Below are 120,653 nucleotides of genomic sequence, written 5' to 3' on the forward strand. Positions count from 1 at the left end.
CATGTACACGTACGTATGTATGCATGCATACGTGTGCTTTCTTCAACCTCCGCCACTTCCTCCTCCACCAAGAACTTTGTCTTCAGCCAGCATCGCCTCACTCAAAAGGCGATGGAAAAAAGTGCTTTGACTTACGAAAATTTTGACTTACGAAAGACCCTCTGGAACAAATTAATTTCGTAAGTCGGGGTTCCACTGTATCTTTGACAGTGTATATATATACACTCAACAAAAATATAAACGCAACACCTTTGTTACTGCTCCCATTCCCCATGGGATGGACGTAGAGACCTAAAATTCATCCCAGATACACAATATAACCATCCCTCCCAAACAGTGGTCACAAATCAGTCCAAATGTGTGGTAGTGGGCACATCTGCCATATTGAGATAATCCATCCCACCTCACAGGTGTGCCACATCAGGATGCTGATCTGACATCATGAGTAGTGCACAGGTGTACCTCAGACTGCCCACAACAAAAGGCCACCCTGGAATGTGCAGTTTTGTCTCACAGCAAAATGCCACAGATGCCACAAGCAATGAGGGAGCGCGCAATTGGCATGCTGACAGCAGGAATGTCAACCAGATCTGTCGCCCGTGCATTGAATGTTCATTTCTCAACCATAAGCCGTCTCCACAGGCGTTTCAGAGAATATGGCAGCACATCCAACCGGCCTCACAACCGCAGACCTCGTGTAACCACACCAGCCCAGGACCTCCACATCCAGCAGGTTCACCTCCAAGATCGTCTGAGACCAGCCACCCAGACAGCTGCTGGAACAATTGGTTTGCACAACCAAACAATTTCTGCACAAACTGTCAGAAACCGTCTCAGGGACGCTCAACTGCATGCCCGTCGTCCTCATCGGGGTCTTGACCTGACTCCAGCTCGTCGCCGTAACAGACTTGTGTGGGCAAATGCTCACATTCGATGGCGTCTGGCACGTTGGAGAGGTGTGCACTTCACGGATGAATCATGGTTCACATTGTTCAGGGCAGATGGCAGCTGAGAATGTCCCAGTTCTTGCATGGCCAGCATACTCACCGGACATGTCACCCATTGAGCATGTTCGGGATGTGCTTGACCGGCGTATACGACAGCGTGTACCAGTTCCCACGAATATCCAACAACCTCGCACAGCCATTGAAGTGGAGTGGACCAACATTCCACAGGCCACAATTGACAATCTGATAGACTCCATGCGACGATGTGTTGCACTGCATGAGGCAAATGGTGGTCACACCAGATACTGACCGGTTCTGGGTCCCCAGACCCCCAATAGCGCAAAAAACTGCACATTCCAGGGTGGCCTTTTGTTGTGGGCAGTCTGAGGTACACCTGTGCACTACTCATGATGTCAGATCAGCATCCTGATGTGGCACACCTGTGAGGTGGGATGGATTATCTCAATATAGCAGATGTGCCCACTACCACACATTTGGACTGATTTGTGACCACTGTTTGGGAGGGATGGTTATATTGTGTATCTGGAATGAATTTTAGGTCTCTACGTCCATCCCATGGGGAATGGGAGCAGTAACAAAGGTGTTGCGTTTATATTTTTGTTGAGTGTAGATGTATTATATATAATAGACAAATATTGTTTGTTTAATTTGTTTGCATTATTGCATTTGGCTCAATGCTTACATATATGTGTAAAAAGAAAATGTACGAGCTGTGATAACTGTTTCTACGGTGGCCCTGAGAGGCCAAACGGACTGCAACTTCAGAAAACACTTGCAAAAAGAAAAATGCTGCAAAAAGAAAAACACCTGCAAAAAGAAAAATGCTGCAAAAAGAAAAACACTTGCAAAAAGAAAAACCCTGGAAAAAGAAAAACGCTGCAAAAAGAAAAAAACACCTGCAAAAAGAAAAATGCTGCAAAAAGAAAAACACTTGCAAAAAGAAAAATGCTGCAAAAAGAAAAACGCTGCAAAAAGAAAAACGCTGCAAAAAGAAAAATGCTGCAAAAGCACACACAACACAACGGAAATGTTTCTGGGGAGATAATAACCGGACGGACCAGTTGCACGAACCAAAACATGTATGTATGGTTGTATCGCAATTCAGGGGCTGTGTCCCAATTCAGGGTCTGCAGCCTTAAAGTAAGCAGCCTTAACGGTCCTCAAGGGCCGCGTACTCAAAGACCGCTGAGGCCGGAAGTGCGAGGCTTGTAGGCTTGTGAAATGGGACGGTCTAGCCTCCGTCGCGCTGTCCAGGTTGCCTAGCAACTATGATACTAGCAGCTGGAAACGTTCCATACAGCTTTGTTTGGCAGAAATGAAGGCGAACATATTTTGTACATTTGTTTCTACATGAGCTTTGTGTGATTTGATAAGTATCTATCACCTTAAATCTTCACTTAAAGACAAGTATCTGTTACAGTGTATATATAGATGTATTATATATAATAGACAATGTTCGTTTAATGTGTTGGCATTATTGCATTTGGCTCAATGCTTACATATATGTGGACAAAGAAAATGTACATGCTGTGATAACTGTTTCTGATAAAATGAAGAGTAGACTGATATATTAAATATTCCTTTATTGGGTGAGAAAATCACATCATTTCATAACTGCTTTAAGTCATACAGAATAGATATCAGAGCCACACCGAACGCGATGCAAACAAACAAAAAACGCAAACAAAAACGCCCCAAACGCCCCTAATTTGACGCGTGCACATTCGCGCCTCAACGTGTGTCCAAGAAAAATCCATCGATATTTTGACGCGCGTGAACCAGGAATGTGGGAGGAAGTTGTGCCAGACGGTATCTTTGCAAGATGGCAGCTGTCGAGCTAGCGCTTGAAGAGAGTCTCCCTTCTCTATGTACTGTGGAGAGCAGAGCAGCGGCGTAAAAGACGTCCTCGCCGTAACTGGGTCCATCAGGTCCTCCAGAGGCGTGAGCAGTTTGGTAAGTTTCACCATTTGCTCCAGGAGCTGCGCCTGGATGACGGCGGATTCCAGCGATATCGCCGTCTTTCACTCGGCCAGTTTGAGGACCTGCTTTCCTGCGTCGGTCCCAGAATCGCCCGCCTAGACACCAATTACAGGTGCTCAATCCCACCTGCAGAGCGCCTGTCCATCTGCCTGAGGTTAGTAAAAGTATTTAATACGGTAGTCCTTTATTGATACCTGTGCTAATATATGCTAAACCATCCATTTATACACTGCTAACATGGATGTGCTATGCTAACAGTGAATGCTCTCTGTGTTTACTGATAGCAAACTGTGGTACGGAGACCACTGTTTATAATACAGGGAGTGCAGAATTATTAGGCAAATGAGTATTTTGTCCACATCATCCTCTTCATACATGTTGTCTGACTCCAAGCTGTATAGGCTCGAAAGCCTACTACCAATTAAGCATATTAGGTGATGTGCATCTCTGTAATGAGAAGGTATGTGGTCTAATGACATCAACACCCTATATCAGGTGTGCATAATTATTAGGCAACTTCCTTTCCTTTGGCAAAATGGGTCAAAAGAAGGACTTGACAGGCTCAGAAAAGTCAAAAATAGTGAGATATCTTGCAGAGGGATGCAGCAGTCTCAAAATTGCAAAGCTTCTGAAGAGTGATCATCGAACAATCAAGCGTTTCATTCAAAATAGTCAACAGGGTCGCAAGAAGCGTGTGGAAAAACCAAGGCGCAAAATAACTGCCCATGAACTGAGAAAAGTCAAGCGTGCAGCTGCCAAGATGCCACTTGCCACCAGTTTGGCCATATTTCAGAGCTGCAACATCACTGGAGTGCCCAAAAGCACAAGGTGCGCAATACCCAGAGACATGGCCAAGGTAAGAAAGGCTGAAAGACGACCACCACTGAACAAGACACACAAGCTGAAACGTCAAGACTGGGCCAAGAAATATCTCAAGACTGGTTTTGCTTAGGCTGCTGCCCCCGCGACCCGGCCTCGGATAAAGCGGATGAAGATGGATGGATGGATGGTTTTTCTAAGGTTTTATGGACTGATGAAATGAGAGTGAGTCTTGATGGGCCAGATGGATGGGCCCGTGGCTGGATTGGTAAAGGGCAGAGAGCTCCAGTCCGACTCAGACGCCAGCAAGGTGGAGGTGGAGTACTGGTTTGGGCTGGTATCATCAAAGATGAGCTTGTGGGGCCTTTTCGGGTTGAGGATGGAGTCAAGCTCAACTCCCAGTCCTACTGCCAGTTTCTGGAAGACACCTTCTTCAAGCAGTGGTACAGGAAGAAGTCTGCATCCTTCAAGAAAAACATGATTTTCATGCAGGACAATGCTCCATCACACGTGTCCAAGTACTCCACAGCGTGGCTGGCAAGAAAGGGTATAAAAGAAGAAAAACTAATGACATGGCCACCTTGTTCACCTGATCTGAACCCCATTGAGAACCTGTGGTCCATCATCAAATGTGAGATTTACAAGGAGGGAAAACAGTACACCTCTCTGAACAGTGTCTGGGAGGCTGTGGTTGCTGCTGCACGCAATGTTGATGGTGAACAGATCAAAACACTGACAGAATCCATGGATGGCAGGCTTTTGAGTGTCCTTGCAAAGAAAGGTGGCTATATTGGTCGCTGATTTGTTTTTGTTTTGTTTTTGAATGTCAGAAATGTATATTTGTGAATGTGGAGATGTTATATTGGTTTCACTGGTAAAAATAAATAATTGAAATGGGTATATATTTGTTTTTTGTTAAGTTGCCTAATAATTATGCACAGTAATAGTCACCTGCACACACAGATATCCCCCTAAAATAGCTAAAACTAAAAACAAACTAAAAACTACTTCCAAAAACATTCAGCTTTGATATTAATGAGTTTTTTGGGTTTCATTGAGAACATAGTTGTTGTTCAATAATAAAATTATTCCTCAAAAATACAACTTGCCTAATAATTCTGCACTCCCTGTATTTCTAGTGATACTCAGAAGGTCTCATCAAGTCCCGATTTAATTCGATTTATGCTGTTATCAGTGTTTGAATGATAGCATGGCTGTGGTGTCACATCAATGTATGCGCTCGGTGTTTGCTGATATCAAACTGTAGCATTAGGACCACTGAGTTAACCTTTGTAGTGATACTTGATAGGTTTGTAGCTTGTACCTATCCGCTGGAACGTTGAAGACAATATAATTACACTGCAAAGCAAGACACAAGTAGGCACCAAAGTTCTTTCTGTTACTCATGCATGAGGGAAATCTGGCTGGAGCCAAGTGTCGTCCCACCACTTGGCCTCTGTCAGATTCTCGCCAGGTTCCCCACAGCACTCCTTTTATTGTGGTTACATGAATATGCATAGGTTCATTAACATATGATGTCTACATACACACAAAGAGTACCTTGCCTGTGTGTGTGTGTGTGTGTATGTGTGTGTGTGTATGTGTGTGTGTGTATATGTGTGTATGTGTGTGCATGTGTGTGTAAGGTCAAGATGTGACCCTGTGAAGCCTCCCCAAAGCTGGCGCCAGGAGTCTAACGGGTCCATCTAAACAAAAGGCTCTTACACTCAAACAGATATACGTGTGTTTGCTATACCATATATCAATAAGAAAAGATAAAACCTCTCCTAGGGGGTATGTGATTTATGCCAGGACACTCTGTAGAGGAGTGAACGCACCCCCCCCTCTTCATGCACAGAGTTGTTCCAGACCGCCTGGGATGAGACATTCTTTCAATCTACAAATGATTATATACTTCTAAGCATATATGAGTAAATGTTTCTAAGCATAAATGACAATCAACAATACAAAACCTAACATTCCCCCCTTTTTGACCTTTATGCTAGAAAAGTTCCCAGTTATGAATACCTCATGTCTGACAGTTTCAATGCAAACATTTTTATACTCAGCATATGTCAAATCACCCTAAATTACTGTAAGAGTACACAGTTTGACAAATGTATTAGCAGTTATCCCATTCCTCATTGATCTCATCCAATGGCAAACTGCATCCTACAAGCAAACAAAGAAATTGTTTATTTAATAGTGAAAATAAGAAAGTAACATTTTCAAACACATCTCAGCTTGGTGGTGTTTCCTCCGATCACACGTATCTCTGCAGAGTGTTTTAAGTTCTGCAGGGCGTCATGAATGTCTCTTCCAGTTGTTTCCATCACTCACTTCAGGCCTTCGTCTGCTGTTATGATCCCAGCAGTCTTCAGAGTGTCATCGTATGCACAGTATAGTGGCACAGCATTAGGTGATGTTCATAGGAAACTGCTGTCATCACCACCTTAGCTTCTGGTTCCTGTGCTTTCACAGAATCATGATGCCATCCTTAGATTCCCTCTGCGCTGTCGATGGAGCTTGGCACGCTCCCCTCATCCCTCGAGTTTTCATGTCCCAACGCTGCTGAAGATTTAAGGCAGAGCACGTCGTACACCTTAGTTGTCTTCCTCAGCGTCAACATTGAATCTTTCATTTTATTTAAAATCTTGCTGTGGGAAGTCTCCTCTTGATCTCCTGGAAGCTCAGTAGCACAGCTCTCTGTGTGATGTCTGCTGTGCTGAAGATGATCTCTGATCCTCCTGAAGCCTCTCTCCTGGCCTCAGCTCCCATCTTGTGGACGATCCTCTCAGGCACTCCTTCTCGTCATGGATAGTCCTGATTTTGGGCCTGCTGGATCTGTCTCTCTTAGGTGAGAGTTGTCATGTGTCCATCTCCTCTGCCTTCCTCCTGGTTCAGCTGTTTCCGGCACCAGCTGGGGTCCTATAAGGATGAGCGTCGTAGTCAAGGTAACCAAGAGGGTCCTGGTCGCACACAGGTCCGTCACGCCTCGCACTTGGTTGCCCTAGAGTTGATCAGAGGCTGGAGGTTGAAGTGCGAGCTTACCCTACGGGGGCTCAATCAGCACTCCCCCCTCACCACTGAAACAACCAAGTGTGAGATTTCTCTATTGTGCTGTCTTGAGGGTGCCGGGGTTTCCTGGGACCTCGACCTCTTTGCAGTGGCTATTTTGCAGGCAGTTGAAATGGTCCTTGCTGTGGCTCCAAGGTCTGATTTCATGATGGGCCCCAACCAGCTTGACCTTTGACCTCAACCACTGCCTGGGCTGTCAGCTATGCGCTTCTCACTGGGCCTCTGAAGATTTCTCAGGAGATTACTGCTGCACCTGTGTTTCCTTGCTAGGAAGACAAACTTCTATTTGGAGAGCATGTCAACAATCATCAAACCACATTCTTTAGTTCAGTGAACTTCACTTATAGGCCATCAAAGCCTCATCTGAACATGGATGCACCACTTGCATAGGTTTAATACCCGTAAATAAACGGTTAAATTGCTGCAACAATAATAATAGAAAACATTGTTTAATGTTAATCCTTGGACCCCACCTCTTGACGCATGGACACTCCCACGCGTCAACTCATCAAACCTACATTCCTGTCTTAAAGAAACAGGACAGCTAGAACATATCCCAGGCAACATCAGGGCATCTCCTCCCCTGGAGCAGCACCACCCTGGACCTATAATCCTGCAATAAAAATGTTTGTGAGCTTTGCATATTAAATTTGCTTAAAAACTGGCTCCACCAGGAGCCTGCATACACACCATCATGGCCTGGAAAACAAAATCTGGAAGTGAAATCAAACTTCACACTTATAAACAATATATCATAAGAGTAATAAGCATTCAACATCAGCAAGACAAGTGTCATGTGCAGGTTTTCTCAAATCAGTAACTACAATTATTACCCCTATTTGCCTCAGACATCGATCATCCCATGTGCTTATTTGTTTTTCTCATGTCACTTGTCCGCTTCTGCCGAATCCTCTACATCCAGTCATAGAAAAACAAACGTTAGCAATACACATTGACCGTGGTCAGACGGTGGTCAGACGCAGGTCAGACACAGGTCAACAGGTTCCAGAGGTGCCATAAAAACACCATAAAGTCAACCATCCATAGTCGTGGACAGAATGTTATTCACATCATCAAAGTAACCTTCACATTTTCCCAAAAACACAGTGTAACAGCATCACCACTCATGACCTATAAACACAGTTTCTTCACACACAAACCCAGAAATCCTGTAGTAGGAAAAACATCAACCAGTTGTCCTGGTATAAATCATGTGATCAAACCACATGAAGAACTGTAATGCTGTAGAAAAGAAAATGCAAGTGTTAGCGCTGCGCAGACATATACACTCACAGTTTCCTCTGTGAGCAACACAAGGTAGTGAAAAACACCCCTGGTAGATGCACAGACACAGAAAATGGCATTTAAAAGGTTAAATCACCACGCAACCTCGAATGTTGCTGTCATCTTTCTGCTCCTGTAAAAGGAAACACACACAGACTCATCTGCACCCCCGCCAGGCGGGGGTCAACTTCACTTCACACACCAACAAAGCATAACTAAGTAAACTGTGTGTCGGTGTGACGTAGTGCAGAAATATATATAGGGATTTAGCTGGCAAAGAATTCAGACCTGAGCATATGTGTTCATGTGGCGGGTCTCCATTTCCAGAAATGTAAAATAATTTTTTGAGCTTGACCACTCTGAGTCCAGTCTTTCTCTGTCGCCAAAAGAATTCAAAATAACGGGATTTAATACAATATTAAAACATGCTGGAGTCAAAATGTATTATCAGAAAGTACAACGAGACATGGTAACACTTTATAATGTGGCCTGTTACTGGGGATTAAATCCCCTCTAATTAAATGTGATTCTAGTGTATTTTATTTTAAATTAAATGTAATTAACTTACAAATGCCTGAAGGTAAATACACTAGAATATGGGGTAAAAATCAGATTTTTACAGAAAACAAATAAATAATATACCATAAAATATACTAAAAGTACATTTTAATCATGTGTAAGTAATTTTAAATAATGAAGTGGTTTAGATTTAACAGTAAATGAGACACAAATTATACCGTAAATCAGGGGTGTCGAACTCCAGGCCTTGAGGGCCAGAGTCCAGCACATTTTAGAGAACAACCTGGGTCAACACACCTGAATCAAATGATTAGTTCATTACCAGGCCTCTGAAGAACTGCAAGACACGTTGAGGAGGTAATAGACTATGTGCGCCTTAGCATATGTTACTTCTGGTGGGGAAACTCCTGCAGTTTGTGCTTCGTTTCCAGTGTGATATTCGTGCCTTATTTATGGCCGGGTTTTTCAAAACAAATCAACCAAATGGACGAATCAAGTGGCAATTTACATTTCTCACGATGTCTTGGGCATTTACCAAATATATCTGTAGATGATTACCTACCGTCAATAACTCATTTATTTTTTTATATCCTGTTGCTTTTTTTCACGGTTTGTTGACATGCTGTATATGTGTGTAGTTGACTAGCTGATATTGACATAACAGGGGAAACCTTTGGCTATTGTTCACCTGTAGTTTGAATGCTGAACATTTGTTTGTTTGAATCATAAGAACTGTATACAGAGATGTGCTTCTGAATGTGGACGATGTGTCTTCTGATTTTGTAATGAGGTTCTGCTTGTGTTGAGTGATGTAAACAACAAATCAATCCACACTCTTCAAACGTTAAAATTGATCATTTGATTTTTTTATGACACAGCAATGGTGAGTGTTCCCACCCTCTGCTCTTTGTAACTTAATGCGATCTTTCCATTTTTGTATTTTGGACATGATTTTGGAGTCCATCTTTGCAGTAATAATTGACCACAAATTAAAGCTACTGGAAATGTACAACCCTACATCCACTCCTAAAACAGGAAGTTAGCATTTCAGCCATTTAAATCAGCTGTGTTGGATCAAGGACAGATCTATAACCTGCAGGACACCGGCCCACGAGGCCTGGAGTTCGACACCTCTGATGTAAATAATTTTATGTACAATATAAGTCATTTTAACTAGTGCATCATGATAATACTGGGGAAATGCAACAAATATTTCCACATATAATGCCATAAGTACTCTGTTGTTAGTTTACTTAGTTTATTAGACTGTTCTTTTAGCGTTACCACACAGAGAAATTAAACATGATTTTGATGTTTGAGTCTCTGTTGAAGAAAAACAGCAGATTGGCATTGTTACTGCTCATTCCCACCACTTCACTCTCCAGTGTGAGGTGGAGGCCATCACCCGATGAAGCCAGCAGAACCACATCATCCAACATATTGAGCGAGAGAGAGAGAGAGAGAGAGAGAGAGAGAGAGAGAGAGATAGCCTTTATTTGTCAGTTGCAGGTCTTTTGCCCACAACCGAGATGACAGACCTTGCCGACCGTACATACAATACAAACATCATATTGGGGAGACAGGTCAGGCCAGGTAGCGAGGAAAAGAACATCGAAATGTGCAACACAAAAGGATAATACAGGAATGCACAGGTATCAACACACCATAACACAATAAACACAGACAAGCAACATGGGAAAGTGTTCCAGTATGTACATCTGATCTGGGACCGCTGCAATCTTCGACTGCGCCTCCAGCTGACCCGATGTCCACATCATGGGGGAGGAAAGCGTTGGAGGTGGCGTTGGATAGGGAGGGTGATGCGTCAGTGAGTGCTTATCAGTATCAGTATATGTATGTGTGTGCGTGTCCATAGTTCAGCTGAGACAGTGTCCTGCTAGCTCCTTTGACCTCTTGTATCTTGTATCTGCTGGCAGGCAGACAAATCCCAGGGTCAGACCACAGACGTTAGGCACAGTAAACATCATAAGAGTAATGCTTAAAAGACATTGAATGGCAGTATTTATTACTCAAGAGCAGAAACCAGCGGATCTTCCAGAAAGCACCAGTGGACGGACCTGCCACACCAGTGACTGTCTACCATGTTGTCTAGATCAAGGACAACCTGGTCTCTGAGGCCCATCTCTCTTTATAGATGGGTCCACACCAATGAAAAGGGCAAGCCCCTTATGCTCAGCCCTCGCACCAACAAAGGGAGGGCCTTATTCCTTCAGGAGCATCAGATTCTGGTGATATATGGTCTGCTGCCTCCCAAGGTGGAGACTCAGGAAATTCAGGCCATTCAGGCCAGAAAAATCTCAAAAAGTTACATGATCCTCTGGAGAAGTAGATCTACCTGATGGGCATCCAGGAAAGGAATGAGAAGCTCTTTTATAGGGTGTTGATGGAAGACATAAACGTGCTGATGCTGATTGTTTAAACATAGACTGCTTTTCACAAAAAAGGTTTTTCAAAATTCGCACCTGTATTTATCTCCATCCCACTTATGTTTAGTGTTGACAGCCTGTGGCCTTGGAGTAATCCATGTTAGAGTCTTCAGATCCAAATATATGAAGTCTTCATCATAACCATACTGTTGATAACCAATAATATCCTCTGACTCATCATCCCATTCACAAACAACCATCTGTTGAACTACGTGGACACCTGAGAGAACAGCAGAGTAAAGCAGTAAAGCACAATGAGTTCCCAGAGCCCCCATCCATTAAAGATTAAAATTAAAGATTAGAAACTATTCATCAATGGTGCCACAGTAATATGTGAGCAGACTGTTACTTTGTGCTTCGGTAAAAACCTGTCTGGCTACATCTGTCTGACAGCAAGCCAGGAAAAACGTTTTTTCTGTGGCCTACCTCAGGTGTAGTTAAAGCACACTGAACTTGTTATTTTCAGATTTAAAGATCACTGCTGTCCCAGTGATTGCCCAATAGTGAACTCATCAAGTCTTGTTTCAGTTCAGTTTTCTTGATGCTGCTGTCATAAGCCATATCTCATTTTTAAGCAAAGCAACAGCTACAAAAACCAGGAACTTCTCTCGAAGAGATAAAGACCTTCAGAGAGTTTTTCTCTGTTTAAGACAAGAAAATAACACCATCTGTATCTTTTTTTTTTACGGTTTGACCTGCAGTGTGTTCAGGGGTTTTTTCCCCATTTGTTTAATTTTCATTTTGTACAACCTGAATCCCAGAAAAGTTGGGACATTCTTTAAATTTGAACAAAATGGAAACTAAAAGACTTTCAAATGTGATGAGCCAATATTTATTAACAACAAAATATAAATAATATAACAAATGTTTAACTTGATACGCTTTTTAATGTCATGCACAAAATGGAAGTATTCCTGGGCACAATTAGTAATGTCAGGATCCAATCATGCCATGACCACAGGTATCTAATAAAGGTGTAAGGCTTTGTCCTTTACACAGAGACATCTCCAGTTTCTCTGAATCTTTTGATGATGTTATTGTCATGATCCTGGGCCATGTTGGCCCAGTATTCTTAGTTTTCATGTATTTTTGTCTTTTGTTCCTTATTTAGGCCATGCTTCCTGGGTTGCCCTGTTACGTTGTTCCTTATGTGTTTTCCCCTTGTGACGCTTACCCCCTGTGTGTCCCTCTATGTATCTGTGAGCCCTCGTCTCCCCTCGTGTTTTATTCCATGTTTTCCCCAGCCTGTTATGTCTGTGTTCTCCCCGTGCTCTCTCTCCTCCTGTCTGAACCTCTGTACTTCCTGTTTTACTTTGCCCGTCTCCCGTCAGTGTTGCGTTCACTCCTGCCGTGTCTTGTTATGATTATCGTGTCACCTGTGTTCCCCGTGTGCTCCCACTTCCCTCGTTAACCCTCTGTGTATTTATGTCTGCGTCTCCCTCAGTTCTGTGTCGCGTTCTCCCTCATGACTGTGTGCCCCTCCGTGTGTTTCCTCGTGAGTCAGTTTCTTAGTACTTCCCAGTTTAGTTTCATGTTATTTTGTATCGCCTTTATCCTCTGTCAGCAATAAAGCTGTATTTTGAGTTCAGTTCTGTTTTCCCGTGAGTTTGCGTTTGGGTCCTCTCCTGCCTGCACACAGCCAGCCCATGACAGTTATGCACTGTAGATGATAAGAGTTGTAGAGCCTTTGCAATATTGAGGAATATTGAGTATTCCACAATATTTTTGCGCACTCACTGAAAAGCCTCTGCCCATCTTTACTTCTGAGTGACTTTACCTCTCTAAAACATTCCTTTGATAGCTAATCATGTTACAGACCTGATATCAATTGACTTAATTATTTGCTAGAAGTTCTCCCAGCTAAATGTATGTTTAATTTTTTGTTTTTCAGCCATTTGTTACCCACTGCCAACTTTTTTTGGGAGCTGTAGCAAGCATCAAATTTGAAACGAGCTCATGTTTGTATAAAATCTTAAAATTTGTCAGTTTAAACATTTGTTATGTTATTTAGGTTCTGTTGTGAATAAAATATTGGCTCATGTGATTTGAAAGTCTTCCAATTTTATTTTGTTCAAATTTAAAGAACGTCACAACTTTCCTGGAATTCAGGAATTATCAGTGTATTTATTTCTGGTGCCTTCTCCTGTGAACAATATATGGCCAGCACACCTATATCCAATAAATTACATATCATACCACAGATTATTTGAGTGTTCCTGGCATTAAAACTCACTTACACAAAAGCACAGAGTGGACATTACATAAAAAGGTCTAAAATGAGACCTCATCTGAATGCAAAACAACAACAACAAAAAAACAGGAGTTACAGAAATATCTTCATTCTGATTGGAAAAAGAGTGGAGTTGAAGAGAAGAGTGTCGAATATTAGGCTGCTTCTTGGTTTTATGAAAAATGGTACTTAATTTTATTGGATGGTAGAAACAAAATCACCTTTTTATTGTAATGTGTACATTTATAAATACCAGGAACTTATTACCTTAACTTTCTCCCCAATGTCTGTCGATTGGGGAGAAAGTTAAGGTAATAAGTTCCTGGTATTTACGGGAAGATGCATTTTTTTTTTCTTTTTCTGCCCATTCTGTTGGTTTTTGTTTTTTGCCCTTCTCCCCTGTCCCTCTTCTCAGCTCTTTCTCTTTCTTTCTCCCCTTCTTTCCCCCAGTCAAGTCTGTCCCGTATTCAGCAAGTGAAAATAAAATAAACAATAAAAGGTGAATCAAATGGACCATTACGGCAAGGCTGGGATGGTCAATTTGGTAAAGTAAATCCGTTGGGCATCTTTCTTTGCCTTTAGACAATAATTCTGATGGCAAAAGAGCCAAACGGGACAGGCAAAAAACCCCCCAAAAAAACCCAACTTTCTCCCCAATGTCACCTGCTGCTTGGTGCTTGCCTGGTTTCGTATAACCAGCTCCCATGAGCGCCGCCTCCGCTGCAGGTTTTGGAAAAATGCCAGTCTTGCTTACCAAGCAGGATAACTGGTAAAGTCCCTTTGTGCATATTTGAAGCAGATATTTATTTGCCTTTGTTTTTCTTAGCACTAAATGTGTTCAGGTTTACTTTTATTTCCTGTTCATGATGCTTACGTGTGAGGTTAAAAAAGATTCCTAGTCACTTGTCTCACTGCCTTCCTGGGTACGGTATTTGGCTTTATTGTCTGTTCTTCCTTCTGCTTCTCCATGCTATCAAACTCTGTCATCGTTACTGTAGTCCAATCATTCCTTTCAGACTCTCACACACGTGGGTGAGTAATTTTGTTATAACTTTGAGTTTCACTATGAGGTGTTGAGATTGTATTTACCTATTCTCGAGGTTGGAGGAAATGTAAGCAGCCCCAGAAAAGTCAGGTTATTGATTTAATTAGGTAATTTGAATAATTAATGACAAAAACATTCCTTAATGACATCACAAGAAAGTATGTTAGAAATACAATGTTCCTAATTTAAAGTCAAATTAATTTTGCAATTTTACAGTAAAACACTCATTGAAGTATTTCTCCTCTGAAACCTCTGCAGCCTAGAGCATCCCATCCCTGAGTTTGTGGCTGTTGCATTTGTTGATGAAGTTCAAATATGAAACTGCAATAGCAACAGAAGGGGGCCAGATCTTAAAACTGAGTGGATTGAAAAACTGATCCAAGGCACCTGCAGTGGTACACATTTCAGTTTTTGACGGGAATAGTCATCATTGATTACAAGGTCGCATTGATAGACGCAACATTTAAACCAAACTGAAGGCATGTATTTGTTCTAATTTGTTACTGCTTAAATGTTAAAAAGTGTGAACCTTCCATGTTGCTCATAAGTTGATAGATCACAGAGCAGACATTGACAGGGCAGGATTCGGTGGTTGAATCATCCGTCCCCACCAATGCCAAAACCAAATCTACGCCCTTGACCTGCTTCATCTCTGGTGCCAATGGCATCTTGACTCCAGCAAGTTCATAACATTGTTAAACTCCACTCTGCTAGTGGAGGATAGATTAGTAAAAATCTGCATTTCAATAAATCATGTTCATTTCCTTCAAATTATCTCTTTATACACATTGAAAAAAGTCTAACATGCAGTCATTCATTCAATCTAATAAGTGCCATTCAAAACAGAATAAAATCATTGATTTGATTGTGAAACCCTTTCTTTTTGCATTTTAAAATACCACTTTTGATTTGGATGAAACTAAATATCTGTACAAAGGACACAACGCAAAGTTTTTGATTTCTCTCAAAACATATTTCTTTTCATGTTGAACAGATAATATCTTTAATTTGAGTCAAAGTGATTTGCACTTAAGCACGCCCACCAGAAATAGACCGGGACCCATTTTTATTCCGCATGGCTGCTGGAAACATCGTGTCACATCTTTGATCAATTTCATCTGAAAATAAACGTAAGTAAAGCCAAGTGTGTTACAAAAGCTTTTATAATTTGTATTGCCAAAATTGCAGAAAATAACCCCATTTAAGCTGGGTCGACAGCCACCCCTAATTTTTGCATGATTGTAGCTGCTAGCTACAAGCTAGCTAGCTATCCGGCGCGACGTTAGAACTGGTTACCAGAAACCGACCATCACAGTCGGGAATACAAGTTTGGCAAAAAGCCGTTTTTTTTTTTTTACCAGTATACTAACTAGCTAGCGTTACCACGATGCATCGGTGGTGGATACAGTGGTGGATACAGTGGATACATCGGTGGTGGATAATTACCACCACTAGTTATCATAATATGGGTCATTTACCTGAATGATTGGCATGAAGCAGAACTGTGACAGAGCTTTGTCAATGAAATCCCCAAAGAAGAATCCTTCGTCCTTCAGTTCTCCTAGAAGCTTGATCCATGACTCGACTCCTTCTTTTCTCATCACTCCCCACCAGCTCTCAATTCTCTGGTTTGCGGTACTTGCTCCTGTGATGTAGCTTCTGTCTCCTGCTCTATCATCCCCGTCATTTCTCCGTAAATAACGCTGGAGGTCTCTGACCAACACGTTCTCAGTGCCCATGTCAGTTCGTACGAGCCTGGGGAAACCCCCACGACTCTCCACTGCTTCCACAAAGTAACCTCCGATAACCTTTGGGTCACTGTTAGTGTGTGCGGCCCGCAGCCAAATGATGTTGCGTGAGAAACCGTCGATGCATCCATTAATACATATCCCATATGGCTTTAGTTTGTCATAAGAGTCTATGTGCCACACAAAGTTAGGCCCCTGAGCAAAATATTGCCTCCTTCTGAGACGTCTGGTCTGGCGAACCTGGGAACCTACTGGGTCCAGTAAAGAGATGAGGATCCTGACGTCTTCTTTCTTGATCAGAATGCCGTGTTGTTTGCACTTTGTAAACATCCACCGATAACCGTGATCCTTCCCAGGCCCTTGCAGTTGGTTCACAATAAAATCGATCCCGGCGTCCAGGTCGTACTTACGTCTGTAAAGCGACTTGGCTCTCAATATCCGGTTTAAATGTCTCTCCGTAATGATGGTTCCTTGCATTGCCAGGCTTTTCAAAATGCATTTGTAGCTCATTCCCAGCCTGAAATAAAACTCAATCAGACTGTCTCTGTCCATGGTGTATTTAGCCTACTTTTATGCTTGTGTCTCTACGCAGCTGTCCAGGAATTCTATCAATAAGATGTGCGCACGTTATCTATTTCGTGGCCACAAATGCGTAATTCGTTGCCACGTTATACCCTATTCGTGGCCACAAATTAGCATTTCGTGCGCACGTTATACCTATTTCGTGCCCTCGAAATAGTATTTCGTGGCCACAAATAAGTATTTCGTGGCCACAAATTAGCATTTCGTGGGCACGTTATACCTATTTCGTGCCCTCGAAGTAGTATTTTGTGGCCACAATTTATTTATTTTTTGTACCATGTCATCAGAGGGGCTCCGTATTTTACAGTGCAGAGGAGGTGTTCACTCTGCCGCAGGACATATAAAATGAACAAATCCCTTTTCCCCACCCATTTTACACAAATGCAGGCACACACAGGCAGGAACAGGTAACAGACATTTTACAAAAACAAGTTTTATGCCTCTGTAATAAAACAAAAGACTGAAGTCAAATTTAAATAGTATATGTAAGAGTTAAAGTTGTGTTTGGTTTCAGCTAAAGTTGAACATACCTGAAAACGCAACCTGAACCAGGAAATACCTTCAAACTGAACAAGCCTGTAAAACCAAATGACTCTTGTTCGTTCTTCAGTTTAACTCCAACACACTGAACATGGTGGCGAAGCTAATGATCCTGTTCCTCCTTTGTCACGCTGCATCTGCAGGTAAGATTGGGATCCACAATCAAAATATATAATAATTTACTTGGCAATGCTATTCTTAGGAAAATGCAACTAAAATGTGTCAGCAGACAGGTGAATCTAACTGTACAAGTTAAAAAGATTAAAAACGTATTTACAACAGATGTGACAAATAAATGCACTGCTCTGATAGTTGTGTGTATTAGATTTAGTGAAAGAAAGCAGTAAGAGACACTTCAATAACTACTTAAGCTAAACACACAGAACCTTTAAAACAGATATGTACATGTTAGAGCATTTATAATTATACAATATAATTATAATTAAAAGATTAAAGATACCCAAAACTGGTGAAGTTTTCGCTTGTCAACCATCAAAAGAATGTGAACCGGTTGCTGGTTCAATTTCAGCTGGAGAATTACTTGAACATCTGGCATAAAACTCTGCCAACTCAGATACTGCTAGCTGCTGTGGTGATTTTTCAATAATAAATAATAATGCGCAATTGTAGACAAAGGAGATTATAGCCCTTCTCAAGGATTTACAAGAATCACAGTTTCCATAGGAGATTCAAGTAAGGTCTCCTAATGATTTATAATTACTGAATTAATGTTTTTGACACTACTGTTTCTATTTAGTGCATGTGTAAAAAAACCCAAAATAAAACAAAAACCCTTTCTCATTTTTTTTTGCTGTTTGTGAAGCCTAATATAGACCATCCAATCACTTAAACACTGCAATTCAAGGTGTAATCAAATCAATGTTTTCCTATTGGAATGACTACTGGGATATAGTGGATCTCCATTCACTCATATCAGGAGAGAGAGATGCACACTGCGCTGTAAATTCATTAAAATATCTCAATAAAAACCGACTCTGCTCAAGGAGGAAATAAAACAGTACTTTTGTTTGGGGGAAGAGAGGTTGGAGAATATCCTGGTCTACAGTTGTGTTTATCTCTGTATTCAGAGTTGATAATAATAGTCCAACAGGAAAGCAGCATCCATTGGACATTTAATCCTGGAAATCCACACCTTCTCAAAGTTATAACCCACACTGAAAACAATGGAAATCTTGGGAAGTTGCAATCCACCAGGAAAACAATGGAGTCTAAATCCTTCTGAGTTAATAATCCAATATGGCAAAGAATGAGCAGAGTAAAAGTGAAAAATAAATAATACTAAAAACAACTTGCAAGTGCACAGTTTGAGCAGTGGTTCAGGCCACTTAGTTCTCTGCTGGAATTTCCAACTGAGAGCCAATTATCTGAGCTGCTCATCTTACAGAACACAAAGGGAAGAACAAAGAATGTTCCTGGGTGCCCTCTTTTTCTATGCTGCCAAGTGGACATTTGCCTCCCCCTCTCTCTCCCCCTGTCTAGCATTTACATAAAGTCATCTGACTTTTACACATGCATTATTTAAAGTTTAACTTTAAAATCACTTCATCACATTTTCTTCTTTTCTGTGTTACTCTCAACATAGAAAAATCCATTACATATGAACATTCAGTCACATATGAATATACTTCACGTAATGGTTCATTCATTACATGTAGAATACCAGTCAAAATTTTGGACACATCTTCTCATGTTTTTTCTTTATTTTCATGACTATTTACTTTGTTGATTCTCACTGAAGACATCAAAACTATGAATGAATACATATGGAATTATGTAGTAAAAAAAGTGTGAAATAACTCAAAATACATTTTATAGTTTAGACACTTCAAAATAGCCACCCTTTGCTTTGATTACTGCTTTGCATACTCATAGCATTCTCTCGAGCTTCATGAGGTTGTCACCTGAAACGGTTTTCCAGCAGTCTTGAAAGAGTTCCCAGAGATGCTGAACACTTGTTGGTTCTTTTGCCTTCACTCTATGGTCCATCTCATCCCAAATCATCTCAACTGGGTTTATTTGCTTTGTTGGTTATTATTATTATTATTATTATTATTATTATTATTATTATTATTATTAATAATAATAATCTATGTTTCTGTTTTTTCGTGTTTAGGGATTAGTTCTTAGGGTTTGTGTCTCATGTTTAGTGTAGGTTCAGTTCTGGTTCTAGTCTGCGTCTTTGTGTGGTGGTTTCTTGTTTCCTGTTTTATTGTGAAAGTCCGTGTCTTATGTGAGTGTATTCAGTTTTGCCTCCCTTGTCTCGTCTCGTCAATTACTTCCAGCTGTGTCCCCCACCTGTGTGTAATCTCCCTGTGTTCTTCTGTGTGTATTTAAGTCATGTCTTCTTATATTGTAATCTATGTGAATCTACTGCGCATCGTCCATGGGTTCTCCCGTCATGTGCCTCTGAGCACCCTCCTTGTTTGCGTTTAGTAGTTTAGTTTTCCCAGTTCAGGTTATCTTTAGTTCTGTTTGCCATTTTCAACTTCTGTTTTGTCTTACTATAAACCTCCTTCACACTTCCACGAGTGCCTGCAACTGGATCCTCCTTTATTTTTCTCCACACGTGACAATGAGAAGGAGTGTCCAAACTTTTGCCTGGCAGTGTAATTCTAGATCAGTAAGATTTGTCTTTAGCACATTCTCACAGACAAGGTCTAGACCTTTTCACTACTTAACTACATTTGTCAATTAACATATTGCTGAAATTCATATTTTGATTTGCCTGTGATTAAAAATAAAGATGATCTGATATTAGCAAAAGCATACAAACTCTGTTGTAGCACTCTATAAAAGACTGGATGTTGTTGTTGATGTACACTCTCTCTAATGTACTGAAAGGTAAGCCGGGGGGAGTTAAATCTCTGTCTATCCCCACCCTTTTCAATAGTTGACATGGTGACACCTTCCCATTGAAATGCATTATGTAAAAATTAGTTCTCACTGATACAATCGTTCCACCTTGGAAAAAGAACAGTTCAAAGAAATAATTTAGAGCTCAAAACAACCATGCTATTGATGCAATTATTATAGGCTCAAATAATCTTGTTCAAAAGCTTTTATGACTGTTTTACATTGTTGGCCCCACACATTTTTACCAAAATAAGATCAAGATGGTCTGTTGTCAAGTTTTATTGTTCATTAGACTTCATCAGCCTGCTGCAGACGCTTCTGTTGCCTTTACTGTATCCCAATGAATCAGTCATATTTCTAAACATCTTTCTTCATGTTTTATTTGGTTATTTGCTAACATCTTAAACATCTGTCTGTCCTACAGTGAGCCATATGCTGAAGTATTTTGGCACTGGAACCTCTGGAAACCCAGACATCGCAGAATTTATGTTTGTTTTAGAAGTTGATGACACAGAGGTGCTTTATTGTGACGCCAGCAAGAAGATAGTAGAACCAAGACAGGACGGTGTGAAAAAAATGCTTGATGACAACCCTGGCGCACTGGGGGAGTACACTCAACAGTGTTTTGAGCATCAGCCAGGCATTTACCAAAACTCGATTTCTAATTTAAAGCAGCTGTTAAACCAAAGTGGAGGTGCAGTACTTTCTTTGATATATTATGTCATATTATTATGGATGTATCTAAACAAAACTGATTTATGTAAAATTAATTAAAATAACTATAATTTAAAATATTTACAGCCTTAATTTTGTGCTTCTTAATTAAGACCATGAAACCTGATGTAAAACATACATATTTACTTGTTGTAATTACTTAATTGTTCTAAATCTTAGTCTTATATTTAAAATAGCTAGGTTTTGTTATTGTCTTCAAACCTTTTAACTTTTTTTCAGGTTCTTACACTTTGTAGTCTATGTATCTATCAGCTGACTTCTGTGCTGAAACAGTCTTTACCTCTAGTGTTTAATCTTTTCTTTTAATATTGAATAATCACATCCGAGCTGGTTTTAAATCATCCACAATTCGAGTCTCCACAGTAGGCTCCATTAGCGAAATCAATAAAGGTAGTCAGAATCTGACTTGAATCATGATGAAAATGCAGACCTTTGAGGATGGAAATGTGTCACATGATCTACAATTAACACACATAATTGTAATATTTGTTTCTTCTTCTCTTTTCAGGTGTTCACATTTTACAGTGTATGATTGGCTCTGAAATGAATGAAAACTCTGGAGAGGTAAAAGGCTTTTTACAGTTAGGTTACAATGGAGAAGGCTATTTGGAATTTGATCTAAAGACAATGACATGGATCCCACTGAAACCAGAGTTTAACATTGTCAAACAGACAATGGATGGTGACAGAAATCTAATTAATTACCTTGGAAACCTCTTCGGTACAATTTTTCTAGAGAGATTGAAGATGTTCTTGGATTATGGGAGCAGCTCCTTGAACAAAACAGGTAGAAGATATGTTGAAAGTCAGAGTTTTCCATGTTACAAAAGTGAGTCTCTTTTTACCTGGCCAAATCACTCTGATAACTCTCATGACACCAGAGGTTTACCCACAATGTGCAAATAACCAGAAAAAAGCTGATTTATTTACATGACATTTATATGAATGTTCATGGTTGAAAGAGATTTACATGAACACAATCCATGGTAAAATTATAGCACAATACAGCCTTATGCAGCTGCCGCAAAGCTGGTGACTCTTTGGCTCTAATTCAGAGTTTTCAATTGCATATTGATTTTCTTTAAATTTATTCTTTGATTTATTTCAAACTTTTCCAGCCACACATGTAGCCGCTAAGACTGGTGGACCTAAATCTTCACCACCACCACGTCTGGTATACATACAAGCGAAAAAGGGGAGTGGGCGAGTCAGCGCTCAGGGCACAGAAACTTAGCTGGCTTCAAACACCATTTATTTCCATAATAAAAAAAACACAGCCAGAGTCACAAATACAAGACAAAATTCCCCGTATACAATAAAAATAGTGTTGCAACCCGCTAAAAACCCTGCCGGCAGGAATGGTTAAACGCTAAAAACACAAAGCTAAAACATGTTTTCCATATACTAAAATTACTCTCCCATAGTCCCATAATCCCACAGTCCAGCCACACATGGGCGAATGGTCCTTATATGAAAGAGACAGGAGAGGAACTTCTCTTCCAGTATGGTAAAACTCGTCAGCAACAGACCAGGGAGGGGGCTCCTATCGCAGACCTGTCTCCTCCTGACAGCGCGTCGCCGCACAGTCCCGCCCCACTCCACACCTGAACACGGCCTCCCTCGTCTCACCGTCAGATGCAGGCAGAGGGGCATCCCTGCCCTGTCGTGCATTGCAGCCATCGCCACCCACTGTTGCCGTTCCTGCCGTTAGGACTAGATCGCCGAACAACTCGCGGCACCCCACAGTCAGGCAGCAGTAGGGATGGGTATTGATAAGATTTTAACGATTCCGATTCCATTTTCGATTCTGTTTAACGATTCGATTCTTTATCGATTCTCTTATCGATTCTTTTTTTTTTTTTTTTTAAAAAGGAGAACACTTTGAACAAGATAGAAATTTAGGAGTAACATGGCCTTACAAACCCAACAGTGAGATCTTAAGAGAGCCACAGCCTACGGCTCTTCAATGGGGTGTCACAGGGTCCCCAGGAAAAAAAAATGTATATGTAAAATAATAAAATAAATATTCTCCTGTAGCAATAACAAAGTTTAACATAAATTATTCTGTAGCAATTACACAAGAATATCCAGTAATGTCCTGCCTACAATTAAACACATTCACTTACCAAAGTGAAATCGGGGGCAACTGCTGTGGCAAATGGGTGCAAGCCTTTGACCACAAACTTAGACACTGCTCGGTGACATTCGTCTATCCTGGCCTGAAAGGAGACGCTACCGGTAGACTGCAGCGAGAACTGCCAGCATCTGAGCCAGCCAGACTCTGTCTCTCTCATCATGGTTATCTAAATGCAACGCACAGTAATAGCAGGTTTTGTAATAAGGTAAATCTCGCTAACATTATATGCAACGCTAATTGATTAGTTACCTGCAGTATTAACGGGAGAGGAGGTGGAAACGCTACCGCTGCTGCTGGGTTGAGCTTCGCTAGTCCGGAGCGGATCAAAAACACGACTTTCGTTGAAAGCAATCGCGTGTTTTTTGAGCAAATGCTTTTGCATATTCGTAGTGTTTCCTCCCTTTGACGAAATCTCTACTTTGCAAGTATTGCACGTTGCCCTGTTGTCACCCTTTCTCATAAAGTGTAACCAAACTTTTGAGCGTTTGTGCCGCTCAAGCGCCGTGTTTCCTACTGGGTAAAAGACGCTACTCAACGTGATGACGTCATTCGGGGCGACTGGAATCGATAAGGGAATCGTTTTTAAAAGTGGCAAACGATTCCAAGGAATTGAAACAGTGGGAACCGGTTTTCGATACCCATCCCTAGGCAGCAGTTCGTTCCACACACGTGCGGGGTTGCACGCGTTCCTTTTTCGCCTCCTCACCCTTCGTGCGTCACTCCTCTCTCCTTTGTCTCTGCGCTCGCTATCCCCTTTAACAGGTCAACCTGGCGGCTGATAGGCCACCTTGGGGAACGCCCCCACCTCACAGGTGCCTACAATTGACTGTTTAGTCCACAGTGGGTTAAAGGAACATGGTACAACATTAACACAAATATAAATATGAGGATAAAACCATGCAGTATAAATATCAATAAACAAACATGCAATATAAATATCACTATAAAATCATGCAAATAAAATCAACACTATGTACCAATACACAGATTGATAAAACATAAAACACAAATTTCCGCTGTGTGACACACATATATCCTACTGGTACTGTGCTGTTTTTCATCAAATATGTACACTACACATGCTTTACTCTTGACAATATATATTTTTCTTAATATTGCCAAATTAAATTTCTTCATCTTTCTTTTTTCCTTTCTTTCCCCATTTTTCATCTCATATTTACTTCCATCCATTATCACTCAATCTCTTTCCAATACTCCCTCTCTCCAGTTCTTCCCCAAATGTCTCTCCTCCAGAAGACTCCCTCCTCTCCAGTCAGCTGCCATGCTACAGGTTTCTACCCTGACAGAGCTGCGATTTTCTGGAGGAAAGATGGAGTGGAGATTCATGAAGGTGTGGATCCTGGAGAGATCCTCCCCAACAATGATGAGACCTTCCAGATGAGTGTTGATCTCAATATTTCATCAGTCACACCTGAAGACTGGAGGCGATACGACTGTGTGTTTCAGCTCTCTGGTGTGAGCGAGGACATCATCATCAAACTGAATAAAACAATTATCAAAACGAACTTGGTGAACAACAAAACACATATTGATGCAGGTGAGAGATAAAAAATTTGATTAGTCTTGTTCAATTATACAAATTTGTCTATCTTTCTATCTATTAGGGGTGCAACAATACTCGTATCAATATGTATCGAACAATAATTTTTTTTTTTTTTATTTTATCAACTTTTCTTCTGACGATGCTGTCTGTGTTGAGCGCTCAGTGGATCTGCGTTCGACTACTCCGCCTAGGCTGCACTGTCGAGTGCAGATCCACTGAGTGCAGTGCAAGCTAGCAAGACAGAAGCTAAGCTCGTTGCAACATGGCAACTGCCTCAATGCTACCCGGAATTGAACCTCCCCCACCCTCATTCAGATCAGGTGTTTGGAACTATCTTGGTTTTCATGTGAAGCATGACCCTGATGGTAAGCGCGTCATGGACAAAAGTAAAACAATTGGTGGGAACTACTGCGTTAGCGCAGTTAGCTCGTTAACGTGTTGACGCCGTCCAGCCCCACGCATGGGGCGATCCGCGGTAACTTGTAAACGGAGATTTGCCGCATTATGGCGTTAATGTCATTTTAACGAGATTAACGCTGACAGCACTAGTGGGAACACAACAAATATGACTGCACATTTACGCCGACATCATCCTAGTGCAAAGACAAGTGGAAGCAGACAAAAACAACAAGCACGCATGCTACAAACTTTACCCGAGTCATTAGACAGCCGTTAGCACATGATTCTCCTTATGGGGACCTGATATGTTTAATATGCTGCTGAGAATATAGCCCAGAAGAAGCGGATAGTATATCTTTTATTTTGGAAAGAGCCATTTCTCTGTAATAAACTCTCTTTTCCAAAGATGAGTGATTTCTCAATCAGATAGATTTATTTATTATTTTATTATTTTGTTGTTTCAGCAACATTAAATTTAAAAACTGTACTTTTGAGTTAAAATATATATTTATAATTTAAATAAATGACAAATTAAAAAGGCATGAACATTTTTTTGTATCGAAAACATATCAAACCGTGACACCAAAGCATCGAACCGAACCGTGAATTTTGTGTATTGTTGCACCCCTATTATCTATCTATGCATATATGTATATATACACATACACATACACGCACAATATGTTCACAATAAATATGTAATTATTAATACTGTAGAATGAATGTATTTCTATTTTAACTTGCTTCATCTGCCACTTTTATCATGTTTTTTTTTTTTTAAATTGTGCAGAGTTGCCCATCATTATTGCAGCCTTTGTTCTTGTTTTGATCATCATTGTTGCCATTGGAATTGTTGCTTACAAAAAAAAGAAAGGTAAGAAATTGAAATGAGCAGACTTTCCCAGTCAAATGATAGCAGCAGTGCAATACTCAGTTACATTATTTTTGAGAAATACACAAATAAAGTTTAATTGTCAGATTTTTTAAAAAGTGGCAAAAACTTAAATGATGTTTTTCCCTTTTAATTCAGAAAGCCATCCATCACCTTGTAAGTACAATGTTATTTTTCTCTGATCTGCCATGCATTCTGGGGTTTAAATAAATAATTTTACTAATACTGTTCCTTTTATTATTAAATATTTAAACTGAACAGCTCCTAGCATCATCATAGAATTGAATGGGAGATCTGGTACAGAATCACCGGACTCAGCACAGAGATTGGCTACAGAATCACCAGACTCTGCACAGAAATTGGCTACAGAATCACCGGACTCTGCACAGAGATCTGGTACAGAATCACCGGACTCTGCACAGAAATTGGCTACAGAATCACCGGACTCTGCACAGAGATCTGGTACAGAATCACCGGACTCTGCACAGAAATTGGCTACAGAATCACCAGACTCTGCACAGAAATTGGCTACAGAATCACCGGACTCTGCACAGAGATCTGGTACAGAATCACCGGACTCTGCACAGTCTTAACATCTCCAGTTACACAAGAACAAGATGATTTTCATATTTACTTTAAGATTTGTTATACTTTAAAAAATATTACATACCTTTATTGTTTTACAATTAAAGTGAACATAAAATACCACATTTCCACCGTTGAGCCCTAATCTTAAAAAAGTCTAGATATAGATATAACATTGTCTGAAGCTATATTTAAGAAACAAGTGTTGATATAAGCATTAATTTCAATATTTTAGATTATATTTAATGCCAGAATGTGATATCACTAGGTTGGCTGGTTGCTGCTGATAGACTACCACTTTATACAAGTTGCCCTATTCACTCATTCATTCATATGCTTTTTCAACATAAGTGCTTTACATCTAACATTCACACACATTCACACTTTGAGCCTTGGCTCCTCCAGTCTCCTCCAGCCAAATATCCTTGGGTAAGATACTAAACCAAATTTGCTTTGTGGTGCATCCATCAAGCTACCAACCTTATGATTAGTAGATGACCCAATCCACCTCATGAACTATAACCAGTAAGCAAGGTGTTTTTCCTTGTAAGCCAGCTGATGTGAGTTAATAATGAAGACCATGGCTGTGTCCCAATTCAGAAACACAGCCAAGAGACACAGCCAAGAGACACAATGTACACACACTACGCGTGCCTAGCAACCATGATACTAACCGCGAGTAATGTTTCATACAGCTTTGTTTGACAGAAATGAAGGAGAAAAAATGTTTTGTTGGTCATTCATTTTTGTCATGACATCACTTTGATTAGTTGAGTATCTGAGGCTGAAACCACAGGACTGTAAAACATGATTGTTGGGCTTCATTTCTGTGCTGAACAGTCATATCAAGATTAGTTAGTAAATAACAATTAGCTCATGTTGGTAGTATTGTCAGATTATTATGATATATAGATATATCTATATCTATATAGATATATATATCTATATCTATATAGATATATATATCTATATATATATCTCTATATCTATATATATATATATATATATATATCTATATCTATATATATATATCTATATCTATATATATATATATCTATATCTATATCTATATATATATCTATATATATCTATATCTATATATATCTATATCTATATATATATATATCTATATATATAGATAGATAGATAGATAGTAGGGGTGCAACGATACACAAAATTCACGGTTCGGTTCGATATTTTTTCGATACAAAAAAAATGTTCATGCCTTTTTAATTTGTCATTTATTAAAATTATAAATATATATTTTAACTCAAAAGTACAGTTTTTAAATTTAACCCTAACCCTTGTGCGTGTTTTTTATTTTGACAGCGAATGCGCACCTGCGGACCACTTATGTGCAGCCCTGGTTATTTAGCTCGTCATATTGCAGCCACAGAAATTATTTTGTCCATGAAACCATAAAGCTGCACTTTCTTTTTGCCTTATAGTCTGATTTGTCATAACTTCTCCGTTTTGTGGTAAGCTTTTCTTTGGCTGTCACTTCTTCACCCTGACCTGTCTTATTTGGCTCAGCAGAACTAAAATATATATCTGTCTGTGAAGGTCATCGTAGTCAAATATAAATCCTGCTGCTTTTACACACGCACTCACATAAGCTCAGCGATTCTCTGCGCGATCAACCTCTCACATGTTTAAGCTTGCTGTGGAGATTTCACTTGTCATGTTTGCATAGTAAGCTACCAATTAATAAGACGATGTCAGAGGAATTGGTGCACAAATTATCATCACTCACAGATCAGTGCTGTCATTGCAAAGTGAAAGCAAAAAAACAGCGAAGCGAATGGATGGATGGATGGATGTGCTAACAGCTGTCTAAATGACTCGGCTAAAGTTAGTAGCATGCTTGCTTGTTTTTTTTTCTGCTTCCACTTGTCTTTGCACTAGGATGATGTCGGCGTAAATGTGCAGTCATATTCGTTGTGTTCCCACTAGTGCTTTCAGGTTAATCTCGTTGAAATGACCTTAACGCCACAACACGGCAAATCTCCGTTAACGAGCTACCGCCGATCGTCCCGTGCATGGGGCTAGACGGCGCTAGCGCTAACACACTAGTTCCCATGTAATTGAGCATTGCGTGGCACATCCAACATACTGTTTTACTTTAGTCCATGACTCGCTTACCTTCAGGGTCATACGTCACATGAAAACCAAAATAATTCCAAACGCCAGATCTGAATGAGGGTGGGGGAGGTCCATGTTGCAAGGAGAGCTTAACTTCTGTCTCGCTAGCTTGCCCTGCGCTCTTCCTTCTGACGATGCTGTCTGTGTTGAGCGCTCAGTGAATCTGCGTTCGACTACTCCGCCTAGGCTGCACTGACCAGCCTAGGCTGGTCTTGGTCACATAGTGACATAGTGACCAAGACCAGCAAAATCTGTATTTTTAAATGATTTTCCTGCTGTGGGGATGAACAAAAGTATTTTACCAGTACAATATAATCTGCAGTATGATCGTTGCTTTAACAATGTAACAGATAGCTTTAAGATGGCCTTAAGATGTTTATGCATACTGTTATCATATTAACCTTGTATTCCAGAAGCAGTTATAGCTATTTTATACACATTGCATATCTGTGCTTATTTTGAGTTGATGTTCGGTTCATTAAGGGTCTTAAGCTTCACTGGCGTGACTGTCCAGGTGGTACATGCTGAGGGAAACTAGAACATAGAAGGAATTGCAATACATGCTTACAAAACACTTATATCAGGTCATTTCTATTATCTTTTATATGTTCATATTCTTGTATTGAGTTTTAAGTAGTATCAGTTGGTTAAAACATTTATTCAGTTTATATTATATCTTTAGTTTTAGTAAACTGTGACACATTTGACAGTGGCCTCTGTTTGACTGTGAGCGTTAGTAGGTGAGAGGTTACACAGAGTGCCAAGTGAGATCGTGACATATCATGTTTGCTTGTAACTGTGGGCTTGCAGAAGCGCTAGCTCACTGCAAAACATTGTCTGCGGTTTTGGAGAAGCGCTAGTCAAAAAGGTTGACAGGAAACATCTGCCATGAAGACAGAGATAATGTTCTTTTCAAACTGTGTTAAAAGTCATTGTGGTTTTGATCTGACCCATGTATGAAATGTATCTGACGTTGAAGGGGCGTCATTAAATTCAAGCCCTGATGGTATAAAATATCTGCTTATGCTTTGATTAGTCGAAGATCAATTGCTGTCTTCGTACGGAGTGACCTTCCCACGCGTGTATTAAAATCATCGTTTGACTTCACCCGGCCGGATCAGTGTGGTTATTCTTCGATTACCTCTTGTACCCTTCCTCAATATTGAACCCTTAACACTGCTTATTTAACCATAATCATGACAATGTAACCACATGGTGTACTGACAGGTTACTTAATGTGTATAAAACATATAAAATAAAAAAAATAAAATGCACACAAAAGCTAATACAATTCTATTTACATTTTTACTGCACTTAAGTACAATTTTCAGGTATCTCTTCTTTACTTTAGTATTTATTTTTCTGACTAAATTTTTACTTTTACTCCCTAACTTTTTAAACAATTATCTGTAGTTTCAACTTTTTACATTTTCAAAACAGGCTACTTTTGCTTTAATGCATTTGTGCCGAGTTATTATTGCATCACTGTGTGCCTCCAAACATCAAACTTATTTGATCCTAAAAAGTAACACATGAGAGGCAGGACAGGATAGGAAGAAGAGAGGTTAGATTTAAGGGGAAGGACTCCTCAGTGGGATTTGGGTTAGACCAGGGGTGTCAAACTCAAATACACAGTGGGCCAAAATTCAAAACTGAAACAAAGTAGCGGGCTAACGTTAATATTTATTGAAATATATTTATTCCTCCAGATATAAGAATGAATCTTTTCTTATGTACTCAAACACGTTTTGCTGAAAAACTGAATATGGAACAAGCAAAGCTTAATACTAAACAATATATATATTAGCTGTATAATACCAGTAGGCCAGCTTTAATAGTAATTTGGTATGGCTTCGCGGGCCAAATGTAATTAGGCTGCGGGCCAAATTTGGCCCACGGGCCAGAGTTTGACACCTATGGGTTAGACTCTAGTATTTTCCTCCACTGAATGTCAACTGGAGTGCCACCACTGAACATTAGTTCAACATGTAAACACCACGTTTCAAAATCCACTTCTCCTGGGGGTTTTGACACATGGCCTGAGAATGAGCGTAACCATTTGGATTGGCTATGTGTTGCGACAGAGTCGTTTCTGATTACATGTTCCACTACTATACGCTGTATCTCTGGTGGGTTAGTTACTTCGTCTGTCACCACTGGAAGTCTGGTTGGAGTAGTCTTTGGTTTTACAACCCTACAAGGCTGAGATTTAGCTGAATGGGTGACTGGCTGGGATGTAAGGGGTCATCTGTGGTCGTAATTTAGCTTTGCTGTCTTTCAAGGGTGTAGTACTGTGGTCAGAATAACTGTCAACGTCATTTCCATCGCTCGAGTCAGTCAAAACAGGGTCTGGCTATGATGATATAGTATGATGCAGTGCTGGCCTTTCAATGCAACTAGTCTGCCATTTTACATTCTTGTTAGTCACATTTTCAATCTCAAGGGGAAATTCGGAGTCCTTATCTATGTAACACACAATACTTTACCACTATAGCATGTAGAGAAAGTTAGGATCTTGAGCTTATGTTCTCTAGGAATCGACTAAGGAGCGAATAACACACAGCTAAAGAACATTTAAGATTTATTTAAACAAAATCATAAACGGTCATTCAACAGTTCACAACAGTTCCAATAGTCCATATTTGTCAGTCCGTGTATTCAGTTTCATAGTCCAAAGTTCAGAGTTCAAAGTTCTTTTCAGTCTTTTCAGTTCAAGTGTGTGAAGTATGTGTGTAGTGTGTTAACCCTTTAAGACCTACCATAGAACCAAGTCCATCAGAGCTTATATTATATTTTTACATGCTGTGGAGCCATTTTTTGGAGCATTTCAAGTTGCTATACATCAATACAACCATTATAGCCCAAATTTTAATAATATGTCTGCATTAAGTGCATAGTAATTACATAAATTGCAAAAAAGTGCAATAAACTACAAAAAAATTTAAAATCGTTTTTGTTTTTTTTAACATATATTTCTAGTTAGAGAAATTTAAGAGGCTTATCCCTCAAAACTGTAAATACAAAAAAGTTGCACAAACTAGTTTCCCACCAAAGGAAATTTATTTTGAGTGTTTTCATAGTTTTATTTTTGAGATACACCAATTTTCATATACTACAGGAAAAACGAAAAAATATATTATAGTGCAAATTTGCAAAATAACAGCATATGCATCAAAATAAACTATTTCCAGCAGTGCAATATGAGTCCTAAGCATCCCAGAAACGACACAGAAAGTCATGAAGTCAAACATAACTTTTAAAAACACAAGTATAAGCTCATGAGGCCACGATGGTAAAAAACTACATTTCCGCAAAATGACGTCACTTCCGGTTTCGGGCAGGTCATGCGGTCATGTGATAGTTCGTGCTAATGGACGTAGGAAGTGTTACAAACAGCTGATCGGATCGGCAAAGCGTGTTTCTGGAATATTATGTTTTTGTTGCTACAAGCGCTTTTTATGCAGTTTTTGCAAAGCTATATGTGGAAGGAAACTGTGACCGAGGACAAGCTGATGGCATAAGAAGTAAGTACAATTCCTCCGGTTTCATATGCAAAAAAAAATTATTGCGCTAGCTCACGTGGTTGCAGTGCTACCGGGATTTAAAAATAGTTACGCAAAATGGAGCGTGTCCGCTCCTACCGGTTCTAAAGGGTTAATGTACTACCCAGGTAGTGTATTGTTTTGAGAGCTCATAAGCTTATCTGTCAAGAAGTAAAGCAGTTGTCACTTCTAAGTAGGCTGGAAACCTTCCTGCATTGCAGTTGGGGATCCTGAATCCTGGATTTCAGTTTCAAAAAAAAAAAAAACAACCTGCACGGGGCAGTAAACACATTTCACATGAATAGTATAAAACAAATTAATCACCACTAATGATCAAATACCTCTCACTCTTTGTATATAATGGCTTAATGCAATCAATAATAAAATTAATCAAAGAACCTTAAAACAATTTCCACATCATACAAATTTAACCGTTTAAAACCGGCATGCGTAACTATTTTTAAACCCCTGTAGAACTGCAACCCCGTAAAGTAGCACAATATTTTTTTTGCATATGAAACTAGAGGAGTTGTACTTACATCTTATGCCATCAGCTTGTTCTAGGTCACGGTTTCCTTCAACATATAGCTTTGCATGTAAGAATAAAGTTACATTGAAACCAAGCACATCATTGTTTTTCTTGTGACATTACCAATAAGTTTGATGTGTCACATGGCCCTCTTCCTATTGAAAAAACAAAAGTTGTATCTCTAAGATGGCCGACTTCTAATTGGCCACCATGGTCACCACCCATCTTGAGGAGTTTGCCCCCTCACATATACTAATTTGCCACAAACAGGACTTTAATATCACCAGCCATTCCCATGTTATTGCGGTGTATCCATATAAATGGCCCACCCTGTATATAGGTACATAAAGCCCTAACTGGACAGAGAGCATGTAGGCGCTCCTGTTCAGGGTAGGAGAAAGGAGGAGAGCAAAAAGCTTCAAGCTCCAATGGTGTGCATTGGAGATAAGGATTTTTGGGCACAAAGGCTGGATTTGGCCTGAGTGTGACTCTAAAGTTATCCCGCGTAAATCGGGTGCACTCTTTGTGTATTGACAGCGCATGAATATCACTGATACGCTTTGCAGATGCGAGAGCCAGGAGCAATGCATTCTTCAAAGACATGATTTTTATTTCCACCTGGTTTAGTGGTTCAAATGGTGGCTTTGAAACTGCCATCAGCACCAGGGATAAATCCCACGTGGTAACGAGAGGTTTAGACACCAGGTGAAGCCGTCGTTCCCCTTTCATGAAACGGCAGACTGGGTGATGGCTCACTGGACCATCCACAAAGCCCACATGGCAGGCTGAATTGGCTGCTAGATATACTTTAATTGTGGAAAAGCCCTTTCTTTTATCTAACAGTTCCTGGCGAAAGGAGAGAATTGTTGTCACAGAGCACTGAAAGGAGAGAGTGTGAGACTTTCCACACCATTCCTCAAATACCCTCCACTTGTTCTCATACAATGATCTTGTGGAGGGGGCTCTAGCACTCTGAATAGTGGCTATAACACCCGGGGGAGTCCTGCCGTACTCAGATTCAACCTCTCACGGGCCAAGCCCACAGGGCGAGGCGCTCAGGTTGAGGGTGAAAAATCTCCCCCCTGGCCTGGAAGACTAGTTCTTGTCGGAGAGGGAGAGGAGAGGCCAAGGTTCGCTCCACAAGAGAGGCATAATCTCTGCTAACCAATGGGACCTCGTCCACCTTGGGGCGATTAATATCATTGTTAGCCCTCTCACTCTGGTTAGAGTGGGAGAAATTAAGACCTGTGAACGCATAAAGCAGAGCATGTGGCCAATTGTGAGCTAATGTGTCTACCCCTAGCGGAGCCTCCTGGTCCCTCAGGGAGAAATACAGTGGACACTGAGCATTCTCCCTCGAGGCAAACAGATCGACCTGTGGCTGGCCAAAGCGGGTCCAGATTTGGGTCACCACATGTGGGTGCAGGGTCCAGTCCCCGTACTGCGGGTTTCCCCTGGACATTAAGTCTGCTCCCAAGTTCAGAGCTCCTGGAATGTGAGTAGCTCTCAGTGACAACAGATTGATGCTGCTCCACATGATCAGTCTGCGAGCCAGCATGTGCAAAGGACAGGACCGTAACCCGCCCTGCAACGGCGGTCCCGAAAAGGCCAGCAGGGTCGATGCTTTCATCCAGAATGTCACGTTTTTATTTGTCCGAAAGCCCCTACAAGTTCAGCCATCTTGCCCCCTCCTGTAGGATGATGATGCTGAGAGCTCTGCCTGCTGCTTGTACTGCTGCTCCAGTGAGGCGGAGACACTTGTCCGTAACAACGCCCAGCTCTTTCAACAGCTCGCTACCATCTGGGTAGCAGCAGTCTGGTCCTGGAGCTCCGCCAAGTAGGCTAGCAGGAGCGATGAGGCATTCAATCCCCTCACAGTGGTGGCAACTGATTTATATGCCTTGTCAGCCAGGGAGGACTGCAGGCATTCGGCCTTGGAGGGCAGGAATGGACTAGATGACATGGAAAGTTTCTGGTTTGGGTGGAGATGAGAAGCCACCAGATTCTCCACTGTGGGAATTTGGTAGATGCCCTTCTCTGTCATTCCAGCGCAGTCAAACACCGCCGCTCCCTGCACAGGGTTGGGTGATGAAAATGGCTTTGCCCAGCAGCGTGTGACCTCGTCCACGCATTCGAGGAAAAGAGGGGCGGATTGCAGTCCGAGGCACATCACACACGTGTCATGTGTATCTGAACCTGAGATTTTGCAACCACAGGGGCAAATTCTTGGCAGCGGTTTGCAGTCTGCCATATTAAGGAAGCTTGGTGTAGCTAGCTTGGCATGGCTGGACAGCTAACGCTGATCTTTTTTTCTTCTCTCGGGTGGGTAGCTATGGTGAGCTAGTATGACCTAGCTAGTGTGACAGCTAGCGCTTGTGCTACTTGGCTTGGTGACTGTGTGTAGCAAAGACAGTTAGTTTGGTCAGCTAGCTGTTGTGCTAGGTGGCATCTAACACACTCTCCGACCTGGCTCTGTGGTGAAGAGCAGGCGACTCAAAACGTGAACCGTGCTAGCGCCCGGTGACCAAGGTGTTAGCTTGCTCGCGTGGACAGTTAAGCTACCACTCATGTTCACAGTCAGGGGAGATGAGGTTTCTAAGAAGCGAGAAGAGGAAATTGAAATTGAATCATGGGTGACGCTGCATCACACCCTTTTATAGGGAGGAGGGTGGCCCCTCCCTGACGCAAGCGTCACGACTGCCAGCCAATGCTGGCTGGAGTAATGATATAGAGGCTTCTGAGGATAATGCTGAGAGAGCCTTCCCCATAGTGAGACACCAAAACGAATGTTTGAAAGAGAACTCTCAGTGATTTGCTTTGACCACCATACGTAGCCTTAGCATTGTTCTCCTTCTCTATATATCACCTCTAGTTCACAAGTACTAAACAATCTCATAGTACCACCTAGGCAAGGCAAGGCAAGGCAAGTTTATTTGTATAGCACAATTCAACAACAAGGTGATTCAAAGTGCTTTACAGAGACATTAGAAACAAGAACAAATAAAAAGCATGATTTAAAATTGATTAAAACAAGCAAATAAACTAACTAACTAATTAACAAACAAACAAACAAACAACAGTATATAAAATCAAAACAGATAAAATCAGAACAGTAGATAAAATCAGTAGTTAAATGTAAGTTTTGAAATTTAAGCTTAAAGTGTGGATTTGGTGCTTTATTCAAATGCAGCTGAGAACAGGTGAGTCTTCAACCTGGATTTAAATAAACTGAGTGTTTCAGCTGATCTGAGGCTTTCTGGGAGTTTGTTCCAGATATAAGGAGCATAAAAGCTGAATGCAGCTTCTCCGTGTCTGGTTCTGACTCTGGGAACTGATAAAAGACCGGATCCAGATGACCTGAGGGATCTGGATGGTTCATACTGGGTCAGGAGGTCATTGATGTATTTTGGTCCTAAACCATTCAGAGCTTTATAGGCCAGCATCAGAACTTTAAAGTCTATCCTCTGACGGACAGGCACCCAGTGTAAGGACCTCAGAGCTGGACTGATGTGGTCCACTTTTTTGGTCTTAGTGAGGACTCGAGCAGCAGAGTTCTGAATGAGCTGTAGTTGTCTGACTGATTTTTTAGGTAGACCTGTAAAGATGCTGTTACAGTAATCAAGCCTACTAAAGATGAATGCATGGACTAGTTTTTCCATGTCCTGTTGAGACACCAGATCTTTTATCCTTGATATATTCTTGAGGTGATAGTAAGCTGACTTTGTTATTGTCTTAATGTGTTTTTCTAAGTTTAGGTCTGCATCCATCACTACACCCAAATTTCTCGCCTGGTTTGTGGTTTTTAGATGTATAGATTGAAGTTCTCTGGTGACCTGTAATCGTTTTTCTTTGGCGCCAAAGACTATTACCTCAGTTTTGTTTTTGTTTAGCTGGAGAAAATTGTGGCACAACCAGTCATTGATTTCCTCAATGCATTTACCAAGAGCCTGTACAGGGCCTCGGTCTCCTGGTGACATTGTGATATATATTTGTGTGTCATCTGCATAGCTGTGATAGTTTATTTTGTTGTTGTTTATAATCTGTGCCAGTGGGAGCATGTAGATGTTAAACAGAAGGGGTCCCAAGATGGAACCTTGGGGAACTCCACATGTGATACTTGTCTGCTCAGATGTGAAGTTACCTATTGATTACCAGACCTAGCTGACATTCTTTGGGAACAGCAGTTAATTTTCACAAGGCAATTTTAGGTGGGTTACACCCAAAATTGTTAAAGCAAATTAAATAAGTTGAGCATTTTAACATCACTCAAGCAAATATTGTGCTATAAAGACTATGCTCTGATTTTGATGTGTTTGTAGTTTTAATAGGAAATGACATTTTATTTTTATTTATTGAAAGAAATAAAAACAAAATATAAATAAATTAAAAACATGTAAATAAATATAAATAAATAAAAATAAAAAAGAGGGGCTGGACTGGAGAGGGGCTGGACTCTGTCTCAGTCTGGAGTTGCCCCTGGTGAGAGGGGGGTGGGCTGCTGGTATTTTAATATCCCCTCAGCTTGCTACCTGTACGTTGGGGTTCTTCCCAGTATATGAGAGGGTTTGTTCCCTTCGCCTTCAGGTTGGGGAATGGCTCCTGACTGTCATCTGCGCTCATACGCCGAGTGGCAGTTCAGAGTACCCAGCCTTTTTACAGTCCCTGGGTGGGATGTTGGGAGGTGCTCCGCCTGGAGACTCTGTTGTCCTACTGGGAGACTTCAATGCTCACGTGGGTAATGACAGTGAGACCTGGAGGGGCGTGATCGGGAGGAATGGCCTCCCTAATCTGAACTCGAGTGGTGCAATTTGTAATTGGACTTCTGTGCAAATCACAGTTTGGCCATAACAAGCACCTTGTTCGAACATAAGAGTGTCCATAAGTGCACGCTCTAGGCCGCAGGTTGATGATTGATTTTGTAATTGTATCACCAGACCTGCTACCATATGTTCTCGACACTTGGGTAAAGAGAGGGGCTGAGCTGTCAACTGATCATCACCTAGTGGTGAGTTGGATCAGGTGGCGGGGGAGGACGCTGGACAGACCCGATGCACATAAACGTATAGTGAGCATGCGCTGGGAATGCCTAGCAGAGGCCCCAGTCCACGAGATCTTCAACGCATACCTCCGGCACAGCTTCAACAACATTCTGAGGGAGACTGAGGACATTGAGTCCGAATGGACCATGTTCAGCATCTCCATTGCCGAAGCTGCTGCAATGAGCTACGGCTGCCTGTCGTGGTGGTAATCCCCGAACTGAATGCTGGACACCAGAGGTGAAGGGAGCCACCAGGCTGAAGAAGAAGTCCTATCGGGCTTGGTTAGCCTGTGGGACTTCGGAGGCAGCTGACAGGTACCAACAGGCCAAGCAGGATGCGGCTTGGACAGTGGCTGAAGCAAAAACTCGAGTGTGGGTGGAGTTTCCTTGAAGAGATTCTGGCAAACTCAGGAGGGGAAAGCGGTGCTCTTCCTGTACTGTGTATAGTGCTGGCAGAGCGCTGTTGACGTCGACTGAGAGAATTGTTGGGCAGTGGACGGAATACTTCGAGGACCTCCTTAATCCCACTGACATGTCTTCCGAGGAGGAAGTAGAGTTTGGGGATGAAGGGGATGATCCGCCAATTTCTGGGGGTGAGGTCACTGAGGCAGTTAAACAACTCCTTGATGGCAGAGCCCCTAGTGTGGATGAGGTCCGCCCCAAGTTCCTGAAGGCTCTGGATGTTGTAGGGCTGTCCTGGCTGACATGCCTCTGCAATGTTGCGTGGAGATCAGGGGCGGAACCCCTTGACTGGCAGTCCCCATTTTTAAGAAAGGCGAACGGAGGGTGTGTGCCAACTACAGGGGGATCACACTCCTCAGCCTCCCTGGGAAAGTCTATGCCAGGGTGCTGGAAAGGAGAGTTTGTCCGTTAGTCAAACCTTAGATACAGGAGGAACAATGCGGTTTTCGTCCTGGTCACGGAACACTGGAGCAGCTCTTTATCCTCTCAAGGATAGTTGAGGGCGCATGGGAGTTTGCCTAACCAGTCTACATGTGTTTGGTTGACTTGGAGAAGGTATTCGACCGTGTCGCTCGGGGTGTCCTGTGGGAGGTGCTACAAGAGTATGGGGTGTCTGGCCCATTGCAACGGGCCATTCGATCCCTATACAACTGTTGCAAGAGCTTGGTTCCTATAGCCGGTAATAAGTCAGACTCGTTCTTAGGGATAGGTACCGGTATCCGGTGCCATTATGGCACCGGTTCTGACATAAACGGTAGTAACCAGACAGAAAAGCAGCGCACATTTTGGTGCTTTATTTCGGTGCTTTTTTTTCCTGAGATGTCAAACACTTTGGATACTAGCCAGTCATTTTACGTTTCGGAGGATAGTGGGTGGGCCCAGGTATGTATGTTGTTTTAGAGCAGAGCTACAGATTAAAAATGCCCAAGGCGAAGCGGTCAAAAGTCTGCCTGTACTTCACAGCAAAAGCTGCAAACTCAGCAGCCTGCAACAAGTGCTTTAAGGTGACACTGTGCAAAGGAGGTAACGCCTCGAATCTGATGAAACACCTGGCGAGGCATAACGTTTTAAAGCCAAGAAATGCATGGTATTTGATAGCTTGCTGCAAGACCGAGCACCGAGTGTGGGTGTGGTGCCTGTTATTGGACCTGGAGCGGGTTCTTGGACATCCCCCAAGAACCCGAAGAGTAGAGTCCTGGCCCCTAGCCCTGCCAGTGTAGAAATGCAGAAATGCCCTGCAGTGCAGAAATGATGACAGATGATGATGGCAGCACCAGCCGTTCTTCTCTGCTTGAGTAGCTTAGTGTTGTTCGTGTGTAATTTACGTTGAGTGGGCTAACCACGTTATTAAATTAATGCATGTAAAGTGAACTAGCAAACACCGTCGTAGTTACATGCGGCTGTCTTCTTGTTTGATGGCAGATACTCCCTTCACCCTGGCAAAAAAGGCTAAAATGACCAAAGAAAAAGTGGAAAACAGCTAAACATGAGAGGTTTTTTTCCCCCATTGTTTAGGCACTGCTTCCAACCAAGAGTGATGCCATAAATCCCCTATAGCTACAGAAAAGGCTAACATTGTTATCTTTTTACAAAAAAAAAACAAAAAAAAAACAAAACAGCTGAACATGAGGTTTTTGGACCAATTTTGTGTTCTCCATTCTTTAAGCACCGGTTCGAGCACCGTTTAAGCACCGGCACCGTTTCAAAAGTATCGGTTTGGTACTGGTATCGGATAAAACCTAAACAATACCCATCCCTAGAAATGACGAGAGGAGAAAACTGAGATTTGAATCACACAGATGCTGATTAGCTCACTAGCGAGAAAATAATTGGATTACAGTAACGATGACAGAGTTTCATAGCATGGAGAAGTAGAAGGAAGAACCTACAATAAACCCAGATGCCCAGGAATGCAGTCAGACAAGTGACTACCAATCTTCTTTTTTAATTTCACACGAAAGCCTCACGAACAGGAAACAAAAATAAAACTGAACACATCTACTGCTAAGAAAAACAAAGGCAAATAAATACCAGCCTTAAATATGCACAAAGGGACTTTACCAGTTATCCTGTTTGGTAAGCAAGAGTGGCATATTTCCAAAACTTGCAGATGAGGTGGAGCTCATGGGAGTTGGTTATGAGATACCATGCAAGCCGAAAGCAGCAGGTGACATTCAAACCTAAAGCAATAAGTTCCTGGTATTTATAAATGTACACATAAAAAGGTGTATTAGTTTCTACCACCAATAACATTACATACCATTTTTCATATAACCAAGAAGCACTCCAACATTTGACGCTCTTCTCTTCAACTCCAGTCTCCAGTCAAAATATAGATATTTCTGTAACTTGTTTTGTTTTTTTTTTACGTTCAGATAAAGTCACATTTTAGACCTTTTCTTGTAATGTGCACTCTGTGTTTGTACGCAAGTGAGTTTTAATGTCAGGAACACCAAAATGTGAACTATAATATGTAGTTTACTGGATATAGCTGTGCTGGTCACTTAGTGCTCACAGGAGAAATATGGTATTTAACCAGATTCTTACGCTGGATGGCATTGCCTCGGCCTCCAGTAACACTGTGAGGAACCTTGGAGTGATTTTTGACCAAGACATGTCCTTCAATGCACATATTAAACAAATATGTAAGACTGCTTTCTTCCATTTGTGCAGCATCTCTAAAATTAGAAACACCCTGTTTCAGAGTGACGCTGAAAAACTAGTTCATGCATTTATTACTTCTAGGCTGGGCTACTGTAATTCATTATTATCAGGATGTCCTAAAAACTCCCTGAAAAGCCTTCAGTTAATCCAAAATGCTGATGCAAGAGTCCTGACAGGGACTAGAAAGAGAGAGCATATTTCTCCTGTATTGGTTTTCCTTCATTGACTCCCTGGTAAATACAGAATTGAATTCAAAATCCTGCTCCTCACATACAAGGTCTTAAATAATCAGGCCCCATCTTATCTTAATGACCTTAGTACCTTATCACCCTATAAGAGCACTCCACTCTTACACTGCAGGCTTACTTGTTGTTCCTAGAGTATTTAAAAGTAGAATGGGAAGGAGAGCCTTCAGTTTTCAGGCCCCTCTTCTGTGGAACCAGCTTCCAGTTTGGATTCGGGAGACAGACACTATCTCTACTTTTAAGATTAGGCTTAAAACTTTCCGTTTTGCCAAAGCAAAGGAGTTTTTAGTTCCCACTGTAAAGCGCTATACAAATGCAGGCCATTTACCATTTTACCATTTAAGTAGATCAATGCTTATATTGTATTTTTTAGACTTAGAAAATACTTCAAAAATATGCCCCACTTAAAAACGAAGTGCTGACTGGAGGGGGGGGGGCATGAATCATGTCATTAAACATGATTTATTGCAGAAAACTACTGAATTAAAAATGAACACAGCAAAGCGCTTATCTTCAGAGTCTTCAGGCCAAAACAACAAACAAAACACCCCCTTTAACTAAAAATCAAACCAAGAACTCTCTAGCCAAAAACAAAATACAATGGCTGAGCTCCCTGTCTAGCCAAAAACAGGAGAAAATGATCGAAACAAAAATGGCAGAGAACCCCTACCTGCTTCCACTGTGATGAACTAACTACCACTGTAAAGGCACACCTTTGCTCACAATAAAAGAAAGAAAATCAAAGTTACACAAAGTTTAAATTCACACACACTAAAGTTTGCTGCCCAAACGACTGTCGCTCACAGCTCTGGCAAAATGGGGGAAATGGACCAAAATAATGAAACAATTTTGACATAGGTTTGATCTTAACTCATTCACTGCCAGCCATTGGCAGTGAATGAGTTAAACCCATTGACTCATTCACTGCAATTGACGGCTATAGACGTCAATGGCAGTGAATGAGTTAAGGATCTAATAGTTTGTGTTTATGCATGACATTGCAGTACAAACATGTATTTGCAAGATAGACTGGAATAAATTCAAACATTACATAGGCTGCAGTGAATTTCTGTGGATGCAGGCTGTTGAGCTTTGAGGTTCCCAGTCAAACTTAGCTTTGAAGCACATGTTAAAAGCACTTTTACTCTTGTATTTTTCATCAAAAGATACCATACCCAGAATATCAACTCTAGAAATAAAAACAAAAACAAAAAAACCCCCAATCACAGGACATTTTGCAGAGTTCAAACCTGCAGCTGCAGCTGGAGTGCAAACAACAACAAACACTGTTTGTAAACGTGTCCTGGCGTTTATGCAGGTACAGACAGAGCTACTGCTGTAAGTAAGCCTAACAGCTTCCAGATCATTTATTCTGGCAATATGGCAAGAAGGTCATCACTGCTTCAAGCACTGCCTATATGATCTGGTCAGAGAGCAAGGACAGCAGCAGTCCTCTGTCCTTGAAGAAAATACATCTGCCCAAGATGAAGAAACCTCCTCTCCAGAAGATGAGGGGACAATCTTCAAAGAGGCTGACTGCATCACCACTGATGTTGAGTTCTAGCCAGTGCCCGAATCCTCTTCTTTGGGGGAGGATTGGGGTTGGGGGGCATGGGGGGGGCATCTCCATGCCCCCCCCCCCCAAAAGAACATAGGAGCATTTTCTGAGACCGAGGAGCCGGCGACTCAGTGGATCCGCCATGAAAGGAAAACCATGTGGGTCCCACTACTGAAGAGAGACTGCACCACAATCCAGTACCCACTGGTATCAAACTAGGGGTCACCCTGTATGCAGTTTCCTGCATTAGCAGCCTGAGATCTACTTTTGACTTTTTTATAACAAAAGGCGGTCTTTTAGCTGCTGTGCACCCTTACAAACCTGCACGGGAGGCCAAGGTGTGAGGACTGGAGGATTATAGATGAAGTGGAGATAAAACCTACACCAGAATAAAGCAATACATAGCATGTTGGATGAAAACACTGGAAGTTCTCAGGAAGTAAAATAGGCATGGGGTTCAGACTCCAACTGACGGAGGAGCTCTGAGGACAACGTCTTTCCTTCGGTCACATAGGCAGAGGAACTCCTCAGATGAAAACCGGCACACCTTCAAGATTTTGTTGTCTGTCTTTGGCTTCACCAAAACTACCACAGCAATATCCCACATGCCAAATGTTACACCCCGGCCTAGGCAACCGGGGTGCAACGTAGAAAAACAAAGATAAGGTAAATAAAACCACGAAGAAAAACACTAAGGCTCTCCACCAAAATCCCAAAACTAAAGTGTCTCAAAACGAAAGTATTGACAAAACCCATTTACATCTATTTACAACAAACTATTTATTTACAACACGGGGGGAGATCGCGACTATGACATACTGAAACACAAGGCTTAAATACATAGAAGGAGCAATCAGGGAATGGACCACAGGAGGGAAACACAGCTGGGGCAAATTAGACCTGACGAGACAAGGAAACGTAAACCGAACACACTAAGATAACACAGACTTTCAAAGTAAAACAGGAAATACATGACAGTCACGCAAAAAACAAAACACTGACAACACCGAAACGTAACATTTCCCCCCACCCAAAAATCAAACATGTAACCCCAAGTGAAAAGTTTGATCCAGACAGACGAAGCCGATGAAGGCTGGAGCGGTCCCACTGACCCTCCAGCAGACGACGAATGGAGGAATATGCTTCTTTTGACAGCAACACACAAGGAACCAGCAGTCGATGATGGGGAATAAAGGATGCGTGAAAGGAACGGAACAGCAGCCCCTTGAACCAGGTGTAGAAAGTGTGCCTACAAAAACCACTCTAATGTGGTTAGTACATCTTGCTGCTAATGAGGATGCACACAGAAGCACACAGATACTGGAATATAAATTTTGATCATTTTATTGGTGATTGCAGGGATTATTTGGTCATTAAATTGCCTCACTGGCCACTGACACACCATGTGTGACATTGCTTTTGGCCATTCATCCCCCCCCCCAAAAAAGAAAGAATAAATAAATAAATAAATAAATAAATAAATAAAGTAAAAATAAATCATTGTAACAGTTACTGTTACTGACCTGCAATGATGATAAAAAAACATATTAGGTTTCACTATTTATATGCTAAAAGATGTGAACTTTATTACTATTTTTACTATAATAATACATAACCTGACTGGTATTCAAAGGGTATAATATCAGAATTTGAATTATATTTTGGTTTTTATGACTAGAAGCGGTGCTAATTTAAAAAATCAAGTCAATGGAAGTAGAAAAATGTTTTAATATATATGAATTTTATAGCATTTTGTAAATGTAAACAGGGGGTGGCCATTTTTGGCCACGAACAAGCTGAGAGGGATTTTTTTTTGTTTTTCTCTCACTGCACAAAAAAACAAAGATGCATAAAACTCATTGATACTTTTAATTATTGTTATGGTATTTAAAGGGTTAAAAAATAAAAAAGTAATAATTATTTTACATTTATGGAAAGAACTGAAGTTACTTAAAAGCTTTATGCAAAAAAAATGGCAAAAAACCAAAAATAATAAAAATTACAGACCTAATCTGTAGGTGGCCACTTTTGGCCACGAACAAGCTAAAAGGGTAGTGATTTTAAACGAGACCAGAGGGTTAATAAATAATTTAATTTACATTTGCTTAATTATTATTATCAATTAATTCTAGAGAAGATCAAAAACATCACTATCTCCCCAACCAAAGTAGTTTGCTTGACTATTGGCTAGGTGACTTTCAAATCAAAGAAAGCAAGTAAAACTAAACACTATTTTTTTTTCAAAAAGGAAAAAAAGACTTACTTCTGCTATTTGGGGATTTTCCAAATTTGCAAAATTTAAAGTATTTTTTTTATTAATTAATATTCTCAGTAATAGCGCATTCTTAGATGTAACAAATATATTAAGTGCCACTGCATTCCTGTTTCTTCAGAAATTGGCCACTATTGTTGTGCATTGACTGTTGTAAGTGAGAGAAAATGCCATAGGTTTCTAGGGTTTCTTGCAGTATAAGACACCAAGGTACATTCACTGTCTGCATCCCCAAGGAACAGACAATAATCTTGCTGTATTATCACAGTTTCTGCACCAGTGCAAGCAGGGGGAGTGCTCTGCTCATCAGTTTATTTATTTTTTTCCATTCTCATTTGTTTTTAAAACAGCAAGACACAGATCATTAAATTGTAACCCCTATTCTGTGAATTAGAGGAACTTCCCTGGCACCTTACAGTTAAGAATAAAATATGATATTTTTTTTTGAGGATTTTCCTTTATTTTCCTTAATTTACCTGTGTTTATTTTCTCTTTGTAAAAATAAATACATATCAGGATGGCTTACCAGAGGCTACCACAGTTAATATAATCAAAAAGATCTTACCAGTTTGCCTTTGATTATGCTATTTTGTGGTTTAACCACAGTGCTTTGTGTTTTTTAATGAAACATTCTTTTGCCATGTACATAGTGACCAAGACCAGCAAAATCTGTATTTTTAAATGATTTTCCTGCTGTGGGGATGAACAAAAGTATTTTACCAGTACAATATAATCTGCAGTATGATCGTTGCTTTAACAATGTAACAGATACTGTTATCATATTAACCTTGTATTCCAGATGCAGTTATAGCTATTTTATACACATTGCATATCTGTGCTTATTTTGAGTTGATGTTCGGTTCATTAAGGGTCTTAAGCTTCACTGGTGTGACTGTCCAGGTGGTACATGCTGAGGGAAACTAGAACATAGAAGGAATTGCAATACATGCTTACAAAACACTTATATCAGGTCATTTCTATTATCTTTTATATGTTCATATTCTTGTATTGAGTTTTAAGTAGTATCAGTTGGTTAAAACATTGGTAAATGGCCTGTATTTATATAGCGCTTTTACTCGTCCCTAACGACCCCAAAGCGCTTTACACATCCAGTCATCCACCCATTCACACACACATTCACACACTGGTGATGGCAAGCTACATTGTAGCCACAGCCACCCTGGGGCGCACTGACAGAGGCGAGGCTGCCGGACACTGGCGCCACCGGGCCCTCTGACCACCACCAGTAGGCAACGGGTGAAGTGTCTTGCCCAAGGACACAACGACCGAGACTGTCCGAGCCGGGGCTCGAACCGGCAACCTTCCGATTACGAGGCGAACTCCCAACTCTTGAGCCACGATCGCCCACATGAATAAAACATTTATTCAGTTTATATTATATCCTTAGTTTTAGTAAACTGTGACACATTTGACAGTGGCCTCTGTTTGACTGTGAGCGTTAGTAGGTGAGAGGTTACACAGAGTGCCAAGTGAGATCGTGACATATCATGTTTGCTTGTAACTGTGGGCTTGCAGAAGTGCTAGCTCACTGCAAAACATTGTCTGCGGTTTTGGAGAAGCGCTAGTCAAAAAGGTTGACAGGAAACATCTGCCATGAAGACAGAGATAATGTTCTTTTCAAACTGTGTTAAAAGTCATTGTGGTTTTGATCTGACCCATGTATGAAATGTATCTGACGTTGAAGGGGCGTCATTAAATTCAAGCCCTGATGGTATAAAATATCTGCTTATGCTTTGATTAGTCGAAGATCAATTGCTGTCTGCGTACGGAGTGACCTTCCCACGCGTGTATTAAAATCATCGTTTGACTTCACCCGGCCGGATCAGTGTGGTTATTCGTCGATTACCTCTTGTACCCTTCCTCAATATTGAACCCTTAACACTGCTTATTTAACCATAATCATGACAATGTAACCACATGGTGTACTGACAGGTTACTTAATGTGTATAAAACATATAAAATAAAAAAATAAAATGCACACAAAAGCTAATACAATTCTATTTACATTTTTACTGCACTTAAGTACAATTTTCAGGTATCTCTTCTTTACTTTAGTATTTATTTTTCTGACTAAATTTTTACTTTTACTCCCTAACTTTTTAAACAATTATCTGTAGTTTCAACTTTTTACATTTTCAAAACAGGCTACTTTTGCTTTAATGCATTTGTGCCGAGTTATTATTGCATCACTGTGTGCCTCCAAACATCAAACTTATTTGATCCTAAAAAGTAACACATGAGAGGCAGGACAGGATAGGAAGAAGAGAGGTTAGATTTAAGGGGAAGGACTCCTCAGTGGGATTTGGGTTAGACCAGGGGTGTCAAACTCAAATACACAGTGGGCCAAAATTCAAAACTGAAACAAAGTAGCGGGCTAACGTTAATATTTATTGAAATATATTTATTCCTCCAGATATAAGAATGAATCTTTTCTTATGTACTCAAACACGTTTTGCTGAAAAACTGAATATGGAACAAGCAAAGCTTAATACTAAACAATATATATATATATTAGCTGTATAATACCAGTAGGCCAGCTTTAATAGTAATTTGGTATGGCTTCGCGGGCCAAATGTAATTAGGCTGCGGGCCAAATTTGGCCCACGGGCCAGAGTTTGACACCTATGGGTTAGACTCTAGTATTTTCCTCCACTGAACATTAGTTCAACATGTAAACACCACGTTTCAAAATCCACTTCTCCTGGGGGTTTTGACACATGGCCTGAGAATGAGCGTAACCATTTGGATTGGCTATGTGTTGCGACAGAGTTATTTCTGATTACATGTTCCACTACTATACGCTGTATCTCTGGTGGGTTAGTTACTTCGTCTGTCACCACTGGAAGTCTGGTTGGAGTAGTCTTTGGTTTTACAACCCTACAAGGCTGAGATTTAGCTGAATGGGTGACTGGCTGGGATGTAAGGGGTCATCTGTGGTCGTAATTTAGCTTTGCTGTCTTTCAAGGGTGTAGTACTGTGGTCAGAATAACTGTCAATGTCATTTCCATCGCTCGAGTCAGTCAAAACAGGGTCTGGCTCTGGAGTATGATGCAGTGCTGGCCTTTCAATGCAACTAGTCTGCCATTTTACATTCTTGTTAGTCACATTTTCAATCTCAAGGGGAAATTCGGAGTCCTTATCTATGTAACACACAATACTTTACCACTATAGCATGTAGAGAAAGTTAGGATCTTGAGCTTATGTTCTCTAGGAATCGACTAAGGAGCGAATAACACACAGCTAAAGAACATTTAACATTATTTAAACAAAATCATAAACGGTCATTCAACAGTTCACAACAGTTCCAATAGTCCATATTTGTCAGTCCGTGTATTCAGTTTCATAGTCCAAAGTTCAGAGTTCAAAGTTCTTTTCAGTCTTTTCAGTTCAAGTGTGTGAAGTATGTGTGTAGTGTGTTAATGTACTACCCAGGTAGTGTTTTTTTCAGTTTCAAAAAAAACAAAAAACAAAAAAAAAAAAAACAACCTGCACGGGGCAGTAAACACATTTCACATGAATAGTATAAAACAAATTAATCACCACTAATGATCAAATACCTCTCACTCTTTGTATATAATGGCTTAATGCAATCAATAATAAAATTAATCAAAGAACCTTAACACAATTTCCACATCATACAAATTTAACCGTTTAAAACCGGCATGCGTAACTATTTTTAAACCCCTGTAGAACTGCAACCCCGTAAAGTAGCACAATATTTTTTTTGCATATGAAACTGGAGGAGTTGTACTTACATCTTATGCCATCAGCTTGTTCTAGGTCACGGTTTCCTTCAACATATAGCTTTGCATGTAAGGCAAGGCAAGGCAAGGCAAGTTTATTTGTATAGCACAATTCAACAACAAGGTGATTCAAAGTGCTTTACAGAGACATTAGAAACAAGAACAAATAAAAAGCATGATTTAAAATTGATTAAAACAAGCAAATAAACTAACTAACTGTAAGAATAAAGTTACATTGAAACCAAGCACATCATTGTTTTTCTTGTGACATTACCAATAAGTTTGATGTGTCACATGGCCCTCTTCCTATTGAAAAAACAAAAGTTGTATCTCTAAGATGGCCGACTTCTAATTGGCCACCATGGTCACCACCCATCTTGAGGAGTTTGCCCCCTCACATATACTAATTTGCCACAAACAGGACTTTAATATCACCAGCCATTCCCATGTTATTGCGGTGTATCCATATAAATGGCCCACCCTGTATATAGGTACATAAAGCCCTAACTGGACAGAGAGCATGTAGGCGCTCCTGTTCAGGGTAGGAGAAAGGAGGAGAGCAAAAAGCTTCAAGCTCCAATGGTGTGCATTGGTGTTATGGCCCTGTCCATAATCTGTTTTGGTGGCTGTTGTTGTCTGTGCCTTTAAGTCTTTGCAGGTCCCGGAGTGGATGAGCTGACGGCTGCTGATTGGTCCCCTGGCCATGTGATCTTCATTCAAATCCCTCACCAGCAGTTGTCCCGGGGCAGCTACTGACAGCAGCAGCAGACCTGACCCTGGCCTCCAAAACCTGAGACTTTTGTGCCTGTGACTTTATACAAAACTCCAAAAAAGTCGCACATAGTGTGTACATTAGTTTTCATTGTAAATAGCCTTGTAAATAGCACTGCAACAGAAGGGGTGAGCTGCCTTATTGTTTTTCCTTGCACTGTTTTCTCCTGTTTATTTCAGTTAGGGAGTTAGGTGTAGCGCTTGTCTTTTGTTTGACATTTGATTTCACATAGGGTTGTAGATAACACCTCCTCCTGACTTAGCTTGTTTTGTTTGTTATTTTGGCCTTTGTTCACCCCGGAGCTTCATTTTTGCAGTGCAGAAAAATAAATCACGATTCACTAAGAAATTGGTTTCCCTTTGTGTATGGTTTTGGGGACCAGGGCGGGGCAATTCTTTCAAACTTGTGTTGCGTTCCTGTACCCCTAGACTGGGGCGTAACATAAAGTGGGGGCTCGTCCTTTTTTTTTTTTTTTTTTCTTTTGCCATTCTTTTTGCTCATTGTATTTTGTGGGTTGTCTGCAGTTTTTGGTTGGCAGTTTTCTTGTAGTATTGGGGGTGTTCTAGTCACAATGACTTTTGATGTGGATGATTTTGCACTACAACCCACCGTGGATAAGTTGGATCGATGCACAAAGGCGGATTTGTTGTTGGTGGCAGATTTGTTTAATGTTAGTGTGCCTTTACATGCTAAAAAGGCAGAAATTAAGCAGTGCCTGACAGCTCAGCTGGTGGATAAGGGGGTTTTTGTGGAGTCGAAACCTCGGCCGGTTGAGGCGACTGGAGGTTTGGTGGTGGATGCGGGAGCAGAAGCTGCTGCAACCATCCCAAAAGCTCCCAGTGGACGGGTGTCGCCAGGGGCGGAGGCTCCTGCTGCCATTCAGATCCCAAACGTTAGCCCAGCCGGACAATCAACAGGATTGGTTACGGAGGATCTTGGGCTCGCCCTTCGCCTGAAAGAGGTGGAGCTTGCGACTAAGTCCAAAGAAGTTGAGCTTATGCATCTCCGCATAAGGGCTATGGAGCTGGATCCTTCCCGGCAGCGCAATGTTACCTCTACCCCAGTGAGTAAAGTTGTGAGTAAATCTTCTGATTCACTCTCCTCTGACCAATTTGATGCAAGCAGGCAAATTGCTTTAGTGCCACCTTTCCGAGAAAGTGAGGTTGACTCTTACTTTAATGCCTTTGAACGCATCACAACCACTTTGAAATGGCCCAAGGATGTGTGGAGTTTGTTGCTGCAGTGTAAATTGGTGGGGAAAGCACAGGAAGTGTGTGCGAGCTTGTCTATTGATGACAGCCTGGATTATGAAATTGTGAAATCCACTATTTTAAGGGCTTATGAGCTAGTTCCAGAGGCATATCGCCAGAGGTTTCGGTCGTGTGAAAAATCTGCCAACCAAACACATGTAGAGTTTGCCAGGGAGAAGACTCTCTTGTTTGATAAGTGGTTAGCTGCAAGCAGAGTGAAGGACTTTGCTCAGCTAAGAGAATTGGTCCTGCTGGAGGAATTCAAAACGTGTCTTCCAGAGAATGTTGTTGTATATATCAATGAGCAAAAGGTGGATTCGTTGTCTAAAGCTGCTGTTCTCGCAGATGAGTTTGTGTTGACCCATCGCGTTGCGTTTTCAGCTGTGCGCCGTGAATGTGCCCCGTTGTCGAAACCTGCGAGGAGTTTGAGGGTTTCTCCTAAGCGTCAAACGCGCCCTGATCAGGTCCCCATGACTGTCTGAGAATGCTTTTATTGCCATGATACTGGCCATCTCATTGCCAGTTGTCCGTCGCTCCGTCGCAAAGAGCAAACTCACACATGGAAAAAGCCAAAAAGCATTGGTTTTGTTCAATCGGTTGCTACTCCTAATCCCGTCAGTGATGAACCAGGAAATGACAGTCTTGACAGCAGTTACCGACCATTCATTTCACAAGGGTTCGCCTCACTGACTGGAATAGAGGAGGATCGCGTGCCGATTGTAATTTTGCGCGACACTGGGGCTGCCCAGTCTCTCATTTTGGAAAGCGCGTTGCCTTTCTCAAGTAACTCGTTTTGTGGTGCTGATGCTCTCGTGTGGGGAGTGAAAATGAGTGTGTTACGAGCTCCGCTGCACAGAGTCTTCCTACAGTCGCCTCTCGTTTCGGGCCCGGTAACAGTTGGGGTGCGCGCTCGCTTGCCCGTGCAGGGGGTTACTATGATTCTGGGGAATGATCTAGCCAATGGGAAAGTTTTCCCGATCCCTGAAGTAATTGAAAACCCCGTCGATGATTTTGATTTTGTTTCCGAGCCTGCTGCTGACAGTCTGCCCTCTGTTTTTCCTGCCTGTGTTGTCACACGCGCCCACAAGCGTAAATATGGTGATGTTGACTTGTCTGACTCTTTTCTATGTTCTGAAGCTGTTCCTGAGAAAGCTGAACTGCCTGTGGAAAAAGCTGAAAAATGTGTGTCTGATAAACTGCTACCCGCTACACCTGACCTGTCTTTTGAGGTAAACAAAACAGATTTTATTCATGCGCAACAGAATGACCCGACTTTGGCCAAATGTTTACTTGCCGCAAATTCAAGCGATCAGAATCCCCGTGTCTACAGCATTGAAAATGATGTGTTAATGCGCAAATGGCATCCTCCCTCCTCTAGTGATCTTGGCTGGAACGTATTTCAACAAGCAGTTGTACCGCAAAATTTCCGACACCAAGTACTCAGCCTAGCACATGACAGTTTCTCTGGACATTTAGGAATTAGGAAGACCTACCTTCGTATTCTGCGTCACTTTTTCTGGCCAGGTTTGAAGACTGATGTGACCAAATATTGCCGCTCTTGCCACGTTTGCCAGGTCAGCGGAAAACCCAACCAGGTTATTCCTCCTGCTCCATTGCATCCAATCCCAGCCTTAGGCGAACCATTTGAGCACATAATCATCGATTGTGTAGGTCCGCTTCCAAAAACCAAGTCAGGACATCAGTACCTCTTGACTTTAATGTGCGCCGCCACACGCTTCCCCGAGGCTATTCCGTTACGCACTATCAAAGTCAAAGCCATTGTCAGAGCATTAGTAAACTTTTTCTCCCTTTTCGGTTTGCCTAAATCAGTTCAAACAGACCAAGGGTCTAACTTCATGTCCAAGATATTCGCTCAGGTCTTAAAATCGCTATCCATCAAGCATCAAAAATCCAGTGCATATCACCCCGAATCACAGGGTGCGCTTGAGTGTTTCCACCAGACTTTAAAAGCCATGATGAGGAAGTTCTGCCTCGAGTCAGGAAGAGAGTGGGACGAAGGTCTGCCACTTCTCCTTCTAGCGGTGAGGGAGAGTGTGCAGGAGTCCACGGGTTTCAGTCCTGCAGAGCTGGTGTTTGGACACACAGTGCGTGGTCCCCTGCGGCTGCTTAAAGAGAGATATCTGTCCGACACAGCTACCCCCGAGCAGAATGTATTAGATTACGTAAGTTGTTTTAGGGAGCGTCTGCATAAAGCATGCGAAATTGCACGCGAGGCTCTTTCCGCGTCTCAGGAAAAAATGAAAAGGAAATTCGACAAAAAGTCCGTGCAGAGAAAATTTGAAGTGGGTGACAAAGTGTTGACTCTCCTACCCGTTCCTGGATCCTCTCTCCAGGCAAAGTTCTGTGGGCCCTATACTGTCCAAGAGAAACTGAGTGACACAGATTATGTTATAGGTACCCCAGACCGTAAGAGAAAGCGTCGTGTGTGTCATGTTAATCTGATGAAGCCTTATTTTGTTCGTGATGCAGGTGTAAACTCCTCCTCATCCCCCGCTGCGCTGTCTGCCGTGTCGGTAGTTGTGCCAGCATCCCCGTCTCAGTATAGCCCAGAAAGTGATGGCTTAGCTTTCGTTTGTGCTGAGGGTTGCTCCCGACTCAGAAACTCTGAAGTATTGGATAAGTTGAATTCCCACCTAAAACATTTAGATGAGGCTGCCCAGACCGATGTGTGTTCTCTGATCAATACTTACCCATCTCTGTTTGCTGACACTCCGTCTCGCACTACTGTCCTCGAACATGACATAGATGTAGGTGACCACCCTCCGATCAAACAACACGCTTATCGTGTGAACCCTACCAAACGTGCACTTTTTCAGCAAGAAGTTTCCTACTTGCTGGAAAATGGTCTTGCTGTCCCTAGTTCGAGTGCCTGGAGTTCCCCATGCCTTCTTGTGCCGAAGGAAGACAAAACTCCACGTTTTTGTAGTGATTTTCGAAAAGTGAACAGTGTGACCAAACCCGACTCCTACCCTCTTCCCCGCATGGAAGATTGTGTTGACAGGGTTGGCTCCGCAAAGTTTGTCACCAAACTGGACTTATTAAAGGGTTATTGGCAAGTTCCCCTCACTCCGCATGCATCTGAAATTTCTGCTTTTGTCACTCCTGACCACTTCCTCCAATACACCGTCATGCCTTTTGGCCTTCGAAATGCCCCTGCCACATTCCAACGCCTTATGCACATTGTCTTAGGTGGTGTCACAAACTGTGAAGTGTACTTAGACGACATTGTAGCCTATTCAGAGACTTGGTCAGATCACCTTGGAACACTCACGGAGATTTTTGAAAGATTACAAGAGGCATCCCTTACCCTAAATCTTGCCAAATGTGACTTTGGTAAGGCCACTGTGACTTATCTAGGGAAGCAGGTGGGTCAGGGACAGGTGCGCCCCCTGCTGGCTAAAATCCAGGCTATCCTAGATTTCCCTGTGCCTCGCACTAGACGTGAGCTTCGCCGGTTCCTTGGTATGGCCGGCTATTATCGTGGCTTCTGTAAGAATTTTGCAGATGTAGTTGCACCTCTCACCAGTCTCACAAGTGTGTCAAAACCATTTGTATGGTCCCCCACATGCCAGAATGCTTTTGAGTCTGCCAAAGCTCTCCTCTGCAGCACACCAGTACTTGCCGCTCCTGTTTTCACACATCCGTTTAAACTTGAGGTGGATGCCAGCGCCAACGGTGCAGGTGCGGTACTGTTGCAGGAGGATAGGCAGGGTGTTGATCACCCAATTGGTTACTTTTCGAAAAAATTCAACTCCCACCAACAGAAATACAGCACCATTGAAAAAGAAGCCCTCTATTGCTTGCTCTACAGCATTTCGAGGTCTATGTCGGTTCCAGTTCAGCACCTGTCATTGTTTACACAGACCACAACCCCCTCGTGTTTTTGACCCGAATGCAAAATTCTAACCAAAGGCTCATGAGATTGTCCCTCTTAGTACAAGATTTCAATCTGGAGATCCATCACAAAAAAGGGACAGAGAATGTACTGGCAGATGCGCTGTCACGTGGTTTTCGGAACCCCTAAGCGCCAAACATCTTTAGGGGAGATGTTTGGTCTTGGGAAGGGGGGTGTTATGGCCCTGTCCATAATCTGTTTTGGTGGCTGTTGTTGTCTGTGCCTTTAAGTCTTTGCAGGTCCCGGAGTGGATGAGCTGACGGCTGCTGATTGGTCCCCTGGCCATGTGATCTTCATTCAAATCCCTCACCAGCAGTTGTCCCGGGGCAGCCACTGACAGCAGCAGCAGACCTGACCCTGGCCTCCAAAACCTGAGACTTTTGTGCCTGTGACTTTATACAAAACTCCAAAAAAGTCGCACATAGTGTGTACATTAGTTTTCATTGTAAATAGCCTTGTAAATAGCACTGCAACAGAAGGGGTGAGCTGCCTTATTGTTTTTCCTTGCACTGTTTTCTCCTGTTTATTTCAGTTAGGGAGTTAGGTGTAGCGCTTGTCTTTTGTTTGACATTTGATTTCACATAGGGTTGTAGATAACACCTCCTCCTGACTTAGCTTGTTTTGTTTGTTATTTTGGCCTTTGTTCACCCCGGAGCTTCATTTTTGCAGTGCAGAAAAATAAATCACGATTCACTAAGAAATTGGTTTCCCTTTGTGTATGGTTTTGGGGACCAGGGCGGGGCAATTCTTTCAAACTTGTGTTGCGTTCCTGTACCCCTAGACTGGGGCGTAACAATTGGAGATAAGGATTTTTGGGCACAAAGGCCGGATTTGGCCTGAGTGTGACTCTAAAGTTATCCCGCGTAAATCGGGTGCACTCTTTGTGTATTGACAGCGCATGAATATCACTGATACGCTTTGCAGATGCGAGAGCCAGGAGCAATGCATTCTTCAAAGACATGATTTTTATTTCCACCTGGTTTAGTGGTTCAAATGGTGGCTTTGAAACTGCCATCAGCACCAGGGATAAATCCCACGTGGGAACGAGAGGTTTAGACACCAGGTGAAGCCGTCGTTCCCCTTTCATGAAACGGCAGACTGGGTGATGGCTCACTGGACCATCCACAAAGCCCACATGACAGGCTGAAATGGCTGCTAGATATACTTTAATTGTGGAAAAGCCCTTTCTTTTATCTAACAGTTCCTGGCGAAAGGAGAGAATTGTTGTCACAGAGCACTGAAAGGAGAGAGTGTGAGACTTTCCACACCATTCCTCAAATACCCTCCACTTGTTCTCATACAATGATCTTGTGGAGGGGGCTCTAGCACTCTGAATAGTGGCTATAACACCCCGGGGGAGTCCTGGCGTACTCAGATTCAACCTCTCACGGGCCAAGCCCACAGGGCGAGGCGCTCAGGTTGAGGGTGAAAAATCTCCCCCCTGGCCTGGAAGACTAGTTCTTGTCGGAGAGGGAGAGGAGAGGCCAAGGTTCGCTCCACAAGAGAGGCATAATCTCTGCTAACCAATGGGACCTCGTCCACCTTGGGGCGATTAATATCATTGTTAGCCCTCTCACTCTGGTTAGAGTGGGAGAAATTAAGACCTGTGAACGCATAAAGCAGAGCATGTGGCCAATTGTGAGCTAATGTGTCTACCCCTAGCGGAGCCTCCTGGTCCCTCAGGGAGAAATACAGTGGACACTGAGCATTCTCCCTCGAGGCAAACAGATCGACCTGTGGCTGGCCAAAGCGGGTCCAGATTTGGGTCACCACATGTGGGTGCAGGGTCCAGTCCCCGTACTGCGGGTTTCCCCTGGACATTAAGTCTGCTCCCAAGTTCAGAGCTCCTGGAATGTGAGTAGCTCTCAGTGACAACAGATTGATGCTGCTCCACATGATCAGTCTGCGAGCCAGCATGTGCAAAGGACAGGACCGTAACCCGCCCTGCAACAGCGGTCCCGAAAAGGCCAGCAGGGTCGATGCTTTCATCCAGAATGTCACGTTTTTATTTGTCCGAAAGCCCCTACAAGTTCAGCCATCTTGCCCCCTCCTGTAGGATGATGATGCTGAGAGTGCTGCCTGCTGCTTGTACTGCTGCTCCAGTGAGGCGGAGACACTTGTCCGTAACAACGCCCAGCTCTTTCAACAGCTCGCTACCATCTGGGTAGCAGCAGTCTGGTCCTGGAGCTCCGCCAAGTAGGCTAGCAGGAGCGATGAGGCGTTCAATCCCCTCACAGTGGTGGCAACTGATTTATACGCCTTGTCAGCCAGGGAGGACTGCAGGCATTCGGCCTTGGAGGGCAGGAATGGACTAGATGACATGGAAAGTTTCTGGTTTGGGTGGAGATGAGAAGCCACCAGATTCTCCACTGTGGGAATTTGGTAGATGCCCTTCTTTGTCATTCCAGCGCAGTCAAACACCGCCGCTCCCTGCACAGGGTTGGGTGATGAAAATGGCTTTGCCCAGCAGCGTGTGACCTCGTCCACGCATTCGAGGAAAAGAGGGGCGGGTTGCAGCCCGAGGCACATCACACACACGTGTCATGTGTATCTGAACCTGAGATTTTGCAACCACAGGGGCAAATTCTTGGCAGCGGTTTGCAGTCTGCCATATTAAGGAAGCTTGGTGTAGCTAGCTTGGCATGGCTGGACAGCTAACGCTGATCTTTTTTTCTTCTCTCGGGTGGGTAGCTATGGTGAGCTAGTATGACCTAGCTAGTGTGACAGCTAGCGCTTGTGCTACTTGGCTTGGTGACTGTGTGTAGCAAAGACAGTTAGTTTGGTCAGCTAGCTGTTGTGCTAGGTGGCATCTAACACACTCTCCGACCTGGCTCTGTGGTGAAGAGCAGGCGACTCAAAACGTGAACCGTGCTAGCGCCCGGTGACCAAGGTGTTAGCTTGCTCGCGTGGACAGTTAAGCTACCACTCATGTTCACAGTCAGGGGAGATGAGGTTTCTAAGAAGCGAGAAGAGGAAATTGAAATTGAATCATGGGTGACGCTGCATCACACCCTTTTATAGGGAGGAGGGTGGCCCCTCCCTGACGCAAGCGTCACGACTGCCAGCCAATGCTGGCTGGAGTAATTATATAGAGGCTTCTGAGGATAATGCTGAGAGAGCCTTCCCCATAGTGAGACACCAAAACGAATGTTTGAAACAGAACTCTTAGTGATTTGCTTTGACCACTATACGTAGCCTTAGCGTTGTTCTCCTTTTCTATATATATCACCTCTAGTTCACAAGTACTAAACAATCTCATAGTGCCACCTAGCTGACATTCTTTGGGAACAGCAGTTTATTTTCACGAGGCAATTTTAGGTGGGTTACACCCAAAATTGTTAAAGCAAATTAAATAAGTTGAGCATTTTAACATCACTCAAGCAAATATTGTGCTATAAAGACTATGCTCTGATTTTGATGTGTTTGTAGTTTTAATAGGAAATGACATTTTATTTTTATTTATTGAAAGAAATAAAAACAAAATATAAATAAATTAAAAACATGTAAATAAATATAAATAAATAAAAAAGAGGGGCTGGACTGGAGAGGGGCTGGACTCTGTCTCAGTCTGGAGTTGCCCCTGGTGAGAGGGGGGTGGGCTGCTGGTATTTTAATATCCCCTCAGCTTGCTACCTGTACGTTGGGGTTCTTCCCAGTATATGAGAGGGTTTGTTCCCTTCGCCTTCAGGTTGGGGAATGGCTCCTGACTGTCATCTGTGCTCATACGCCGAGTGGCAGTTCAGAGTACCCAGCCTTTTTACAGTCCCTGGGTGGGATGTTGGGAGGTGCTCCGCCTGGAGACTGTTGTCCTACTGGGAGACTTCAATGCTCACGTGGATAATGACAGTGAGACCTGGAGGGGAGTGATAGGGAGGAATGGCCTCCCTAATCTGAACTCGAGTGGTGCAATTTGTAATTGGACTTCTGTGCAAATCACAGTTTGGCCATAACGAGCACCTTGTTCGAACATAAGAGTGTCCATAAGTGCACGCTCTAGGCCGCAGGTTGATGATTGATTTTGTAATTGTATCACCAGACCTGCTACCATATGTTCTCGACACTTGGGTAAAGAGAGGGGCTGAGCTGTCAACTGATCATCACCTAGTGGTGAGTTGGATCAGGTGGCGGGGGAGGACGCTGGAAAGACCCGATGCACCTAAACGTATAGTGAGCGTGCGCTGGGAATGCCTAGCAGAGGCCCCAGTCCACGAGATCTTCAACGCATACCTCCGGCACAGCTTCAACAACATTCTGAGGGAGACTGAGGACATTGAGTCCGAATGGACCATGTTCAGCATCTCCATTGCCGAAGCTGCTGCAATGAGCTGCGGCTGCAAGCTGGTTGGTGCCTGTCGTGGTGGTAATCCCCGAACTGAACGCTGGACACCAGAGGTGAAGGGAGCCACCAGGCTGAAGAAGGAGTCCTATCGGGCTTGGTTAGCCTGTGGGACTTCGGAGGCAGCTGACAGGTGCCAACAGGCCAAGCAGGATGCGGCTCGGACAGTGGCTGAAGCAAAAACTCGAGTGTGGGTGGAGTTTCCTTGAAGAGATTCTGGCAAACTCAGGAGGGGAAAGCGGTGCTCTTCCTGTACTGTGTATAGTGCTGGCAGAGCGCTGTTGACGTCGACTGAGAGAATTGTTGGGCAGTGGAAGGAATACTTCGAGGACCTCCTTAATCCCACTGACATGTCTTCCGAGGAGGGAGTTTGGGGATGAAGGGGATGATCCGCCAATTTCTGGGGGTGAGGTCACTGAGGTAGTTAAACAACTCCTTGATGGCAGAGCCCCTAGTGTGGATGAGGTCCGCCCCAAGTTCCTGAAGGCTCTGGATGTTGTAGGGCTGTCCTGGCTGACATGCCTCTGCAATGTTGCGTGGAGATCAGGGGCGGAACCCCTTGACTGGCAGTCCCCATTTTTAAGAAAGGGGAACGGAGGGTGTGTACCAACTACAGGGGGATTACACTCCTCAGCCTCCCTGGGAAAGTCTATGCCAGGGTGCTGGAAAGGAGAGTTTGTCCGTTAGTCAAACCTTAGATACAGGAGGAACAATGCAGTTTTCGTCCTGGTCACGGAACACTGGAGCAGCTCTTTATCCTCTCAAGGATAGTTGAGGGCGCATGGGAGTTTGCCTAACCAGTCTACATGTGTTTTGTTGACTTGGAGAAGGTATTCGACCGTGTCCCTCGGGGTGTCCTGTGGGAGGTGCTACAAGAGTATGGGGTGTCTGGCCCATTGCTACGGGCCATTCGATCTCTATACAACTGTTGCAAGAGCTTGGTTCCTATAGCCGGTTATAAGTCAGACTCGTTCTTAGGGATAGGTACCGGTATCCGGTGCCATTATGGCACCGGTTCTGACATAAACGGTAGTAACCAGACAGAAAAGCAGCGCGCATTTTGGTGCTTTATTTCGGTGCTTTATTTCGGTGCTTTTTTTTCCTGAGATGTCAAACACTTTGGATACTAGCCAGTCATTTTACGTTTCGGAGGATAGTGGGTGGGCCCAGGTATGTATGTTGTTTTAGAGCAGAGCTACAGATTAAAAATGCCCAAGGCGAAGCGGTCAAAAGTCTGCCTGTACTTCACAGCAAAAGCTGCAAACTCAGCAGCCTGCAACAAGTGCTTTAAGGTGACACTGTGCAAAGGAGGTAACGCCTCGAATCTGATGAAACACCTGGCGAGGCATAACGTTTTAAAGCCAAGAAATGCATGGTATTTGATAGCTTGCTGCAAGACCGAGCACCGAGTGTGGGTGTGGTGCCTGTTATTGGACCTGGAGCGGGTTCTTGGACATCCCCCAAGAACCCGAAGAGTAGAGTCCTGGCCCCTAGCCCTGCCAGTGTAGAAATGCAGAAATGCCCTGCAGTGCAGAAATGATGACAGATGATGATGGCAGCACCAGCCGTTCTTCTCTGCTTGAGTAGCTTAATGTTGTTCGTGTGTAATTTACGTTGAGTGGGCTAACCACGTTATTAAATTAATGCATGTAAAGTGAACTAGCAAACACAGTCGTAGTTACATGCGGCTGTCTTCTTGTTTGATGGCAGATACTCCCTTCACCCTGGCAAAAAAGGCTAAAATGACCAAAGAAAAAGTGGAAAACAGCTAAACATGAGAGGTTTTTTTCCTCCATTGTTTAGGCACTGCTTCCAACCAAGAGTGATGCCATAAATCCCCTATAGCTACAGAAAAGGCTAACATTGTTATCTTTTTACAAAAAAAAACAGCTGAACATGAGGTTTTTGGACCAATTTTGTGTTCTCCATTCTTTAAGCACCGGTTCGAGCACCGTTTAAGCACCGGCACCGTTTCAAAAGTATCGGTTTGGTACTGGTATCGGATAAAACCTAAACAATACCCATCCCTAGAAATGACGAGAGGAGAAAACTGAGATTTGAATCACACAGATGCTGATTAGCTCACTAGCGAGAAAATAATTGGATTACAGTAACGATGACAGAGTTTCATAGCATGGAGAAGTAGAAGGAAGAACCTACAATAAACCCAGATGCCCAGGAATGCAGTCAGACAAGTGACTACCAATCTTCTTTTTTAATTTCACACGAAAGCCTCACGAACAGGAAACAAAAATAAAACTGAACACATCTACTGCTAAGAAAAACAAAGGCAAATAAATACCAGCCTTAAATATGCACAAAGGGACTTTACCAGTTATCCTGTTTGGTAAGCAAGAGTGGCATATTTCCAAAACTTGCAGATGAGGTGGAGCTCATGGGAGTTGGTTATGAGATACCATGCAAGCCGAAAGCAGCAGGTGACATTCAAACCTAAAGCAATAAGTTCCTGGTATTTATAAATGTACACATAAAAAGGTGTATTAGTTTCTACCACCAATAACATTACATACCATTACATACCAAAACTTTCCGTTTTGCCAAAGCAAAGGAGTTTTTAGTTCCCACTGTAAAGCGCTATACAAATGCAGGCCATTTACCATTTTACCATTTAAGTAGATCAATGCCTATATTGTATTTTTTAGACTTAGAAAATACTTCAAAAATATGCCCCACTTAAAAACGAAGCGCTGACTGGAGTGAGGGGGGGGGGGCATGAATCATGTCATTAAACATGATTTATTGCAGAAAACTACTGAATTAAAAATGAACACAGCAAAGCGCTTATCTTCAGAGTCTTCAGGCCAAAACAACAAACAAAACACCCCCTTTAACTAAAAATCAAACCAAGAACTCTCTAGCCAAAAACAAAATACAATGGCTGAGCTCCCTGTCTAGCCAAAAACAGGAGAAAATGATCGAAACAAAAATGGCAGAGAACCCCTACCTGCTTCCGCTGTGATGAACTAACTACCACTGTAAAGGCACACCTTTGCTCACAATAAAAGAAAGAAAATCAAAGTTACACAAAGTTTAAATTCACACACACTAAGGTTTGCTGCCCAAACGACTGTTGGTCACAGCTCTGGCAAAATGGGGGAAGTTTAGGATTGCAGACTATATGCCGTGGCTGACGAGCGGCAACACACCTCAGCTGTGGCTCATGAGGCAGACCTGTAACACAGGAAAGGAGAAAAAAATTCTCTCACAGAGGGAGAGCCACTAGAGGTCAGCGACTGTAACAACATAACAGAAATGCCTTTTTAATTTAAAATAATAATAATAATTAATAATAATTGTTCAAGTATGCTGAAGTTAAACACACCTCATATACCGAGAATGTAAACTAGACTTGCACCAGGAAACAAACCTTAACAAAGGGATTTAGCCCAACTTTGCTGTCACATTGCTTCTGCAGGTAAGATCATGATCCACAATCATTTTACTGGAGCAAATTATGTTTTAGTAAAGTATGCTAACTTTGACATGTATACAGGGATTTGATTCTGACTTTTAGAGCTCTTCATGGACACGCACCAGCTTACGCCACTGAACTTCTACAGCACTATGTCCCTAGCAGGTCCTCGAGGTCATGTGATCAGGGCCTACTTGTCATACAGCATACAAGGCTGGGAACTAAGGGACACAGATCTTTTGCCACTGTGGCCCCCAGACTGTGGAACTCTCTCCCACTGAGGTTAAGATCTGTGGGCTCAGTAGTCTCTTTCAAGAAACAACTAAAAACACATCTTTTTAGAATTGCATTTCGTTAACTTTTTGTCTTTTTTTGTTTTATATCTTGTTATCTCTTTTTGAAGCACTTTGTGATCTTTTGTCTAGAAAGATGTATATAAAAAATATGTTACTTACTTTACTTACTTATGTTATCCCCACGAAACACTGGCAGTCTTAAATGGCATAAGCTGTAAGGAACTTGACAGATGTATTAATATTATTAGGAGAAAATCTTGGATCATTTTCTGATGGATGCATGCATCAGAAAATGCATCTTTATTTTCCAGGAAACGGGCAGAAACAGGTAACATATAGATAAATGCTTATATTGTTTTTTGGGACACAAAAGAAATGCCTTTTCAATAATAATAATAATAATAATAATAATAATAATAATAATTAATAAACCCTTGTTCAAGTATGCTGAGTGTCAGCTGAGGTTAAGCACACCTCATATACTGATAGTGTGAACTAAACTTGCACCGGGAAACAAACCTTAACAAACCTGTAAAACCACACAACTCTTCTCTCAGGTCTTCACTTCAACTCCATCTTTCTAAATATGACGATGAAGCTAATGCTGCTGCTCCTTAGCTGTCACATTGCTTCTGCAGGCAAACATCCCAGCTACAATACATACATGCTGGGACTCACTCTGAACTTGTTACATTCGAGTTTGTGTGTCAGGTTCTTTGTGTTACAGTTAAAGAATTTGGCACATTGTATTGGACATAGGCAGGTATTGGCAAGCAGGCAAGTGAAGCACTTCATGCTTCAGTGGGTGAAAGCAGGAACAGATGCAACAATAGATAAGTGTTTAAACTAAGTACTGCCAACCCTATTTTTTCACATGTTAGAACGACAATAGTTAACATTAAAGATAAAGAAAAGATACCTTATTTTTATTGCTTCTTTTCTGCCATGGTTTAAGTGCAAGTAAGAAATGCCTTAAAACTTTCAAGCTCTAACAGAAATATAATCTGACCTCGAGCAGTGGTTTTACTTTTGCTTTATTTTATTGGGAGAGCCAAAACATTTTAGCTCTGATTTTCTGAAATAATTAGGATTAAAAAATTGGATAACACAAATGCATGTTTTATCAGCCAGTGATTAACAATTGAATTTGATTTGCATTACAACTCTTCTGCACTGTCCATAAGTGATGTAGTAGAAAAGGGTTGGTATGTAGTATAAAAAACATATATTTTAAACATGGTTTATTTACACTGCTAGACTCCTACACTCCCACAAGATTTAGGCAGAATGCTTTTAATACACGTGAAATAGATTCCTGATACATATTTCTGTTAAACAGATGATTCTTCATCATTTGTAGTTTAGCAAATCCAAAGACTCTGTCTCAAAAGTGTTTAGCAGAAGCTTTAGTGAAAATGTTAAAGAATATAGCAACATAGTTTTTTAAATGATGTAAAGTGCACTGTAAAAGCTAAGTAGTTCTCAGAACTAAAAAGAAATATGCAAACCTGTTGCTTCTAAAAAAACTAAGTAAAGCTTACTTAAGTAGTAAAGGTAGTGTTCGTTAATAGTCTGAATAGCCCAGAGGAAGAAGCTGTTTGTGAGTCTGGGAGTGTGGGACAGGTGGTGGGCGGGGTGCAAGGGGGTCACCTGTGATGGTCCTGGTTTTAATGAGACAGGAGAATCGGGCGATGGTCACCAGGGGTGGCTCTTTAAGTAAGGAAAAAGGAAGCAAAGATGAACCTGGAATTTCCCCTTAACAGCCCTGGCATCTCGTTATCATGTCCATCAGCATTAAAGGGAAAAGCAAGAAAAAATACCAAGTAACTCTTGGCTATGATAATTCCTAATCTCTGCAGCTGCCACAGAACACCAAAGTACAAATATGCACACAAATATGTAATTCATGCTAACAGGAGGATGAAAAAATATTATCATGCTGTTACATTATTAATTTTTATAAAATTGATATTAAAAGAAAAGAAATATAGAAAAGAAATAAAGAAAAAGAAATATGCAAACTCATTGCCTCTAAAAAAACTCATTATGAGTATATAAATTTGGAACTATTGGAACTAAGGAACTATTTTTAGTAGTACTTTATTTTTAGTAGAATATTTATTCTACGTTTGTATGTTTGTCATGGTCCTGGGTATGTTGACCCAGCGTTTTAGGTTTAGTTTACAGTATTTGGATGCTGTTTATGTTTAAATTCATTAGATTAGAGAAGTTCATTTGGTTATTAGACTCCTTGTGTTTTCTTCCCCTGTATTTAAGTTTCCCTTACCCTTTGTGTTTTATGCTGCATGTCTTATGTTATCAAGTTTGTTTTGTCATGTCTGCGTCTCATGTTTCGTGTTTTATTTTGAAGGAGTCGTGTGTTCTTTGCTCATTGTATTTAGTTTCACTTCCCCTGTCCTGTCATTACCCTCATGTCAGTCAGCTGTTCCCCCATGTGTTCCCACATCCTCTAATCACCTCCTGTGTATTTAAGTCCTCTGTTTTCAGTAGTGATGGCCAAATGAAGCTTTCTGAAGCACTGAAGCTTGTATTGAAAAACGGTTCATTGGTGACATCTGGTGGCCAAAAATATGAAGAGCAGCTTGAATCCACAAAATAAAACCAACCGCTTCATTATGACTGCTCACTCTACAGCAGGGGTGCCCAATCCCGGTCCTCGAGAGCTACCGTCCTGCAGCTTTTAGATGCATCCCTACTCCAACACAGCTGAATCAAATGAATGGCTTGTTATCAGGCCTTTGCCAAACACGATGGCATGCTGAAGAGGTAATCAAACCATTTGATTCAGCTGTGTTGGAGTAGGGATGCATCTAAAAGCTGCAGGACGGTAGCTCTCGAGGACCGGGATTGGGCACCCCTGCTCTACAGAGTGTAATTCTGTCTGATATCGGGCCTCCGTTGTGTTGCTTTGAACATGTATTTTTTTTTTGGGGGGGGTAAAAAAAATTTGGTTTATTTGTTTAATAAATAATCTTGACCGGTAAACTCTCCTTGTTCAAACATGCACCATGGTGTGGTCTTTTTTTGCTTGTGACTTCTTGATGTTGGTAAATACAATAATTGAAAAATACCACATTACATATAATATACATATAATAATGTACAACACGTTATGGAGTATGCTTCTGCTGTGAGGTCCTGCCTCCATGCACTTGTGCAAGTGCTAGACGGGTATATTTATAAATAATATTATATTAGGGAAATTTTCCTAGACATATTTTTGACCTGGGGGTAGAATTGATTGTGAAATAGAAAGGGAAAATGCTTATGAACTTGCAAATTAAAATCATGATGCATTTAAAGTAGCCCTTTTTCATTTTTATTTAAGAAGAGAATTTGTTCTAGTGTGTGATGTCCGAACCTGTTCCTTTTCCTGGAGATCATTTCTCCTGCATTAAGGAAAATCCCTTCACATGGCACAGAAGAGGCTGGAGTGCAGAGAAACTGGTAGAGATGCAGTTATACAGTCTACCTGGGCCCCACAAACTATCAGCTAAAGAGAATAAATAGATTAAATTGCTGCACATTTGGCAGACTAACATTTTCAGATTAATTAAACAATGAAATATATATTTTTATAACATTACATGTAAAGAGTCAAGTGGAAGTTTTTCCAAAGTTATTTAATGATATTTATATTATGGAAGCAGATTTTTTGACATTTTAAGTTTTTTCCCATCATAAGATAAAATAAACACGCACAAAACAAAAGCAAACGGCCAGAACACAAAGCTGGAAAACCCACCCGACTGACCAAAATCAACTGTTACGGATTCAAATATTGGGGATGGATACAAGAGGGAAAACCACAATAACAACACTGGTCCGGCCGGGTTGAGTCAAACGATGATTTTAATGATCACACGCGTGGGAGATGGACACCGTACGCAGACAGCATCAGATCTCAAAATGGTGGAGCATTGATCAAACTCTTATAGCCTCTAGTGGCCCCCACCTTATCATAACAGCCTAAACATTCACATGCTTTCTCTCACACAGCGCCTAAGCTACGACCTTGGCTCCCTGTTTATCTGCTCCTGCTGAGATGGGGCAGAAAACTCCAGTATGTTCTGTTCTCTTCTAATCAGACAAATAAGGCGATGACTTTCTGCGAACAGTATTTCTTATAACTCAGCAGTATAATGCATCATAAAACAATATCATTCATTCACAATAAATCAGCAGTCTAATATAATGCAAATCAGTTTAACAAATGCAAGAGTTACCACCTTCTTCTAATTCAGGAGAATAATGCAAACTAAAACTACATAATAATTCACAACCTTTAATTAGGGGTCTAACATGGCATAAAATAATATTATAATCTCACACTCCCCCTGATGAGCTCTTTAGAATAAAGAGCTCACCTACACCCTGTAATCCAGTGTGGCCGGGTTCATTTCTTCTCACTCCTGAGGCCCTTTGTCCCCCTGTTGGGCGAGCCATATGTGAGATGACCTCTGTGTTTGCGCAGTTCAGATGCAAGAAAAACTATTATTACAACAGTAGCCGGTACAGATGACACCTCCATCACTCCCCAGCTTTATTTTGGTGCTACCTTATACCCTTCAGACGTACTCAGACTAGAACCTCTGTCCGAGGAGCTTTTAGCCTTTATTTTATTGCTGCAGCTACCAGTGTCTTCCAGTTGGGTGATCCTCTGCTCTTCTTTCTTCAACCTCAGGGGTTAGACAACCCTTCAGTCGTTGCACAGATCAGGGGATTATTCTGCCCCGATTTCAAACAACGATCTGTGTATCCTCGGGTCCTGTGTATCCCCCAGAAAAAGGAACAGGAACGTGTCCCCCTTTTGCCTAAGAGCCTCTTGAACCTTGCTGGTCTGGTGTTCCTGGATTTCCGCCAACCCCTTCATGGTTATTGCTGTGTTTATGGGATCCATCCTTTGAGGTGACTAATCGGAGCCCAAACGCCATGACACTTGAACCCAGTTGGTGTCAATTTAATTCAATTCAATTTTATTTATATAGCGCCAAATCACAACAAAAGTCCCCTCAAGGCGCTTCATAGATACAGAGAAAAACCCAACAATCATATGACCCCCTATGAGCAAGCACTTTGGCGACAGTGGGAAGGAAAAACTCCCTTTTAACAGGAAGAAACCTCCTGCAGAACCAGGCTCAGGGAGGGGCGGGGCCATCTGCTGCGACCGGTTGGGGTGAGAGAAGGAAGACAGGATAAAGACATGCTGTGGAAGAGAGACAGAGGTTAATAACAGATATGATTCAATGCAGAGAGGTCTATTAATACATAGTGAGTGAGAAAGGTGACTGGAAAGGAAAAACTCAATGCATCATGGGAATCCCCCGGCAGCCTACATCTATTGCAGCATAACTAAGGGAGGATTCAGGGTCACCTGGTCCAGCCCTAACTATATGCTTTAGCAAAAAGGAAAGTTTTAAGCCTAATCTTAAAAGTAGAGATAGTGTCTGTCTCCCGAATCCAAACTGGAAGCTGGTTCCACAGAAGAGGGGCCTGAAAACTGAAGGCTCTCCCTCCCATTCTACTTTTAAATACTCTAGGAACAACAAGTAGGCCTGCAGAGCGAGAGCGAAATGCTCTAATAGGGTGATATGGTACTACAAGGTCATTAAGATAAGATGGGGCCTGATTATTTAAGACCTTGTATGTGAGGAGCAGGATTTTGAATTCAATTCTGGATTTAACAGGAAGCCAATGAAGGGAAGCCAAAACAGGAGAAATATGCTCTCTCTTTCTAGTCCCTGTCAGTACTCTTGCTGCAGCATTTTGGATTAGCTGAAGGCTTTTCAGCGAGTTTTTGGACATCCTGATAATAATGAATTACAGTAGTCCAGCCTGGAAGTAATAAATGCATGAACTAGTTTTTCAGCGTCACTCTGAGACAGGATATTTCTAATTTTAGAGATGTTGCGCAAATTGAAGAAAGCAGTCTTACATATTTGTTTAATATGTGCGTTGAAGGACATGTCCTGGTCAAAAATGACTCCAAGGTTCCTCACCGCGTTACTGGAGGCCAAGGTAATGCCATCCAGAGTAAGAATCTGGTTAGATACCATATTTCTGTTGTCTTGGCAGCCACCGTGTCTGTCTCTGCTGCGAAGGATCCCCGTATATCTGTGACCTAGTCTGGTGTCTGTTCCTTTCTCTTTAAGAGACAGAAAACCAAAACACCTCTCTGTCTAGCTCTAATAATCTAATGTTGTTAGCTACTGATCTTCTGGCGATTCAGAATTGGTTTAGAATATTCAGAATGTCCCAGGGACTTATTCTAATCATATCCTATGTGTGTGTAAGCGTGTATGCATTTAGCCCTCTGCACTCAAGGCATTTCCTACACTTAATCAGTCCGGACCATCACGCCGAACGAAGCTTATGACCTTCAAAAGACTGAGTGCCAACTCATTATAAGCACATTTGCAAGATGTGTCTGAAAATTATTAAAACCACTAATTTTAACAAAAGACATCAAAAACAAATTAGCCATTTTAAATTCTAACCTTTGCCCCCCCCTTTCACAAAAATCATGTGTTTGCTTCCGCCTACTGTCCCACGGTTTCATCTCCAGTGTGGTACTCAGCTTCTCATGAACACAGGCATTTTATCTTCTAAACGCTATTCAATTCATTTCAATAATTAATGCTTAAACATGGAAATAATGATTTATGCTTCTCACTGATTCTCTAAAAAAGTCCGGAAACCTCTTGGGTCACTATTAGCTTAAGCTTTACCACACCTAAGTTATTAAAAACACAAATGAAGTCATAAAAATGTTCATTTAACCCTTGTTTGATGTTAAATGTTCATTTAACCCTTGTTTGATGTTAAATGACGACCGTGGCTCAGGGGGTTGGGAAGCGTATCTGTAACCAGAAGGTCACCGGTTCGATCCCCAGGCTCTCTGTCCTGGTCGTTGTGTCCTTGGGCAAGACACTGTTGCGTTGGGCTCTTTTAATAAAACTCCTCATTTAGGCGATAACGTGGAATCCCACCATCTTTATTCCAGCTCACTCTATGTTCATGACATAGCATCACCTCCTGTCTAGAAGGGTAAGTACTGCCCCCTAGTGGCGCATGATATTCACCAATATAGATTACACCACATCCCCCTTACTGAAGTCAGACTGGTACATTCTTTTGTTCTTCAAACAAAACATAACTGCATATAGCTTTTTCAATACAGGCATACCCCAACATTTCAGGAAACATAAAGTCAGTATTGTCATAAACACTTTTTCTTTTCCTCCTGTAACAGAATAGACACTTTCTCTTTTCTTTTCAACCTGTAACAGAATAAACACTTTTTTTCTTTTCAACATGCTACTCTTAAAACCACAACTTAGCATTTGAAACACACTTTTCCGTTTTCAAACAATCAGCGTCACAGATCAAGTCTTTTCGGTTTAATCACCTCCCTACCAGACCGGGTTCTAACCACACCTGGTGTATGGGGTGCGCTTGGCTCAGAAACTGTCTCTGTAGGAGTAGCTTGGATCTGTGTGGCTTCGGTTTGAGCCTCTGTTTGCGGGATCGGCACAAGATGACTGCGGTTCCTTCTAATTGTCCCTTGGGGCCCACTGATGACGTACGATCGTGGAGTCGGGTGGACTGCTGTCACTGTGCCCTGTGCTCTTGCGTCCGTGATCCAGACTGGTTGTCCTGGCACCAATTTATCCAGTTCTCTTGTTCTATGTCTCTTGTTAAAACTTTCGGTTTGTCTCAGCCGTTTCTCTCTCTCCGAACAACTAACCTGCTGAAAATCAGGCAGACGGGGCTGTAAGGTTTCAGGAAGCATTGGCAAGGTAGTACGAAGCCTGCGCCCCATGAGAAGTTGAGCTGGGCTGTAGCCATTTGCCAGTGCTGTTGTTCTGTATGCCAGCAACGCCTTGTATGGATCGCTAGCCTTTTTGAGGAGATTCTTGACGGTCTGGACGCCTCTCTCCGCTTCGCCGTTGCTCTGCGGGTACCTGGGACTACTGGTAACATGCTCAAAACAGTAGTCCTTTGCAAAGTCTCTCATTTCTTGACATGCAAATTGTGGCCCATTATCGGTGATCAATACTTCAGGGATTCCATGGCGTGCAAATATTGACTTTAAATGCACAATCACATTGGCTGAACGAGTTGGACTGAGTTGAGCAATCTCGACATATCTCGAGAAGTAATCCACTACTAACAGATAGTTTTTGTCTTTTAGTGTGAACAGATCAGCTCCTAAGTTCTGCCATGGCCTCTCAGGTAAACGTGTGGGCATAAGAGGTTCCCTCACATTAACTCTCTCCTGAATGCACAGCCTGCACTTAAGGACAAGTTCACCGATCTGGTTACTCAGGCCTGGCCACCACACTGCTTGTCGCGCACGTTCTCTACACTTGACTACTCCTTGGTGTCCCTCGTGTATTTTGTCCAGAACTGCGTTTCGCATGTTTGCAGGTATGACCAACCTTGTACCTCTCAGTAGTAGTCCATTGTGTACACTCAAAACTTCTCTTTCAGACCAGTAGTGCTTTACCACTCCCTGCAGCTGGTTCCTGTCCGGCCAGCCCTCTGCACAGTACTTCATGACTTGCGAACAGACGCTGTCAGACTGCAGCTGCTCACGGAGATCTGAAAGGTATTTGCTGCTAGTAGGAAGGCCCTCCAGCACTGTGTCAACGTAGATATCAGTGTCCTCCATAAGGTCATTGTCTCTGGGAATCACGTTGCCTGCCAACGGCAACCGTGACAGCGTGTCGGCTGTGGTGAGGCTTTTGCCTGGAATGTGCCTTATAGTGTAAGAATACCTCATCAGGCGCATGCGGAATCTCTGTATCCGCGGTGGAAGCAAATCCAGGGCTTGTCCTCCGAGTAGGCTCACTAGTGGCTTATGGTCGGTCTCAAGCTCAAAGTGTAGCCCTAGAATAAAGTCACTGAATCTTTCACAGGCCCAGGTGAGCGCTAGCGCTTCTTTTTCCAGCTGAGCGTAGCGCTGCTCTGTGGCTGTCAATGATCGCGAGGCATACGCGACAGGTGACCACACGTCATTGTCTTTCTGTAGTAAGACTGCCCCCAACCCGTATGAAGAAGCATCTGCTGAGATCTTCTGGGGTTTGTTTGGGTTGTAGAGCTGTAGCACTGGTGCAGATGACAGTTCTTGTTTTAAACTGTTAAAGGCGTTTTGTTGCTCATGCCCCCAGTACCACATGTTTTTAGTTGAAAGCAAGTCTCTCAGTGGTTTGTCTTTTTCAGAAAGGTTTGGGATGAATTTCCCCAGCTGGTTCACCATTCCTAAGAAGCTCCTAAGCTCACTCACAGTGCTTGGCTCTTTCATCTTCTGCACCGCGCTAGTTTTGTCAGGGTCGGGGCTCATGCCTTCAGATGACACAATGAATCCTAAGAATTTCACTGCTCTTTTGCCAAACTCACATTTTGACATGTTCAGGGTGACGCCTGCCTTCTCTGCACGGTCGAGGACAGCATGGAGTCTCATGTCGTGCTCCTCTCTCGTAGATCCCCAGACCAGGATGTCGTCCATGTGGCATACGACTCCCGCGAGGCCGGCTGTCACTTCTGTCACCATCATGTTTTGGAAATGCTCTGGTGCACTGGAAATACCAAATGGCAGACGGTTGAAATGGTACCTCCCAAATGGCGTAATAAATGTGGTGAGGAGAGCAGATTCTTTGGACAGCGGTATTTGCCAAAAGCCCATGTTAGCATCGAGCTTGGAGAAATACTGCGCCCCTGTGAGCATGCCTAGTGTTTGGTCGACAGAGGGAAGAATATATCTTTCACGACACACCGACCCATTTAAAGGTGTCATGTCCACGCAGATGCGGACTGTCTCTTTGTCCTTTTTAGGGGCTACGACCATGCCGCAACACCAGTCTGTGGGCTCCTCCACACGACTGATCACCCCCAACTGTTCCATCCTCTGTAGCTCTGCTTTGACTTTGCCCAGTAGTGGGAGCGGAACACGCCTGGGCACTTTCAGTGAATAAGGTTTAGCGTCGGGCTTCAGCTTAATCGTGTACGGTTTTTGAACAAGCCCGAGCCCATCCCATAGCTTCGGGTACGCTTTCTTCACTGTCTCAAGGTCAACATTGTCCATTCGGGCAATTAGTTTCAGTCTCACAGAAGCTGTCCTGCTTAAGAGAGCTACACGCAGATTTCTGACTACATAGATTGTCTCTGCAGTGCTCCTGTCACTATAGGAAATGTCCTCCTTTGTGGACCCAAGCACGGTCAGTGCTGCACCTCCTGGTCCATACAGTGGCTTTTCAGCTTTTTGCAGATGCTCATTTGGCTGCTTAATGTCTTTGAATGTCTCTTCTGAGATAGCTGTGACATCTGCCCCCGAGTCTAATTTGAAGGTCATGCTTTTGCCTCTCACGCAGATGTTAGCAAGCCACGGGTCTTCTCCTGAATCCAGTTCACCTAGGAAGAGTCCATCTGCACAGTCTGCCACCTCATGCACAGCTGTAGACCTACAAACTCTCCCGTAGTGTCCATGTTTCCCGCAGTTGTGGCATTCTGCATTTTTAGCTGGGCACTGTGCTGCTGGGTACATCTGTGTTTTTCCACATTTAAAACACGTTTTATTTTCTTGTTTTGTTATTTGTGGTTTTCGTGGCTTGAACTGCTTTTGCTCTCTGCTTCTGAATTTATTGGGCTGTGACTTTCTGACATGCACAGCGTCCATGGCTGTTTTGCCTGTGCTGCTTTCGCCTCTGAGGTCAGTTTGCTGTCTTTTTATTTCCTCAGATTGTCCCGCCATTGTGATAGCTTTGGTTAGCGTCAAATCTTTGTTGAGCTGCATTCTCTCCGACAGTGATGAATCTTTAAGACCCACAACGAGCCTATCCCTCAAAAGTTCATCGTGGAGTTCACCATATTCACAGTTTTCAGCGAGAGCATATAGAGCTGTTATGAAGGAGTCAACTGTTTCCGCTGGCTGTTGTACTCGCTTATTAAACTTTGCTCTTTCATAAATCACATTCTTTCTGGGGACAAAATGTCTGTCAAATGCGTTTCTGACCGCATCGTACTGCTGGCGCTGCCCGTCTGTTAGGTCTAGTCCCCTTAGCACGTCGTCAGCCTCGTCTCCCATGCAGTATACTAATGTGTTCACTTGGTTAGCATCAGTTGAACCATTCAGATTACTTGCCATTCTGAAACGCTCGAAACGTCTGATCCACTTCTCCCATTCTTGGGGCTTTGCGAAGTCGAACGGTTCCGGTGGCTTGATGGTGAAAGTAGCCGCTGGTGGAGCTGCCGTAACCGGGCCAGGAGTCGCCGGTAATGCTGCTGCTTGCTCCGTCATTTTCGTCACTAGCCGTTCGCCAAGCTGACGGTTATTTTTTTCCACTGTCTCTCTTCCACTGTGCACTTCTGACACCATGTTGCGTTGGGCTCTTTTAATAAAACTCCTCATTTAGGCGATAACGTGGAATCCCACCATCTTTATTCCAGCTCACTCTATGTTCATGACATAGCATCACCTCCTGTCTAGAAGGGTAAGTACTGCCCCCTAGTGGCGCATGATATTCACCAATATAGATTACACCACAGACACTTTACCCTACCGCCTACTGGTGTTGGCCAGAGGGGCCGATGGCGCGATATGGCAGCCTCGCTTCTGTGGCTACAACCGTAGCTGCCTCCACCAGTGTGTGAATGTGAGAGTGAATGAATAGTGGCATTGTAAAGCGCTTTGGGTGCCTTGAAGAGCGCTATATAAATCCAATCCATTATTACTATTATTATTAAAACTCAACTTCCCCCCCTTTTTTGACACATTCCCATGTGTCAAATCAACGGAGCTAGAAAATTAAAAGAAAAGGTTAGTGACCTCACATCTTAGAAAGTATGAGACCTTCTCCCATCCAGTGTCGTTGCTCCAGTCCTGTCATCCGGTGCCAGGGAATGAAGTCAATTTAAATGTCATGTTAGATCTGTTCAACTCCTGGCTCCGCCTGGATGTTAAACTCAATTGTTACACCTGGTAGAGCAGAACGCTGATCATTTTATTAAAGATGAAAGACTTTAGACAGTTTTTCAACTCTCAGTAATGCCATAGTGATCGTTTGATATATGGACCTGCAGCGGAGTTTAGGCCCAGACACGGCTAGTGACGTAAGACTGAACAACCGGATTGCACTTTTTTTTCCGCTTCACTCAGCATGCGAGCCTTGTGCTTTACGCTGGGCAGAGGGGGGAGGGGCGGTAGCAGTAGCACAGGAACAGAGCGGGAGGGAGAGAGAGAGAGAGAGAGAGAAAGAGAGCCAGGGGCAACAACCTCACAAGGTATAGTAATCATCCACAACTATTTTCAGTTGCAGATGATAAAGGATTCAGAAAGTTTATTCATGCAGGTCCATATGACAGAGAATATGCATCTTCTTTTTGTTTTCATATTTTAATTTATATTTAATTGTGTTGTGGTTTGCAGTGTTTTGTGTTGTTTCATTTTAAATTTGTAAAAGGAAAAATCTGAAGATTTAAATAGTTAAAAGTTGAAATGTGAATAGTTGATTTTTGTATTATATGATTTATTTATTACATTTTATGTGGAGTGAATAAATAAAAGTATATTTACGGTGGCCCCTACAGACAAAGCACATACAAACTTCAAATCACGTATGAACCCTGAAGCACGTACAAACCCTGAAGCACGTACAAACTCCAAAACACGTAAAAACACGTACAAACTCCAAAGCATGTAAAAACTCAAAACACGTACAAAAGACAACAGAAGTGCTCCAGGATGCTAGGGGCAGTGTTGAACTTTTGTTACCTAGTGGCTACACAAGCCAGCAAGCACCGGATTTGGTGTGTGGTAATCCGGTTGTTCAGTCTGACGTCACTAGCCGTGTCTGGGTCTAAACTCCGCTGCAGGTCCATATATCAAACGATCACTATGGCACTACTGAGAGTTGAAAAACTGTCTAAAGTCTTTCATCTTTAATAAAATGATCAGCGTTCTGCTCTACCAGGTGTAACAATTGAGTTTAACATCCAGGCATCCATGAAAACGGAATTTATGACATTTAACGGAGTTAGAAGTTAGCAGGGAGTTAGCTCGCTAGCTTCTATCTAAATACAATATAGCATGTCCTGACTGCGGGGTTTTGGAAACAAATTAAAACGTACAGCTCTGTTATCACTTCCAACATAAATGAAGACAGAAAGCTAAACAGCAGTGACGTTTGTAGGGTTACTGAAGTTTGGCTGGTTGGTATATAATGATGTGCTACGTGACCGCTAGCGACACAGCTATGTTAGCATAATATAAACAAGCTAACTTTTTTTCCACTTGATAAAAGTTACCGTGAGTGTTCTCGGTGGTCAGGAACAAATGTAATTGCATGGCAGGATGCTGTAAACGGACCAAACTTCAGCCAGGAGAACAACTGAGATAATCCATCCACAATACGAGGTTAGTCATTCATATACTGCTGCATGGGCTGGGCTGTAGTTACATCCTAAGGTTTTAAAAACTGAGCTTAAATAAATGATTAGCGGTAATAAAAGCCGAGGGAGGTCAACAGTGATCGCTGACTGTTTTAGGAGCTTTTTGAGATCAAATAGAAGAAAATACATAACATTAAACATGTTAACAACACAAATGCCATATTAAACGCAGACTACTTTAGACCTGGAAGTAGGATTCGTCGCGTCATCACTGAACAACCGGATAACAGGTAAATGAACTTTTTTTTTTTAATTATTTGACTATATATGAATGCTTGTGTATAAATACACAAACAATACACATATGCTTTCATGCTTTCAATTGTGTAATTTAAGTGATCTAGGTAGCTCTGTTTTGGAAGTTCAGTTCATGCTAGAAATGTGTTTTGGAGTTTGTATGTGCTTTTTGGAGTTTGTACGTATTTTGTCTCTAGGGGCCACCGCATATATTTATATATAAACATATATAAATAAAACCACTCTTTTTTACATTAGCAATTCCTTTTGTGCATAATTTTATATTATTGTTAATAATAAATTAATTAAAGCAACAAAACAACCTGAAGAGCCGGTTCGGAGCCGAACCAAAAGAGACGGAAATCCCATCACTATGGGATATCCAAGATGGAGTGGTCAAACCACTGTTAACCCAAAAAAATACGGTGGCAGCAATCACTGACGGAGAGACAGTGGCAAAAATTACTTTGTTTGAGGAATTCTCATCCAAAGTGAAAAAGTCTTATATGATGAGGGGACATGAGCTGAGGGGCCAAGCTCCCCCTTATCTAATCAACATTACGGCGAGGACACAGCTTTTTAAAGCTCCTGCCCTTGAGGTCACAGAGGCCCTCATCACAAAGGCGGAGGAGCTTCTTGATCCACCTTCCCCAGCAACACCACTGAAGATGAGCCCAATGTTTGGAGGGCTTACAGTGGAAGGGTAGGTTGTGGAGGTAAATATTTGTGGTTCCATCAGAATTGATATTGCTTTAGGTTTTCAAAGAAACCATTACTTTTTTGTCTTTAAAAGTAAAAATAATAATTTTATTGTTCTTGTCAAACAAACACAAAATTGTGAGAACAAGAACAACTGCTATTATTTTGTAAATGGTTATAGATTTATCATTAACAACAATAATAAAATAATAGATGTAGTAAGTCAAGAAAGAAGCACATAGATGTACACACACAGATTTATGCAATCACTATAACTGACATTATATTTTAATTGAATTTTTAGTGTTCGGCAGTGAGGAAAGTTGTCGTAGGCAAACAACAGGTGCCTATACAAACGCTCCAGCTAAAGCAGGTAATGGTGCAACTAAAGTGCAATATTGAAAATGGTGAAAATAGGCATATTTGAGATTTGTATTAATAAATAAATCTTTCATTCTGTCATTTTTGTGATTTCAGGATGGGCATACCATGACTGTCTCCTTGTGGAGGGAGGCATCAAATCTCGATGTTCATGTGGGAGATCAGATAAAGGTCTCCCACGTCAAAGTGCACCGCTCTGCCTATGGTGTACAGCTCCAGACGACCTCCTATATAAAGACTGAGGTATGAAGAAGCCATATGTTTGTACCAACATGTAATAGCAATGTCATTTACCAAAATGTTTAGAATTATAGGTGGTCCAAAAGATTATTCATCTGGACGTAGCATTTTCAAGTGGGAGAGACGTTTCGTCACTCATCCAAGTGACTTCTTCAGTCTCAGCGAACTGCAGGTTTCTGTGGTCTTTGATCAGTGCCCATGACAATTTGTATATTATTGATCAATGAACTGACCTCCCAGCCTATTGTTCCTTCAGTGGGCTAGTTTCAGTCATTATGCAATGTACTGTTTAAAAGATTGGTTAAATGAGACTGAAGAAGTCACCTGGATGAGTGACGAAACATTTCTCCCACTTGAAAATGCTACGTCCAGATGAACAGAATCAACCTTTTGGGATTTACTTACATGGATCATTGAGCATGCATCAAGACGTGATTACCATATTAAATATATGCTTTTTGTGTATCGACAGACAAAGGAAGATGAAAGGACAGAAGTAACTATAGTTGGTGTGGCCACTGCAGAGCAGTGCAGTGCACTGCAGTCCACCCAACTACAAGTTCTCCTTCAAACTGGAGAAACCCTCTTCATCGAAGGGGAAATGTGTAAGCCTTACGAGGAGGAGTTTGAGAAGGCCACGATCACCGTTACTGTAAAAAACAAAGGAAAACAAATAGTAGACATAAAAAAACCCAGAATAAATATATATATAGTTCATTTGTTTTGTTTGTATTTTTTAAAATGTTCAAGTTTGAAAAATGATATATTATAAAGAATGAATTAAATTGTTTTTATTTATATTTTATTTATATATGTTTATAATTTTTTATTACATGTTGCTATGTTCATTCATTTAAACAATATTTAAAAGTTATAGTTTCAATTGCAGTCTTGTGCTAAGTGTTTTGTAATCTGATCAAATCTAGTAAATAGCTGAAAATGCATAAAGCAGTCTCATGTTTATTAAATGAAACAGAAGACATGGTTTATAAAACACTCTCTAATGTACAGTTACATTGCATGCTCTGTACAGAGCTTAACAGACTTTTTAAGCACTTAAAACCTTCGATAAAGAACACTGCTCCTGTAGGCCAACAACTGCCTATCTGTATGTTCAACATCAAATAATAATGTTTTTATGTGTGTGTTATTTAGAAGGCTGAAATATATGTTTTTCTTAAACAGTTTGAAAACATTAATAACACACCTAGAAACAAAGATAAAAGCTCAATATTGTATTTTCTGTGTGTATTAAAGGGGGCAAGTCCATAAACAATATTTCATTTGGTAGCTTTGCAGAAGCCAACAAATTAAATTCATTATTTATTTTAACATTCCTGCTGTTTTCATGCTTGAATTGCTGTTTTATTCAAATAATTATGGAAGGACAAATGATCAAGTCAAGACTTCTGGGTGGTTATGATATCAATTAAACAAGGTATTCACATTTTATTAATAAGGCCAGGAGTTTATCTAACAATACTCAATGTATTAAAGCAGGGGTGGGGAACTCCAAGCTTCAAGGGCCAGCATCCTGCATGTTTGTGATGTATCCTTGATCCAACACAGCTGATCCTCACCTGCTAAATCATACTATTTCTGCTAAATCATAATATTTCTACTAAATCATAACATTTTCACTAAATATAGTATTGCTAAATCGAAGTGTTTCGGGTGTCCAAATTCATATGCTGCATCCTCCTGAGGACCCGGCCTTTACTTGGGATTGGTCCTCCGAAGGGTGGGTAGGCCGGAAGTGAGCGGCTGTAAAATTGGACAGTCTAGCCTTCAGATTTGTGTCACCAGCTATCTTGGCGGGGTTTAATAAACTCAGCCATCTCCTCCTTGCTATCTAAAATATAACAGAGGTCACTGATGGAAATTCTCAATCATGTCACACTTCTGTTTAATCAGCTTTCTGTTTGACGTTTATTCAGCTGTAATCTCAGCCAAACCAATTTACTCACGAACAAATAAAACACTGAAAAAAGCCAAATAATAAAATGTTATTGATCTAAATAATATATATACATTTCAACCACTATATTTGAACTAAATATAGTTGAAATATAGTGGCATTTCTTTGCGGGGCCACACCACACCCCTCCATGTGCTTGTCAGAGGTAGCCTGACTCCCATTTGTGGCTGGAGTGAGTCAGCAGTTCCTGCCATACAATGGCATTGATGCTATGGACTCATCCCCCCATTCCCCAGACCTGAATCCAATTGATCACATCTGGCACATCATGTCTTGCTCCATCCACCAACGCCATGTTGCACCACAGATTGTCCAGGAGTTGGCGGATGCTTTAGTACAGGTCTGTGAGGAGATCCCTCAGGATCCCCCAGGTATTGTAGGGAGGTCATAAAGGCACCTGGAGACCCCACACACTACTGAGTCTCATTTTGATGTGTTTTAAGGACATGACATCAAAGTTGGATCAGCCTGTAGTGTTTTTTGTGACACCAAATCCAGACCTACATGGGTTGCTAAATTTGATTTCCATTGATAATTTGTGTGATTTTGCTGTCAGCACATTCAACTATGTAAAGAATAAAGTGTTTAATAAGAATAGTTCATTCATTCAGATCTGGCATGTCTTATTTTTGTTCTTTTTATTTTTTTGAGCAGTGTATATCACATAGGGCTGCACGGTTAATCGTTAGAAAATCGCGATCTCGATTCATACTTATGTGCGATCTCATTTCCAAATGACAACGATTTAAAAAAAGAAAAAAAGATGACGACATTGTACCGCATTTTGATCCGGGACGTAATCTGCATGAAAACAAGCGCTCACTCTTCCTGCTCAACAAATGACAAGGGCGGAGCTTTATACCACGTGATACAGAAGCTGTACCGTGTGATGCTAAAATTAGCAGGGAAAAAACAACGGCGAGCACGTCAGGGATGACGAGAAAGTGACAGGAGAAAATCCGTCCCGGTCAACCACCCAAACATCAATAACGGGAACCTTATACAGCGCTTCCCTATACCCGTCGAACTCCCGCAGGCACAAAGAAATTACGGAGGCTATCACTTATCACCTGACCAAAGATATGGCTCCCATCAACACTGTGCAAAACGAGGGATTTAGGAAAATGATCAACACCCTAGACAAACGCTACACAGTGTCGTCCCGCAACTATTTTTCTATTGTTGCACTACCTGCTCTATACACGCAGTGTCGAGCAACGGTGGAGACGGAATTTCAAGCAGTACAACATTTTGCGGCAACAACAAAACGTGAGACATTTGTTGTTTTTATGTTTATTTATTGTTTTTATGTTCAGTCTCAACTGTTACGAAGTTGATGTGCAGTTAATAAGTGCAATTAATATTTATACTGGAAATATTTATACTGGAATTTATACTGTATACTGGAATTATTATACTGGAATTTATACTGTATACAATAAATATTTATACTGGAAAAGAAAATCGTGAGAGAATCGCGATCTCAATTCTAAGCCAAAAAATCGTGATTCTCATTTTATGCAAAATCGTGCAGCCCTAATAACTTCCTCCTAATGTGCTCTGCGCAGTGTATGTACTCTCCATCTATGCAGTTGTTATGTGTTTTAGGTCTGGTGAACTCGATCATCAGCTCACTGTGTTCTAGTGATAGGATTTCCGGCTCTTTTTAGAGACCCGGCTCTTTCGGTTCGGCTCACTAAAAAGAGCCGGCTCTTTCGGCTCCGAACCGGCTCTTCAGGTTGTTTTGTTGCTTTAATTAATTTATTATTAACAATAATATAAAATTATGCACAAAAGGAATTACTAACGTAAAAAAAAGTGGTTTTATTTGTATATGTTTATATATAAATATATGCGGTGGCCCCTAGAGACAAAACACGTACAAACTCCAAAACACATTTCTAGCATGAACTGAACTTCCAAAGCAGAGCTACTAGATCACTTGAATTACACAATTGAAAGCATGTGTGTATTTATACACAGGCACTCATATATATTCAAATAATTTTAAAAAAAGTTCATTTACCTGTTACTACCACACACCAAATCCAGTCGTTGGTACTTGCTGGCTTGTGTAGCCACTAGGTAACAAAAGCTCAACACTGCGCCCAGCATCCTGGAGCACTTCTGTTGTCTTTTGTACGTGTTTTGAGTTTTTATGTGCTTCTGAGTTTTTTGTATGTGTTTTGGAGTTTGTACGTGTTTTTACGTGATTTGAAGTTTGTATGTGCTTTGTCTGTAGGGGCCACTGTAAATATACTTTTATTTTTTCACTCCACATAAAATGTAATAAATAAATCATATAATACAAAAATCAACTATTCACATTTCAACTTTTAACTATTTAAATTTTCAGCTTTTTCCTTTTACAAATTTAAAGTGAAAACAACACAAAACACTGCAAACCACAACACAATTAAATATAAATTATAATATGAAAACAAAAAGAAGATGCATATTCTCTGTCATATGGGCCTGCATGAATAAACTTTCTGAATCCTTTATCATCTGCAACCGAAAATAGTTGTGGATGATTACTATACCTTTCTAATGTGACGTTGTTGTCCCTGGCTCTCTTTCTCTCTCTCTCCCTCTGGCTCTGTTCCTGTGCTACTGAGTGTAACTACCGCCCCTCCCCCCTCTGCCCAGCATAAAGTACAAGGCTCAGGTGCGAAGTAAAGCGAAAAAAAGTGCGAGAGAGAGAGAGAGGGTGAGAGAAAGAAAAAAAAAAAAAACCCCACGTGACGGCTCGCGATATGGAGCCGGCTCGCGTCGTTCACGTCAAAGACCCGGCTCTAAGAGCCATTTCGTTCGCGAACGACCCATCACTACTGTATTCAGGTGGAGACACTTCCAATTACTCCAGTCATTTTCAACTTCCCTAAGTGTTGTGCTGTATTAGCTTCTGTGCTGGCTGAAGCCTATCAGGGCAAGTGCATTTAGCTCAGAATTCATATGATTACTACCAATGTTTATTAGAATATAAGAAATAAATGTGAGAAGAACATGTGAGTAGTTGCTGTTAAAAAGCCTCATGGCAATGGGGATAAAGACCCTCCTGAACCTCTGAGTCCTGCAGTGCAGTGAGATGATTGTTCTCCATTTTAGATTACAACTTCTTCCTCATCTGCTCTGCACAATGTCTGACTGACTCGACATCTTTGCAGACTGTCCTGCATTGTTTTGTTTTGTTTTTTTAGGCCTGGTGAACTCTTTACCACCTACTTGGTGTTGGTGTTCAGGAGATGACTGTTGTCATTGCTTCAGTCAGTTAAACAAATCTATATTAATACATCACATTTTAACACAATGACCTTATATTGATTTATGACTTTTAATCATTAATTCAAATTTAAATAATCATGTTTGAAATATGTATTCAACTTTAAAAATTTAATTTCTGCTAGTTTTTTTCTGTGGCAAAAAATACTGTAAAATTATTATTAAATTGACATACATTTTTTACATTCTCAAGGTCCATTTTGTGTAATTTCCCACTACCAGTGAACGCCTCTTTTTTCTTACGTTTCTGGCTCACTTCTGAACTTCCGCCCACTTCCCCCCCGGATCGCTGCGGTAAGCTGCTTCTCTTCTCTGAAATGTCTATCATCTGTTTGAGTGATTCACCGAGTTGTTGTTAGTGACTTTTCGAGAAGCTAGCCCTGACAACCCAATGCTAACGCCTAGCGCTTTTATAGACCCAGTTTGAAATGACAATGGGTCATTTGACTGTATGCTACACTTTATTGTGTTGTTTCATTAGCTTCATTCGGCGTGTTAGTATTTCTGAGTCTGTTACGGAAGGTGCAGTTAGTTCTCACAAATCAGTCGGTTAAAACAGCCTCATTATTTAGGCTGTAAGGGTATGTAATGTGCCGCCATCTTAGAAACATTGCGGTACATTACATAATTGAAGCGGCAGGTTCTGCAACTTTGAAGGAGCCATTTTACCGCCTCTGACCCAACAGCGGGAGAAAAATCCAAATTCATGGGCTGCATCCTCCTGAGGACCCGGCCTTCGCGGTCTACGTGGGCCGGGTCCTTGGAAGGTTGGGTAGGCCGGAAGTAAACGGCTGGGGAAATTGGACGGTCTAGCCTTCTGATTAGCGTCACCGCTGTCTCGGTGGAGTTTAATAAACTCGGCCGCCTGCTCCTTGCTATCTAGGCGTAAATTCTCGACCATCTCATACTTCTTTTTAATCAGTTTTCTGTTTGACGTTTAGTCAGCTGTGTGAAAACCAAGGAGGAACCCACCTGGGGGATTAATAAAGTTTTATTTTATCTAATCTAATGTAATAACTTTAATCTCAGCCAAACTGATTTACTCACAAACAAATAAAACACTGAAAAAAGCCAAACAATAACATTTTTAGGTTGTCTAAGTGACTTATATATTACGTTTAACCCAGGTAGTGAAAGTCCGCGGTGATCTGAAAATGATGTGCCCGGAGTTGTGCCATTCTCGGCGACTTCAGTGACCTTCGAGCTCCCGGCTAGCTATCGAGCTGGTGGGTAACAGACGTCTCCGGAAACGTCGAAGCACTTTTGCAAATATGCAATATCTTGATAAACCGAGCAGATATTTGATGTTTACACAGCTACTTTCTCACCTGAAAATATGTTAAAAGTTTATTTTGTGACCCAGAAAGATTAGTATGAGTAATTTTAAAACTTAGTAGCGGCCGCCATTGTTGGAAACTGGAGTTTGGCTGGGCCGCACTATTAATTCTGGGATATGGTGGGCCACGAAGGACACACCCGACCCATCCTTCAAATTCGGGGAAAAGGAGGATGCATTTGTCGGCTGAATTCGTATAATGTGATGTCAGTTGAGAAAGAGATGCTTGAGAGACTTAACCACCAAAATGTGATAGATAGATTTACTAACCTCAAGGTGAGGCGACATAGGTTAAAGGAAAAGAAAAAATCTGCAGAGCCATAGTAGTATCTGCAGTAAAGATCTTTTCATACATTGTATACATTGTACATAGGCCAAGGTGTCTCAATTTTTCTAATTTTTTAATAATATTTTGTACATTTCAAGGACTTCTATTTTTGGAGTGTATTTTTATGTATCTGTATTATATTATGCATACACATTAAAAGTGAATCTCTGTCCAAATGCACTCAGTTTAGAGCAGGGCAATATGGCCAAAAATATTTATCACGATATATATTTGAAAATTTGCGATAACGATATAACTGACGATATAATTGATGCGAGACAAAATACAACTCCACAACTTTACTAGCGCAAAAAAAACACCATCCATTTATTTTACTTAAACAAGCAGCTGTTTTTTTATGTGCATTAAAGCTATATAAAAATTTAACAGTGCAAATGCAAATTCCTTGCTGAAGGTTTAACCAAAAGGCATTTCCAGTAGAAATGGGCTGAGATATCCTGAGCATAACCATGTATAAAATCCACTGAAGTTAAAAAAAAAAGGTGCTTTGCAACATTAAACTGCAGTGTGCCAAATAAAAAAGTCAAATACGTATTTTTCAGACCATAAGGTGCACGGGATTATAAGGCACGTTAAGCGAAACAAAGCAGTCAGATAAATCAAACTTTATTCAACTCATTCTTCTTGCTTCCTCCACTTCTGTACCATTGATTCATTAATGCTGTATTCTATCACAGCTGCTCTATTCCCATGTTGTTGCAGTATATTAATGACTAACCTCATATTGTGGATGGATTATCTCAGTTGTTCTCCTGACTGAAGTTTGGTCCGTTTACAGCATCCTGCCATGCGATTGCATTTGTCCCTAACCATCAGGAACCTTCACGTTAACTTTTATCGAGTGGAAAAGTGTTAGCGTTCATCCTGCAGCTTCGCTGTTTATGTTATGCTAACATAGCTGTGTCGCTAGCGATCACGTAGCCCAACTTCCGTAACCTTACAAACGTCACTGCTGTTAATTTCCTGTCTTCATTTATGTTGGAAGTGATAGCAGAGCAGTATGTTTAAATTTTTCAGAAATCTCTCAGTCAGAACATGCTATATCATGCTTAGGTAACTAGCGAGCTAACTTCCGCTAGCTTCCTGCTAACTTCTAACTCCGTTAAATGTAATAAATTCTGTTTTCATGGATTCCTGGATGTTAAACTTCATAGTTACACCTGGTAAAGCAGCAATGCTGATCGTCTTATTAAAGATGAAAGAATTTAGACAGTTTTTAACTCTCAGTGATGCTGCAGTGTTAGTTTGACTTTGGGACCTAAAACGGAGGGAGTTTAGGACCCAGATTACGCCCAGATTTATGAGCACCTTAGTCCAAAAAAATATGGCCCGCTTGCATGTTCTACAAAAAAAATGTGCTTTGTCGTGTATCTGACGGACAAACACCAAACCAGTTCCACATCACTGAAGTTGCACCATTTTTACAAACCAATTCTGGTTCATCCGTTTCACTCAACAATCGGCCGTGTGCGTATGAAAACAAAGGCACTGCGCATGCGCGTTTTACCCATATTCTATCGCGTTATTTCATTTTCTTATTGTTGCCTAACATTGTACCGGTATTACCGTGAACGGTATAATATGGCCCAGCCCTAACTCAGTTTACTTTTTACCCACTGTGTGCATCATTCATTATTCTCCTGCAGTAATTAAGGTTAGGATATGTTTTTTTTTTTTTTTATTCAAATCCATTCTTCTTTGGCAGTAGTAGTCTTTAGCAGCATTTAAATAACCTTTATCAGATTTGATGGTTTTGTTACAGACTTTTCAAAAAAGTGTTTTGCTTTTCTTTCACAAATGTGGGGATTAAATTGTGTTAAAATGTACAAAACTGTCATGCCATGTTTTGTGATGAGGACCCAGGCACAGAGAGACTTGGTGAATTTAAGAATCTTATGATTTAATAAAGAAATTTGCAGACTTGCAGAGAGAGGGTAAAATTATGATGACTGATAATGGAGATGAAGACAACAGACGATGAGGACAGGAAGGAACAGGGGTTTAAATGCACCAAGGAGACAATCAGAGGGAACTCGGGACAACTGGAGACATTTAAGGATGCAGGGACTGACAGAGACAGGGAAGACGTCTCATCGTGACGAGTAAAGTTTACCTTGCCTGGATGGGCAGCTCTCTGGGTGCTCAGCACCCCCAAAGCTCTGATCCTAGAATCGCCCCTGTCTATTAGTGTGTAGGCTTCATTCTCAGGGTTTCCAGTTCTAGGTTTATTTTCTGTGTCCTCCCCTTGTGCCCTGTTCGTGTCCCTGAGTTTGTGTTGTGGATTTCCTGTTTTATTTTGAAGGTCTGTGTCTGTTGTCACTGTGTTCAGCTTGTATCCTCTGGTCATCTTGTGTATTAGGATCAGCTGTGCTTCCTTTTTTTTTTTTTTTTTTTTTTTTGCCTGTCCCGTTTGGCTCTTTTGCCATCAGAATTATTGTCTAAAGGCAAAGAAAGATGCCCAACGGATTTACTTTACCAAATGGACCATCCCAGCCTTGCCGTAATGGTCCATTTGATTCACCTTTTATTGTTTATTTTATTTTCACTTGCTGAATACGGGACAGACTTGATTGGAGGAAAGAAGGGGAGAAAGAAAGAGGGAAAGAGAAACAGCTGAGAAGAGGGACGGGGGAGAAGGGCAAAAAACAAAAACCAACAGAATGGGCAGGGAAAAAAAAAAAGAAAAAAAATGCATATATCGATCACCTGGATCACCTGCTGAGAAAGAAAAAAGAAAACAAGCAGAAGAGAACAAGAGTAATAGAATAAACAACATCACAATGATATATGGGAATATGACAGTAAATACTAAATATTAAACATTATTGTGCAGCTCATAAGATCAACAGAACACAGTGTGCTTTGAGGTAGGAGCCAAAAAGGGTGTAGTTTGTGGGTGTGATCACCCGTGTGTACACCTGTGAGCATGGACGCGCTTTTTTTTTTTTAAAAGGTTCCTTCATGTAATGATCTGCTAGAGCAGGGGTGCTCACACTTTTTCCGCATGTGAGCTACTTATAAAATGACCAAGTCAAAATGATCTACCCACTACAAAAATCCAAAACATATACTTATTTATAAATATATTGAGGATTCTTTATATCTACAATGTATATACATGCATAACCGCAATATCCAATATTTCACAACACAATTAACTATGTAAATTTTTTGTCATTACCTGAGTTTACTCTGATGACTTGCACTGAATTGAATCAGCCAGGGATGCATAGTCCGGACAGTAGCTGCTGACGGCCAGGTTTAAGAGAAAAAACCGAGAGCTAAAAATTGGAGTTAACTCGCTGACTAGCTTGTCAGTTTTACTACACTTCGCGCCGCTGTTTGCGCATGCGCAGCGACCTAAGCGTCAGAAAAAATCTGATGTCATCTGACTGGCTTCCCTGTATCAATCAAGTGACGGGATGGATGATAGGCTGGCATCTATTTTTTTAATGCCATGCGATCTACCAATACTACCTTTGCGATCGACTGGTCGATCGCGATCGACGTATTGAGCACCCCTGTGCTAGAGGGTGTGGGGGGGCCACAGCCCCGTCCTCCAGGGCATGAAGCAGGTATGGAGGAGATCAAAACTCCAGACATCCAGAGGCTCCCAGAACACAAGAGACCAAGGAAGACCAACAGAGGGGCAGCCGCGCCACTGTTCCAGAAAGAGCTGAGGAGATTCCCAGATGAGGGCTCACTCAGCAACCGCGGAGCAGAAGCCAGGGGGGGTTGCAGTGACGCGCCCGTGAGCTCCGCCGGCAGCCAGCTGTGCCTGAGTGACCGAGCCCCAGGCCGAGAGGCCGAGGGCACCCCACCTCCGAAGTGGCCCGAGCGAGCCCCAGGCTCCAGGCCCCGATAAGCGGCCGCCAAGGAGTGAGCCGGTGTGTACCTGGATGCCCATCCCCAGACACAAAGAACCACCAATGCACCGATGTCTGAGGGAGTCCGCCACTGGCAGGGGAAGTGGTGTGCTTCCTACCTGTGTGTCATTACCTGGTCTCCTTGTGTGTGTGTATATAGTGGGTGTCGGTCTGTGCTCTTTGTCGGCTTGTCTGCGTTTCATGGTGTTTTGGTTCTCTGGTCTGCGTCTCTCTGCCCTTCATCCCGTTTTGTCATTATTTCAGGTTTGCTCTTAGTTTGCCCAGTTTAGGTTTCTTAAGTTATTTCTCATGCCTCATTGCCTGTTTTGTCGCTCCGCCACTTTGGAAATAAACGTCACTCATATCATCAGTCTGTTGCCTGCATTTTGGGTCCTCATTCTCACAACACCTCACGGCTCACCCCGGCAGCCGTGACAGGGACATTAATATTGTGGGACATAATGTTACATTTATGCAGAAGGTTGTCGTACCCACTGATATATGAACACGTAAATGTATTACTGAATGATTTAAAGACAAACCAGGAACCTTTAAAAATATGTCTTTAAGACAAAAGTAAGGAAAGTGTATCCAAGATGAGACCCCTAACACATCAGGCAAAATGCTGTCAGCGACTGAATCCAGCAGTTTATTTTCAGCTAACTAAATGTGAAGCCAAAACATGAATTTAGACCTTCAAATTTTGATGTATGAAAAATAACTGTGTATTTTTTATTTGTAATTGTTAGAATCAGAATTTTTTTCTGGTATTCTTTATTTGCAGTGTGAGTACAAGAAAAGAATTATTATAATATGATGTGTTAAATTTGTTTAGATCAGAGGAATAAGGAAGGATTTGTCTGTGTTTCAGTTTGGCTTAGCTGTAGGCCTGAGAGTGTGTGTAATTGTTTAGAGGGAAAGGAATTTAAGGACACTGGGGGTCTGCCTGTCATAAAAGGAGACAGGAAGCTACAGTTAGGGGTAGCTGATGCTTGTACCTTTAATAAAAACTCATAATTGTTATAACTTAGAAGTAGGTTTGCAGGAGACTCTCCACCTTATCTGTAAATGTAAGACAACAAGAGGCCAATGGCCTAGTGGATGCAGAGTGGGGGTCTCAGTGTTTGTAATGCGTTAACTCTGTTTTCTGTGTTGTGTAGAAGAATTTGGTGTAGCTTGGGTGAGGAGATTACTTTTATGACCGGCAGGAAGTCACGTACACAGAGACACACACACAGTGCTTTGACTGTTACACTCACACACCCACAGGCACTCATGTGCTCATGCATACACACACAAACACAGAGTTTGCTGTACACTAGGGCTGCAAGATTTTGCATAAAATGAGAATCACGATTTTTTTGGCTTAGAATTGAGATCACGATTCTCTCACGATTTTCTTTTCCAGTATAAATATTTATTGTATACAGTATAAATTTCAGTATAATTCCAGTATAATAATTCCAGTATACAGTATAAATTCCAGTATAAATATTAATTGCACTTATTAACTGCACATCAACTTCGTAACAGTTGAGACTGAACATAAAAACAATAGATAAACATAATAACAACAAATGTCTCACGTTTTGTTGTTGCCACAAAATGTTGTACTGCTTAAAATTCCGTCTCCACCGTTGCTCGACACTGCGTGTATAGAGCAGGTAGTGCAACAATAGAAAAATAGTTGCGGGACGACACTGTGTAGCGTTTGTCTAGGGTGTTGATCATTTTCCTAAATCCCTCGTTTTGCACAGTGTTGATGGGAGCCATATCTTTGGTCAGGTGATAAGTGATAGCCTCCGTAATTTCTTTGTGCCTGCGGGAGTTCGATGCGTATAGGGAAGCGCTGTATAAGGTTCCCGTTATTGATGTTTGGGTGGTTGACCGGGACGGATTTTCTCCTGTCACTTTCTCGTCATCCTTTCTCGTGACGTGCTCTCCATTGTTTTTTCCCTGCTAATTTTAGCATCACACGGCACAGCTTCTGTATCACGTGGTATAAAGTTCCGCCCTTGTCATTTGTTGAGCAGGAAGAGTGAGCGCTTGTTTTCATGCAGATTACGTCCCGGATCAAAATGCGGTACAATCGTCATCTTTTTTTTTTTCTTTTTTTAAATCATTGTCATTTGGAAATGAGATCGCACATAAGTATGAATCGAGATCGCGATTTTCTAACGATTAATCGTGCAGCCCTACTGTACACCATGGGGGTTTTATGATGGGGTCACTTCTATAAAGCTGGCTGTAACAAACAAAGGAGTGCAAGATCTGCAGAGGGATACCGGCCTTGCACGTCTCCCCTTCTAGAAGATGCATGCTTAAATGAAGATGAATAAAGGTTTTTGTGAAAATGACTACTGAGTCCGGTGCCGTCTCTGGATGCCCGAGGAATAAAAAGAACCGGGGTGAAACTGATTTCGTAACAGTAGTTAGACCTGAGAGCTGCTGTGACAGAAGGCCAGAAACTGTAGAAAGAGACACTTATATCAGTGATGTATTTTGCATATTTTCTTTTATCCCTAATCTGAACAGTGTCAAGCTGTTTTTACTTGCAGCTTCAGACAGTTTGTTATCAGATCCTTGCTGATACTCCCATCTGATAGAAAGAATGTTATCATGTCATATAGCAGTTGTAATTTTATATGATTCCTCATATAAAACTTTACCTTCTGAGCTAAAACAAAAATATTTTCTATATAACAGTAATGTTCAAACATCAACTTATTTAAAGTGTTTGTTTGTTTGTTTGAACACATGAGACAGAACACAGTGAGGAAGTTATAGTGGAATCAAAACAACAGTTTTCCTTGTTTGAATCAAGACAGCCAGAGGTGGTCAAAGATCAAGGTCATGAGACCTCACAAATCAAATGCAGGAAATCCCGGGTTAGTCATTTTCACAGAAAAATAAAATAATAAACTCATAACATTTTATTTCCAAATGAGAGTCTGTTGCTGTCATCCTTCAGATGTTTTGGTGTCATTTGAAAAATACTGCATGCTTTGTACACTGCCAGCGTCTCAGTGAAATAACACACTTCAGGTCTAACAAACTGTCATTGTCAGATGCATAAAAATCAATAAAGTTGAAACATTTAGTTTAGCAAATGTTTTAGCAGGCTTGTGATACCACTGCATCGATACAGGGATTACATAGATCATACTGAAGCAGAAGTCATAATTGCATGAAACATGTACACACAGTAGCTAGATACAATTATATGACCATGCACTAATTTAGAGGAAGTGTAGCAGCCTGTTCTCAGTGATCTGCAAAATATGATCATCAACTGTGTTTTATTAACAGGTGTGTTTAATATATGTCTTTGAAATGTGGAAGTGTCTGCAGCAGCTGGAGGAAAGTCATTCAGACAGTAAAGTGAAGAACTCTTTACAGGACAGTCAACTTTGTGGATTTAGTCTCTCAGACTGCTCAGAGACATTGTCAGGAGCTGGAAGATAAAAAAATACACAGTTTACAAATATTTTATCGTTTTGAAGGAGATCATTTGTAGTGATTGTTGGTTTCTGTTTGAATACATGACCCTGCTTCCCAGGGAGATCAGTGGCATTCAAGTGAGCAGAATATGTATCATGAAACTGAATGAATCTATACTATGTTTTCACGTAAATCCTGATTATAATGTCTCTAATCACATTCCACATCTGAAAAATTACAAATTAATAAAAGCAGATTTTACTTACAGGATGTAGAGCATATCACTGAAACAAACAAAAATAAACCATATCAGTTATTTTTTGTTTTGTATTTTTCTTGATTCCACAAATATCTTGTATGCATTTCCTTTGTAATGTACTTTTTTCTTCACACATCATCCTTCTCATGCCCTGTAATCATCTCACTGTGGCTCTGAGCCTTTTACAGTTACTTTAGAATTTAGGTGTTTGTGTCCAAACTGATCTGGCAGTAAGATTTCGGAGATGAATTGAAAAACTAAACTCAACATTTCCCGCATTCAGATTTCTCACCTTTCTTCTTTTTGTAAGCTACAAATGCCACAGCTGTGACAATGGTGACAGTTAGAACAGCCACTGCAGCACTGATGAAGGTCACAGTGTCAGCTAGCTTCTCTGTTGAACAACACATGGCAGCATTTTATAATATTAAACAGAAAACTGTGTCGACACCAAGGAAGTTGAGAAGTTTGACATCTCTGAGTGAAACAATAAATGACACAAAATCATTACTATTCAGTCATTACAGTTACTCAGACATTAGTTTGAGTAATCTTCTTGTCTTACCCCTGTTGGTCCTGATCACTGTTTTGTCCAGTGTGGTGACGATGTCCTCGTTCATACCAGAGAGATGAAACACACAGTTGTACCTCTGCCAGTCTTCAGGTGTGACTGATGAAACATTGAGATCAATACTCATCTGGAAGGTCCCATCATTGTTGGGAAGGCTCTCTCCAGGATCCACACCTTCATGAATCTCCTCTCCATCTTTCCTCCAGAACATCACGGCTCTGTCAGGATAGAAACCTGTAGCATGGCAGCTGACTGGAGAGGAGGAAGTTTTCTGGATGAGAGACACTGAGGGAAGGACTGCAGAGAGACTGGCAGTTGTTACATTCTTTATTTTATTTTACTCTACCTTTGAAGCACAAAACCCATTTAAAGTTTCTATTACATTTCATTAGATTATGTAATTCTACCTGCTGTCTGCAGAAAGCTCCTCCCATATCGCAAATACTCCTTTAAAAACTCAGGGCACTGATGGCCTAAAAAGTTTTTATTTGATTCAAATCGACGTTCATGAGCATCAAATCTCATTTTGGTGATGACAGCCTGTGGTTTAGGAGCGATCCATGTCAGTGTCTGCGAGTCAAATGCGAGAAAGTCTACTCCGCCATAGCCATACTGATCATATCCATTAATCTCTCCAGTCTCATCATCCCATTCACAGCCACTCATCCTTTGCAAAATATGAACACCTGAAAAGAAAGACAGTAACAGTGACTGTGATAAACCCGTAAGATGTCAATACAGCTTATACCTGAAACTATACCTTTACCACAAATAAACAATGCAAAATTAAAGGCTTTTTAAAATAAAAAATGATTTAAAACAAACTGTTTCAGCAGTAACAAGTAAAACAAATCTGTACCTTCAGTTTGGTTTAAACGTTGCCTCAAAGTCTCAATGGTAGCCTTAAAGAAGTGATGAATTTCATTAGATTGAAATCTATACCACTCCAGGTCCTGAGGATGATCCTCAAAGAATTTAATCCAGTCTTTTTTTGGTTTTGCTTCTCTTACACTGTTGGAGTCACCTATCTGAACTTCATCAACAAATGCAACAACCACAAACTCAGGAATGCTCTGAGCTCCAGGAGTTTCAGTGAAGAAATACTTCAAGGAGTGTTTTACTGTAAAATTGGGAGAAATATGAATTACCATACATTCCTATTATATAGGGTTTTTTTTGTATCATTACCATATTTTTCAGACCATAAGGTGCACCAGATTATAAGGCGCTCTGTCAATGAATGGGTCTGTTTTTATACATAAGGCGCACCAGATTATGAGGCGCATTAAGCAAAACAAAACAGTCAGATGAGTCAAACTTTACTCAACTCATTCTTCTTGCTTCCTCCACTTCCGTACCATTGATTCATTAATGTTGAATTCTCTCGCAGCTGCTCTATTCCGGTTTTGTTGCAGTATATTAATGACTAACCTCGTATTGTGGATTGATTATGTCAATTGTTGTCCTGACTGAAGTTCGGTCCGTTTACAGCATCCTGCCATGCGATTGCATTTGTCCCTAACCATCAGGAACCCTCAGGTTAACTTTTATCGAATGGAAAAAGGTTAGCGTTCATCCTCCAGCTTCAGTGTGCTAATGTTATGCTAACATAGCTGTGTCGCTAGCAATCACGTAGTACATCATTATATACCAGCTAGTCCAACTTCAGTAACCCTACAAAAGTCACTGCTGTTTAGGTTTTTGTCTTCATATATGTTGGAAGTGATAGCAGAGCTGTACGTTTTAATTTTTTCAGAAATCTCTCAGTCAGAACATGGTATATGATGTTTAGGTGGAAACTAGTGAGCTAACTTCCTGCTAACTTTTAACTCTGTTAAATTTAACAAATTCTGTTATCATGGGTGCCTGGATGTTAAATCTAATCCTTACGCCTGTTAAAGCAGCAACGCTGATCATTTTATTACAGATGAAAGGATTTAGAAAGTTTTTAACTCTCAGTGATGCCTCAGTGTTCTTTTGACTTTGGGACCTGAAGTGGACAGAGTTTTGGACCCAGATTACTCCATGAGGGTCCTGACTATGGTAGCCATAATGCTCCGACAATCCATCAAGCGGTGCGGCTTCGTAGCTTACCAAAGTCATACTAAAACATTTTTTGACAGATTTTTGAGCGCTGTGTGCCGCATAAAATCAGTTCAAGGTCATTAAGTACAACCAACATTCATACATAAGACGCACCAGATTATAAGCCGCATTGTCGATTTTTGAGAAAATTAAACAATTTTAAGTGCACCTTATAGTGCAGAAAATACGGTAGAAATAGTTTCAGATTCAGCATTGTCTTCAAAAGTATTAGGGTGAAAAGACACTGAGAACCTACTCACTGATGAAATACTTTTAGTGTTGTGTAAAATTACATTTTTGCTAATAACTCTTCTCTAACTCTTTATTCTTACTACTCCAAAAATTACATTGCAAGTACATACAGGAAAACCATACCACATTCTTAAAGCCACGTTTACAACAAAAGTACATTCACTGATAATATTAATTTCTCCTACTGAGACTGTGACATTTCAGGGGTGCCCACATCTTCCTTTCACCACCACTCACCTTAAGAATAAAACAGAATACTTTTTTGTTATTGCACTAACATACAGCTGGTGTTATAAAGAAACTAAGAATATATTATTATTATTATTATTAAGAAATAAAGAAGAGTGAGAATTCTTTGAACAAAACATCTGTAAAAGCATAGCCACAGTTGCTGGTCTAAAATCCCTCTTCTATATGCTTAAATATCTCCCTGTGCCGTTTTGACAAGATAGGTGGTGTTAGCTGTCAATGTCAGTTGTTGACACTCTCCACCAAACAAACAAATGAGTAAAATGGCGACAGCTCATAGTAAAACTAAAAGACCATGTCTCTTGCAATTCAATCTCGCATAAATTAAGAGAAATATATTTTTTTAATGAAAAACTTGAAATATGAGCTTACCTGGAGATGCAACATGGCAGCAGAGGAGTAATATGAGCACACACTTCATCTTTTTTTCCATTTTCACGTTCATTAACACAAGAAAAACAACAGACCAAACAACTGGGAGTGGTAAGGTTCCCTATCCAAAGTCCGTATTCTGTTAGGGTGGGCCAAAGTTATCTGAGTCAGAAAAAATTAAATGTTAAACAGACTATGTGCCTCCTACAGTCTCCTTGTTTTTCCCATGGCATGCACACAGGATGCCATGGGAAAGCATAGAACAAACAAAACAGAAACGAAACTCTGATTTTAGATACTTTGGAGAGATTTATTTTTTATGAATGCTACTTCTGCTGCTTCAGTTGAGTTGCAAATGTTGCAAGTTTGGTGACAATTGGTTTGACACAGGATGTAAGAGGACCCAAGTCAGATGGTGGGACACCAGGTCCACTCGGCCCAAATATAATGATTTCAGTCTTCTTTTCATTAAAATGTAAAATATTCAGGGCCAGCCATGCTCTGATATCCTTAAGACATTCTAAAATGCCTTAATGTCTAAAATTTAGAAAAAGTAAATGTAATCCCCTATTGCTGGATTCAGACAATCAAGCTATAAGTATTCATGCACAGAAATAATTTAATTTCTATGTTTTATTTTTAATTATTGGATCAAACAGTGGGTGATACTCTCAAGCTGGACTGTAATTGCCCTGTTTAAATTGAGCTACTTCAGATGACATTCGTAATTACAGAAGGATGAGCAGTCAAATATGGACTTATGTGGAAGTGGTTGCTATTAGTCTAAAATGGAAGCAGTCAGTGTACACCAGTGTAAAACCTTTTAATGCCAATGTGAATTTAAAGGATGCAAACTGCATGCATAAAATTTTTTGTCTTTAAATTTGTAATTTAAAAGTCACATTGATATTGTGATTTTTACAAAGTGTGCAGTTTTACCTAAATTATTATTCTTCCCTAAATGAACTGATTGTGAGTTTTACTCCACCTGAGCAGTCAAAGTGCTTTATACAACATGCCTCATTCACCCCTTCTCACCCATTCATACAAGTACTTTTTTTCTTTGTCTGTGATTTCTGTGTAACATTCATACACATTTACACTCCTCTAATGTTTTTTTCTCACAACTCCACTGAGGTGCTATTGAAGGCTCCTAGGGTTTTGATTACCTTTTACAGCTTCCAGCCATTCCAGGATCCATGTGTGAGCCATAGGTCAGTCTAGTCTACAGTCTCAATAGACTCCTCTACCCTAGCTGGAGCTGGTGTTTTACTCCTCTGGTGTTACTGCTAATCCCTTTCTTGGCCCCACTCAGACTTTGCGTCTATAATGCTAAACAGGAGCTTCCAGGAACAAAAGTGGCTCAGAGTGGTTGTAAGTATTTATTTGAAGTATTAATGGAACATGTGCTCCATAGTGTTGCGACTTCCTGTCGCTCCTGATTTTTTTGATTCCGACCTGGTAGAAAACACATGACTCGAGACAGAATACTCCACTTCCCATGTTCCTCTTTATTTACCCATATGGGGAGATGTGCACAGCGCGAAGCCTCCTGCAGATCTGAAGGGCGCTCCTTCAGTCTGGTACATTTATAACCTTTGTCACACAATACATTTACACACTTTGACCTGACCCCCCACATGTGACTATGATCATTGAATCCATACGCTCTATCCCATGACCATGTATGTATGTAACTGTCTTGTCTCTCACCCACATAGAGTGGCTTGCAAAAGTATTCGGCCCCCTTGAACTTTCCCACATTTTGTCACATTACAGCCACAAACATGAATCAATTTTATTGGAATTCCACGTGAAAGACCAACACAAAGTGGTGAACACGTGAGGAGTGGAACGGAAATCATACATGATTCCAAACATTTTTTACAAATAAATAACTGAAAAGTTGGGTGTGCGTAATTATTCAGCCCCATTTGGTCTGAGTGCAGTCAGTTGCCCATAGACATTACCTGATGAGTGCTAATGACTAAATAGAGTGCACCTGTGTGTAATCTAATGTCAGTACAAATACAGCTGCTCTGTGACGGCCTTAGAGGTTGTCTAAGAGAATACTGGGAGCAACAACAACAACAACATGAAGTCCAAAGAACAAACCAGACAGGTCAGGGATAAAGTTATTGAGAAATTTAAAGCAGGCTTAGGCTACAAAAAGATTTCCCAAGCCTTGAACATCCCACGGAGCACTGTTCAAGCGATCATTCAGAAATGGAAGGAGTATGGCACAACTGTAAACCTACCAAGACAAGGCCCTCCACCTAAACTCACAGGCCGAACAAGGAGAGCGCTGATCAGAAATGCAGCCAAGAGGCCCATGGTGACTCTGGACGAGCTGCAGAGATCTACAGCTCAGGTGGGGGAATCTGTCCATAGGACAACTATTAGTCGTGCACTGCACAAAGCTGCCCTTTATGGAAGAGTGGCAAGAAGAAAGCCATTGTTAACAGAAAACCATAAGAAGTCCCGTTTGCAGTTTGCCACAAGCCATGTGGTGGACACAGCAAACATGTGGAAGAAGCTGCTCTGGTCAGATGAGACCAAAATGGAACTTTTTGGCCAAAATGCAAAACGCTATGTGTGGTGGAAAACTAACTGCACATCACTCTGAACACACCATCCCCACTGTCAAATATGGTGGTGGCAGCATCATGCTCTGGGGGTGCTTCTCTTCAGCAGGGACAGGGAAGCTGGTCAGAGTTGATGGGAAGATGGATGGAGCCAAATACAGAGCAATCTTGGAAGAAAACCTCTTGGAGTCTGCAAAAGACTTGAGACTGGGGTGGAGGTTCACCTTCCACCAGGACAACGACCCTAAACATAAAGCCAGGGCAACAATGGAATGGTTTAAAACAAAACATATCCATGTGTTAGAATGGCCCAGTCCAGTCCAGGACTGCACCTCCTCTGAGACCCTAACAATTTCCAGTCTCCCCCTTTGCTTCCTTGTCCTTCCCTCAGAGCAAGTAAAAATTTAAAGTAAAATCATTATCTGTGGTCCTCACTTGGGTTCTGTCCTTTGAGTACATTGTTGAAATATTGAAATCAAGAAAGAGGTCAATTTTGACTAAAGGTCTTTTATCTGGTATTCCAACTGATGCAAACATAAACTTAATGTGTCAAGTCTCAGGTGCCTATTTTCAAAGCTATACTATCACCTGCTCAAAATTCTGACATTATGCCAACAATAACCACAGGTCTTCGTCTGAGGATATGAGGAACAAATGGCTTATTGCAACAAACATCTGAACTCTTAACTAGTGATGGTGAGATGAAGCCTCATGATGAACTGAAGCTTTCCACCCAATTGGTCGACTCATGGTTCGAAGCATTGTGATGATTCATTTGCTCTACTGCGCCATCAAGTGGACAATTCAAGTGAAGCGGGCTCTGTGATTATAATGATGTGTAAACCTCTAAACTGAATAAATAAATTGTTTTCTTGGTTATTTATCCCGAATATTGTCTCAGTATGTGTGATACAAAAGAGAAAGTGGAAAGTATCAGGACAGCGTTTTGGTATGATTGTGTAACTGTTAGCCTCAGACAGTCAGTCAATAGTATAATTCAGATCATAGATCTGTACATTTGCATATTTGTATAACTATAAAAAGAAAGCTGACACTTTCGAGACTTTATCTAATGTGTAAGCATCACAGCAGATGCCTTTGTGTCAACATAGCTGAGGCTAAAAGAGAAAAACGATTTTATAAAAATATTCAGCAGTAGATCAAAACCGAAAGAAAACCATTAATCAACAAATGAACATTACCTGATGCTGCTGAATTGAAGCAGAGCAAATAGAGGTTTTATTAGAGACACACCTTAGCGTTTTGCAATTTTGCATAATGTTAAAAAGTTTAAATTATTTTAGTAGCCTATTGAACGGCAGAAATTAGGTTTTCTTTTCGGAAGTATTTAAATGGGAAAGAACAGCGGCTGACAAACAACGGAGGTCTTATGCGTAACAAACAAGCGAATAATGCAGAAAACAGATTTTTAGACGGGAAACTGTTCTTGAAGTATACTGTGTGTGTGTGTGTGTGTGTGTGTGTGTGTGTGTGTGTGTGTGTGTGAGAGAGAGAGAGAGAGAGAGAGAGTGTGTGTGTGTGAGAGAGAGAAAGCTGTGCATGAAGTGTGATTTTATCCTGGTGAAAGCAAAACAGTAAAAGTCAGAGGAAATTCATGACGATGTTTATGTGAAGCGTAGTTTGGATCTCCCTTTTCTGCTGGTTCAGTCAATATTGTTTGAAGAGAAATAAAACCTGCAGCTTCAGAATCAGCGCAAAAAAGGCGTAAACACGAAGCACGGACCCGCCGACGGATTAGAATCGGTGAACTGTCGGCTTTCAGCCCCAACCGTGTCCGTGCTGTCTGGTGAGAAAGGCGACATCTCACTGATTCTGATCGGTCAGCGGTCCGCGCCTTGTGTTTACGTCTTTGTGCAGAATCGGTGTACCTCCTCTCATTTACTGCTTTAGCTGTTTGGTGGTGGTTGAAATGTAGTAATATTTATATTAAAAATCGATTCAGGATTTTAATGAATCGATATCACGTTATCCAAGCTGGAATCGATTTTAATCGATAATCAAAACCCGCTCCTAGTACCTGTGTAATCATGCTTATGTACATCTGGATAATGACACAAACTAGTGTTTGGTGCTTCACTTTTTAATAAACTAAAAGACAGAAATCAGATTATAGGATGTGTAGTGTTGTTTATTTATATTATGGTGTTTATCATTTGTGATATTTATTACTGTGTGCATACTTTATTAGGAGAGACAAAATTTAAAAAAAAAAAAATCTCTTCTTTGCTGGTTCCATCGAAGAAGAAATGCACAAGTAACTATGTAGCACGTACGTAATCCAATTCCACAACACAGTGTGATGGGGAATCAGCTGTTTTTCTGCCCATTTTATTTCGAATCTGGCGCGAACCGGTGAACCAGTCCCTGAATCAGTCATGTGGTATGGACTGCCCGCGAGGCCTCGAACGTCACTGCATACGTAATCAAAGCAAGCCTCGATACGCGCTTCACAAAAACGCCCCCGAGATTACCCGACACACGATTCGACGCTTCGACACACAGGACACATCACTACTCTTAACTCCTGCAGCAAATAATAGGAGTTTTGGGAAGTTTCACAAATTGTTTAGAACCAAATTGAATTAAATAAAATTGCACTGATTCTTTTACACATAAAATTTGTGTAGGTTCATAGTTTACTCATAGTTTATCTCAGACAAGTTAGATTGATTGTCCTTATGATAACCTGGTTAATTTTGCAGATGTGACATAACTTCAGAAAGAGATACGTCACGGTCATGGTCATGTGTCATGGTTTGTGCTGTGGCAGGCAGGACGTAGGACCCAAATGCAGAACTCAGGACACGGAGGGATGAACTAAAAGAGGCAGCTTTTATTGTGCTATGAAAACTCAAATGCAAAATACAGAAAACAGAACATAACAACTGGAAACTAAACTAGAAAGCAGAGAACTAAGAACAAAGAAAGTAGACACTCTGAGTTTAACGAGTACAGAGAGTAACCAGGAGCACAGCGGAAACACAGCAAAGAGAGGACGATGCAACAACAGACAGAGGAAAACACAGGGTTTAAATCCAGCAAGAAGTAACAAGGGAATGGGAAACAGGAGGGAAAAACAGCTGGGACTAATCCTACATTAAGAGACCGAAAGTAAACAAAATAGTAAACATTAACAAAGGATGCAGGACTGTCAAAATAAAACAGGAGACAGGCACAGAGACGCAGACTTGACAAGGAGACATGGCTTACAGGGGAGACAGAGGGAACATGAAGTGCAGAGACAAGAGTATCAAACTGCGACATGGGGGCACGACTGACAAAAGAGATTCTAGACAAGAAACTAGAAAAGGGACGTGTAGCAACCGAAGAACTAGAAAACACCAAAACATATAACCAGAAACTTAACTAAAACATAGAATGTTAATAATAAAAAACATCAACACTGAATCACCAGACTCAGGACCACAACGCTATAACTGAACAAAAAATTAATATTAGAGAAAAGATAATAAATTTTACTTTTTTCGGGGAGAGAAGGTTGGATGTTAGAAGACGTATCAGATAAGTTAATTTTTGCAATGTCTTTCAAAAATGGTATTATTAATACAGATATAATTACTGACCACAGAAACAACAAGGTAAGTGAAGTTTAAACATACACACAAAGATGCACATTAATTTAGCACTTTATTAAAACTGGTGATATAACTGCTTAAGCAATATTTCAAAAGTTCTTTGCGTTTCAGTTTTATTTCTTTTCTGTTATGGAATAACAAATAAGTTACAGATGATTTGTAAATGACTGGAAATAATAAGAGAATAAATAAGATACTACAGTGTATGTATATATATATATATATATATATATATATATATATACACACACACACACACACACACACACACACACACACACACACACACACACACACACACACACACATTGAACAATAAATGTACTTATTGAATAACAAACCTCTCTGTGAATCGCTACCTTATCGTGGTGGAGGGGTTTGTGTGTCCCAGGGATCCCAGTGGCTATGTTGTCTGGGGGCTTTTGCCCCCTGGTAGGGTCTCCCATGGCAAATTGGTCCTGGATGAGGGACCAGACAAAGAGCGATTCAGAAGACCCTTATGAGGAAAACATTGAGGGAACAGTTTACCCTGCCCGGGATAGGGTTACCGGGGCCCCGCCCTGGAGCCAGGCCCGGGGAGGGTGCCCGAGGGCGAGCGTCTGGTGGCCGGGCCTTAGTCCATGAGGCCTAGCCGGGCACAGCCCAAAAAGGGGACATGGGCCCATCCTCCCGCAGGCCCACCACTGCAGGAGGCGCTGTAGGGGTCAGGGGCATTGTGTACCGGGCGGCAGCCAGGAGCGGAGGTCCTGGTGGACTGATCCCCGGCTACCAAGACTGACAATTGGGACATGGAATGTCACCTCTCTGTTGGGGAAGGAGCCTGAGTTAGTGCGTGAGGTTGAGAGGCACCGGCTAGATATAGTCGGGCTCACCTCTACACATGGCTTGGGCTCTGGAACCAATCTCCTGGAGAGGGGCTGGACTCTGTCTCAGTCTGGAGTTGCCCCTGGTGAGAGGCGGTGGGCTGGGGTGGGTATTCTAATATCCCCTCGGCTTGCTGCTGGTACGTTGGGGTTCTTCCCGGTGGATGAGAGGGTTTGTTCCCTGCGCCTTAGGGTCGGGGAACGGGTCCTGACTGTCATCTGCACTTATGCGCCGAGTGGCATTTCAGAGTACCCAGCCTTCTTAGAGTCCCTGGGTGGGGTGCTGGAAGGTGCTCCACCTGGAGACTCTGTTGTCCTACTGGGAGACTTCAGTGCTCATGTGGGTAACGACAGCGAGACCTGGAGGAGCGTGATTGGGAGGAATGGCCTCCCTGATCTGAACCCGAGCGGTGTTTTGTTATTGGACTTCTGTGCTAATCACAGTTTGGCCATAACAAACACCTTGTTTGAACATAAGAGTGTCCATAAGTGCACGTGGCACCAGGACGCTCTAGGCCCCAGGTCGATGATCGATTTTGTAATCGTATCACCAGACCTGCGACCATATGTTCTGGACACTCGGGTAAAGAGAGGGGCTGAGCTGTCAACTGATCACCACCTGGTGGTGAGTTGGATCAGGTGGCGGGGGAGGACGCTGGACAGACCCGGTGCACCTAAACGTGTAGTGAGGGTGTGCTGGGAACGCCTAGCAGAGGCCCCAGTCCACGAGATCTTCAACGCACACCTCCGGCAAAGCTTCAACAGCATTCCGAGGGACACTGGGGACATTGAGTCTGAATGGACCATGTCCAGCATCTCCATTGCCAAAGCTGCTGCATTGAGCTGCGGCTGCAAGGTGGTTGGTGCCTGTCGTGGTGGTAACCCCCGAACCAAATGGTAGCCACCAGAGGTGAAGGGAGCCACCAGGCTGAAGAAGGAGTCCTATCGGGCTTGGTTAGCCTGTGGGACTTTGGAGGCAGCTGACAGATACCAACAGGCCAAGCGGAATGCGGCTCGGGCAGTGGCTGAAGCAAAAACTCGGGTGTGGGAGGAGTTCGGAGAGGCCATGGAAAAAGACTTTCGGACTGCCTCGAAGAAATTCTGGCAAACCGTCAGGCATCTCAGGAGGGGAAAGCAGTGCTGGCGGAGCGCTGCTGACTTCGACTGAGAAAATTGTCGGGCAGTGGAAGGAATACTTCGAGGACCTCCTTAATCCCACTGACACGTCTTCCAAGGAGGAAGAAGAGTCTGGGGATGAGGGGGATGACCCGCCAATTTCCGAGGGCGAGGTCACTGAGGCAGTTAAACAACTCCTTGGTGGCAGAGCCCCTGGTGTGGATGAGGTCCGCCCCGAGTTCCTGAAGGCTCTGGACATTGTAGGGCTGTCCTGGCTGACATGCCTCTACAATGTTGCGTGGAGATCAGGGGCAGTACCCCTGGACTGGCAGACCGGGGTGGTGGTCCCCATCTTTAAGAAGGGGGACCGGAGGGTGTGTTCCAACTACAGGGGGATCACACTCCTCAGCCTCCCTGGGAAAGTCTATGCCAGGGTGCTGGAAAGGAGAGTTTGTCCACTAGTCGAACCTCAGATACAGGAGGAACAATGCGGTTTTCGTCCTGGTCGCGGAACACTGGACCAGCTCTTTATCCTCTCAAGGATACTTGAGGGCGCATGGGAGTTTGCCCAACCAGTCTACATGTGTTTTGTGGACTTGGAGAAGGCATTCGACCGTGTTCCTCGGGGTGTCCTTTGGGAGGTGCTGCGGGAGTATGGGGTGTCTGGCCCATTGCTATGGGCCATTCGATCCCTATACAACCGTTGCAAGAGCTTGGTTCGCTTTCACCTCGGTGGCCTCAGAATCTCATCTCTGTTTTTCGCGGATGATGTGGTTCTGTTGGCTTCATTGGGTGAAGGCCTCCAGCTCGCACTGGAACGGTTCGCAGCCGAGTGTGAAGCAGTGGGAATGAGGATCAGCACCTCCAAATCTGAGGCCATGGTTCTCAGCCGGAAAAGGGTGGAGTGCCCACTCCGGGTCGGGGATGAGTTCCTGCCCCAAGTGGAGGAGTTCAAGTATCTCGGGGTCTTGTTCGCGAGTGATGGGAGAAGGGAGCCGGAGATCGACAGACGGATTGGTGCTGTGGCCGCAGTGATGCGGACGCTGCACTGCTCCGTCGTGGTGAAGAGGGAGCTGAGTGTAAAAGTGAAGCTCTCAATTTACCGGTCGATCTACGTCCCTACCCTCACCTATGGCCACGAACTGTGGGTAGTGATTGAAAGAACGAGATCGCGGATAGAGGCGGAAATGAGCTTCCTCTGAAGGGTGGCTGGCCTCTCCCTTAGAGATAAGATGAGAAGTTCAGCCATCCGGGAGGGGCTCAGAGTAGAGCCGCTGCTCCTCCACATCGAAAGGAGCCAGCTGAGGTGTTTTGGGCATCTGACAAGGATGCCTCCTGGTCGCCTCCTGGGTGAGGTGTTCCGGGCATGTCCCACCGGGAGGAGGCCCAGGGGCAGACCCGGACACGCTGGAGAGATTATATCTCTCGGCTGGCCTGGGAACGCCTTGGTGTTCCCCCGGATAAGCTGGAGGAGGTAGCTGGGGAGAGGGAGGTCTGGGCTTCTCTGCTTAGGCTGCTGCCCCCGCGACTTGACCCCGGATAAAGCGGAAGAAGGTGGATGGATGGATGGATGAATAACAAATACTTTTGTCTTATTAAGGAGCAATAATAGCTCATCAAAGAAGAAAAAACGCAAGTCTTTCAAATCAGTGTCTTGCATTTTAGAAATTGCAATATTTAAAGTTTTAACTATATTCAATATCTGTCAAAAACAAACAAACAAGCAAACAAAATAAATAAAAATAGCTAAAACCATTGATTGTATTTACATGCCTGTACTGTTGTCTCTATGTGTTAAACTCCCTGAGTGTGAACATAGATAAACAGCCAGCCAAACTCCTTTTAAAGAGCCAGGAAGGTGAGCGTACTTGCTCCTTTAATGACTCCAAACATAGCAATCATCTTGCACTGACATCATTGAACTGGAGTGAAACTAGAAAAACACATGAAACAAAACTCTTAATGGATTGTCATACAATCAGCAGGTAAATATATTCAGGCACTTACACAGGAGACTATGAAATAAGTATACTGTAGATATGCAAACTGATATTACTACAAAGAAAAACAAGCAGGTAGTGGGTGAGCGTACACTTGTATCATTAGCTCAGAAGCTACACCCTATAACTGCACTTCAAAGAAGGTACAAAATAATGTCTCAAAACACCCTATTATTAATTGCTTAATATACAAAGAACTGACAGAACTTACGACTATTGCTTTTTTTTGCCTGTCCCATTTGGTTCTTTAGCCATCAGAATTGTTGTCTGAAGACCAACAAGGATACCCAATGGATTTATTTTGCCAAATGGATCATCGTGGCATTGCCGTATTGATCCATTTGATCGACCTTTGTTTTTATTATTCATTTGGTTTTACCAAAACCAAAGCAACATACTAAACACAACACCATGGCATTAATCTAGCTAAGTGTAAACAGCAGTAAATACTAAATATTCAATGTTGTTGTGCAGCACGCAGGACAGACAGCGCACAATGTGCTTTGAAGTAGCAGCCAAGAAAGGTGTAATTTAAGTCTACGAACAGTGAACACCCGTGTGCACACCTGTGTGGATCAGCGCGCTTGTATTCAAATGGTTTCCACATGTAATGGTCTGCAAGAGGATGTAGAGAGCCATAGCCCCGTCCCCCAGGGCATGAAGCAGGCATGGAGGAGATCCAGGCCCCAGGGCCCCCCGCACCCCGGAGGAGGCCTGACCGAGCAACAGGCGCCAGGCCCCACCAGGTAGCCACCGGGAGTGAGCTGGTACATACCTGAGCGCCCAGCCCCGGACACCAAGAACTACCAATGCACCGACCCCTGAGGGCATCAGTCACCGGCAGGGAGTGAGGGGAGATAGGCCTTGGAGGGCCTGGGAGTTCCGAGAGAGGTGGAGTCTAAGACCCGACCTGACATATAGACACAGATAAACAGGCACACACAGACACAAACATGCATTCCCACCCTCATGCACACATATACAAACACTCAGCACTCACCCAACGTAAGGATTGACATAAATGGACATGTACACACAATCACACTCCCCAAACATACTCTATACCCCGGGTCCAGGTACCCTCGCCCCCAGAGGGGGAAACAGAACCCAGACCCAAGAGATGTTACCCTTCCCCCCGGGGTGGAGGCAAGCAGAGGTAGGTTTGAATACACAGGTCGTCCACTGGACGCCGTTAACATGCCCACCCTCAAGGCCCTATATATATGTGTGTGTTATGAGAGTGTAAGTAATGTGGATGTCTAAGTTGTGAAATAAAATTGAGGCACAGGTGGCCAGAAGGGGACAGAGGGGGGGGGGGGGGGATGTCTCCCCTGCACCCTGGTGACACACTCGCACCCCAAGGCCCTACCTGTGTGGGTGAGTGTGGTGGAGCGGGAAGAGGGAAGTAGCCGGGGATGGGGAGGAAAAGGAGGGAGGGGAGGATGCCCCTCCCTAGGGCCAGCTCCCCCGCTGACCCCAGTAGGCACCCCCGTCCTCTGGTACCCACCAAGGCAAGGGAGCCCAGGTCCATCCAGACCGGGGCCTACGGTAGCACTGCCAAGCCCCACAGGACCCAGGCCAGCCCACCCTACCCCACCGCAGAGGAAACTGTACCCACCCCAACATTCAATCATCTCCCAGACTACACAAGACAACAGACACCCAGGTTAAGTTTAATCTCCACCTCTCCTATGTCTCTCCCCCACCTGCAGAGTGGACTCCTGCAAGGATGGAACAACCTCCCCGCCAGTTGAAGAGCCCCCCAGTTAGGCCGATGCATAAGAGGCCCCCTGCGCCAGGGCTGAGCCCCCGTGCACCCACCCGCTCACAACCTTGGTGACACACCGACGAGGACCGAAGCCCCCAAGGCCCAGCCAGAGCCCCAGCCCGGAGGCGAAGCACCCCCGAACCCCAAACCCCCACGCCTGCCCCAGATCCACTCAGGGGCAGCTAGGCCACCAGGCCAGTAACCTACGTCCACCAGTACAGACCATCCTCCAGCCCCGCTGCACGCAGCCACGAGGAGAACAACCTCTAAGAGCGACCAGAGCCACTAACCAGGTTATGAACACAACCCCCGGGTTAAGCCCTCCAGGGATAACGTCTCTAGGGGTCCTCCAGGCGCCCTAAGCCTGTCCCAACTCCACATCAACCACAGTAGCTAAGGCGGGACCAAGCCACGACCCCCTACCCCCGCTAGGTGATGGAGCCGATCAAAGGAGCCCAGAGGGATTGATCTAATGTGGTGGCAGAGGCTATATCGAGACTAATGTGATCTATTAGAAGGTTTCTATATTGGCTAGAATTAAGATTATTTTTATTTTTCCAGTTCATGAGGACCGTTTTCTTGGCGATGCATAGGGCAGTAAAAACCATGTGGACTGTATTAGTTTCTGTAGTGACCTCATCCAATTTTCCCAACAAGCATGCTAAAGGGGAGGTTGGAATTTTACATTTCAGACACTTTGATAAGTCTTCACATATCTTGTGCCAAAACTTCTGCACTAGTGGACAGAACCAAAGAGCGTGGATGTAATTGTCTGGTGTATTGCCTTGACAGTGTGAGCAGTTGTTGGAAGATGTAAAGCCCATCTTGAACATCCGATGACCTGTATAGTGCACTCTATGTAATATTTTGTATTGTATTAATTGCAGACTGGGATTTTTAATCAATTTAAAGGTTTTTAAGCATACCTGAGACCAGAAGTTTTGGTCTAAGCTGACTGATAAATCTACTTCCCACTTTGCAATAGGAAGGGATATTGATTCATCTAATTTAGAAAGTGTTCTGTATATTTTAGATAATAATTTGGGGGATTTAAGAGTAAGAAAATGTACTGCACTTGGTGGTGTTTGTAATTCAACTTGACTGAGGTTAAATTTCTTTTTTACTATGGATTTAATTTGTTGATATTCTAAAAATCTTTTCTTGTTGATCCCATATTGTGCAACTAGTCTGTCAAATGGAATAAATTCTGTTCCCTCTAATATATGTTCTAAGTATTTAATTCCTTTACAACTCCATTCTGGGAAATTAATCATATTATTGTTTTGTAATATGTCAGGGTTATTCCAGATAGGTGTACGTTTGCATGGGATTAATGAAGACTCTGTTATTTTTAGAAACTCCCACCATGCTGTCAGAGAAAAGCTGATGTTGATACTTTTAAAGCATTCATGTCTTTTGATGTTTGAGCTAATAAATGGTAGGTCTGAAATCTCTAGATCATTGCATAGTGCCTGTTTAACATCTAGCCAGGGCTCATCTAAGAAGGTATGTTTTGTCTTAAACTGCTCAGTAGGGATGGGTATCGTTTAGGTTTTATCCGATACTGGTGCCAAACCGGTACTTTTGAAACCGTGCCGGTGCTTAAACGGTGCTCGAACCGGTGCTTAAAGAATGGAAAACACAAACTTTGTCCTAAAACCTCTCATGTTGAAGCAAAGTGTTGTCAAAAATAAGCTCCTAAGAATAACTTATAATATTTAAATTCCCACTAAGATGGATCAATTACAAAATACAGTGTTTCTTTATGTGTTTCTGTGTGCCATTAATAGGTGGGTGGGTATGTGTGAGTGCATGGCTGGTCCTGAGTTTCGGCTTGCTGAGCCTTAGCCCCTATGGGCGGGCAATGGTCATAGAGGGTGAGGGAGGGGTCCACACTCCCTACTGCTCACCCCTGGGAACTCAAATCTTGAATTCCAGCCACACAGATATCATTCTTCTACTGTGTTCTTTTTTTCATCTAATATATACACTACACACACACCTCTCTCTTAAAATATAGTTTTCTTAATATCTACATATTTGTTGTTCTTCTTTCCTTTCTTCCCCATTTTTACAGTTGAATGTTTACTTCCATCTATTTGCACCTTATCTCTTTCCAACCTTCCTTCTCTCCAGTTATTCCATCTGTGTCTCTCCTCCAGAAGACTTCCTCCTCTCCAGTCAGCTGCCACGCTACAGGTTTCTATCCTGAGAGAGCCATGATGTTCTTTAGGAAAGATGAAGAGGAGATTCATGAGGGTGTGGATCCTGGAGACATCCTCACCAACAATGATGAGACCTTCCAGACAACTGTTGATCTGAATGTTTCATCAGTAACATGTCACAGTCCGACAGATCTGCCTGAGAAGTTCTGCTTTGTTCTCTCTCTCTCTCTCTCTCTCTCTCTCCCTCTGTCGCCTCTACTAAAGGGAAGAAGCGAGACTGCTCTTCGCTGGATCGTTGCTTGACCTGTGTCAGTGAATTCCCATCTTGGATACTACGGTCTAGTTCCTGCATTTCAGGTTCTTGTGCTAATGCTTTTGTTTCCCTGTGTACAGACCCCTGGACCTGCCCTTGTTCCCTACGGAGTTTCTGGTGTGAGAGAGGAGTAAATGACTGGTGAGACGCCAAGAGAGACTGAAGAGGAGTGAGTGTTATCCTGCTTTTCCCCGTGGATTCCCTGGAGCCCTGATCCACGCACGCTTTTATATAGCACTGAGTCACTGTCACACATTTCACCTGGTGTTTGTAAATAAAAACCCTCTGTTCTTCCTTTGAGCAAGGAGTCCTGCGTTTGAGTCCCCCCAGTGACCGTAACATAACACCTGACAACTGGAGAAGATACGACTGTGTGTTTGAGCTCTCTGGTGTTAAGAACATCATCACCAACCTGGATAAAACAGTAATCAGATTCAACAGGAGAGAGAGAACTGGTAATGATTAACTTAGGAGAAACACATTTGATTTATTTTGTCTGCTGAGACTGTGGGTTAATATTTGAATGTTTTGTCTTGTTTTTTGTTTGGACTCTGATCTTAATTAGTCATTACCATAATAAAAACTAATAGAGATCATAACAGAGTAGAAAACTTATTATAACTGAATTTTAATTTAATTTTCAGTGCTTATATCTAATAAGTTTTCTTGGTTCAACATATATGAGCTGTTACTAGTGTTAAGATTAATAAACAACTTTTTAAATGTAATTATTGGACTATGTAATTGGAACTTTTAAATTTCAAAATTGATCAAAGAATTTCTAATCCATAAAAACTTTGGGTATTTATTTTTGGGCTGACATTTGGGAAGCTGTTACTGAATTTAAGTGGCACTCCTGTGAAAACCTTTAATTTAACAATATGCATCTCCTCTGCTTAACAGATAAAAATGTTCTCTTATCTAAATATTCTATAGTATTGCATGTATAGTTGCGTCAGTTGAGCCTCACATAGAGATTATAGTGCAATAACCTCCACTCACCATTATGTGAGAGTAGCTAGATGAATGCTACAGGGTGGACTTCTTCTATTCTTACCTGCTTAATCTGCACATTTTATCTGTGTTTTTCACTGAGCAGAGAATCCCTCTGACATGACAGCTTCAGTCATTGCTGCAGTGTTTGTTGTGCTTATTGTCATCGTCATTGCTGCTGTTGGATTTGCTGTTTACAATAAGAAGAAAGGTAAGAGATTCAAAGGAGCTGTGTGAGCAGCTACAGTGCATGGCTCAGTTACATTATTTCTGCAGCATAGTATATGTTAGACTTTTTTTCTTCATATTTAATAGAAAGTTTGATTTTAAATTATTTAAAACTGCAACATCTTGATATGAAACAATGATTTTATTAAAATTATACTTTTTCTTTTGTGGCCCTTACAGCTCCTGAGAACAGCATTGAACTTTCTGTGAGATCATCTGGATGTGGCGTTTTCAGTGGGAGAAACGTTTTGTCATTCATCCAAATGACTTCTTAGTCTCAGCTGAAGGTAGGTTTCCCCAACCTTATAAACATTACATTTGCATAATGACTGAAACTAGCACCACTGAAGGAACAATGGGCTGTAAGTTCAGTTTCATGATAATTAATATGCAAACTGTTATGACCATTGATCAGTTATGGACTCTTGATTCAAAAGACCATTTAGATAAACGGAGCACCCTGTATTTAGTGTTCACATGGCAGAAATGTTCCAATTTTAATTTAAACTCGTTTTGTTCTTTAATATTTTGTTTTGTAGAAAATCTTTTTTCCTGTTGTTATTATTTTAAAAGGATTGTTCAATCATTTAAGGCACTTGCACTAGGTTCATTGTTATGATTAATTTATGCGCAGGGGCCCTAGAAGACAGTAGAACAGTCAGTCTTTCTTTTTGTTTAATGTTTTCTTCACAAGGTACTTATAAATGTGATGGTTTGCTAGCATTCGTTTTGTTTTGGCCAACAAAGAATAAAATCCAGTCAGCGTCTGATCCAACCTCTCCCCTCCTTATTTCATGATTTGTTTTGGTTCAGGCGTCAGCTCTCCTGGCTGCCAAGCATTAGAACTAGAAGGTAGGATGGCTCTTTTAAACAGAAATCTGGGTTTCAAAAGAGAAAAGAGACAATTTAAAAATTAAACTCACAGTGAAGTCCACATGAAAGAGTATTAGTTATTGTACTTCATTTCTAACTAAGTAAACACAGAAACGTTTGACATCTACTGGCCAATTTGTCTTTGCCACATCTTGATAATACTATTCTGTGAAACACAGATGCAGACGAGGCCTGTACAATTTCAAAGCTACTTATTGTAACAGATTTGCAATAATTGTGACAACAGATGTTTTGGAGAAATCCTCATGCAAACAAGGAAAAAAAATATGGAGAAATATTGCTGTTTAAAAAAGCAGGCTGTGACTGTAAAAATCACTGTGCTTCAGCTAAATTCTTCCTCTGTTAACATGAGTGCTGTGTTTATTGTAATAACCACACAGGTTTCCAGCTGTTTCTGGGCTCAGTTGACTTTGCTGCCCACTTTGCTTGCAGCCCTCAAACTTTGGATGTGTTTGACATTTAATCTTTCTAGAGCTCATGAGATTCATGGAGCCAGCAAGGAAGAGAGGATTTTCTACCTATTCCTAAATAAAACAAACAAACAAAAAAAACCAAAAACGGGTCAAAGCAATTCTGCCACATAGGAAATATTATATAATTATATAAGTTGTAGTATATTATATATGTAGCTGTCCACTGGTTAATTAGATAATCACATGTACTCAGGGACCTCACAGCACAAGCATTTTAGAAATACTAACTGATAGCATGAGAAATATTAATCCTGACAACAACAACATCTAGTTTAAGGGGGAAGAAGTAAATGAATTACAGAATCTGACATGAACATTTTTAACTCTGGAGATAGCTCTAAGATATTAAGAGAATGTGCTAAATAAGATCACTGATCACAGGCAAAACACGTACTTTAAAATGAGATCTTCTTGTTTCATTGGAACAGTAAAGTACTACAACAAAGAATAAGTGCACTTATGAAAGAGCAAGTATCACTGCTGGAGTAGGCAGAACAACGCAACCTCTGTCATCTTAAGCTGTGGCAGGATGAGGACCCAAATGCAGGACTCATAGACAGAAGTAATAAACTCAAAATAATAAAAATAAACTCACACTTAAAAAAAATAAACTCACAAAACAACAAACCAAAACCCTGAACATGGAAACTAAACACTGGGAAACTAGAAACAGAAACACTTGGAAACAAGGAGCACAGAACTAGGAACAATGGAAAACCAGAACCACAGAGAAACTCACTGAACATGGGACGCTGCGACAACGGACAGAAGGAAACACGGGGCTTAAATATACAAGCAGGAAATGTTATGTTATATTATGTTATGTTATGATGTGCCGCATCAGTTAGGTTTTTCATGAAAATTTTATCTGTACACATGTTGTCAAATAACCAGAACCTACTGTATTCCTATTTATACATATTATTTTGAGGTGGCGTTTTTATGGAATCTACACATTTTACTATCTTACTTTTACAAGTTTCTGGAAAAACTGGAATAAATTCATCTTTGTGTTATAATCACTTTAAACTTGTGAATTAATGATCTTTGTCGCTGTGTTTAACGTCTGGCGACATCTAGAGTTGAAACACATTTATTTAAATGCACAGTTTAACAAATAAATCTTTAACCACCAAGGGGAGCCAAACCTCATTTAGAAAGGCAAACTTCTGGCACCCCCTTACATTAATGAGAGGAACTACTTTTTCCTTTCCCAAGACAATGCCTAATTGACCATCTACTTATTACATTAATCCTAGAACAATAACGACGGGTGTTTTTCACCCAAAGTGATAGTGGTAGTGTTACAAAACTGCATATTATTGTTCTAGAGCTATGAATCAAAATTAAAAAAACAAACTCTCATAAAAGATCCATCTATCAGTCGATCCTATCGCTAAGGGAGAGGCCAGCCACCCTTTGGAGAAAGCTGATTTCTTTTGGTCACCATCCAGAGCTTGTGATGATGGGTAAAGGTAGGGACGTAAATCCACCAGTAAACTGAGTGCTTTGCTTTTATATTCAGCTTTCTTCTCACCATGATGCCCCAGTGTAACGTTTTGCAAAGCTGGAAGTTTGGTCAGTAGATCTTTAATCTGTAAAATTTTTGAACTGTAAAAATGTAAAAGGAAACATTTTCATGAATATTACAAAATTTCTATAATGATTACATAAAATACTTGAACCTATACTTATTGAAATAAATAATAAACAAATGATAAGGGTATCGACTATATTGTATCACCCTATACTAAAATAAATATTTGTATATTTATACTACATTATAACCTTAATAGTATGTAGTATTGAATTAATAGAGCTGAGATAGGCAGTAGGCATATCCATATTCAAGTCTACTATAAAAAGAGGATAGCATGACAATAAATACAAAGGGTTCACCGTGAAGTGCAAGCCACTCATAAGCCTAAAGAATAAAAAAGGCTAGATTGGAAAAAAATATCTAAAAAAGCCATCAAAGTTCTGGGAAAACATTCTGTGGATAGATAAAACCAAGATCAAGCTTTACCAGTATGATGGCAAGAAAAAAACATGGAAAAGGTGTGAAACAGCTCATGATCCGAAGCATACCACATCATCTGTAAAACACGGCGCAAGGTTGGGAGTGCATGGCTGCCAGTGGCACTGGGAAACTAGGGTTTTTGCAAGCTAAATGCAATCCAATTGATTGGGTGGCATTTCATAATACCGATGAACAATGACCCAAAACATACAGACAAAGCAACCCAGGAGTTTATTAAAACAAAGAAAAGCAAAAAGGCACTAACCATGGCAGCACAGGAACAAGGGGTCTGCCACACCAGTATCCTTGGTTTATGTGAATAAATAAAGATAACGATTAGCATACAGATGAATGACAAGTTTATTTTTTAGCTCCAATTATCCTAAACGCACCAATTCAGTGAAGCTTAGCAAGGTCACGTGGGCCCTCTTCCTCTGCATGCTCTCCAAGATGATGATACAGGAATAACAAGTTTAGCAGGACGTGGCCCTGGTGTATGAAGGTGCAGGGGAAACACTGATTAGTTACTTAGTTTTCGAGCTCTACTTACAATAAAAGTAAAAATGGGCCTTCACATGACTCCTCTGACAGCTGGGACTGTGCAGGGCTTACAGCTGTGTCTGGTGAAGGAAGCCGAAGGTGAAGCCTTGCCTCTCTCTCCAGGGGAACAAGGACAGTTGCCGGGAATGGCTGGAACCATACTGCTCTGGGAACAGGGACTAGCAGAGCCCTAGCCAACCTCACCCAGGGAGGAACTATAGTCTCAGGATCAGCAGGCTGAGAAGCAGATGTAGTCTTAGGGAGTGTCCCAAGGAGGGCTACAGTTTTGAGGGAATCCATCACATGAGTGTCTTTAATGGAGCCATGATGGTTTTTAGTCACAGATTTGTTGCATTTATGAAAATTTTAGAAGTATAAATGAAAGTTTTCAAAAATGTGTGTTTAGTTCTGAGTATCATTAGGCAATATATTATCTAGGCAAAATAAATAGTCAACTTGTGTTTCAAATTAAAAAATTAATCGGCTTAAAAAAGGATTCCCATATGACAAATGCGCAGTCTGCAACCTGCTTTACACAGTAAACCACAAGAAAGAGAGACTTTCAAAAATCACTGACTAAATGCAAACAGGTTAGTGATAAGTCAGATGCAGATATATATCGTTGTGGGCTAAGGGGAGAAGCTACTAGCCCAAAGACTCATGGGACTGTTCACCTGACATTCACGTATTGAGTTACAGCATTATAACAGCTACTGCAGTTATCTTGTGTTGATATTGTTAACGTATAACATTATTGCAGCTGTGTGTTCTGTATTGATTGTGGCCAGCAAGGACACCATGACTGAGACTGCTGTACCCGCTAATCACCTCTCTCCACTGTTATGTGGTGCTCCTAATAAAAGCAGCATTCCTGTAGTTGAGCGGTCTATGAAACACAGGAGCTGCAGGTTAAAATAGAGATCTCTTTCTCCTACTTTGCTTAAGTTTGCCACAATATATTTACCAAAAAAAGATCTCTGTGAAGTGTAGTTAAATAACTTATCTCCTAAAATGCTGCTCACTTACAGGTGAGAAATATAAGATAAGACTTCATTGATCCTACGGCAGGGAAAATTGTGCGTTACCACAGCTCAGGTACAGATACGAGCACAAAGAGATCCTCCCTAATCTTGATGGAACCTATCAGTTGAGTGTTCTCCTCAAGATTTCATCAGTCATGTCCCAAGAGTGGTGGAGATATGACTGTGTGTTTCAGCTTTTTGATGTAAAGGATCATCAATCATCACCAAATTGGAGAAGGCAGCAATCAGAACAAATGTAAATTCTGAAAGTGAAAAAAGATTTTATGTGATTTCTTGAAGATTTTATCTTCTATCCCACAATCCAGTTAATATATTGTTTCAGAAAGTTAATAATAATAAACCAATAAATCAAAAGATTTTAAAAGAAAATGTGTGACAATTAGCCTTCATTGGATAGTTTCAGTACAGATGGACTGAGACTGGCAGGAAAAAACAGGAAACTAACATGCAGCAAAAATTAAGAGTCAAACTGAGGACCTCTTGATTTTTTATTTTATTTTATTTTTTTGTAGAATTTTGTCAGTTCTAAATGGGCTGTAGGTGTGAATGTGATTGTTTCTCTGTGATGGACCTAAACGATATTGCGAAAAGTGTTCCCGTTGTGCTTTCACACTCATATGAACTTAAGTGAAGTGATATCCAATTCTTAATTCTCAGGCTCTCAGGTAAGATCCAAACCTCACCCCAAGTTTGCTTCACTTTAGTTTACTTTGCAGCCACTACTTTATATATATTGTACTCATTGCCCAAGATATTGTTTCATTATTAGATTAGTTTATTTTTTCCATCACACAATGTTTGCACACATATCAACACTGCAAGGTCAAAATTCAGATTTATGTTGTATTAATAAACTTTTCTTGAACTGATGGTTTGGCTTCTCCTTCCTGGTTGGCAACAGGTGTGGCTCAGGGCTGAGAGACCTGAAGTACTGCTGACGGCCTCATTGGATTGAACCACAAGCCTTGTTGCCTGGGGGGTGTTTGTTGAATTGTTTTGTGTTAGTTGATTATATGGCAGCCATTTTGTCTTCCCCTTGTGTGTCCTATGGTTTAGCTAAGCCAGTATATAGGTTCCCTTATGTGTCAGTTCATCTTGTCTTATGTTTGTTTGAGGTTTTACTAGTGGTTATTTTGAGTTAAGTTTATTGCTTTTACCTCTTTTATTAGTCTGTCTGTTTAAGTTTCTGGATTTGTTAAATGTTTTTCATGTTTTGGGGTAAATAAAACCCCACTTTTGAATTAAACCACTGTGTCCTCTATGCTTTACTGCTTAGTCCCTGACAGCACTGTTCTCGAGCAGATCTGAAGGCCACATAAAGTTTGGAAGTGTGTAGCAATTGGCTCTGCAGACAGTCTGCACTCTGTACACTAGGCATCTCAGCTTTTGCTGACCTTGCTCTATGACCATGGTTGAGTTGGTGTCATACCCAATTACTTCCATATCGTTATAATACCTCTAACAGCTGACTGTTGAAAATGAAGTAATGAGGAAATTTCATAACTAGACTTGTTGCACAGGTGGTATCCTATCACAATACCATGCGGAATTCACTGAGCCTTTGACAATATAGTGTACCTGTCTGGGGTGTACTTCACCTTTCACCTAAAGTCAGCTTGGATATCTGGAAATAGTCCCTGTTCTTAATAATTGTTTTTCTTTGTTTGGCTGAGAAACCAGCTATTTTGATTATCTGCATCATTGCTGCTGTGATTGGTTTCCTTACCTTAACTACTGCTGGAACTGTGGCATATATCTGTACAAAAGGTGAGCTATGTTAAGGTTGATGATTGGACCTAAAAGCAGACGTGTGGAAACCAAAACTTGACTTAAACCAAGAGTGAGCTGTTTATATAGGCTGGAGAGCGATACAAAACAAAGGCAGGAGGAAACTAAGGCAAAACTAACTGGACTACACAGGGGAAAATATAAAATAATAATTTTAAAATTCTAAAAGTTAAAAGAAACTTTTTTTTTTGTTGTTTGTGACAAAGACAATTACATTTAGGTAAAACCAAACAGTATTAATCACTGAAACATTCACGATTCCCAAAAGGGGTGGGTTATGGACACTAAGTGACTGATAGAAAAAAGAGATACTGTTGAGAAAATTTTGGGGGAAAAACTGAACTCATGTGGTCCAAAACTACATTTGCGTTTTGGTCCCTTTTGTGTATTTTCCCTCAGATGACACCTTTATTCAGTTTTATTAATGCCTAATCAAACAAATAAAAGCCTGTTTATGATTATAGATTAGGATTATAATTAGATGATTATATTTACACTGGCTCTTTATGACGACAGCTCAGCAGATCAGATGGATCCTGAATCTCACATTAATTTACTTTACTACTATAGCCTAATTTCATGTCTTCTACTGGCCATCTCTTGAATTTATGTAATTATCTTGGGTGTAACTGACAAAACTGACTCATGTTTGAATAACTTGCATTGATTTAACTCAATTGTTTAAGTTACTGCCAAAGAAAAACATCTGTGTGCAACCAATGTCTAATATTGAATTAAGTAAATCCAAAATGTGGTCTTTTTTCAGTGTGACTGCAATTTCTGATATTATTTGTTTATTCATATTAAAGTAAACCTATTTGACTTTAAGAAAGAAAATTAGTGATGAATGACGCTTTGGCTCCCCCTCGTGGTTAAATCAGATACCACGTTGCAGGTTTGATTCTAATAAAGCTATGATGTTCTAAAGGAGAGATAGAGAGGACATATTTAAGAAGGTGTGGTGTAGAGCGCAACGCCGCCATCAAGTCAGTGGAAAAAAGCAAAAACTTGAGGAAAACCGTGCAGTGTATAAGTGACTGAAAAGTCCACCAATAAACAATTACGTCATTTTGTTCTAAACTGCTTCATCTACACATCTTTTTTTTTTGTTGCTTTTTTTCCTTCAGTGCCTTTAAATATTCATCACAGGCAGCAGAGAATAAGACCCAAACACTGGACACTGCAAGATAATTTCACAAGTTTATTAACCATAGAAATCATAGGAAAATATGTAGCAATGAGCACGGAGGAAACAGGCAGGCTAGCAGCTGAGCATGCAGATCTTCAGAGACGATGCAGCGTTTAGTCCACGGAGTTCTGTCCAAGGACAAATGGGGGCATGACACCATGTCACTGTGAGTTAAAGTTTAGGTTATTATCTAATAACACATGTAGAAGCTGGCATGAACAGACTAAATATAACTGAGTCTGTAACTTTGTAAAGTTACATTAATTTTGTCAAATTTATGGTTTACATCAAGATACATCAAACGGCTCCCACAAAGCCAGTTCTACAGTTTACAGAAAATGTTGCAAAAAAAGGTGAAGCTACAGTGTGAGTAACAGTTCTCTGTGTGAAGATACCTTGTTGGTGTGGATGTTTCTAGCAGGAGAAGGTGATACTAAATCTGAAATCATCTCAAACTGGTATTTTGAACATGACAGTCAGTTCACTGTATTCAAATAGCATCCATCAAGTTGGGATGGGAGATTTGCATCATGGATATCAATGCGCATGCATCATGCATATCAATGTGACTGCAGGACCTGTGTGATGCTGTCACATGTCAATATGGTGAAAAACTCCAGGAATATTTCCAGCATCTTCTTAAATCTAAACTACAAAGAATTAAGGCAGTCCTGAAGGAAAAAAGAGATGCAGCCCGCTAGTAGCAAGGTGTACCTAATAAAGTGGCCAGTGAGTGGCCACTTTATTAGGTAGGAAAAAAATGTCTTCTAATGTATACAGTGTTGTCACTCATCTGGCTTTAATTCTCTTAACCAGTTTTGCCTGGGCTCTCTTGAGTTCACATTACTGTCACAGTGACATAACATAATCTAGGAAAGGTTTATAAAGATCCCACATGAAAATAACAGTTAGCTTCATTTTAGTGAACCATAAGCATATATCCGAAAACACTCAGAAGTTTAACAATCCAGAAGGTTACAGGTTATTTCCATTTAATTCCACTCTAAACAGTTAAAACATGAAAATTCAGTTTTAACAGTAACACAGTCATATATGATCTCATAGGAACATTATGAAAAGTGCATAGATGTTTATTTTTACACTTCATATTCAAGTGTATTTTGTAAACTGTGTCTCTTTAAATTACAAATTCCCTTGTAATTAAAACCCTGTTTCTGTTTTTAGATTTTTACTTTTACTTTTACTTAATATGTTTGAAGAGACATTCGTTGAAGGCGTTTATCATCAGCTCATCTGGTCCAGGTTTTGCTTAGATCCAGTTTCAGTATAACTGAATGACTACTCTGATAATTTCCTTGTAATGGCCGTGCAAGTCTTATTCTTAA

General features: G+C 41.6%; 2 protein-coding genes across 2 annotated transcripts; one reads left to right on the plus strand and one right to left on the minus strand.

The window, feature by feature from the left end:
- Positions 1 to 17,331: 17,331 nt before the first annotated feature.
- On the plus strand, positions 17,332 to 109,873 carry LOC308384453 (major histocompatibility complex class I-related gene protein-like; the record flags this gene model as incomplete). Its single annotated transcript, XM_080863020.1, has 6 exons — positions 17,332 to 17,383; positions 20,539 to 20,808; positions 21,358 to 21,531; positions 24,215 to 24,460; positions 35,830 to 35,839; positions 109,798 to 109,873. 6 exons carry the CDS (start codon positions 17,332 to 17,334, stop codon positions 109,871 to 109,873), a joined length of 828 nt encoding a protein of 275 aa, XP_080719146.1.
- On the minus strand, positions 91,888 to 95,761 carry LOC308384981 (major histocompatibility complex class I-related gene protein-like; the record flags this gene model as incomplete). The annotated part of the gene is made up of 6 exons (XM_080863689.1): positions 91,888 to 91,937; positions 92,476 to 92,577; positions 92,749 to 93,051; positions 93,162 to 93,440; positions 93,614 to 93,874; positions 95,713 to 95,761. The coding sequence occupies 6 exons, from the start codon at positions 95,759 to 95,761 to the stop codon at positions 91,888 to 91,890; spliced, it is 1,044 nt and encodes a 347-aa protein (XP_080719815.1).
- Positions 109,874 to 120,653: the final 10,780 nt, after the last annotated feature.

This window comes from Rhamphochromis sp. 'chilingali', assembly GCF_963969265.1.
Source record: "Rhamphochromis sp. 'chilingali' genome assembly, chromosome: 17".
Lineage (NCBI taxonomy): Eukaryota > Metazoa > Chordata > Actinopteri > Cichliformes > Cichlidae > Rhamphochromis > Rhamphochromis sp. 'chilingali'.